This window comes from Globicephala melas, chromosome 11 (assembly GCF_963455315.2).
Source record: "Globicephala melas chromosome 11, mGloMel1.2, whole genome shotgun sequence".
NCBI classification, from domain to species: domain Eukaryota; kingdom Metazoa; phylum Chordata; class Mammalia; order Artiodactyla; family Delphinidae; genus Globicephala; species Globicephala melas.
In genome coordinates, this window is record NC_083324.2 from 20172963 (window position 1) to 20317141 (window position 144179).

The 144179-nt window shown below is 38.4% G+C and overlaps 1 protein-coding gene across 2 annotated transcripts; it reads left to right on the forward strand.

The window, feature by feature from the left end:
- Positions 1–7258: 7258 nt before the first annotated feature.
- On the forward strand, positions 7259–109777 carry MDFIC2 (MyoD family inhibitor domain containing 2). 2 transcript variants are annotated; one of them, XM_030867812.2, is made up of 5 exons: positions 7261–7477; positions 8056–8143; positions 64370–64408; positions 94069–94290; positions 106870–109777. In XM_030867812.2, exons 2-5 carry the CDS (start codon positions 8056–8058, stop codon positions 107127–107129), a joined length of 609 nt encoding a protein of 202 aa, XP_030723672.1. In that variant the 5' UTR covers positions 7261–7477; the 3' UTR covers positions 107130–109777. The 2 variants fall into 2 exon arrangements, with proteins under 2 accessions (XP_030723673.1, XP_030723672.1); XM_030867813.2 differs by lacking the exon at positions 64370–64408 and having other exon boundaries at positions 7259–7477.
- Positions 109778–144179: the final 34402 nt, after the last annotated feature.

Below are 144179 nucleotides of genomic sequence, written 5' to 3' on the forward strand. Positions count from 1 at the left end.
TGCATGTCTTCATTTATAGTTATAAAACCTGATAATTCTTGAGAGTAGGTAAAAACAAAAGACGAACTACATATTTGCTCCAGCTCTTGACTTGGCAACCCTTTCCCTACCAAAGTGCAAGTACTGAACAGGCCAAAGTAGAGTAGCAAAGTTGTTGAAGTGAAGAGGCACAGACTGGAGTTTGGGCTATTGAAGTGGCTAGAATGTTCAGTGCAGGGTTCTGGAGAAGAGGGAGCTGCACGAAGAAGGTAAGGGGCAGAGTTCACCCTAGCATTCCTGGCTAGGGGCTGGGTTGTGCATGCATAGGAAGAGACTTGAAGTATCTCGCAAAAATTAGCTTCTGCGGGACTGAGCAATGAATGCATGTATGAGGGTTAATACAGTGTTAGAGCACACTCTGGTCCAACTAGACTAGAGATATCTCACTGAGCACCTGGCATTTAACTGAGCCCTGAAAAAGGACATGCCTCAGCCATAATAACCAGATATTTTAGCCTGAGCTACATCGTAACACTAAGAAAAAAACTGAAATTGACTCAACCCTAACAAAACATAAAACCAAGCCTGACAGGATCCAAAGTATATACCAGTAGTTTAACTGTTAACTAGAACAAAATTCATTACCCTTTAAAAGAATGTGGTGTTGCCCAGAATCTCCATAATGTATCATCCAAAGTATTTAATATACAATAAAAGATTATCAGCCATTTGAATAACCAAGAAAGCAAGCAGTCAATAGAAGATCCAAATGTTGGGGTTACCAAATGCTGACTTTAAGCTAGCTATAATAATATGATCAAGAAATTAAAGGAAAAAATGGTGATAATAATGAGTATTATCAGCAAAAAGTAGGAACTATTAGAAAGAACCAAATATAATGTAAATTCTAGAACTTAAAGTATGTTTAAAATGAAAAATATACAAGATTGCTTTAGTAGTAGTATAGTGGGGAGTATAGAAGAAAAGGCTAGTCACATCAAAAGCAATTCTAGGGCTTCCCTGGTGGCGCAGTGGTTGAGAGTCCGCCTGCCGATGCAGGGGACACGGGTTCGTGCCCCGGTCCGGGAAGATCCCACAGCCGCGGAGCGGCTGGGCCCGTGAGCCATGGCCGCTGAGCCTGCGCGTGCGGAGCCTGTGCTCCGCAACGGGAGAGAGGCCACAACAGTGAGAGGCCCGCGTACCGCAAAAAAAAAAAAAGCAATTCTACAAAGATTATTCAATCTGAAGAAGAGAGACAAGAGGCTGGGGAAAAAATAAGTCGAGCCTCTGTGACCTTTGTGAAAATATTAAGTGGTCTAACACATGTGTAATTGGAATGCTGTTGGAAGAGAAGACAGAGAAGGGAAGAGAAAACATATTTGAAGAAATGATGGCCCCAAATGTCTTGAACTTGGAGAAAAACGTCAACTCGCAGAATCTAGAATCTCAGCAAAATCTAAGAAGAAAACATTTTTTTTTTAAAACTACATCTAAACACATCATAGACAAGCTGTTGAAAACCAAAGATTAAAAAATAAAATTAAAGTGATCAGACAGGGAAAAAGGCATGTTAGATATAGGGGTACAATAACAGGAAGGATGTCAAAACTAAAATGAAGGAAGGAAGGGAGGGAGAAATGGAGGGAGGGAGGGAGGGAGGAAGGAAGGGAGGGAGGGAGGAAGGGAGGAAAGGACGAGGGAAGGAGAGAAGGAAACTAGCAAACAAGAATTCTACACTCAGGGTAAATATCCTTTACTAAGGAGAATGAACTCAAGACATTTTTAGAAAAACAAAAGCTGAAAGAGTTTGTCACCAGCAGACCCGAACTTCAAGAAATGGTAAAGAAAGTTCTTTAGGCTGAAGAGGAATGAAATCAAATGAAAATTCAGGTCTACTAGAAGGAATTGAAGAAAACCAGAAATGGCAACTGTGTGGGTAAATGTTTTTTAAAATATCTATTTTTTCTTCTCCTAATTTATTTAAAAGACAGTTGACTATTTAAATACACACACTCACACACACATGCACACACATACACACAGGAACACTGCCCATCAGATTATAACATTTTAAATGTACAGCACATAGAAATAATAGTACAAAGGTGAGTGTGTTAATTGCATTATATAGTTATAAAGTTACTAATTTAACATGAAGTGGAACAATATTTACACTAATGGGACAGTAGTAAATTAAAGGATTTATACTGTAATCCCGAGGAAACAAAAATCTTCATAACCCACTAGCAAGTGTCATTCACATGTTTACTCTTATATCTTTTCTCAGTGCCAACCAAGGTCTATGTCAGTAACAGAAACTCTGTAAGGTATAAAAATAATTTGGTCAAGGTAAACAGCTTTTTTAATGGTTTGGCATGAAACACGGATAAAACTTAATTCATTTTATATCCCTGAGTGCTATTTCTTAAACCTAAACTTTTGATGAGATCTAACATCTAATAAATCCTTGAATTGGTATGCCTTGTGGTGTTAGCTGTAACTTTCCGCTGGGAGAGCCTGTGTTACAAATAAGGAATTTTCTTCTTGTTTTATTTGTCTTTACCACGGATACTTTAGACCAATGTTTATTTACTCCATGTGTATTTTTGTATCAAGGCCACATAATCTCAAAGAGAATTTTAAAATGTAAAAAAACGTGATGGCATACATTGGTCATTTGAATGGCTACTGAAAACTTTTTCATTAACTATACTAAATAATATAGAGATTCCATTCTGTAGGAGAAAACATACTTTTGAAGGGTAAGCACTCATCCTATACCGTTTCCATCTGGACCCAATCCACCAATCCTTCAGAAAGATGGACTCTACAAGAGTCCTCAAATCCAATAATCCAAGTTGGTGACTTCTCTACACACTGATTAATACCATTTTGTGCATTATACATATAATGTCACTGTTATACAAACAATGGCAAGGGACAATGCAATGATTTTGAAGACAATCACAAAAGACTAATGTGATAGCACATAATTATTTGTTAAAGAAGGCTCTAGTTTCACACATTCAATTTTATTTTAAAAGAAACAAGAAGATGAAACATATGACGATCTTGCAGGGATTTTTTTTTTTTTTTTGGCAAAGATAGCTTTATGCTGGATAGTGTGCCCTTAAAGATTCTATTTCTGGATAGGATTTTGATTAGGAACTAGAAATACTGCTGCATGAGTCAAAATAAAGGGAATGGAATTATTACTGCCGCATGAGTCAAAATAAAGGGAAATGGGTAATTCAAATTATCTCCTTTTAGAAAAGAAAACAAAAAAAGAATTTAAAAAGAAAACTTGAGCCTGGAGACCACATTCCTGGGTCTGAATTGTTTAGCTCGCTATTTGAAATGAGCACAACAAACATAATTTGGACAGGGGATCCTTTCAATAACGTGTTTATTCTCCTTGGAGCTTAGTCAGACCAGTCTGAGCTCTGAGGCCGGCCAGTCACTTCTGGGTTTATTTTGAACCATGTATTTCCAAGTCTGCTCTGCCTGGGACCCACTGGACTTAACTCCTTTTTACTTCCTATCATCCACTGTGGTTTATCTTTTTCATCCCAAGGCCCAGTCTAGCTCAAGAGACTAAAACCCAGTCCAAATCAGACTCCATCACCCAAATGGAGAATTCTGTGACCCAGGTACATCTCTAGGTGGGTGAATGAATGATTTAAAGGTTGGCATCAGTATGGAATACCCTTACTGCAATGTCCAACCAACAGGGACACTAGTGATATACAACTGGTTCAGGATAAAGTACTTGATGCTTACTTTTATCATCTTTCCTGATGAAGTAGAAGAAAAAATGCAAATACCATGCTTATTAATGTCTACAGTTCTCATTTTAAATGATTGCTAAAACAAAGACAGGAAAGGAATTTAAAATGAGTTGTCTGACTTCAAAAAATGGCATCTTCAAAATGAAAATAAAAATTCCATATAGAAAATTCAAATAACGTCACCCACTCTTCAAGACAAAAGCCAATTCAAAGAGCAAAAGTGAAATCAAAGGGCAGTGAAAGTCTAAGCAGAGAAAAATGATAAAATAGAACAGCAGGAAAATTTTAACTGTTAGGACATGTTTAAAATATATCAGTCAGTCTCCAAAGAAGATATACAGATTGCCAACAAACACATGAAAGAATGCTCAACATCATTAGAGAAATGCAAATCAAAACTACAATGAGATATCATCTCACACCAGTCACAATGGCCATCATCAAAAAATCTAGAAACAATAAATGCTGGGGAGGGTGTGGAGAAAAGGGAACACTCTCGCACTGCTGGTGGGAATGTGAATTGGTACAGCCACTATGGAGAACAGTATGGAGGTTCCTTAAAAAACTACAAATAGAACTACCATATGACCCAGCAATCCCACTACTGGGCATATACCCTGAGAAAACCATAATTCAAAAAGAGTCACGTACCAAAATGTTCATTGCAGCTCTATTTACAATAGCCAGGAGATGGAAGCAACCTAAGTGTCCACCATCAGATGAATGGATAAAGAAGATGTGGCACAAATATACAATGGAATATTACTCAGCCATAAAAAGAAACAAAATTGAGTTATTTGTAGTGAGGTGGATGGACCCAGAGTCTGTCATACAGAGTGAAGTAAGTCAAAAAGAGAAAAACAAATACCATATGCTAACATATATATATGGAATCTAAGAAAAAAAAAAAAAAAAAGGTCATGAAGAACCTGGGGGTGAGACGGGGATAAATACACACACCTACTAGAGAATGGACTTGAGGACACGGGGAGGGGGAAGGGTAAGCTGTGACAAAGTGAGAGAGTGGCGTGGACATATATACACTACCAAACATAAAATAGATAGCTAGTGGGAAGCAGCCGCATAGCACAGGGAGATCAGCTCGGTGCTTTGTGACCACCTAGAGGGGTGGGATAGAGAGGGTGGGAGGGAGATGCAAGAGGGAGGGGATATTGGGGTATATGTATAGCTGATTCACTTTGTTATAAAGCAGAAACTAACACAACATTGTAAAGCAATTATACTCCAATAAAGATGTAAGATAAATAAATAAATAAATAAAATAAAATATATCAGTCAAAACTGGATGATATTTCCAAATTAGAAATGAATGTTATCCTCATAAAAATTCCCTCAGAACTATTCTTCCAAAGGATTTTAAAGTTTGCAATTTACTTAACAAATACAAATAAGTGTATCACAGTAATTTCAAAAGTAAAACAAGTAGAAAAATATGTATAAAACAAGCGGAAAAATATGTATAAATCAAGAAAAATCAAAGCATAAATCAAGAAAAATCAAGAGTAAACCATAACCTCCAAAGTAAGAAATGTGGACAGGATTTGAGTTATACGTTGCTCTGGGGACAGATAATTAGAAACTAGTTTAGTTGAACATAAATAAAATATGTAAACATAATCACAGAATCCAAGGAGAGGCTTCATCATCACACACTCAAGGTAGGAATGGATTCTCCGCCTTAGAAATTGCACGGAAGAACAGGTTATACAATTTGTAAACTTACAGAGAACTAAAACCATTTTGAATCTTAAAAAAAATAGTTTCTGTTGAGGAATAACATGGATACTCATATGGTCTATGATTAAAATACAACTGAAAATAAACTAGGAGGAATAATATGATCAGCAGTGTTCCAGCTCACTCATTCTCGCCTGAACACTTGACTACTTCTTCTCATCTGGACAGTGTTTGCATCTTAGGTTTCTTTAGCTCGGATGATGTCTCTGTTGTTTTAAGATCACTGTGATTGTCATTTACCAAACATCTTCCTGACCCCAGGAATACATAAAATTTAGATAATTTGCTTTTCCAAAGGACAATGCCCGACCTCTTAAAGGCATTAGATTAAGTCTCCAATTTATGATGCAGGGACATAAAGTGCTATAACTAGAGAAAAGAGACAACCTAAGGAAACATCGTAATCAGGTGTTGCCTATGACTTTGGGACAAGGAAAACACCACTGGTTTTTGATATACTGGTTTTGTTTATCCAACCATTGTTAATCTGTAGGTGATCATGTCTTACACTGAGCAAGATGCAGAAAATGCAGAGACAGAGGTAGAGCCCTGGGCGGTTGGGGTGGAGGTGTTTCTAACCTTGCCAGGAAGATAAGACAGGTTTACAGAAGATCACAATGGAGATGATGATGCCAGGAGTCCCAAGGGGGATCAGAGAAGGGAATGATTGTTTCTAGACATTAAGAAGGCTTCAAGATGGGGGTGGAGGTGGGATTTTGAGGCAACATTCTGAAACGTTCATAACAAAAGCAGGTGAGTTCAAGAACAGCAGCATTGCAATTAGGTTAAAGGGAAAGGATAGGCACCTCGGAGAAATCTTAAAACTTTAAGCCACAGTTTGAAAATGATGCTATAGATTCTGACCAGTCAAGGTCTTCCTTGGCTATTTAAGGAATCTGAAATTTATCTTTTGCTCCCAGTTTTATTGTTTTTAAAAACTACGTTGATCAGTCAACTTTCACGCGAAACTGGGAGCAAAGTAGAAGAAGGAATGAAGTTGGGAAAAGAGGTGAAATGGATACAAGTCGATCAGATAACAGACAGTTTCCAGGTAAAGACATTGGAGGAGGCAAAACACTTTGGGTTAAAAAATAAAGATTATTTTTTATGATGAAAAGAGGGGATATGTGTATAGGTATAGCTGATTCACTTGGCTTTACAGTAGAAACTAACACAACATTGTAAAGCAACTGTACTCCAATAAAAATAAAATAAAATAAAAAACAACATTTAGGAATGTTGGACTATTTATTATCATGCATTCCTAAGGGTTATGGGTTATGCTCTCTGCTGTTAACCTTCTGTTGAAAACAGTACTATCTTTGCCTAAGAATCTAATGACAAATCCTCTTTGGAATGTGATTCCAAATTCTTTTGGGAATACCTGCAGACTCTCAAAAGAACGTGAAATGTTTTCTTGTTGTCTATAAAACGTTAGAAAAACTTGCCTTTTGAAACAGCAGCTGCAGGGTGAACTTCTAGAAAATAAACCCTGAGAGGTTTCTCTTCCTTTTCTTTTAACACAAATAGCCTACGTATATTTTTCAATCTCTTCTTTCCACATCCTTAATATTAACTGTAAGTGATGAATGGCGGGTGTGGAAAGAAGGAGACTGGAGAAACTCCGTCCATTTGAAAAGAGTTCATTCTTCTCACCCTATCTTGCAGAGTGTCATTTTAAATAAGTGCTGGCCTGGAGAAGGTTTTTATTGTTTTGAACCACAGGCTTTACATTACCTTAAAAAAAAAACCCTCTCAGCCGCAAGTTGGATGCTTCTGGCAGCAATACAAATCTAGCACCACCCAGGGAGGGAGCGTATTTGCTTCTTCGCTCACTTCTGGCAGGGCAGAGGAATGCTGGACATTGAGAGACAAGAAGGGAGGCTGCCCAGAGCATCGGCACGCTGCTCCCCCGTCCCACGCCTTGGGCCTCCTCCCTTAGGAACAAACAGGTAAGTACATCGAGGTGCTGATGCAAGTGGGGCATCCTAGCTCACTGCAACCAAGCCATGGAGGAAGTCAAGTGCAATGTACTGAGAATACCTAATAGGTCTCAACACCTTCAGGAAGCTCAGCTTGGCCTGGCTGAGGTCATAAGGTTCTCATTCTACCCAGCACGTTGCTGAAAAGTCCTTTGGTGTTTATTAGTCTTTCTAGCTTTGCACGTCACTTTGCAGCATGCTTTTCTCTAGGCTATTAAGAAATGCATTAAAACAGCCACTGAATGTTTGGGTTTTGACAAATCTGGGGCTACTTGTTCATCTGTTTTTCTTTCGTATTCAGAAATCAGAGCTCACAGCAAGCTTGACTGCTGAAAAGTGAAATATCATCTAAAGTTTCGTTTTCAATGTCAGTGTTGTAAAATACTATACATGGATAAAATGTAAGACTTAACGTTAGACAGGGAGCTGAAAAACTACAGAGATAAAATGTTCCTCTAATATGAGCGTTGTCTCTAAATATAAGGCTCCATGTTATAAATTTGGGCTCTTAATGAATTTTTTATATAACCAATTCTGTTTCCACTTAGATGTCAGAAACTGAGCTGGAAAAGATAAAAGTCAGAACAGCTGAGCATTTTGAAAATGACAAAAATAACATTTCTTGGTTGAAGGAAGGTAAGTCCTCTTGCTGTTGATTTTCTATCAATGTGAGAATTGTGCTTTTGTTTATAAGCAAAAAAGAGCGTGGAAGAAAGAAGAAAAATGTCCCAGCATTTCAAATGACATTAATACTTCTGATTTTCTTTCTTTCTTTCTTTCTTTCTTTTTTTGGCCTAAGTGGTAGTTTGAGGGTGTTTAGTATTGAAATGCTTTTTGTATTCCTTAGACTGCAGAGATCACTCAGATGACTTTATGGGTAAGAGGATATACATTTTCAATTCAAATACACGTTACCTGTGAGGTTCTTGTTGTGCTGGAGAATTTTCTCCCTTGTAGCCAGGAAGATGAAATAATTTGAGGACAAGTATTTTTTAAATAATAATCACAGAAAGGAGTGCAGGCTGTAGGAAGTCATGTCTACAAATAGAATTGCCATTCACTGCAATTACAGAAGCCACCTTCCCCCGGGAGAGCACTGTCAGCCACAAGCACGACGTGCTTAAGATGCTTGCTTGAAATACACACACAAATCGATATGTCCTCCTAGGAGAAGTACAAATATGTGCACTTTCTAAAACACGTGTCAACTCATGATTATTTACTAGAAGGTTTGGTTTCATAATCTTTTCTTTTTATGAACATCTTTAATGTCTTTAATCTTCTTATGAACATCTTTAAAAGGAAACCAACTTGATATTCTATCTAAATAGATAAGTTGTGTCTTTTACTTCATTTCCTGAATCTATTCTGTTGTTAAAAGACGGCTCTTAAGTAGTTGCCATGCCTCAAAATTGTTTTCTAAGGTCACAGGAGACTTTCATATATATGTCAAGTAAGTTCTACAACACCAATAATAATAATAATAATCATGACATCAAACACGATGACAATGTGCATTAGTGATTATGCTGAATCATCACAACAACCCTAGGAAGCATTAATCGCTCCTAATATTCAGGTAAGAAAATAGAGTCTCAAAGAGTTTAAGTAAATTGCCTAATATTACAAAATTAGGAAGTAACAGAGCGGGGATTTGATCCCAGACTATGTGACTCCATAGCATATAAACTGAACTACCACCTTACACACTGTTTCATAGAAAAGATGTTTAAGTTACTTGTCAGGACATGATCTGTGCTCAGAAAGTTTTCCTAAAGTGTTTAAATCAACACCTCCACCTTCACACGTACTCTTCTATCCACTCTTATTCTTAATCCTGCTTTACCCCCATCCTCGTTTTTTAACTGTTCACTTTTTTAAAAAAAAGATTATCCTTCTGCCCCAGGGCCCCATAATCAAATTTAATAGCTGGAACTCATCTCCAGTGAAGACTTTATTTCAGGATAAAAGTGGGTACAGACATGTATTCTCAGAATCATTCCCTTCAAAAAGCCACAGAGCTAAGAAATTCTCTAACTTCTTTTTATTAAACAATCTTTTAAATAGAATCTTTAAAAAAACAATATAGAAGTAAAAAAACTGAACTCAGGCCAAAGATCCCTCTGTGTTTTTCTTGAGAAGACCAACCCCGCAAAGACAGAGAAGTTCTTCACTGTGACTTAGAGTGTCGTTTATCTTATTTCTTTTGCTTCAATTGCCCATGCTATAGATGTCTCATAGAGAAATAATGACAAAAATTGATATACCAGTCATTTGCTTCCTGAAGAATTTCCATTTTAAAAAATTGTCTCCATTAAGTACAATTTAGGATTAAATTTTTATAATCTACAAAATCTAACTTCCTAGGTGACCTGTTTTAGCCTATTTGGACACTTCACTTAAGCTACACTCAAATTATGTTTACTGTATCATAAAAGGGATTCCAGCCAGATGCAAGATGACAACATCTTAATTGGGAATTACCAGGATGAGTTAGTTTTTGAACATAAATGTCTTTTTTTGTTTGTTTTAATGTTAAGAAAAAGGATCTATGTTGGCTTTTTTTTCTTTTTTGGGGGGGTACGCGGGCCTCTCACTGTTGTGGCCTCTCCCGTTGTGGAGCACAGGCTCCGGATGCGCAGGCTCATTGGCCATGGCTCATGGGCCCAGCCGCTCCGTGGCACGTGGGATCTTCCCGGACCGGGGCACGAACCCGTGTCCCCTGCATCGGCAGGCAGACTCTCAACCACTGCGCCACCAGGGAAGCCCTTTTTTTCTTTTTAAAGCAACCTGGTGCAATGGAAAGAGCAGAGGATTTAAAGTCAGGCAGGTGAAGGTTTAAAACTTCAGCTCGGCTGTTTACTGGCTGTTTGGCTGTGCCGTGTTGCTCAACCTCTCTGAGCTGCAGATTCCTCAGCCAAGGACTGTAACACCTACTTGTGAAATTACGGGAGAGAGATCTCATTACTGTTGTGTCTTTTCTTCCTCTTTAAAGCATGATTCAAAATAATATAATGTTTTTTTTGAGATCCTGGTTCACACTTGGAACAATCTGCACTAGTACCAGCCCTGTATACTTTAATAGCTTTGTCAACAGAAAGGACATCTATAAAGACGCAAAGAGGCAGTTTATTTGGGATCTTAGAATTGCAATTTGGGGAATCACAGATTCCGGAGGAACCCAGAATAGTGTCTCAACAGAGGAAAACAGGCAGGGGGTTTTATGGAAAAAAGGAGGAAGTTCATGCAGGCTTGGGCAAGTTGTTTACCAAAGATTTGGATTGGAGGGTAAATATGTTCCATATATACAACTGGGTTATCAAGCACGTCTCATCCCTTACTAGGGAAAGGTAGGGTTTCCTTAGTCCAAAGAAAGTCCAGGTCTCAGCATTACTGTTTCCTTTTGGCAATTCAGCAACTACTCAGCAGCTTTATTTTTGAGTGTTCAGCCGAAGTTCAGCATGGACAGCAAACACGGAGGTCCTTCGTGACACTTCAGTCATTCCTGCCATTGTTTCTCTCACAGCATTTTATATAAATTCCTTCCCATGGTCCCTACAACCATTTGGTGTGCAGTAGTATTGTCTCATTTTACAGATTAAAAGACCGAGGCTCAGAGAAACTAGATCTTGCTCAAACTGACAGAGCTGTTAAGTGGCAAACTGAACCTTGAACCCAAATCTTCCAAATTCTGTTCTTTGCCTTAAACCACTTTGTCACAATGCCTTCTCCAACAGTTATCAGTATCTGAAATTTATCAAACCCCATCCCCCTTAAAAAAGAAAAAGAAATACAGTCATCCCTCGGTATCTGCAGGAGGATTGGTTCCAGGACCTTTTGCAGATACCAAAATCCAAGGATGCTCAAGTCTCTTACACAAAATGGCATGGTACAGTCAGCCCCCTGTATCCACAGCTGCAGAACCCATAGATAGGGAGGACTGACTGAAGACACTTGAAAGTGGTTCAAAAGGTTTTTTCATGAATAGCGAAAGTAATTGCTTCTCCCATCACAGTGCCTCTTGCCTCCCTCTGCAATTCCAGCTGAATACTGGCCATGTTTAAAACATAGGGAATCACAGCACTGCCCTATTAGGGTTGCAGCAAGCACTCACTGGCATAATCTACATAAACCACTGAGCACAGCACCTGACCTCAGAGTGAGCGTGGGACCAACAGGAGTTAGCACCATCACTGCCAACCTGAGTACTGATACTCTAACTTCTCATCTTCAAACATTCAATTTACCCAGTTCGAGTCAACATTTATTAACAGCGGTATCACTGGAGACAAGGCATGAGCATAACACAGAACAATTTTAAAAAATGAAAGAAGGACAGAAACACAGTCCTGCACTCAGGAATTTTATCTAATTGTCCTGCTTTCCCCTGAAAGGTGAAGAGGTTCTTATTTGCCTTCTACTTTCTCTCCTATGCACCATGGGCCTGATGGCCTCGGCAATGGTGTCAAAGAGCTGCTTAAAGCAACATCCAGAGCTTTTATTAACAATTAGGGTAAATAGCGTTTAAGAAACACACCAATAAACCTGAAAATGCACTCGGAGTCAAGTTAACTGAATCCTATTTTACCTTCTATCAAACTACCTGGCAATCTTGTACCATTATTCGTCATCTTGCCTTTAAATTCCTGACTTCTCAAATTTTAGATTGATCAAATTCCTGGGTCCCAACTTAAGGAATTCAGGAGGATATAGGTGGAGGCCAGAAATAAATGCTTAAGAGCAAGTTAACATGAAGTAACATGTTCAGGGACCATACTTGGGGAAACCCTGTTTTAAGACAATCAGAGAAACAAAATATGATTGTGAAATATGCACCAGGCAAGATGAACTGTGCTGTGTAACTGTGCACCAAAGTGGTCTAGAAAGGCCAGTCTTGAAGGTGGTCATCCTCTATTTGCACAGGTGAAGAGGAGTAATGCTGGGTGCAAATCACAGGCTGCGTGATGCCCGCTTTGGCGCTAGGGAAACGGGCATTTGGGCTAGTTACCTGTGTATGGATTAACACAAAACAAGGAGGACAGAGAGACTGAGTTCCAACTATAAGTTAAGTAGTTAGTTGGACATGGGTTCTAAGTTGTCCCTGCAGGTCTGAGGTCAGGGACTAATATACTGAAGTGTCATTTAAATCTGTAACTGGAGTGCAAAGTGGGATGAGGCAGGCAGAGGAAACTTTAAGGCAAGGGGGATGTTGATGGCTAAGAGAGCAATGCATTCAGTAGCCCTGAAGTGAGGACAACACGACCAGCATGAAAGTCATAACAAGGAGAAGAAAATAGGCCCAAACGTGAAAAAGGTTACAAAGGAAAAACTGATATAACATAGAAACTGGGGGGGAAATTACAGGTGGAGTAAGATGGCATGTAACACCCCATTAAACCAGGGAGCATTCTGGGTAAGCATTTCAGTGCTCGTTCCTTACACTATTTGATGGAGAAGAGAAACATCAGAATGAAGGGATGGAAGCCTTTAAATTGTTGCCACTTGCAGTTTAAAGATCACAGCATCACCAGTGTTTGAGCTGCACACGATTTCTTAGAGTGTCTCCTGAATTTTCAGGAGAAAGTGGATTTCTATATGAAATCTCCTGATTTCTAAAGGTTAAATAATAACAATTAACAACAACAAACAACACTTTCAAGAAAGAGCCATGCAGAACAAATGAAACCAGGTTCTGTGAGTCTATTTCAGCCCATGGGCTACCAGTGTGTAACTTCTGTTCTAAGAGCTTGTATCTCTTAACAAAATCTAGTACAATTTCCTAAAAACTGATTTTCCATAAATATATATATATATACACACAAAGTCAAAACAATGGTGTGACCTACAAAATGTGAAGTTAAGAAGATCGAAATAAAACTGTTTGCCCTTCGGAAGACTAGCTCTCTGTAACGGTTTTAGTGGAGCAGTCTCTTTATGAGTGTAATAAATAGAGGGAAGAATAAAATTAGCCCAAGTTACAAGTGTGCCCTCAATGTATGAAGCATGGTTTTATAATCTTCTAACCTGATGCTGACTTGGTCCCATACCTGCTACACTGGGTGGGCCCCAGAGGGAAAATTCATATTATAGAAAATACTTGATTTTTAAAAAATGGCCAGGGGGTGGGCACAGGGAGAGGGCAATGAATAAGCTTTCTCTCACTTTCCAAAAATGCCAGGAAGAAAAGAGCCTGGGAGATGAGGATTCTGTAGTAACTCTGAACAAACTACAGATCCTTCTCTGTAAGCAGTCACATGCTGACTACCGTCTTTGGTGATTTCAAAATTATTATTTAGAGATATTTTAAAGGAAACTTCCCTAAACTTATTTAGTATTGATGTAGAGGAGTCAAGTCACCAATGAGTTGGCATCTTGAATACAGTGGTTATTATTTAATCAAAATTCAGCAGTATTAGAGACTAATATTCCAAGATACTGGAAAACATCCGAGAGGTCCAAAAAGCCATGTTACACAAATTTCCTTCTCAATATAATGCAAAACCTCAAATCCATAACACAAAAATCCCAGCTCACTCTTTTTTTTAATGTTTTTTTGTGGTACGCGGGCCTCTCACTGTTGTGGCTTCTCCCGTTGCGGAGCACAGGCTCCGGACGCGCAGGCTCAGCGACCATGGCTCACGGGCCCAGCTGCTCCACGGCATGTGGAATCTTCCCGGACCGGGGCACGAACCCGCGTCCCCTGCATCGGCAGGCGAACCCTCAACCACTGCGCCACCAGGGAAGCCCGCAGTTCATTCTTGATTAAGGTTTGTTTGCAAATGAGATAGAGAAAGTATAAATCTTACATTTATTGACATTCATAAATTCACGCAACTTCCCTTAATTCCAAGTGAAGACAGTTCACTTCATTTGCTCAGAAAAATAATTTCAGATCTTGAGCATTAAGACAATTCCAAAATGCATACTTTATACAATTCCACAAGCATTTGATGAGGCTCCTCTTGAACTCACAGATAACATATTAGGCGAAGAAACAAAGATGTCAAAAAAATGAAAACGCCACAGGTTTTGCACTCAAGGAACTCATGTATTTCAGTGCTTTATTATAATGACTAAATATTAATCCATGCTAATTCGCTCATTCAGATAATTTTCATTTTTAGAAGGGCTACTTTTTTGTGTCTAGCTTAAAAATTAAGCCACATTAACGCCTATTTTAAATTGTTAATTTCCACCAATAGCATATCTTAGTTTCCTTTTACTATGTACACACAGGAAACAGAATCATTAGCTCTTGTTTCTGAGGTCTCCATGAACTTGTGAAAATGTGTTACCTAATAACCAAAATACAGGTAAGGAGAAGGTAATAGTCAAATAGAGTGTTGTGCTGTTTTTAACCAGAGCTGAAAGGAGAAATTATATGTGAAAATATGTCCTTGCAAGTCATATAAAGAAGTAAAATAAGCACAAGATAATTTCACAGGGTAATTGTTTTGAAGCTTTAAAACAAGATGATGTGATAGAAATTGGTGTGGGGAACTGTCCTTGAGAATCAGTGGTCAGAAAAGTTCTGAAGGAGAGAGATTTGAGTGGAGACTTAATTGACAAGAAGAAGCCAGCTGTGCAAAAATCTGGGAAGAGCATTCCGACAGGAAAAAGATCCTGTTTAAAGACAGTATGGCTCAGAATGGCTGGATGGGAAGGAAGGAAGGAGGAAGAAAGGGAAGGAAGAAAAAAAGGAAATGAGGGAGTAAGGAAGGGAAAGGGGGAAAAAAAGGGCTCAAGTTGCAAATAATGTAGAACCTTGCTGGTCGCAGTCAGGAATTCAGGTGTTTTTCCTTAATTTGAATTAGAAGCCACTGCAGATTCTAAGCAGGGGAATAAAAGGACTCATTTATATTGGATGTGGTAAAGAGTGTACTCGGAAATAAAACAGAAGACACTGCAGTTAACCAAGCAAAAGATAGTAAGTGGGATAGGATAAAACTGTGAAGGTGAGAGAGGTAGAATAGGATTCGGGACCTATTTTGGAGGTAGAGCCAACTGAACTGGCCGGTGCCCTGGTGTGGGCCGACAGAAAGAAAGGAGGCAAGGCTGACTCCTGGCTTGAGACACTGCATGATGGTAATGCTGCATGAAGAATAAGAGAAAAACTGGCTGGAGATGGGAGAATCAGAAGATCTGGGTGGGTCAAGTTAAGTGTGAAATGCTGAAGATAATCCCCATGAAGATTATCAACTGGGCAAGAGGATATATGAGATCAGTGCCCAGTTTAAGTAACGCTGACAGGGAAAGCTGGCTAGAGATTTTGCTTTAGACCCGAAGATTGAGAAAGCATCTACCGATGGGAGAGCACAGGAAATGAGATACAATTTCAAGTAGAAACACAATTTCTTTCAAGGCAGGAAAGAACACGTCATGTTCCAGGAAGTGAACAAAAACAAGAAGGGCTGGAGCATCTTGACCCAAAGGAAGGCTGGCATTTGATGAGTGTGGGGAGTTTGCCCAGGAACCGAGCCTCAAGCCTTTCAGAGACCTTGGTCAGTCAGCATGTTGGATTCCAATGAACTCTTTACCCTGGAAATGCCTACTAGAGATATATTTTATCTTGTAGTAAAATATAACCCACTGCATTTTATTCTCAAAAAAAAATTAGGTAAAGGACTATGAAAGGATAACACACTACTTTCAAGATCTAACAATGATAAAATGAAGCTTTAATAGTTTGTATTAGTTCTCCAGAGAATCAGAACCAATAGGCTAGGTTGATAGATAGACAGATAGAAGAAAGGTGAATGGATGGATAGATAGATAATAAAGGATTTATTATGAGGCACTTGTTTATACAATTATGGAGGCTGAGCAGTCCCACGATCTGCTGTCTGGAAGCTGGAGGCTCAGGAAAGCAGGTGGAGTAGTTTCAGGCCAAGCCCCAAGTTCTGAGAGCCAGTGGTGTAAATCCTGGTCCAAGTAAGAAGTTCAGAGAACTACGGGTGCAGATGTCCAAGGGCAGGAGATGGATGTCCTAGCTCCAGTGGAGACAGAAAATATGCCCTTCCTCTTTCTTTTTGTTCTACTTATCCCTTAACCCGCTCTGGAAAGAGATATTCTCTAATCAGACTATCAATTCAAGGGCCAATCTATTCCCTGAAATAACTTCATGTACACACCCATAAATAATGTTCTACCAGCTCCCTGGATATCCCTTAGCCCAGCCAAGTTGACACATAAAATTAATCATCACGTAGTTTTTGAGAGGAAAGTAATAGATAATTTTTCTAGTTAAATTAATGAAAAGTGGTATTTATTGGAAGGCTGGGAGTCAGTTTGCAGTCTACAAGGAAAATTCAGGTCCAGGATGGACAGGAAGTAATCTAGCTCTGGTGATCCAGATAGCAAGATTTAACAATACATTCAGCTCACCATTCCTAAAACATTAGCTCCACACACTTTTTCTGTCCCCTCATCCCCCTGTACTCAAGACTCCAAATCTCAAGGAAGAAAGCTCAACAGATTTATCCATGAGTCCCCATCCTGGCTAGGCAGGGCAGGAAACCGTGACTGACAGCACCACAAGGCTACGCGTAATGGGGGAGAGATGCTTCTTCAGATGAAATTCAGTATGCTAGCACCAGAATGAAAGGACAACAGATGCTGTGTGGCTTCCAAATAATGTCTACTCTAAGAGACAGTACCCACGATTTTCAGTGCTTTGCTCCACAGGGATAATATTTTCTTAAGAACCTGACATGTGCTGCTGATGGAACACTGAACATTTCAGGAAGGAGAGTATTTACTTTAAATGTATTGGCCTTCTACCGAAGTTCAAAAGTCAGAATCATTTTGTTTCTCTGATAACCTTCTTTTATGTTGAGAAGGTCCAGTAAAAGATGAGATCTGTGTTCTCACAGGTCAACAAATTAAATTCACATGGCACATCCTACAGCTGACGGTTGAACTTTCTTTCCAACTAAGCCTATAAAGTGGTAAGTTCATTTCTTATAAAATGATGATGTTGATCCCAATGGAATGGAAGGCCTACAAGATGCCATGTCAGCCTTGAGACTATAACCAGATGAATTAAGCAGTGCAAAGTCCCTATAAGTTATTAAATAGCAGATTTAAACATTCTCTTTCAATGATGATAGGGCAGTACATCAAATCCAGAATGATCTTAGCTCACCATTATTAACTGCAATTTTATGAACTAGGAGTGAAGCCATCTGTAGAAACTGTGAACCAATCTTTCCTGTCTCAACAGGAAAATGAAAGTTGTAGCTAACTAGAAAGTTCAAGAGATTTACTTGTTTCAACTGAGATTTTTCAGGAGACTCCTTTTCCTCTATGTCACAGCTGTTGGTGTGATTCACTTAATCAACATTAGTATAAAGAGAAATCTTATAGGGAGAGAAAAAGTCCCCTATGTTCTATGGCTCAGGAATAAGGACATTCCATTTCTTGTAAATTCCACAAAGAGATACTTTATTTTTATATGATTATGGCCCATTTCTTTCAGCTCAGGAACAGCATTTAGAGGGAATATACTCTCTAATAAAACGTACCTGCGCTAGGTGTGCACCAGACCATTAGTACAAAAAGGAATGTGAAGAGAGGAAATGAAGACATCAGTCTACAGACATAAATCACTTCAACCATTTTAGCCATTATTTAAGCCTGTCGAAATGTAAATGAGCAGCAAAGACAAAAAGCAAGGGCAATGACAGTAGTTTTGCCAGCGTATAACTTCAAGAAAAAAGAGAAGGGATAACTCCTAGAGGTGTAGAATTAAATAAGGCATCAGGCGATTTCTCCTCTTGAGCTGAATTTCCACACTACTATGGATTTGAAAAGGAACAGCTACCTTGCAGAAGGTAAGAAAGGTGCTTCATGATGTCTAATCTCAAACAACTGACAATAGGAGAGGAAAATCTGCATTTTATCTCCTTCATTTGCTGATTTTATTTTCTTTATTATATTTAGAATATTCAGCATTATAGACTGGAAACCAAATTTCTCCCAGAGTTGACAAAAGATATATGTCAACACTAAAACATCCTGAATGTAAATTTCATTAAAATATGTAAAGTTTCTATAAATAAACTCTTTGAAGAAAAAATTCATCAAAAATTATATTCCATCTACATTCAACAAAAAAAAGAAAGATTCCACTCTATACATGTGTCTTAAAACTAATTTCTTAGACCACTATATGAAAACTCAGATTGATAAGACAAAGTATTCATACCATAAAAGAGGCATTTGTTTTATACAATAATATACAATTAAGTAAACCAAATCAACGAATGTTTTGATTTCCTGAAACGCAAAGACTTAACACAAATAATATGTCATGATTCTTGTGCCCAAGGAACTTATAATTCAGTTGGAGAAACAAAATATCAACAATACATCCTGTGTGCCAGAGGACTCAGACAAGAGCAAGCTTTTCAACTTTATATGAAATATAGTACAATGTGCACAACCAATTTGGATGGAACTTTTCAGTACCAATCTCTCACACACCAAACCATACGGGTATACCTAATTCCTTAGATAAAGATTTCTCTTAAGATTAAAACAGAGCTTGTTGGTTTGCTATATTTTTAATGGATTTAGCAGATTTCGGCTAAAACAACTGCACTAAAGATTCCCTTGAAAACAGGATTCATTTAAAAATATTAACTTAGATTTCTTACATAGTCTCTTAAAAGAAAAGAATTTTTTGTAAATATTCTTTAACTTATTACCCAGCCTTTTTTCTTAAAAGAAAAAAGAAAAGAAAAACAACTGATGTCCATATTTTAAAATGAGGAAAAACTATAACATGAAGAGATAAAGATACTTAATAAATAGTAAGGGAGTTCATTTTTCCAGGGGAAATTCTAATGTGAATGACTTATTTAGTGAAGAGGGAAAACTGCATTAAGGACTTTTAAAAAAAAAATTACAACACAACTTGGAGGCAAAATATATTCATAGGTCATGAATACACTGGGGTGTCCAATATACTGTTAAACCTCTAAATTCTGTAGGCCAAGAACCATTAATTAAGAAGCTACCCTCAGGCCTCTGGATTCTAGGACAAATTACCAAGTCTGAGTTCTAAACTCAATTCATCACTTCCTCTCTAATAGAAGAATGTACTCGTTGCTTCAGTTTTACTTAAGGACATCAGTCTTGTCTTGTAGTCCCCTAGCAGCTAGGAGAAATAACTTGTTCTCCTCACTTCACAGGTTAACAATGCTAATTGGAAATCGAATTTAATTTGTAAAAACCCTGAACAGGGAAAAGTTACATGGTTAAAAATTATATATATAATTATATATTACATACAAATAATATACATAGTTATATATAACACATATGTATATGGAACAAAATATTTTATTCCATCCTTCTCTCTGGCCTTCTAACAATACATTTATTGACTTTCTTCTCTTTGTAAGACAACATAGTTGCTTCTTAGGAGAGAATCAGACATAAATAACACTCTAGGTGCCCACAATCAGTGTATATGTGATATTGCAGAGGCCGGTAGTAGTTAAGGAAACTTCACCATAAGCCACCAGATTTAATAAAGCAGAAATGTTAAGTATTAGATTGCTAATTGCTCAAGGGCATGGGTGTATCCAGCTTACTTACTTCTATATTTGAGCATCCAGATAGCCCCTGGAACAGAGCAGATGCTCAAAAATGATATGAATAAATGAAAGAATACGTAAGTAAATTCCAAAGATGATATGATATTCAGAAGTGATATATGATATAAGAAAGAACACATCTACAATTCAGAAAAATCGGGGATGTGGCTGGGCTATAAATCATAAGTAGAGTAGGCAGTAGCATTACAAACTGCTGGAATACTATGGTCTAAAGTGGAGACAGAGAAGTCTGGGGTGTTCAGAGAACAGTAGTTATGTTTTTCTGGGTAAAGGGTATGTGTGTGACAGTAGGAAATAAACATTGGCTGTATCATGAAGGACTGTTAATACTAGGCTGAAGAGCATATTTGGAAAGTTCTAGGACAAAGAGAAGCTATCAAATGTATCTGGGCTGGGGGTTGGGAAGGCGGACAGGACCTAAAGATGGCAGAAAACTCTGTGCTTTAGAAAACATTTGTGATTTGAGCATCTTTATTTAAATGGATTAGAAGCATATAAATTGAGGGGAAGGGTAGAAACAGAGTGTTGCATCCACAGATGAGAAAGAATGACTTCTGCATTGGGCTACTGGTTGCCAGGACAATGGGAACAAAGGGGCTGGCACCCAAGAGAGTGCTGGCCCCAACGCCTTGGCCATGGACTAGATGGTAGAGGGTAAGAGGAGGAGTTGTCAGAGATTCTAGAAAACCTCAGGGTTGAAACTGGAATGCCTCTGTGTGTGTGTGTGTGTGTGTGTGTGTGTGTGTGTCCCCTTATGTAAATAATCTGTTTCAGAAAATTAGAAAACGCAAATGGCAAAAAATTACTCCAAATCTTAACACTTAGGGGTAGTCACTGTACATCTTTCCTTATATGTTTTATATGTGTACCAAAGTGTATATACACACACTAGTAAATTTAATGAAATTTGATTATGCAATATAATTAATAATGTGCTTTTCTTACTCATAAATGAATGTCAATACCTTTTCAGGTTAACAAATACAGATTTATAGCACCATGTCAATGGCTATACACACAGTACTCCACTACTGAAGTCATAAAATATATGTCAACATTTCCTTACTTTCGAATATTTAGGTTGTTTCCAATTTCTTGCTTTGAAATCTCAAAAGAATACACTACAGCATCTATTGCGATTTCCTTTCAAACGGATTAACCAGAAGCACCTTGTGCATCCTCACACCTTATCTTTGGTTGTCAGGGAACCGTATGCAACGTACTGCACATCAGTGCTTCACTTTATGTTCATAACAGCCAGGCTCAGGAAGAAAGTAAAGGTCAGAGAAATTTTAAAAATGAGGTCTAAAGTCACACAGGTAACAGATCACAGAACCAGATCTCAAGCCAGGCATGCTGATCCTAAATCCACGGCCTGTTCACCCTAGACTCTGCTCTGAAATATACTTGAAGGTAGATAACCAATAACCCCTCACCTGCACTCATTATGACAAATAAAATTAAAGGAAACTGAAAAAGTTCGGGGAAGCCTTGTGGATAATGTATATTTATTTTTTTATTTTTTAAATTTATTTATTTTATTTTTATTTATTTTATTTTTGGCTGCGTTGGGTCTTCGCTGCGCGCGGGCTTTCTCTAGTTGCGGTGAGCGGGGGCTACTCTTCGTTGTGGGGCATGGGCTTCTCACTGCAGTGGCTTCTCTTCTTGTGGAGCACAGGCTCTAGGCGCGCGGCCTTCAGTAGTCGTGGCACACGGGCTCAGTAATTGTGGCTCATGGGCTCTAGAGCGCAGGCTCAGTAGTTGTGGCACACGGGCTTAGTTGCTCCACGGCATGTGGGATCTTCCTGGAACAGGGCTCGAACCCGTGTGCCCTGCATTGGCAGGCAGATTCTTAACCACTGTGCCACCAGGGAAGCCCGATAATGCATCTTTAAACCTCTAATTCATGTAGCTGGATTCTCTAAACACCTGTCTTCAGCAAAGACGTGGTGATTTAAGTGGGAAAGAGGACTTAGTTATGACATTAGGCAAAGATTCAGAAGCCAACTTATCTACAGATTGTAGTGATTAAATAGTTCAGAATGAATTACAACATTGTAATATTGCTGCATTCATATTTAAGAGATAAAAGTTGGAGTTCAGTTCCCATAATAGCCAGTCATTTAAGACACAAGAGAGTTAATCATGTTAATATCTTCCCACTGATGTTGGCTAACTAAAGAAAAAATATGGCTGATGGAGGAGGGAAGTGGGAATCTTATTTTGTTTGCTGATCTTTCTGAAACGAGCACTTGAAAATAAAACATATCACATCAAAGTGTGGGGGAAAAATAACTCCAGCGGCAGAATCAACCATGATCAGATTAAGAAACAGCAATATATTTTTGCATGGCTAATAAACAGATCAAAAACCTGCAGACCTAAGGATATTTGGATGCCAAATCTAACTTTAATTTTCAAATAGCCTTATCTGGTCTTACCATCTCTCCAGCAAGAAAATTACATTACACATAGCCCTGCTTTCTCATATTCAGCAAGTAGCATCCCACGGTCAACCTTAGACGTGACCTTAATTTTCCTTGTTATATTCAGAACTTAAAAAAATTTGTCCCCTTAAATCTTTAAATAGTAGGATTTAGCAAAGAATAAAAGACACCATTCTGTAAAAGCTTGAAGCCAGAAACAAACACAACGTATTGCAGACATGATGGATACTTCATCCATTGTATTTTTCAACCATAAATTAAATTCAATTGTACTTTGGTGATCAGAAGCCTGCTAGTTTACAATAATAATATTTTTAGTTAAAATTATAAATAAAGCTATTTTTTTAGGTAATCAAATGGCACTTAACAAATTACCTGAATTCTTACCATCTACCCCACCAACGGAAAACAACAACAATAACAAAATGCTTAGGGGAGAATTTTAATTTCTCATTTCACATAATGGAGGAAAGTGAGTCAAATATTTTTCCACCCTCTAAGAAGTTTAATGCAACTCCAAGAATTCTGATTACACAAATACACTTACTGCTCCACAAGGCACCCAGACATACGCAATGAAAAGCATTCCTATTTCTGTCTAACCAATTGAAACTACAGTGATTATATGAAATTGGCATTAGTAATAAGAGAAGCTAAATGAATAACTTGAGGGTTAAACAGAAGTAGAGTCTAATTACAGCCCTCTAGTGGCTCAAATATCTAAACTGTTCATTTTCACCAAGACATCTAGTCTCTGTGGTCTGAAGCAATTTTCTTACAACCTTTATCTAAACTTTGCCTACCATATTCAAGTAAACAGGTTGGCTCTTTGGTTCTTTTGCTTTGTTTCTGTAAGGACTCATTTTACAATAACCAATTACTCAGAGTCAGACAAAATAATTTGCACAATTATTTAAATTGTCCAATATTAAATTCAACAAGGAGAGAACTGTGCTTAAATGTAAATTTTATTTGTTCTCTTTTTTAAAATAAGCAGAGATCAGAGAAAAATAGGTTTGTATCATTTCAGATTTCCATAAGGAATAATATATACACTAATTAGTCAATCAAAAATCATTGGCAAAACCATAATATACTGGGGGGGGGGTAGAGGTTGGAGAGGAGGGTATTGGACCAAAGCCTGGCAATAGGCTAGACCAGAGAGGCAGATCATAGTGTACTTATTAACCATGTGAAAGAAGTTACTTGAAGGGCAATGGAAAACATTAAACGGCCTTAAACACAGAGAGACCATTATTAGATTCGCCTTTTTTAAAGACCACTCTGGCAGCAGTGTGGATGGGAGAGGCGGAAAGCAGATAGAAGGGTTCTGCAGTAGCCGAAGGAGAAATTTTTTAAATGACAATATGAATGAGAAGAGAAAATGTGAGGATTCGTTGAAATTTACAATTGTCAGGACTTCCTGGTAACTTGGTGCTGGGGATGAAGGAGACAGATGTCAAAGACAGAATGCAACTTGCTGGGTCAATTACCAAGCTCTTTGCTCAGGTGGAAACACAGGAACTGTAGTGTATCCTTCACTTGCTGTGAGTTACATAACTAAATGGGTTTGGTTTTTTTTAATTACCTTAATTGAAGAAGGATGTCAACCAATGTGGAGGTGTTAGAAGTGTTGGGTTCTAGAAATTGGAGTTGAGTATTTCTTGGACTTCGGTTAACTAACATGAATTCCATCATATTTTCTGGTGGGCTCTGGGTGCAGAAGTTAATAGGGAGGAAGCAGCATATTCAGAGTTCTTTCAGTCTCTTAGGGAGACAGTAAGCTGAAGATCTGGAGAGGGAAAACAAGCATAGGGTTTAAATGAAGCTTCATGGCCTTTTATGTTTTAAATTTCAAGTTGTTTGGGGGCTTATGGGGCAAGGAAATCTAAGGTTCGTAGTAGGTATAAACGACTCATTCATTTTCTCTTCACCTTATTACAAAGTAAAGAAAATGTTTTGATAAACAAGGCTTTCACCCTTTCCCCACGAGTAAAAATACTGCTGCTTGGAATGAAATGTAACATGTAAAACAGACCTAGAATTCTGCTGATGTCTTTAACAAGGTGATTCACACATTAAACACAGTCTTAAATGGGGTACACAGAGGCTGTGAGGTTTGCAAATCAAGCTTGTTTCTATTTTTACACATAATTTACCTTTGTTGTTTCCATAAAGGTGAAAGAATATAAGGAGCAGGCATGAGAAGCAAAGAGAAAATAAATAGGGGGCATGTGTTCTTTTATCAAACCATACTTCAGTTTCATTCAGTAAGGCCCGTATCAACAACAAAAATGCAACAACTGAGATATCCAACATGAATCAAGAGGTATCATGGATCAAAAATACAGCACTTTAAAATATTTCCATTGCAATATTTATACCATTGGGAATGATACTGTCAAGAGCCAAGTCCTTGGAACCACACTGACCTGTATTTAAAATCTGGTTCTACTCCTAATTAAACAGTAATCTTAGCCAAATCACTTAACATCCTTGAGTTTCAGTTTCCAAAGTTATAAATCAAAAATAATAAAGGCTGCATATACAGTGGATTGCCTACCCAACATCCGTTTTCCCCTGGTTCTTAAGGAACCTCAATTTTGTTCAGAAACCCACCTATTTCATTACAGCCATGCATTTCCAGGGAGGCTGGCTGCATCAACAGTCCCAGGAGTGAAATGAATTCTGATTGGTTTAACCCAATCATGGTGGTTCCAATTGCCCTTACCGGTAATCGTTTTAGACAAGTTTGTGAAATAATTCAGGACAATGAGACGTGAATCTGCTGGAGACTTTTGGTACAGGTTTTCGTTTTGTTTTATTTTGTATAAGGAAAGGTGAGTTGATTGCTTTATTTATTTGTTTGTTTATTTATTTATTCACTTTTATTTAGGTTTTAGGTTTTGGGGGATCCTAAGGAAGTTTACAAGTAAAGTTCTTTCCACTTTTGGATGCTGTCGAGTCTTTATGTGACGCCTGAAAGTGGGAAGCCACCTTATGGTCCTAAAGGGAAGTTAGCCTAATAATAAAGTCATGCATCTGACCTAATAAATTAACACAGGGGGAAAAAAGGAAACAAAAATCTTATGAGTGTTGTCAAGCAGTTGATTTAATCAACCCTTGAGCCAACGTACCTCTGAAATTGATATGTGAGAAATAAATTACCTTTTTTTAGGCAAGTTTTAGTTGGAATTTTCTGTTATTTGCAGCTGAAGGCTACTTTGCAGAATGAATAATAATGAATGAAAAGTACTGAGCACCCAATAATAACTACTGTCATTATTACTTTAACCTTTTTTTCTCATAGTCACTTTTTAGGTCTTTTTCTCCCTTTTCTTGACCCTATGGAAACCATCAGGGAATGTGTAGTTTCTTATTCCTTTCTATATTCCCCTACATACCTACAACAGTGTTTATCAACAGTAACTGCTTACAAATATTGTCAAAATGAAATAGAATTGAATCAAAGCATTTTCACACATTGTACTGTAGGGTCTATTAATGAACTAGAGTAGACAGATTTCATTAGCAAAAGAGGGTGTATTTTATAAAGAACAGTATGAGAAACATCAATGTACTTTTTATTCTAAAGAATGATATATTTTTCATTCTAAAGAGAAAATATAAATTTCCATGAACCAAGTTTCAAATGCTAGAGTTTCAATACTATTTTGAACAAGTGACATTTCTAAAGCACCGAGAAAAAGAAACTCAGATGAGAAAACTTAAAACATGACAATGTCTTTGTAAAACCAAGCCGTACTCTTAATAAAAATTGATAAATATTAAAGACTCATTCAACTGTTGCCCAAAGTACCATCCTTGATCTTATATTCATATTCCTGAGTGATAGCTTGCGCTTTTTATGTTTTTATGCTCCCTCTTTCATCAGATAACTCCACTCTTTCTTTCTGGCTCCAAGAGTCTCTTTAGGCCTCAATGTATAACACAAAAGTAAATAAAGTGACGAAATAGAAAACAGCACAGTTAATTTTACCAATTAGCAAATATAAGCAAGCTCATAAGGAGGCCTTTTTTCCCTCTCTTTTCAGTAAGAGTCAGATATTCATTCATCTTTTTTTCTTTCTTAAGACTTTCTGGATGAATATTAATGTCATAAAAAAAGAAATCCTCTTAACTTCTAGTGAAGTCGAGTGTTGTGCTGAAAAGAGAAAATGGGAAGAAAAGGATCAAGCCTACCAGAAAAATCTTATCTGGGGACAAATCCCAAGCTAACACAGTTTTATATCACTGTAACATCCAACTAAAGCAGAAGTGTTTTGTTTTCACTAACCTCTAACCAAACTTTAGAATTCCCTTCAATCATAAAGGCAACATCACAATAATTGGCAACAACTGTGATTATGTGAACAACAGAAATCATGGATATTTTCACATCACCTTACAATTGTAACTGATATCTCAAAATGTTGTTTATTTTTATCCCATCATTAGTTATTCGATTTCTGTACTTATTGAATTTATGTGATAAAGATGCACATCTATTACTATATCAACAATTTTTAAATATTCTGATAACTATATGTAATTGATCTCCTTATAATCCTATGGATTTTATTTTGATGCATTTAAAACATGACTCTGAGAAGTGGTTTATAGCCTTCACCAGACTTCCATGGCTCAAAAAAAATGTTAAGGACCCCTGAACTAAGGAAATGCAAATGAGCAGAACACTTCCAGAAATCTAAAAAGTAAAGGGGGTGGAAGCAGAATCAGCTAAGACTGAACCTCTGCCCCTCCCATCATACAATATGCTACTTATTTCTTCTCAAACGACAAAAATCAAAGTCGATTACACTTTCCACAAACAGCTTTTACTTATTTCAAAAAGATAAATTCTTAAATTTTCAGAAATCAATTGTGCATATGTTTCTCCTGCATATGTTTGATAATTTTGAATCAAAAATATTCTAAGCTTATTTTGGAAAAGTTAATTATATCAGACTTATACCCACCAGGGTAATTCTACCTTCAAAAGAAAAATTTTGAACAAAACTTCTATTTTTATTTATTTATTATTATTATTTTCTTTTGCGGTACCTGGGCCTCTCACTATTGTGGCCTCTCCCGTTGCGGAGCACAGGCTCCGGACGCACAGGCTCAGCGGCCATGGCTCACGGGCCCAGCCGCTCCGCGGCACGTGGGATCTTCCCGGACCGGGGCACGAACCCGTGTCCTCTGCATCGGCAGGCAGACTCTCAACCACTGCGCCACCAGGGAAGCCCAAAACTTCTATTTTTAAATTACAATTCCAATGTGTAACCACGGAAAGGAAAGTAATGGTTTTTTATCTGCAAATTATAGATAGATAATACATATATCTATATGTAGATATATCTGTACATCATCAAATATGTACTTTTAAACGTTTGCACATCATTAAAGAGGACATTTCATAGGCGAAAATACTGGAAATGAATTTTGATTTTGTCAAATTTTAAGGTGGTTTAAAAGTGCTATTGCTCAAAGAGAAGAAAAGTCATCCCAATACAAGATATTCCTACATAAAAAATACATAAAAATACATAACAGATATGAAAGACTCCTACATAAAAAAGAAATCACAAGTTTGTGAACTTTCTTTTCTCAATGTCTCTCAAATTAAAGGAGCCAGGCAAACATAGCTTGAACTCCATCTCTGCAATTGCTTCCAGATTCACCCTTATTATAGTTAATAGTGATTAACAGTAAAGTAAGAGTAATTGCATTTACAAGGTGTCAGGCACACTAGTTCAAACTGTAGCTATAAAAGGAAACAAGGCAGGCACAGTGACTACACTGAGAGACTCTGGTTTAGTAAGGCAGGTATTATGTAATGTAAATAATCGGTTAAATACAATTGTTAATATTATGAAGGAAAATCATATTGTGTATTATCTCACTTAATTCTTACAACAACTCTGTGAGATAGGTTATTATTATCTTCGTTTCATGAAAAGAAGCTTAAATTCAGAGACGTGGAGTAACTTTCCCCATGTCAAAAGGGGGCCACAAAGATACAAGCGTAACAGGAGAGGCTGAAACATACAAATTTAATTGTAGAGTAATAGCTTTATATTACAGTGGTGTTTAGCTTTCTGAAGGAACACAGTGATTATTTATTCAGCTTTGAAACCATCATGTCTTGTACGTGATAGGTAAAACTTAACTGTATGACAATAAAAATAAATCACTGGACAAAATTTAAGAGGTAAAGAATGGGAGAACACAAAGTATTACACTCCTACATTCTGCCAGGAAGCCAAAGACAAGATCTGCCAACTGTACATTTTGGAAGAAGGTTACGTTCACCTTCGGTCAAAAAACAGAAAAAAGGTACTATTCTAGTGAGTGAGGTTTGTAACGGAGCAAGCTATGCATGCGGAGGGACAGGGGTAGGCGGGAAATCTCTGTGCGCCCTCTCAATTTTGTTGTGAACCTAAAACTGCTCTAAAAAAGTCTCTTTACATTTTTTTTCCACAATAAACAATGAATAAATAAACAGACAAAGGAAATATTACGTATTATTTAATATCTGATGAGCATCTACTATACGGGTAACAAATACATTGATCTTGAACTCTTTGGTTCTAATCGGCTGTCAGTAACTCCTAGGAGGGCTGTGCTGAAGAGCATTCTGAGTGGGGTAAGGGTAGCAACGCTGTACTGGAGGAGGGGAGAATGACAGGATGCTTGCCAACGATTTGCCATTCCTGGCTACTGATGTTGTGATACTGTGCTAAGGGAACTGTCCTTTCTCAGGAGAATCTCAGAGTGTAGCGGGAGATAAGCTCAAAGAAAGAGAAAAAGCACAGGACACTCTGACAAGTGCAGGAACAGATCTATGTTCAAGATTCTAGGTCAGTCCCAAAAAGGGAGATAGGAGTTCTGCCTGTAGTTATTAGTAACTTGATTTATTAGTTATAATAACAATAACAGTGTGATATATTGCAAGCGAACAATCTGTCCAGCACTGTACTAACTACTTACATGTCTTAAGTCACCAAATTCTCTCAAAATTCATGTGAGATGGCTGCTATTATTATCCGCAAAAAACTGAGAAACAGTTGAGAAAACTGAACTCTAGATAATACAATTAACCTGCCTAAGATCAATACATGGTAGGTGGGGAACCGGAGTGCAAACCTCACATGGTCCAGAGCCCAAGACGTTACCCATTAAAATATGTGAAAAATACTTTTTTTTTTGGCACTGGGTGTGTTTCCTCCAGAGATAAGTAAAATTACTTCAAGGATATTCTTTTCCTTAGTAAGAAGCAAGTAATTTGGAACCACAGTGATTTAAGTTTAACCCACTTAACACTGTCAATGAAACTTCAAAAACATGGATCAGCTATACCAATTCATTAACTCTTGATGTTTGTCACTCTTCAAGGAATTCTTTTTTTGTTTGTTTTTGCTTTTGTTTTCACATAGGTTAACAGACTTTTGCAAGGAAACATACGAAAAGTCAAATACCGATTCTGATAGTTTACCAACTGGAATTGCAAATTCCAAATACAACTCTATAAAATTCTATAAAATTGTAGGGCAGGATTACGGAAATAAATCACAGGGATTAACAAGTACAGATATCCTGGCCTTGTCACTTTTCCTGCTGCTTAATGTTCATTAAGCCTGTCTAATGAAATAAAAACTATAAATGAAGCACAACATGACTCTAGCTTTCATGGAACTTTAACAAGAACAAGGTAACAGTTTTAAGAGTCAGACTCATGAAAACCAGTCTAATTGGGCTTTAAATCCAAGTTTTATTCAGGATTTTAAAAAGCCACTAGCCAGTATCACTGCCACCCAAAAACATGTAAAGGCCTTTTGTATGAGGGTAGGAAGACTACAGATCAGGGATCAGAAGCAGACTTGTTAATCTTGGAATCATCATGTAAGATTATTAACAGCACATATATTAACTACTTGATTTTTGACATTTTACACATTCTCTTAAAAAGATATTATTTACTCACCACCCAGACTGAACAGATGTTAACATATGGCCATCTCTGCCTCAGATCCTTTTTCTTTTTTCTTTTAAAAACTAAGTACCACATACTCTTTAATCTCTCTTACTCTGTATGAAATCAGGATTCTAACTTGAATCCCCCTGGAGATTCAGACATTCAAACCCTAACTTTTATTATGATCATAGCTACAAAAGGTCTAACCCAAGCATCAATCCCGTGCAAACACCATGGAGATGGGTGACACAATCATGTCCATCGTACAGAAGAGGTAACCAGCAATAGGAGAGACTGAGATTTGCTAGCTAGTAAGTGACACATGTGGGATTTGAACTGAGCTCTGACTGTCTTCAAGGTCCCTACTCTTTGCATGTGCCTACAGTTCCCAGGAATAATAATGATATCCATCAGTCTCAACAGTAACCATTCCGTCCCAGCTTCTGCCAAATCTAGGCCTATTTATACTGTGGTTATTGAGCATTTACTATGCTCCAGGCACAGTGGATTAAAAACGCAGGCCAACCAAAAAAGAATCAGTCAGAGCACTGCTGATTTTACAAGGCTTCTGAAAATCTATTCCAGTGTCTTCTTTCCTTAATAAAGCTGGGATTCACGGGCATCTCCTGCCACAGGATCACTTATGCTCCCAGCCATCTAGTGCTACTCTCTGTGCCAGGCAAAATGGATTCTATTCCTTGATTATTAATCACCCCAAAAGCCACTGGTGGAGAGAATTCTACCGAGGTTCCCAAGCCATGAACCTCAAAAGCTTTGATGATCAGGATACAGTCAACTGTTTCTTCCGTCTCCTGCTCCATTCTGTCTTGTTACCAGAATTAGTCTTGTCAACAGGCCTGTCCTGAACACCCAATTGTTATAAGACTCATCTTCTAATTCCCCCTTTCCCTATTTTGTACTGGTGAGACAATGTTGGCAGGTTCATTTATTTTACAAATATTTACTGAATGCCCTCCATTTCCCTGACACTATTCTAGGCACTGTGGAAGGAACAAACAAAATAGTCATGATGTTTGTATTTTAGTGGAGAATGGCAGACAATAAGCAAACAAGTATATGGTATTTCTGGTGATAAAATGGTTAAGGAGTAGAAGCAGGTAGGGTATAAATAGAGTAGTCAAGGAAGGACTCTCTGATTAGGTAACACCCCAGCAGGGACTAGAATGAAATGAGGGCAAGAGCCACATTTGTATTTGGAGGAAAAGAATTTCCATCATGGTAAATAACAAGTGCAAAGTCTCTGAGTCAAGAGAATTCTCAACGTGTTCAAGGCCAGTGAAGTAGGATGAGCCAGGCTGAGTGCTAAGAGCTAAGGTCAGAGAGGATCAGAGGTCAGATCACAGCAGCCTTTAAATTTTAGCTCAAAAAGAATGAGCAATCATTAGTATGTATAAGTATCATGATCTGACTTATAAAACTTCGGTTGTCAGGATAGGACGTGGGCATTTCGGAATTTGGTGGGAGAACATAACGGATTCCACGGGGTTGGACACATCTTCTTGAATGGTGTGTCTGTCCAAGAGGGCTTCCACACAAGCTGGGACTCGCCATGTGTGGTACACAGGGTGTTAAAGTAGGTCAAGGAGCCACACACGGTGAAATCAACCAAAGTGCTTTATAAAATTGAAGATTCCATGAGGCTAGCTCAGATATGATGAACCAGAATTTCTGTGGCCAGGGCTAAAGAATCTGCATTTCAAACAAGGTACCTTAGTGGCTTACATATACGAGAATTTTGGAAAGCTAATGGGGTCAGGGAAAGCTTGGCAGAGAAGATGATTCTTGAACTGAGTTCCAAAAACAAGAAAGAGTTAACTTATGGGGGAGGGGCAGAGAGCAATGGTGGTCAGGATCCCTCAGGGAGAGAAACCATTATGAATAAATACCTAGATACATAAAATATTATCTGACTTTTAGATTCCCACATGCAATATGACATAACCAAAGCAACTTTTTTTCAACATTTATCCTGTGCCAGGCATATATGTGATCTCATTTTATGACCCCAATCACCATGAAAGGAACTTTAAGAAAAGTGAGAACCAGAGAAATGAATGGACCTATTCAAGATTACTCAGTTAGTAAATGGTAAAGGCAGAATTGAGGCAAATGATGTTTAACTGAAGCATGTGATCTTAGCCATTAGACTGGGGAGACTCAAATAACAAAGTATGAGAGATAATAGAACAGATCAGGATGTCCGTGAATGCCTTTGTATAATAAGCCAAAGTGTTTGAATGTTGACACAAAATCCATGGAGGGTTGCCTTGAAGAAATTTATGCAAGGGAATGATGTAATCAGATGTGGGTTTTGGCATGTGATTTTTGGCAGCAAGAATATAGGCAAGAAGTAGTGATAGCTGGAATCAAGTTAATGGCAAAGATAATGCCTTCACTCAAATGCTCTAGAAATCAGAGCTTGAGGCAAGGGTAAAGTGCTGATGGCTTACCTGAGAGGTACATACCTATGGTGGTGAAGGTAAAGAAATAAGGTAAATGTAGGAGACTGAATAATGATCACCCAACAATATCAGATCCTAATCCCTGAAACCTTGTAAATGTTACCTTGTAAGGAAAAAAGGATATTTTCAGATGTGATTAAGTTAAGGATATTAACAAGTAGAGATTATCTTGGATTACCTGAGTGGGCCCTAAACTCAATCATAAGTGTCTTTATAAGAGACAGGCAGAGGGAGATGTGACACATGCAGAAGAGAAGGAGGGGATGCAACCACAGAGACAGAGATGGGAGTGAAGCAGTCACAAGTTAAGGGCTACAGTCAGCCACCACAAGCTGAAAGAGGCAATAAACTGATGCTCCCCTAGAGCCTCCAGAGGGAGTAAAACCATGCTGACCCAACTCTGTTGCAGTGAAACTGATTTCAGACTTCTGGCCTCAAGACCTAGGAGGGAATAAATTTCTGTGGTTTTAAGCCACCAAGGTTGTAATTTGTTATAGCAGCCCTAGGAAACTAATCCAGTAAGCAAGGAAAGAAAGGATGCAAGGCAATGTGATGTATTACGATGCCTTACTATGCTGGTCACCACTTCACAAACAACCACATCATGTCGTAACAGGCGGGTTGCCATGCAGCCCACGGGACTTCTGGAGAAGGTATACAAGGAGAAACAATACTCCAGAGCAGCCCACTAAAGGACAAAGGGTGAGGAATTTATCTGCCTGTATGCATAATCTAGCCCGTTGACAACTATTTGGAAACCCCCATTCCACACCTCATGGTGTGCATTTCATGTAAATGCAGAAACAGAAGAGCTGCTTACTATAAATAGGACTCAGCATGCGGTGCAAGAGACCCATGCAAATCTCAGCCTCCAACTCTGATTCTGTCTGAATTGGGAGCTCAGCAGGCGGTGCCAGTAAAGGTGACGGCACGGTGACTCACGTGGCAAGAAGAACATTGTCAACGGAAGCTGAGAATGTGTACAAAATCTGCACGTGATAAGGGGTATAAAGATGAAATTATATATTCGGGGATGTGTTGTAGATACAGTCAAGAGGACTTTCTAACTAGTTTGCTATATTGAATTGTAGTTAATCAAATGAGCATCTGAGTCAAGGAGATATGGTTTCAAATCCTAGTTCTACCACCTACTCAAATTATCTACCACCTACTCAAATTATTAAGGATAATTCGATCTTTCAAACTCTCAGTTTCTTCCCATCTGTGAAATGGAAAGAATAATATGCACTATGCAAGGTTCTAATGAAGCAAAATGTGTAAAGCATTTATCACAGGGTTTGGCACAAAGCACTTGGTAAATTAAAAAGTGGAACGATACTCGTTGTCATTATTGCATGGAGTGAGTGAGGCAGAGGAAAGAATATAGGAGGACATTCAGGAGTCTGGCTTGGGCAACTGAGGATATTAGGGAGGGGAGAAAGCTTGACAAGGTAGAAAATGAGAAGCTGACAGACAGCTATATATAGATGGATCTTCCTGGAGCAGCTTCACTGTTTTGCTTGACCACCCAGACCACTAAGAAGCGGGGAAAGGAACTATTCATTGAGCCCCAGCTATGTGTCGGGCACTATCTCACTACTTTACATGTGTTATTTCACTTGTCTTCATGACAACCCTTTGATTTAGGGTGTTTTGCTATGCTTTACAAAAAAAGAAATCTGAGGCATAGGGAACATAAGTTATTTTACCCCAGCCACTCATTTATAAATAGGTAGAGACAAAGATGTCAACCTAAATTCCTCTGATCCCAAAACTGAGTGTTCTTACCACCTCCCCCATGCCCCATGATATTCCGCACACATGCTCAAGTATACTTAGAAAACATATTCCCAAGCCAAGTATATTTTTTCTTGAATTTTCTACACATGCAGCATATAAAGGCATTCACATCTATTAAAATATTGCAACTGACAATATCAAGTACTGACAACAACACAGAGCAACTAGCATTCTCATATGCCGCTGACGGGTGTACAAACTGGAACTATTTTAGGAAAACTGCTAAGCTTTATTTACCTAAAGCTAAAAATATGCTCATTCTACAACGTAGCAACTCTACTCCTAGATTTATAACCAGTAGAACTGAGTGTTTACGTCCACCAAAATAATACACAAGAGTGTTCAAAGCAGCTTTATTCAAAACAACCAATCACTTGGAATAGCCTCCAAGTCCCCCAACAATAACATGGGTAAATAAATTCTGGTGTAGTCCTGCAATGGAACACTACACATCAGCAAAAAGAATGAACCGCTTGTACACATAAAAACATGAATGAATCTTACCAAACAGGATGGTGAGCAAATAAAGTTAGGTATAGAAGAATATACATCACATAATCCCATTTATAGGTAGAACAGGCAAAAGTAATCTATGGTCACAGAAGTCAGGATAACAGTTACTCTTGGGGGCAAAGGTGCCAACTGGGAGTGGGTCACATGGGAACTGTCTAGGGTGCTGAAAGTGTTCTTTATCTTGATGGACAGTGGTTACATGGCTGTACATAAAAACTTAAAACAATCTGTACACTTAAGATTTGTGTACTTTATTCTATACAAGTTATATCTCAATGAAATTTTAATTTAAAACATTAAGGAGGCCAATGAAACCAGCCAGCAGGCCCTCAATCATCAACCTCTGATCAAAACCAGTTCTGTATTAATCAGATCTGTCTCACCCTTTCATCCCCTACACCTGGCACACAGTAGTAGAACTCAACAAGCATTTATGTAACAAGTGAGCACATGCCTAGGGCAATAGGCAAGTTCCCACCCACCATTAAGTACATCCCTCTCGTTCCTCAGCTAAACCACAGACTGTGGTGGCATCACGCTCTGCAGCTCAGGAGGTGGTGGGACCAATCCCCAAACCTGGCCATACCTTCATTAGAAGAAATAAACCATAAAACCAAGCAGCACTTTTGCAGTATGACACAGCAGTATTGCTTGCATTAGGCCAATTTTCCACTTATGACAGCAGTAATAGCACTAAAAGCTGATAAAAGCGGTCTGTTCGTTCCGAGATCAGCTCTTATGGCTTATTCTAAATATTATCAAGTGAATCAAGAGCCGCCATTACAGTGTCTAAAAAGCCTTCATACCTTGTAAGCAATCTGACAAATAATCATCAGCGTGCTTGTGTGAGGCCAGGACTGAGGGAAAAAAGTCAGCAACTGACATTCCCGTTTACAGAAGTCATTAAGGTAATTTTCATTAGTTTCGGAATAAACAAAATGGATTTCATATGTAAAGTCATATACCACTGCTTTCAACAATTCCAGTATTTTTAAAAATCTTATTTCCAGGCACTTGAAGATATGGGCTACTTAAGTTGTTGAAGCCTTCTCAGGCCTTATGAGGACAGAAGGAAGTTCAATAAAACTGCTGAGGGCTCAGTCAGTCACAGTGGCTCAGCCAATATTTCTCACGTCTCATTTTAAGTAAATTTCAATATTTCTGATTCCACTAAATTTCAGATTTGGTGATTATTCACGCATGCTATGCTCAAAATAACTTGCTTCTAAGGAGTTTCTTAAGAGAAAATAAATAAGTCCAGTAAAAACCAAGCTATGTTTAGCTTGTTCATGTGAGAACTTCTGGATTACAGTTGAGGACATAAACTTTCTGGAGGATAATTTGACAAAATTACCATCTACCGGATCAGGGGTTGGTGAAATTTTTCCGTAATGGGCCAGACAGTCAATATTTTCAAATTTGCAGACCATATAGTCTATGTCACAGCTATTCAACTGCCATTATAGTGTGACAGCATAGACAATATATAAATTAGTGTCACCATGTTCCAATAAAACTTTATTTAAAAAAAAAAAAGAGGTTGCATTTGACCCCTGGTCCATAGTTTACCAACCTCTGCACTAGACTGTAAGATCCCTGTCATAGGGCTAAACCTGCTTTATTCACCATAGTATCTCCAAGTGGGTGTAGAGAAGAGCACAAATTAGATATTTGGTAAATATTTACTAAATAAATATTGAATGAATCATAAGCCTTAAAATTCCATATAATTCATTCACCAACCACCTCTAGACATTACCCTAAGAAAATAATCAGAGGTGAGTATAAGTATTTTGCTATGCGTACTTGTCACAATATTTGTTTACAATAACAAGATAACAGAATAACACAAATAACCAATAATAGGGGAGTGGATGGAAAAATATGTATATTAATAAGATGGAATGTTAATTACTCATTAAAAATGATGATTTGGAAGAACAATATTTAACATTTTTTAAATATCTTCAAATGCATGAAGTAAAAAAATTTATTAGAAAAAAGTATTTTTCATTAAATATTTATTGAACACCTACTATATACCAAACACTATTCTAGACACTGAAATATGAGAGGAGCAAAACCAGCAAAAATCCTGTCCACATAGAGGACATATTATCTTAAATAAGTATGGTTGTACTATCAAAAAAAAGTACATATAATATTTTTAAGTTTGAAATGTTCTTCATCAAAATATTTTTAGAAATTAATTGTCAGGGAATAAACTCCTGAGTAATTTTATCTATGACATTTTGATTAAGAATACTAAACAAAGTTGATTACTTAACATGAATGGTATCAATAATAAATAATCTGATTTCAAGTAATTATTGCCTAATTAAACACTGATGGGGTAAGACATAACTTCTAGAATTTTTTAGCAGAAAAGTACCTATTTTGAAAGAAATTTATTTTATTCACCAAGCCCTCATATAGCGTGCATATATATGTATATATACACACACACATACATATCTTATGCTAGACACTGCTCTAAGTACTTCACAAATATAAACTTATTTAATCCTTGTAACAACCCTATGAGGTAAGTATTATTATTGACAGATAAGGACACTGACGTATGGGAGGTGGGGTAAGCGACTTACCCAAGGTCACAAAACTAACCAATGGCAAGGCCAGGGTTTAAACGCAGCCTGTACCATTCCAAGGCCTGTAGTTTTAATCATCATGAATACTATTTGGAAACGCAATATATAAAATAAGTAATAATTTTTTTAATATCCACTTTCTTTGTAAGTTAAAATTTCTAACATTGATATAATAAGATCAGTTAGAATGATGAGGCATTTCTGTTAACTATGGGAATTTTTGTTTGGAAGTTATGAGTGACAGCTGCAGACTTATATCACCCTGAAGAGGCAGCTTATTTTTGCAGTTTGCTTTGGAAGACAAAGTACTGAGACTCTTCCTCCTTACAGACAAATGGTAATAGATTTTATTCTCCCTTTTTATATAACTTATATTGCAGAACAGGCAAAAATCTTGAACGAAACTAACCCAGAGCTTACAGGAGGAATAGTAAAAAATAATTGGGTTTTAAAGTTAAATCACTAGCAACATCTAATAATTTTTATAACATTCCTTAATGCATATTCAATTTGGAAGTTCCTAAGTTCTTTACTCAGTTTAACATTAATTATTTCCAGAAAATACTTTGCAAATGTATCTTATAACACCAAGCTGATGAATAATCTCTTTGAAAAATTATATATCAATGCTCATTTCTGTCAGATATTCACTGTTTTCCAAGAGTTAAATTTATTTTGTTGACTATGATGACTCTAAACCTTGTTTCATTTTCATCGATCATAATTTATCTGCAATCAAAAGCACCAAAATATTATAACCCGAATTGCCTAATTGAACTCCCTGAGATTTAAATAATCAGCTCTCTCTCTCTCTCTCACTACACACATACACACACCCCACATGCAGCTATTTCTTCATTTTAATTATAATATTTATACCAACCTCTTGCTCTGAAAAGGCCAATAAATTTTGGTATCAAAAAGCAAATTCTGGACCGCTCTGCAAATGTGACTACTAACCAACTCTGAAAAAGCTACCCTTTAAAAAACTATGATCAAAAAAAAAAAAACAAAAAACTGTGATCAATTCATAATGCCTGCCATTGGCACAATAAATGGAGAATGGCAACGTATGTGTGCCAAGTATTTCTAAGGCTTGCCTTTCTCCCCTGACACTAGCAAAATGCTCTTATAACCAAAAACAAGACACCTCACTTCTTTTTAAAAAAAAAAAGATCCTCCTAACACAGACTTTACACAAGGATTGACTTTTTCCCAATTAGATGATACTATTGTATTATCTGGAGTTCGCTGTTTTAGGGAGGATTTTTCTGGAGCATCTCCCGGGTGATGGCAATCATCCTAAAATACTCCTGGAGAGAAACGATTCTGTGATCTCATCCTGAAGCTTTTAAGACTTCCCTTCGGATTAAAGGTCTTAGCATCTCATCTTTAAGAAGAAAAGCGAGGTGATGAGTACTATATAAACACATATTTTCTTGAGAGTAATCTTCAGAGAAATTGTGGAGTCCAGTAAGTTTTAATGAACTCGCTGGGTTTAGCACACTTGTTATTCTACCTCTGGGACAAGCATTCACATCTGCATGAAACCTCATGCATACCTTTCATGTCTCCCTGATCACCAGGGTAAATCTTAGATTTGCCAGTTCTCTTAGGATTTTATTCATCTTCCTTTTACACATAACCTTTCTCATACAAAACTCAGGCTGGACTCCCTTTGGCAAAAGGGAGCCAGGAGTGTGACAAAGAATCTATGAAGCTAAATGAGGAGGGAGGTTATTATGTGACCTGGATGGAGGCCTTCATGGCACCAATTAGAAGGCACGTGAGCAGGAAGGGCGCTTTGGAGAGCTATTGCAGAATGTTACCTGCTGGCTGTCTCTTTTAGTTATTTATTTGAGTGATCTCCTCTGATCTCTTTTGCATTTCCTTTCCTTCCCAAAATCTTGCTGAAAGAAAATTCTAACCCGGTGACCCAGGAAACGTTCATTTGTGCTTTTCAGTGAAAACTTGGAGGAAAGCATGGAAGAATTTAGAGGAAGGATAATAGGGTTTTGGTATTTCAGCATTGCTACATAGTCTATCTAAACTCACAATGTGCTGAGAAGTTTTTTTACAAAGTTGAACATAAACTCACCATACAACCCAGAAATTCCACCCCTAGATATTTACCCAAGAAAAGAAATGAAGATATATGCCCACAGAAAGGCCTGCACATGAGTGTTCACAGTAACTTTCTTCATATTAGCTCCAAACAGGAAACATTCAAGTGACCATCAGAGTAGAATAGATAAATGAATTGTGGTTTATTCATACAATGGACTACACACCTCAGCATTACAAATGAATGAACTCAGCAAAATGGATCAATCTCAGAAACATTATGGTGAGCAAAAGAAAACAGCCACAAAAGAGTACACACTGTACGGCTCCACTTACATTAAGTTCAGGAAAAGGCAGATTTAATCTATACGGACAGAAAACAGATTAGTGGTTCCCTGGGGCTGGCTGGTGGGGGGCACGGAACTACAAAGGGGAATGGGGGAGCTTTGGGGGAGGTGGAAATGTTCTGCATCTTGATCATGGCGGTGTTTTCATTTGCCAAGATCCCAACACACACATAGAAGAGGTACCCTGTATTACATGTAAATTATACTTAAACAAACTTGACCAAAATAAATGTGCTGAACAACCCTTGGCTTGTGATGGGGATTGTCATTCTTCCTTTAAAAAATGTGATCAAACCATTACAATTTTAACCAATGTCGTGCAGAGGTAGCATGGCACTCTTTTGTGCCTTTTGATAGGATTCTCACTACAACACAGCTTCGGCGAGTGTGAGTCAAGAGGCTGAGATTCAAGGGTCACCCCTGCCCCCAACTCTCTGTGAGGCCTCCTTAGATGGGTCAGTTACTTACAAAGGTCTCAGTTTTCTCAGCTGTAAAATGAAGGTAATGGACTAGGCCAGAATTTGCAAAATGATGGGCTATGGGCCACATTTGATCAAATTTGCAGGTCCAGTGCAATGTAATTTTTGCAGTGTAATTCTTGTTAAATATTTGAATTAATTACCAATATTTAAACATCAGAAACTTTTCATAGAAAGTTCAGACTTCTGGCTTCTTTGAAAAGCAAGTATCTGATGACACTTAATCTGCACCCCAAACGGCACCAGTTAGCTGGAAAGGATTAACCACAACTCCATTTAGCCATGCGTAATACTCTCCAGTTCGCCTTGCCTTCTCCCAGGCCCTTTTCATGTCCCCTGGTCATGTTGAGTTTGGAAATCCTAAGCTAGATTAATGATGAATAACTGGTGCCCTCAAGGTGTGAACAACTTCCCAGCTCTGAGAAATGACCTACGATCTAATTTTAGGAATAAAATTGCAATGTATGAAAAATTAGCCCTGCAAAGCCACTCACTCAGGTATACACAAAGAGAAAACATTCACAAGCTGTGAAATTCCAGGCAACCTTTTCCAAACACTGGAGTAGGACTAAGGTAGCAGCCTACATGTACCAGAGAAAGTTTCAATAATTAAAACAGCCCAAGACCTACAGTATGATAATCAGCCACTGATCTACTAGTGACTGAAATAAACATTTAGCCCTGAAACAGATCCTGCATTCATATGGGACTGCTCTGCGTTTTTCCTTTTTTGGTTTGTTTTCTTGTTTAATTTATCATTTGGGGTTCAGGACTATATATTCTTTTCTTTTTTTTTAGGACTATATATTCTTTATAAAATTATTGGAAGCTGTGCTTATTTATTTTCCCTGCTTTAAATATTTTATAAAGCGCTGGAATTAATAGTTGTACCTTAGAAATTTGAAAGGAATCATCCTTAAAATCAACTAATAGTTGAGACTTCAACCACTTTTTCCAAAGCTCTTAGTCTATTCTGTTTGTCTGTGTTTTCCAAATTTTAAAATAATCTAAAATTTCTAATTTATTTGTATAACTGTGTGGTTTGCATTACTATATTTCTCAGAACTTTGTGTTCTCGGTGTCTTTCCTTCCCTGGAGGAAAAATAAACTCTCGGATTCATTTATCCTTGCATTCTTGTCCAATTCTTATTTCTCATTCAACCTGTTTCCCGTTTCTTCTCTTTCCCTTAGGATCATTTTCTTTTTAAATTGTCTTGAGTTGTATACTTACATAAGTAACTGTCACTTAAGCGTAGTAATTTTCCTTAAGTTTATATCTGACTCATGCTTTAAACTGGGATATTTAGTATCACTGCCTTTGTTTCTGAACACAATATAATTGTGTTTTGATTTCTTCTTTGTCCTAATAACAATTTGGAGAATAATATTTAAACTTCCAATTGGCTAGGCATATCTTTTTAAAATTGTCATTAATTCCTAATTTTATTTCACTATAGTAAAATATGACCTGTATGTTTTCTACTTGAGGAATTTATTGGTATTTTCTTATGACCTACCATGTGATAGGGGACTACCTTTTAATTTTTTGAAATACCGAATGTGGATATTTCAAACAAATATTCCACAAATGTTTAAAAAGAATACGTAAGTTTTATTACTCCATCCTTTATTTCCTTTTTATGCAAAAATATATGTATTTTTTAACCTGTGACAGACTGATAAAAGGATATTACGATCTCCCACTATAAAAGTATTTTTCTCAATTTCTCTTTATCTTTGAGCTTTGTAATATACAGGAAGCTGAAGTCTTCTTCTGGTTCAAAAGAGAGCACCATGTTTTAATCACTTCCATCGTAAATTATTAATAGTAGGCATACATGATATGTGCTTCAGAAAAAAATAATTCTCATATATTGAGAGTTTATAAATTCACTGATACTAAATATTTGGTAATAATACCTCAATTTCTTTGGTAAATGAGAGAAAAACATTTCTGAAGCAAATTATCACATGTAAAGTGGATACTACATTGAGATATTCTCTAAAGGAGTTACTAGAATCAATAACTTTTTTTTTCAATTGGCTGCAGAGGAGCTGGGACAGACACTGAGAATTTAATCGTTTGAAAAAGAATGCTTAGAAATTAGAACCAAAGCTCAAATTCCCAAGTCTACTTTTCAGAAGTTGAACTAAAATCTATTGTTTAGATTATCAAAACAATAGATTGTTTTGATAGTCTAAAATTATTATCAAAAATCTATTGTTTTGTAGATTTTAGTGTACAGGTCATACACATATGTCCTTAACTTCATTCCTCAGTATTCTATGGTTTTTGATGCTATTGTAAGTGGTATTTTCTTCATATTCATTTTCCAATTCTCTCTCTCTCTCCACTCCTTCCTTCTCTCTCCCCCTGCTCTGCCTCTACCTCCCTACCTCCATTTTACAGCTCGTCTACAATTCCTTTTTCCTCTTAGCGATACTCTCTCCTGCCACAAACAGGTTCTCTCTAGGAGGGAAAATGGCCACTGGCATTGCTAAACCTAATTCCTTAAAGGTCATGGTCCCAAAGGAAAAGATTCTTCCCTGTTGATTCCATCAAGAAATTCCCCAGGAAGTCTATTCTTGAACTGCCCTGAGTGACCAAACGCAACAGGTTTTAAGAGATTAGGAAGAGTCTGCCAAGGAAACCCCTTTCCAATACTGAGTGGGCGGGGGCACAGGGGGAGGGGTATTCAGAAGACAAAAAGCAGAGTTAACCAATTCCTAACAATAATCATAACGTATGTTATCAAATTACCTTCCAGGAAAGTTGTGCTGGTTTACCCTACCATAAACACTGTACAAATATCCTCTTTCCTTTTTCATTCTATGCTTTAATGTTGATTTTTCACCATCATATCTGTGAATTTTATAATACTGACCAGATACTCTCCCCACCACTGGCCATGTCCTTCTCTCATTTGCTTAGTCACAAAGTCTGGCTTTTCCTTGGGCTTCACAGTGGGGACAAACTTTAATCCATTTCCCAAGGAACTGAAAGCAACTGCTAAATTCCAAGTATCCATCTACAGAAGTTCATTTAAGTTTCCAGTTGCCAACATAGGGGAAATAGCCTATCTACTCTGAATTGCAGTGTCAGTGTGATAAAACATGTTTAGAAGCTCTCAACTTGAAAGTAAGTGATTAATAGGGAAATTTCTCACAGTCAGAATAAACTAGAGGACCAATACCAATAATATCATTCCACCCTTTCCATTGCTTCCCCCTACTTCTGGAAAAGGAGGGACATATTTCACAACTTTAGGCCCTACTGAATAAGGCATAATTTACTTTACTGATGGAACAGAAAATGGCAGCAATTTTCCAATGTTATATTAATTTCATTAGTCACTAGGTTTCCAACATTTAGAAGAACTAATTGAACAATGGGGTCCTGAGACCCTCAAAGAGTGAGTATACCACCCTAAATTAGAATTGGGATTACAAGCTTTTAATAGTTACAGTTTACCATCAGCATCCTATCTTTTTTTTTTTTTAACATCTTTATTGGGGTATAATTGCTTTACAATGGTGTGTTAGTTTCTGCTTTATAACAAAGTGAATCAGTCATACATAAACATATGTTCCCATATGTCTTCCCTCTTGCATCTCCCTCCCTCCCACCCTCCCTATCCCACCTCTCCAGGCTGTCACAAAGCACCGAGCCAATATCCCTGTGCCATGCGGCTGCTTCCCACTAGCTATCTACCTTACTACGTTTGTTAGTGTGTATATGTCCATGACTCTCTCTCGCCCTGTCACAGCTCACCCTTCCCCCTCCCCAAAACCTCAAGTCCGTTCTCTAGGAGGTCTGTGTCTTTATTCCTGCCTTACCCCTAGGTTCTTCATGACATTTTTTTTTTCTTAAATTCCATATATATGTGTTAGCACATGGTATTTGTCTTTTTCTTTCTGACTTACTTCACTCTGTATGACAGACTCTAGGTCTATCCACCTCATTACAAATAGCTCAATTTCGTTTCTTTTTATGGCTGAGTAATATTCCATTGTATATATGTGCCACATCTTCTTTATCCATTCATCCGATGATGGGCACTCTTTTTTTTTTTTAAATAAATTTATTTTTTTTTTTTGGCTGCGTTGGGTCCTCGTTGCTGCAAGCAGGCTTTCTCTAGTTGCAGCGAGCGGGAGCTACTCTTTGTTGCGGTGCGTGGGCTTCTCATTGCAGTGGCTTCTCTTGTTGTGGAGCACGGGCTCTAGGTGCACGGGCTTCAGTAGTTGTGGCACGCGGGCTCAGTAGTTGTGGCTCGTGGGCTCTAGAGCGCAGCCTCAGTAGTTGTGGTGCACGGGCTTAGCTGCTCCGCGGCATGTGGGATCTTCCCGGACCAGGGCTCGAACCCGTGTCCCCTGCATTGGTAAGCAGATTCTTCACCACTGCGCCACCAAGGAAGTCCAGTATCCTATCTTAAAAAAACCTTAGAGATTAGTTTATACACTGGATCATTATAGAGAGGGTTAATAAGAAGTCCAAACCATGTCTCTCAAACGATGAGCACATTTCTATATGACTCAGAGAAACTGTAACAGAGATACATGTTATCCTTTTTCTTTTTTTTGAATTTCATTTATTTTTTTATACATCAGGTTCTTATTAGTTATCTATTTTATACATATTAGTGTATATATGTCAATCCTAATCTCCCAATTCATCCCACCACCACTCCCATCCCCCTCCTGCCACTTTCCCCGATTGGTGTCCATACATTTGCTCTCTGCATCTGCGTCTCTATTTCTGCCTTGCAAACCGCTTCCTCTGTACCACTTTTCTAGATTCCACATATATGCGCTAATATACGATATTTGTTTTTCTCTTTCTGACTTCACTCTGCATGACAGTCTCTATGTCCATCCACGTCTCTACAAAGGACCCAATTTCGTTCCTTTTTATGGCTGCGTAATATTCCATTGTATACATGTACCACACCTTCTTTATCCATTCATCTGTCAATGGGCATTTAGGTTGCTTCCATGTCCTGGCTATTGTAAATAGTGCTGCAATGAACATTGGGGTGCATGTGTCTTTTTGAATTATGGTTTTCTCTGGGTATATGCCCAATAGTGGGATTGCTGGGTCATGTGGTAGCTCTATTTTTAGTTTTTTAAGGAACCTCCATACTGTTCTCCACAGTGGCTGTATCAACTTACATTCTCACCAAGAGTGCAAGAGGGTTCCCTTTTCTCCACACCTTCTTCAGCATTTGTTGTTTGTAGATTTTCTGATGATGCCCATTCTAACTGGTGTGAGGTGATACCTCATTGTAGTTTTGATTTGCGTTTCTCTAATAATTAGTGATGCTGAGCAGCTTTTCATGTGCTTCTTGGCCATCTGTATGTCCTCTTTGGATAAATGTCTATTTAGGTCTTCTGCCCATTTTTGGATTGCGTTGTTTGTTTCTTTAATATTGAGCTGCATGAGCTGTTTATGTATTTTGGAGATTAATCTTTTGTCCATTGATTCGTTTGCAAATATTTTCTCCCATTCTGGGGCTTGTCTTTTCATCTTGTTTATAGTTTCCCTTACTGTGCAAAAGCTTTTAAGTTTCATTAGGTCCCATTTATTTATTTTTGTTTTTATTTCCATGACTCTAGGAGGTGGGTCAAAAAAGATCTTGCCGTGATTTATGTCAAAGAGCATTCTTCCTGTGTTTTGCTCTAAGGGTTTTATAGTCTCCGGTCTTACATTTAGGTCTTGAATCCATTTTGAGTTTATTTTCATGTATGGTGTTAGGGACTGTTCTAATTTCATTCCTTTACACGTAACTGTCCAGTTTTCCCAGCACCACTTATGGAAGAGACTGTCTTTTCTCCATTGTATATCCTTGCCTCCTTGACACATGTTATCTTGATTCCCAGAAAGTGGCTTTATTTTTACCAGCAGCAAACAGTTTATAATATAATTGCTTTAACACTGCCATCTGAATTACAAGGACCCGCCTCAAAAAGTTGTTCCTTACACTAGGGGAAACTAATAGATAAATTTCTTTGACCTTGTTGGTTCTTGCCCCATCACCTAGAACCCTGAATTCTCATTACTATTTGCACTAAAAATGAATTCCGGGTGGTATTATTACCTGTAAATTGGTTCAATTCTAATGGGGAGAGAAAGGGATAGATCCTGATTTTAAATCACATATTTACAATTTTTACCAATTCTCCATGTAATTAAGATTTTTTTTCCACAACATGTTCAGGATCCACAATTTACACATAACCAAGGAGTTAAAGCAATTCCCAAAGCGACAGAGGCTTCCGCCAATTGGTGTGTGTTTGTCCCAGTTCCCAGTGTTCAAAGGGTACCTAAGGCAAGTTGAGGAATAGGACTGCTTATTTACTCCTGAATCACAGAACCAACACACTTGTTCCATATCTGCTTATTATGAACCAAATGTCAAGAACAGCTTAGACTCATCCATGGCCCTTTTATTTGTGTGCCTGGTGACACCCATAAAATCACAAAGTATTTTTCATAGTTTTGTTTTATAAAAAAATGTATCCGTCATTAGTATAATCGACTCTTTATCCTGTAGTTTAGTAAAATTTTTAAATTTCTTTTACTTTTCTTGTAATGACATATCTCAAAATAACTTCCTTGATACCAAAGACGCAGCATGGTTTAAGAACCAGTTTACTATTTTGTTAATTGAACTATTTCCCTTTAATTGCTCCATTACTTTCATCTGCACTTCTTTCTTCTTCAAGCTGGTTCCCCAATCATTCCAAAAATTACTACAGTCCTCCCTCGGTATTAACAGGGGATTGGTTTCAGGGACCCGGCAGACACCAAAACCTGCCAATGCTAACGTCCCTTATATAAAATGGCATAGTATTTGCATACAACCAACCTATGTACGTCCTCCCATATACTTTAAATCATGTCTAGATTACTTATAATACCTAACACAATGTAAATGCTATGTAAATAGTTGTAAATACAGTGTAAACTCTACATAATTCAAGTTTTGCTTTTTGAAAAGTTCTGGAATTTTTTTTTCCAAATATTTCCAACTCACGGCTGTTTGAGTCTGAAGATGCGAAACTCATAAATACAGAGGGCTGACTGTATTATAAAACTATAGGAAACAAGCTAAATGCCATATTACTGGTCAAATGCAGAGGAATATTATAAAATCATTAAAGAAAATGTTAAAGTAGAAAAAGGGTAAAATAAAGACCACTGCATATAATAAGCTCTCATTTTTAAAATAAAAATGAGGGCTTCCCTGGTGGCACAGTGGTTGAGAATCCGCCTGCCTATACAGGGCACACAGGTTCGAGCCCTGTTCCAGGAAGATCCCACATGCCGCAGAGCAACTAAGCCCATGTGACACAACTACTAAGCCTGCACTCTAGAGCCCGCGAGCTGAGCCACAACTACTGAAGCCCACGCACCTAGAGCCCGTGCTCCGCAACAAGAGAAGCCACCGCAACAAGAAGTCCGTGTACTGAAACGAAGAGTAGCCCCCGCTCACCGCAACTAGAGAAAAGCCCGCGCACAGCAACAAAGACCCAACACAGCCAAAAATAAATTAATTTATAAGTAAATAAATAAATAATAAAATAAAATAAAAATGGGAAGTGCTAGGGCTTCCCTGGTGGCCCAGTGGTTGAGAGTCCTCCTGCCGATGCAGGGAGCGCGGGTTCATGCCCCGGTCCGGGGTTGGGGGGGATCCCGCGTGTCGCGGAGCGGCTGGGTCTGTGGGCCATGGCCGCTGGGCCTGCGCGTCCGGAGCCTGTTCTCCGCAATGGGAGAGGCCACAGCAGTGAGGGGCCCGCGTACCAAAAAAAAAAAAAAAAAGGGAACTGCTATATATGCAGAAATCATGTAAAGAAAAACACAAGAAACTACCCACAATTTAACTACTATGGGGCGGGAAGTGACTGAACATCTCCATTGGGGTAGAGTGATTGAGTGATGATAGGACTTCTAATTTTCACTTTGTAATCTCAAAAAACAGACTATCTTTTTCTATCACTGTGATAAACTTAAGTAATGAACTTCTTTGTAATTACTGATTTCATAGAAGAAAATTGCATTCCACATTTTGGTTTTTAAGTGCAACTACCTTTGCCACTTCACCATTGGGGAAAATAGACTTGTATTTATTGTTCCAAAGACTTCTACGTGAAAATTAATTTTCTCCAATGTTTAGCAGAAGGAAAGCCCCCAAAGAGTTTATTTTTCTTCTATATCCTTTGTATCTAAGATGGATTATATTATTTCAGATCATACTCACATCTGTTTATAATAATGTAAAACTTGTATAAAACAAAATAATAATTGAGAATAATTGCACAGACTGAATAAAAATAAGCAATTTTTGAATGTTTGGGGTTGAGCTTTTTTAAAAAGGATTCTTTTAAGTAGTCTTAAAATATGACTTTAATTTATCCATTAAATCCAAGAGAATTCAAAAACAGGCATTACAGCTGTTAAAATCATGCAATTGACACTAATGTTTTATCATTACTATTTAGCATACAATTTTTTGTGTGTAATTGGAACTAGGTTTTGTTATGTATAATTACCAAAAAATTTTAATGTTCTGAAAAGAATATTAAAAATATAAACATGCCTACTAAATTCCTGCTATTTGAATCAAACTATACAGATTCATAATGAATCTTACCTCTGTATTTGTTAACCCTCTTCTTTAATTCTACTGAACTAGCTCCATTTTACCAATGAGCAAAACAGAAAAGCTTCTGGATTTTGTTTTGTTTTTAGATGTGATTGTGCATTTTAATATATTTAAATATTTTCATCTCATGGAACAGAATGTTTCCTTTTAGGTTTATTTGATGCGAGAATTTCAAATTTCTCTAAAATGGGTTATGGCATAGTGTTGTTGGATGTTTTATGTTACCTCACTTTTCTGCTGTTTTTTTTTTTTTTCTCCTTAGCACTTATACCCATCCAAAATATTTTTCATTTTACTTATTTAATTTTTTATGGTCTGTTTCATGAACCAGAATATTAATCCCATGAAGATTTCTGTTTGTTTTGTTTACTATTGTATCTGTAGAATCTAGAATAGTTTTGGACACATAGTAGGTGTTCAAAGACAACGCAGTGCCTGCATGACAAAACTAGTTAGAGCCAAATATCCACCTCCTATAAATGGGGTACATGTTCTCCAGTTTACCAGGCACGTCCCATTCCTATCACCTGGCCCACTTTATTGATTTATGTTCTTTGCCTGTCTTTGCTTAAGTTTTGAGATTGAAACACTTGAATTATACTTCTAACCTATTACTCTCTAATCTACCTTAAGCGAACTACTTAGTTCAATAACCCATTTGCCAGCTATTACTATAATAGCTTACACCCTCAGTTAAGACTTGTCCCCTCCTCTACTACCCATTAAAAAAAAAGGTCACACGTTCATGCAAATGAAGTAGCAGCACCTGTGAAAGGCTTATGGACCACTGATACGTGCCACCATAATCCAGTGGACAATTACAGCATATACTTTAAACCTACGTGATACACTGGGTAAGAATTACACCCAGACTGTGTGTACCTCCATTTCAAAAATTATTTTGAGCCTGTAAAAATCTTCTATTTTGTTCTATTTCACCAAGAAAGAGGTTTGGGCATTGATCACTTACACATAACTCATAAATTTATTGAAATGTTTCAAATCTGTATGGAGCTGAAGTCAAACAGCTTTAAAGGTAGCACAGAACCAAAAGACTTAAGAAAAGAGTAGATGTCTTCCTTCACCTGGTCACCTATGCAGAATGTTGTTTTGAAGACACAGGTTAAGGAACTATAATCGGACATAGTGTCTCAGTCAGACACTGCCATAATAATACTATGTAACAAACTACCCCACATATCAGGGTCAAATGTCAATGAGCATTTATTTCTTGCTTGTGTATCTATGAGTCAGCTACAGTTTGGCTAATGTAGGCTGGGTACAGTAGGGCTTAGCTCAAAGCTGTACGCTGGGTCCCGTTTTGCCCCACATGCCTCTCATCACTCGTGGACCAGCAACTTTTAGGCATGTTATTCTCAGTGCAAAAGGCAGGAGCCCGCATTTGCAAGCACGCTGCTCACATCTCATTCCTTATCTTTGCCCAGTCAAGTCACAGTACTAAACTCTCGAGGTACACTCCACCACCCATCGTGAGCCAGAGCAACGTTCTGCAGGTAAAATACTTTTTTAGGGGAGTGAAAATTTTAGACCGATAAATCAATCTAAATACACCCACTATTATATGAAAGTAGAGACACGGTATATCTATAATCTGAGACCTCAGTATACATAGATAAAATAAAATTTCAGATGGTGCCCTTATTATGGCAAAGATGAGCCACCAACTTAGAATATGAAGGCTGAAGACTGTGGTAAATGACTTTACCTTCTGGACATTAAGTTCTAAGAACTCAGATGTTAGAACTGAAACTACAAAGGGCTGGCATCTCAAAATCCAGAGACAGCAATAACCACAGAACCTGAAGAGTCAGTCCGTCTCCAAAGATGTGGGCAGAAACCACCTTTCTGCAATTTCTCTAATGGAATTACAATTAACCACAGGCTTGTTGTGGAATAAGGCTCCACTGGGTATTAGAAGTTCGGCCTAATGAATACAATTCCACAGTACACAACAGAGTTTCTAGGTCTCTCTGGAAAGGCATTTAAATGGTGATTTCACAAAATATTACTTTTAATCAAATCACATCGGGATGAGTCACTATTTTATAGTTTATCTTTCTCTAAATAGATTAAATTTTATCAAAGATCACGTCTTCAGCCAAACGTGCTATGTAGTTTTGGTGAATCCTTATTATTTGACAACCTGCCCATTAAACCTGGCTTCCCCTGAAAAGAACTGTGTGCTGAAGAGGAAATACATATGTTTATGTCTATAAATCCAAAGGGAACACAGTATTTTCTTGGTCCCAAATTGCAAGATGCTTCCAGGACAAACAAAGGATTGCCAGTGGAAACTCTGGATATTAGCATTTGAAGTGTTCTGGGGAAGCTGGAAATTTTTGTGAAATAAAAACATACAGTAATTTGAAATTACACACATTCATAGAATAAACCTAGCCAAACTGGCTGCTCTGAGACTATTTTTCCACCCAAATAGTTTAATGGTTTTTCTTTTAAGTATTAGTTGAAAATATTTACCTAGAAGCTCAGAGGAATGTCCCAGAATTGACTGAATTCGGTTGGAAAACACTCTGAGTTTTTTAAAAAATTATTCATTATGAAGAAAAGCACAGAATGCTTTCTTGTCAATAATGATTAAATCTGAAACACAGGGTGTGGTATCTTCTCAGTTACCTAAATAATGTCATTGACAACAATAAAGCTACAAGCGACTTATAAATTATGTACTACGAGAGCAGAATTAATAAATACAATAAGAGAGATTTAGGGCGTTAGCTACACGAAATGAGAAGAATTAAGGGGCCCAACTCAAGAAGTTGCGAGAAAATGTTGAAACTTCAAATCCCTCAAGATATTTATTGAACAGAGAAGAATAACTACCAACAGCCTGAAAAAGAAATCCCTTGGCTCAAACCACTAAATAGAAGAGGGGACACAAAATGTGCACAACCTGACCATTCCTTTGTTTAAAAACAATAATTTAATAAACAACTCGAAGGCAGAAGTTCTCTCTTGATTTCTGATGGAAATAGCTCAACATCAGCTGGACTAGAAGATCTAATTTTATGTGCTAAAACTTAGGCCACTTGGCATACTGCTCACTTTTTTGCCAGAAAACTCCTTCACCCCCTCAAGAATGTTTTTTATTAGGCTTAGCAAATAAAGGAATTTTCGTTCTTTATCTTATGACCACTGGCATCAGCAGTTACAATTTGAAATGACTACCGTATCTTAGCAACTCTAATCTTAACAAAATAAATACAGCAAGGAGCAAACAGGCTTCATGCCACACGAGTGTCTCATCACCATCCAAAAAACGCGAAGGGGGAAATCAACAGAGGATGACCCTCACCGTGCTGGTACTCTGGACTTGGCAACTCTCCAATCGCCAAAAACACTACATTTCTTTACATTTTCACAGCAGGGGCACCTACAATACTATATTTTAGGGAAAATTTCACTAAGACCTAAAGGGGCAGTCATGAAAGAGGGAGGGGAAAAGGATGATTCATCCAAAAAGAAAGATACGAAGGGAAAATGTGAAATGTAATTATTTTCTGTTCCCTTTTCTCCTGGAACTTGGGGGTCACAACAATGGTGGCATCTCCTCAACTGTATCCAAACCAATGTTCATATTTGCACAGTATGAGCAGTTCCTTCCCTTAGACACTAAAGCCTGAGGTAGCTCTGAATTATGACTTAAAATAAGAAAGAAGGCACTCAATAAATAGAGTGAAAGAATGAATGAATCCATTTCTGGCCTCTCCAACTGGTTAGGAAATAGTAGAGACACAAACCTCTTGAAACCACTTCAAACTCCTGCAGAGATTACTTAAAGTGTCTCTGATGCAGAACTAAATGCTTGCTCGATGTGGTCCAAACACGCGCATCACTCTGAAGTGAACCCGAGGCTGTGCAATTGAAAGGAGAGATCAGGGACTTTGTGATTGGATGGACTTGAGCAGGGAGCTCCACACCATCATTTCCTAGCTCTGTGAATTTACAATATTACATCTAACATCTCTGAGCTTCAGGTTCTTCTTCAGCCAAATGGGATAAAACTCCAGAGGGGGGGAAAAAAAAGATGGCTGTGAAGTTGTCACTTAGAATAATGCATGTAAAGCTACCTATCCCATTTCCTTTAAAGGTGACTGATTTTACCATCAACAAAGGAGACTCACTTTCCTTCTCTTGGTATCGTTTCCTCTGAGTCATATAGGCCACCATCAGCAAACTTATCACATGTGGCAGCCTACTCAATGTAATCCTGTTTGATGCTGAGCAGGGTAATCTCCACTCCTCAGAATGTGCAGCTGTTTAGTTCTTTGGCTTGTTACATCTTGTGCATCTCCAGTTAGAAACTGACATCTTATTTAAGCCCTCATTACCTCTCACGTGAACTACTGACTGCGAGAGCTCAAACACTGCTCTTCTAACCTAACCTTGTCTCTTCCAATCTGCGGCCAGCATTCTCTTTCTAAATTTGACCATATTAAACTTTATGGGGCCTCCAAGTTCTGAGTTATGCCTATTTCTTAAGTCCAGTGAAACCAGTCTGCTTCTAATTCTGCTTCAGACTCAACACTTTGGCAACTGTTGTGCCCTCTACATAAAATGTCTTTTCACTTTTTTTGGCCAGTTGGTAATTCTTCAGAACCCACCTCAAGCATTATCTCCCCAGTGAAGACATTCCTGCAATTGCTTTAGAAGGTTGATAAGATTCTACAGGGGACCATGTCTGCACAATATACTCTGTCTTTATAGCACTTAATTACGGTGCACTGCAATCATTCACTTCCTTGGGTATCTCTGCCACTAGATCATGAGTTAAAGAGTCCTGAGGTCAGAGATTATGGTTTAGCATTCCCACTGCCTGGCACAGTGCCTGCATGCAGTAGATGTTAGTAAATGTTAGCCTATGTCCTCTAGCACTCTCCTCCCTACCCTTCAAATAGTATAAAGATGGATTAAACTGGCTTCTTTGGACTTTTATTTTGAAGAAGTTAACTGAAAATTCTACTTTATTTGTTAATGTAATGTCTAACCTAATCTAAAAGACGAGTAAGCATCTCTTTATCACAGAAAATAGATGGAAACTTACATTTAAGAAAAAAAAATGTTGATGTCATTTTTGTTCTTGCTGAACTTCCAGTTTCTGTTTTCTTGATGAGCATAATTCCATTTTGCATGCTTGTGACCTTGAATCTTTCTTAAGGCTCTAACTCATTCTACTTCTTGCTTCCCTCACCCCACACTTCTTTCACTTTATACTTCCTTGGCAAGAGCCCATGGCGTGTATATAATAGGAACAAAACCAATGATAATGATGATGGGGATAAAAAGATTTACCTTTTGCTATTAAAGAGTCACAAAATTCTGAGTTTTAAAAGAGACATAATGTTATATATCAAAATTCTAATACAATGGAGTTGCTGTTTGGGTCTGTGGTTCAGAACTTGGTACAGTGCCTAAGATAAAAATTCTATATACTTCAAGTCCCCTAAGAGGAACTTCCCTGGAGGTCCAGTGGTTAAGCCTTCGCTTTCCAATGCAGGGGGTGTGGGTTCCATCCCTGGTCGAGGAGCTAAGATGCCTTGTGGCCAAAAAAACAAAACACATAAAACAGAAGCGATATTGTAACAAATTCAATAAAGACTTTAAAAATGGTCCACATCAAAAAAAAAAAATCTTAAAAAAAAGTCCTCTAAGAAAATTCTTCATTCATTCATACAACAGATAATATACTTTACGTAATAAAGAATACGTATGAAGTGCCCAAGAGTATAGTTGAATATCTGAACTTAAATGTTTCTATAATACAACTTTCCTGGTGGCCTTAAAAAATTACTTCACTAAGTCTCCCATCACCATGAAAGTCACCCTCAACCTTCCAGATCTAATCTAGTTCCATCCTTGTAAGAAATATTGCCTATACCCTACTGCTAAGATGGTATGACATTTCACCCTATGCAGGCTAAAGGATATCTCAAAATGGAAATTCAACTATAGAGGAAATATTATCATTATGTCTGAAAAAGGAGGGAAATGACAAAAAATTAGAAGGAAAGAGAAAATCAATTCAATGGTGAGGGAATAAATTCATTCAAGCAGTGTGGATTAAACTCCTACGATTTGCTTGACTCCATATTTGGTACCCAGGAAAACACATTTAAAAAAAATTATCTATCCTATATGGCAGTTAGGGAGACAGACAGACACCAATTATTATGATAGGACCTAAGCCTTACATTGTTCAAGAATATTCTGTCCAGGACCTATAATTATAAATTTTTGAGCAGAGAGTCATGTCTCAACATAATATTGTGCATTACTATTCTGTGAGGAGGAAAGAGATTTACAATCTTTAAGATGGTAAGGCTGTTGTAAGGATAAGAAAAAGTTAAAGTTCTACCGGTTTTCTCTAAAGCCTTCTTTCCCCAATTATAATCTGCTTTCTAAACAGTACACGAAGCCTTGCTTTTATGGTGAAGATAGCCAGATTAAATGCAGGATGCCTAGTTAAATTTAAATTTCAGCTAAATGATGCATAAGTTTTTAGTATTAAGTATGTCCCACATATTGCGTGGGACCTCCTTCTCCTAAAATTTTTGCATCATCTACCAGAAATGCAAATTTCACTGGCCATCCTGTATTTTTATTTGGTATTTTTTAATTTAACATGGTAACCCTATTTATAGGGGTGCCCATCCAATCTTCAGACTCCCCACTTTGAGTGCACTGTATGTGGTCTTAACGAACGCAGTGGATCACACAGTGACTGAGATACAAAGCAGTCTCCTTGGCCTTGTGTTTACCACAACATTGTTTCTCAAGCCTGCAGGCTTGGACAGCTGAGTTCCCAGCTCACTTTCCTAAACTATTTCTGGTTTATCACACAAGTAACAAAATGTGACCTTTATCCTTCTCTTCTCCTGAAGAAAACAGAAATTTTCTAAAGGGGTAAAAATAGCCGAAATTAAAAAAGACTATGAACTATTCCAGAATCTTGAGGCTGTCAATACTTTATGCTTTTAAATAGTTGCCATGGTTCACCCCAGAAGCATCTGCATATTTCTGTGGTTTTCTTCATGGTGTGTAGTGAACTTTGATATCTTTGGGGAATAAAAGAACTCTCTATCTGTCTATCTACACATATATATTTAACAATGCGAGTTATTGTTATATAAATGTAGGCTGTTGTCAATTTCAGTTCCCTGCCATATCAAAAGAACAAAGCAGGCAGGAAGAGCAAGAGGATGATCTAATATGCCTACGCTAATAACAAAGCCAGTGTCCTAAACTGGCAGTGGCAGCCCTCTTCTGCAGAGATTGTTTTTTACACCATCAGTAGACATTTTACAAAATTGGATGGTGACAGGAAGAGTACATTTTAAATTGTCAACCTTCATGATGTCCTTTTGAAGAATAGCAATTACATAACTCAGGGAGCTTTATTTTGCATTTGAAAAAATATGTATCTAAAGGAGTTTGCAGGGTTATGCAAGACTCCACATTCTGAATTCTTTGTAGAAATTAAGGTCCCTTATTTTTTCCTGTAATCTCATATCAGTTTTTATCCACTTCCTAGTTAAGGTGGGAATCAATATTAAGCAAGTAGTACAGAATTAAAGCTGTTTTTGATTTAAATTAACAAGTTCATTTAAAGAGGCCATCAACCATATGCCATTCTTTAACCATATTTAAAATCCAGTTTGTAAGTTTCCAAGGATCACACACCTTCTTTTCATCTCTATGGCATTAAAAAGTTTGCTTATAATATTCTAATATTTTGTTAAAGTTGTTTCCTCTTAGGCAATGAGAGAGGGAAATATTATGCAAAAGTAATTTTATATCACCCAAAAGTCATTTGGTCTTTTTCTTCTAATTCTCATCTTTTTTTGAAATAATTTTAGAAAAAAAAAAAAAAAAAACTCTTTAAAAGATGCAGACAATGCCAAGAGAAACGCATTGCAAGTACCCTAAATAGTTAATGTATTTTCTAAATGAATGACTTAAAATAGCTATTAAAGGAGAGGAAATGAGCTTAGGTTTCTAGTAATGACTTCTCCTCTTCAAAATGAAATCTGTAAATCCCTGATTGCAATTCCAAATCCCCAAAGGACCAGCAGTTCTGGGACCAGGGCTCACTGGCTTTATGTCTAATAGCACCAGATAAGTAGCATGATTTTTATATATGTAATTTGGGAGAATATTCAGAATTTATAGTCCCGGAGACAATTTATGAATGAATTTCCTTTTTAAAGTACATTATTCTAAAAATCAACTTTTCCACCCAAATTGTAAGCAGAGCACACAGGAATGTGAGAGGCATGGATATATACGTAGAGAGACATATGTATATATATTTATATATGCATGCACACACATGCACGAAATGTAAGTACCATTTTATTCATAAGAGCATAATGATTCAGCCTGTGATTGTTAATAAAAATGCATTTCTAACCATCAAATTTGAGTCTATTATTCTAAGTTAATTGCATTTGCCCTAAAGAGACTTACAGCTGGCTGTCAGCCTGTTTGTGTCAGTTTCATTTTATTCATCAGTCAATCTTGTCTCCTCTTCTTTTTCACATCCCATATATTGATCAAATAGATTTGTTAGCATCCCTCCACAGCTTTCACAGCATTTAAAAAAATAAAAAAATAACCTCGATATTATCATCAGATACATCTGATGACTTCATTCGTTCGCATGTTATCTTCAGTGCTATTTCAGTAGCAAATAGATGCCCTTTGGACAAGCCCATAAGATTGCCATTAAATATAACAGATGTAACTCACTCAAAACGGCATTGAGAAAAAGTTAAACGGGAGAAAAAAGTGAACAACGGCAGTGGTCGGCGGCATCTCCGCTTTTCAGTTGGAATAGAGGATACTCATTGCGGTAAACATTAGTTCTTTACTGGAGTGTATTATGGAGTAAAAAGCATCTTGTTAAAATTCATCCTCAGAAGAGAATGTACTATTAGGTGGTGAAGTGGATTAAAGAAATAAATGGGCACCATGTTCCCACTGGAGCCAAAGAAAACCAGTGGGGGAAACAGAAGAGCAGGGAGGTTAGGGTAGAAAAGTAGTTAAGGTGAAAATCTGCAAAGAATTAGAATCTTCCTTGTGTGAGTCAAGTTGCTTAGAGAGGAGATAAAAGGCATCACAGGGTGAGGAGATAATTAGCAGATCAGAAGCAAAGCAGTTTAAAAGGTGACCCTTACCTCCTCTGTTACTCAGTCTAAGAAACTATAGACAATTATTACAGTATTTTCTCCAGGGATGTGTGATACAGTTTCTCCACATATCCTCCAAGACACAAAGCTCTCTCAGCATTGTCACTGCGTTGCCTGAGTTCAGTGCTTTTTATGGAAATTCCTTTACATCACGCCAGCCTTGTCTTTCAACCTTGCTTTAGATCAGTGATTCTCAAATGGGGTGATTTCACGCCCCCCAGGGGACATCAGAAATACCTGCAGGCATTGGGGGAAGGTGTTACTATCACCTGGTGAGTAGAGGCCAGCTCTGCTGCTACACACCCCACTGTGCACAAGACACCCTCCACGACAGAGAGCTACCCACCCCAAATGACAATAGTGCCGAAGTTAAGAAACCCGGCTTTAGATGGCTGACTGAAATACACGTAAAGCTAAAAAACAAAAACTACATCACAGTACAGCAGCAGTGCAGTGAGCAGGATTTTAGCAACTCTGAGAGGCAGAGAGCAGTCCAGCGACTACACACAGGATTTCACACTCGCCTATTAAATAATACAATTCATTTACCTAGACCCCAGGAACAGTGGAGCAAAATACAACCCCAATTTTGAGGAGAACAAAGAAAAATGAAAATCATGGCTTGAGAGAAGACATTTCAAAGACCTCCAAGACAAACCAACTGAAAAATCTCCAATCAAAAGACTCCGCAAGAAAATTGTATCACAGCCCCTAATCCTCAACAGACCTTAACAAGATGTTCGTGAGCCAAAGACTCATGTCTGCAGAAGACAAAAGACATAGGAAACAATATAGTCTAGAGAAGGATTATTGTTAAGAGGCAGGAGAAAGATACAACAGATTCCTCCACCTTACAATTAGAACGCCTAAAAAGAATAACCAGAAATATGCTCAAAACCATGTTACAGTAACTGTTACATCTTTCTGCTCTTGGGAAATTAATATTTAGGTTAGACCTGGGGCAATATTTTTAAAACCTTTTTTTGATGAGTGCTTTTACCCCACCTGACTAGACACCCCTGCCTGGCACAGATGGCCAAGACATTTGCTTTTTTAAATACTCCATATTTCCACAGCCACCCACCAGACAAAAATTAGATTACCAATGCTTGTGTAAACTTTCCAAGCTCTGACACAATAAGATTCCAGGAAATGTACATGCACAGCTAAAAGCAGCATTATACATAATGCACTGTAATTCCAACAGACAAGTTGCTATCTTCGATAGATATACACACTTTCCATGCCAAACACATGAACGTCAATACATTTTTCTCAAGTTAAAATGGAAACCATTTAACAGATATAATGGGCACAATGAATTTCATTTTGCATTACTAATGCAGCAGGGGAGAAGGGAAGCTTTGGCAAGGATTGCAGTAAGACCAAGAAAAACAGGAAACAACTTAGAAGCTATCATGGCTGTGCAAGCTATTGCCCTAAAGCATGGTCATGAACCCAATGGCCACTGAGACTTCATATTCTCAAAACTCTAATTCCACATAAACAAATTTTTGACTCATGGGAAAAAAGTAAAAAATGGACAAAAGAGTGGTTGCATTTTTCGCAAAAAGGTCAAGAGAACGTCACCATCATTTTTTCCCACAGTTCCTGAAGAGATGTTATCATGACCAACTTGATTTTAGGGGAGATAAATTGGAGGCAAATGAATTAGATGATGCGTCATGTGAAAGGGAATTAGGAAGATAACCCAGGAGCCCAAATCCCCAGCCTCTGCTTTTACCACCGGAAATACGTATCCCCCAAGACTCCTTCTCATCACTGTTAAAAAAAAAAAGAAAAAAAAAATCAAAAACAGCAATTACTTCACTGGCCCTTACCTTTATCTTAAAGTCTTTCTGGCACCTAAAATAGTTTACCTCAATCATTGCACACCAAAGAATTTTTTGGTGCTTTCTACTAGATTTAGATGGTAAACTCTGAAGCCATAGATAAACGTTATTATGCAATTTAGAATAAAGGTTTTGAGCACAGGCTTATTGCAATCAGGCACACCTCACTTCCAAGCTGATCTCGCCTACTTAGTGAGATGGGCAAACTGAGTGACTCTGAGCAAATTCCGTTATCACAGTTTCACTTTCTCCATCCATAAAATGGGTGTATAATAGTTCTTATATTAATGGTTTTGGGGAAGGATTAAATGGGGCCATGTGTGTAAAACATTAGGTAAATTAATAGTAGTAAAGTCTAGCAGCAGCAGGAACACTTCCTGGGTTCAAATCCCTGCTTCCACAGCTTCCTGGCTCTGTGAACTTGGATAAAATCTCAGTTTCCTCACCTCTAAAATGAGGATAGTAATAATAATAACTTACAGGATTGTTAGGAGAATGAAAGTGACATAATAATAATAATGGCTTGACAATTCCTAACCTAAATTAAAGCACATTATATTTTAACCATAATCATTCTTGCCATCATATTTACAAAGGAGATTTAACATCTTTAGTATTAGGCTCCAAAATAAATGATGAAAGTATCTCAAAATGTAAATGCATATATAGAGATAAACTTGGAAAGAAACCAACTGGAGGAACAACATAAGACTTTCTTCATTATGTTTATCATGAGTTCCAGCAAGGATCTGTCTTTCTTTGATCTTATTTTTGCCCTTAGAAAAATAAAAACACATCTCAACACAGTGAACTTTTCAAAGTGGAAATTTGACAATATTTAGAAAGCTCAGACCTAGCAATTCTTCAAAAATGCTCCCACTTCCAGCAACTGATGACTTTTTTGGCTAATGTGCCATATATGGTACCTCATCTAATTACAGAAGTCAGTATCACCACAGTCAGTCCCATGGCTAAAAATGATGTGACAGCAAATTGGTTATAAGATGTAAAAAATGGTGGACACAAAAATGAAGAATATCTTTGACTGTGAAAGGTCAAGATGAGTTAGTAAGCTATTAACTTGGCTCATTTTTCAAATGATGAGTCAATTTTTATGAGAAACATTCAGTGTTTTCAAACTGCTTATCAAGTTCCTAATTCTGTCATCTTAAAGGCCTGTATTACTCAAAATTTTAGAACACCACTTAACATCTTAGTTGTCACAGTGATGTGACCTGGAATATGAAAATAACTCAAACTTTTAGCTTGTTTTTGTCTTCCCATGCAGAATAAACTTTTCAAAATGAGGGGCTTCTAAGGTGTACCATGTTTAGCCAGATAAAAAATAAACCAGATTGGTACGATAGTCAGCAGTAGAAAGAGAAACAAATTAAGTACTTATAATTAAAGATTGAGGAATGAAAGAATTCACACTTTCTTAGAGCTATTATTTCAGACAGTCTGGTGTCAGAATTAAAAGCCAACCAGTGCATCTGTTTACATTGCCAAGGATTTTCACAGTAAGAAGGGCTAGGAAACACGTATTTTTTAATTAGGGTCCAAATCCCAAAGAACACCTAAAAAATAGGATGCCAAAAATAAATGTTCTTGTGATTTGTATTGTCCAATGTCTAAACAAAGACAAAAAATTATGTTTCTTACTTCTCCTTTATAAACACAAGTGAAAGGAAAAAAAAAGAGAGAGAGAGAGAGAGAAAAGAAAAGAAAAGTAATTCTGTTGCTTTGGCCACAGACTCCTTTTTTTGTTATCCTGCTTGTTTCTGGCTCAGCTACTGCTTTTCTTTCCCAGGATGAAATAATATAGGAAAAGCCGATTAAGGAAAACTTCACTCACACAGAAGGTTCACCAAGATGGCTCAGTTACCAAGCCTTAAAAGCTGAATTACAATGGCCACCTAAAATGACCATTCTATACTTTAAAGTACATCTCCATTTGAAAAATTTCAGTTAACTCTTTGCTTATCTTGAGCTTTGAATTAAAGGAAAGTCCTCTTTAAAATCCACAGTGATGGATCGAACGTTGTAGTACTCAAATCTACCATTAGCTTATTTTTACTTCTCACCAGCAAAATTAGAGGTATTTTCTGCAATTTCAAAGATCACTCCTTTGGTCAGTTGAAAAAAATATATAAAAAGTAGTATTCTGTATACAAATAGACTTCCTTCCCTCATTTATTTATTCAACATATATTTATTGATCCTCTATTATTTGCCATACGCTGGGCTCATTGCTGGGAAATACTGAACTAAACAAGACATCACTGCATATAGCATATAATCATAACGCAAGGTGTTACCATCTCTCCTATTGGAGGTATAGGGTTCTGGGAAGCGCTTACCAGTACAAGTGGACTAGGATAGACTTGAGAGATGATCAGCCCTCATATCTTTTATTTGACAGAGGAGGAAACTAAGATCTAAAAAGATTGAGTTGCATAATCCCAGAGTTCTTTACTGGAAAAAAATCACAGGACTAGAATTCATGTCTCCAAATTCAAATCTCAAACTCCCTATATAGCAATACACTCCTCCCCAGAACATAATTTTCCCGAAAACAATAATGCCAAGCCATGAATGTCAAAGCAGTTGACTTGTTGGAAATATGCTTTGAGATCAAAGGGTCAACATTCTTTCTAATTGTACGGCATTCCCAATGGTGGAGAGGGAGGGCTCAGAGGTCAGACCCAACTGGATCCTAACCTTAAATCGACCATGCCTAACTAACTAGTGACCTTGGAGAAGAATGAAACTCTGAAAATCATCTGGATTTTAAAAAAATCTTCCAAGTCAGGATCACAATATCTACATGAAAGGGGTAAATTTCATGAAAGAAATTGAGTAGAAACTCAATACACATAAATTTTTGTCCCCTCTTCTCACTCATATAAATTGAACAGAACTGATTGAAAGACCAGGTTAGCAGAAACCACACCTCAGTTTATTTCTTATCAGTTATTTTAGCATAAGATCCAGCCTCCAATTTTAATCCATTTTCGTAGGTCATTTTTGGCATACCTCCACATAATTTAACATTTCTACTCTGTGAACATTTTGGGAGTTAGAAAGCAGAGATTAAACAATTGAATTTAGAGAATTTCATCAGCATACATCCTCTAAAGAGAGATGGGAAGGAAACAACAGTCAGAAGAAATATTTAAAATGAATAAAGCCTCCTATATAATGTCGTGGGCCTCTTTCCATTATAGAACACAGAAAGCCAACTAGCATAGGTAAAGGGAATTTGTAGATTCACGTATCTAGGATGTCCAGGAGTAGATGAGCTTCAGATGTAAGTGAATCCAGGGAGCCAAATGATGAATTCGGTACCTTGCCTTTACTTTTTCTTGGCTGTTTGGCTCCCTGTTTTGGCTTTATTCTCAGGCTTTTTACACAAGGCAGGAAAGATGGCTTCTGTCAGTCACAAGCCAACATTATCTTTCTACCCCACAAAGGAGGAGAGAACCCTCACTTCCAGCAGGCTAATCTCAAGTCTCAGGGAGCAACCTGATTGGTACTGCCTGGTTCTTAGAGCCATCCCACCACAAACCTCTATGGCTGGGAAACAGAGGACATGGGTTACCATGTCTCTGTACATGGAACACTGATGGACAAGACCATTCCACTCAAGCTACATGGAATAGGTCCTCCGTTGGAAAGTGGGTTTCTCTTTCCTGAAAAAGGGAGTAAAGGGAGCCTGGAAAGGCAAAAAAATGGATATCCACTCAAATAATTATTTTTAATTTCCCTTCTTTTAGGACCATCCAGCTCAATTCAAAATCCTCTGGAAGACCCTGGTAGGTTCATTTTATTTCTTTGTAATAGCTTCCTATACTGGCTAATGGGTACTTTTGGTGCAATATGATAAGGGAAGGACTCCATCTTTGTCTACATCCACAGTATAGTGGCCACAGCACCGGCACACACATCATCACACATCTGCATTATTCAAGGCATACTGCAGTCAGTTTTTACCTTGAAGGTGCTTATACCCTATCTCTGCATACATGTTAGGTCACAAAAGTTTAAAAATCATGTATTCATTTATACAATACATGGATTCAGAGTCTATGTTTAGGACCCTATGTTCAGCTTTGAGGGATGACAAAAACCTCAGTCTCTGTCCTCGAAGGACCAAGGAATCTCTCAAAGATATCACTTGAAGCTGGAATTTGCAAAGAGCACTCCATGTATAATTAACATCTGAGCTGGGTTTGGGGGCATAAGTAGAAGTTTCACTGTTAGGCATGTACAAAGAGGCCAAGACAGAAAAGTTGAAATGTGCTTTCTCGCTTAGTGAAAAGATGACACAGAAGAATGGGGAATAAATAGCAAGGTAGCTTTTAAGCATTCAGCAATGAAAGTCTGCCTAAATACGTCATGGTTCTCCGGTAGGAGGCAATACTGTGCCCCAGTTCTTCAGGAAGAGGCAGGGCTAAATGAGCAAGACGCATTAATGAGGGGAAAAAAAAATCCAGTGTCACATTGACAAATACAGTACGGCCCATTTACATTAAGTAAAAATCAGACATGCATATGTTCGTTAATGTAGACAAAAGGTCTAGAAATGAGTTATCCCAAACTGAAGATAGGAACAGCCTCCATAAAGAGTAGTCAGAATGAAGCATGCAGCAGGAGTGAGGTGGGAATTTTCCTTTGCTTTTACACTTCTGTATCACTTAAGCTCTTTTTTTTTCCACAATAAAATTTTATCTACATGTTGCTTGCCTAATAAATAAATATTGTTTACATAGAAGGAAGTTTTTGATCAAAATAAGGACCAAAATAACACTGGCAGGATAAGGAGTGTGAACTTTTAAAAATTAATGTTCTTGTTATTTTTGGTTGTCAGTGGGGTAGAGAGCCAATACCCTGAGCGAGACGTTAGGAAGAATAACATTTTGCAGGTGGGATTATCTTCAAGCCAATAAACAAATGGGCAGGTAGAACTCTTTGGAGGTCGTTACATAGATAAATACGTATATTTTGTAGGTGTATATGTATATATAAATTAAACAAATATATAGCCTAAATAAATATATTTTATATAGGAGGTTATTCCAAATACATATAAAATAATGAATATATATAAATGAACGATAAGCGTTAGGGAGAGAGAAGAAAGACAAGTTCTTTTCTGAGTATGAGGGATTTTAAGATATCAAAGAAATGCCTTTAGGGATGTTTGCTTGCAAAGTGTCTTAAAGACAACACATCTGGATATGGAGATCACAACAAGCAGAGTCGGATTTCAGGTGAGATGTGGCAGTCATCTACATGAAGACGAGAAGTGAAGTAATGAATGAGGTCAAAAGGTCATCAGGGAATAAATGAGATCAGCAAGGGAAAGAGTGAAGAGAGCCTAAGGCAAAGCTTTGAGAAGAGAAGCAATGCACTGGCTCATTCATTCACAACTAATTTTTTTCAAGGACACTGAGCCAAACACTGTAGGTTTTGAGGACAGAATAGAGCGGTGGAAAAAATGGCATGGTGACTGCCCAGAGGGACTTATAAGCACTGGAATGAGAACACCCACTAACATTAACTGAACGCTTCGTGACTTTGCAATGTCACTGAAGTATCACATCAACCTTAAAACAATGTTATTACCATCTCCTCTCTATGGATGAAGACATGAGGCTCAGTGAGGTGGGCAATGTGTCCCAAGTCATACAGCTATGAAGTGGCAGGGACTTGATTTGAATGCCAAGTTTATCTACCACCACAACTCATAAGCCTGTGTAACGCTGCAAAGTGGCCAACCAATGGGTCATAGAAGAAACATGAGAACAGAAAAAGGAAAAAAAAAAAAACAACAGCATTCTATGCTAAAGAAGACAGGGACAGAGTCGTGGGCCTGCTAAGCCATGTTATCAAGGAGGAGGGAAACTGATGCAAGATCACTGATTTGATGGTTAGAAAGTCATATATTCATTCATTTATTCACTCAACCAATATGTATTAAGCAGCCAGCATGTATTACCTCATGGGCTTTGAAAGATCAGTTTTACTTCTGTGGGGATGGAAGTCAATTGTGAAGGATTAAGGAATGAGTAGATGGTAAAATCGCTTGCGTTAAGGACTCCTCTGAGGAATTGGGTGATGGAAAAATTAGCTTAAGAAGGATTTTCAGGCTATGGTGTACCTAAGCAAGCACGCAGAGGCAGGATGGAGTCAGTAGAGAGAGTGAAAATACAGGGAAAGAGGATGATGGTGAATACAGATGCTTCCTATGGATGGAGAAAGAGAAGGAGACGCAGACTCCTGAGGCAGAAGGTTATCTTTAAAAGGAGAAGGGTCCCTTTTCCTCTGATAGGGGATAGAAGAAAATATAAAGGAACTGAGAAATGCTGCTGCAAAATGCAATCATAGGAAACTGTAACAATAAGGTTTTATGTGCACACTTCTAGACATTGGTTCTCGACCCTGGCTACACACTAGAATCATCTTGGTAGTTGTTACAAACTGTGATGCTTCGACTGAACTCCAGTCCAATTAAATCAGAAAAATGTGAGGTTTCTTCAGGCTGAGGATATCCAAGGCTGTAAAGAGGACTTGGCGAGGTGTGACTAGGGGGGAGGTTACATGTGATAACCACTTGAGTAAAATGAAAAACTAGGATCCAATAAAGAAATGAATTTGCCTAAAATAAAGGAAGGAAGGAAGGAAGAAGTGGGCAAGAAAATAGAAACATTAGTATGTGGGGAGATGACAAAGGATCCTTATAAATTTCCAAATTGCTGCAAAGTAGATACACGTGCGTCCCATTACTTACGACCATAAACTGTACTAAGCACGGGTCTTAACAGTACTACTCTCTTTTGCATTCCCAATCAATCTGCATCGGAGTCCCTGGCATACAGTGGATACTCAATAAACATTAGTTGAATGAATAACTTAATAAAAAAACAAATGTATAACTCAGGTGGCAGCCCAGCCCTCTCTTCAAGTATCTAGAATCCTTGAGAACGGTGGAATCGTCTCATACGCAATCCCAAGCCACTCACTGCAAATACTTCTCACATCTCAGATCTACATGGGGCCTCAGCTGGTTTCAGGGGATATGATTTCAACCTCTTTATTCTTAATGCCATCAACAATAGGTTATGTGGGTAATCGATTTTTACTAAAGTTTTACAAAAGTGAGAAAACAATGGGGAGGAGGGCTTTATCAGCAAAACACCAGCCAGCAAGCAATTTAAAATTAGCTATTAGACAGCCACAGTGTTAACTATGTCACTTGGCCTTTCTCATTGGCCCTTATTCCATGCTGAGCCCTTGCCTCCTGCCATCTTGCTGCACTCTTATTTCTGTCAAGCTTCACCAGTACCACCCAAACCACAAATTTCACCTTTTCTTATGCAGAGCAGTTTCACTATGACTATCTCCTACACCGAGGCTTGGGGGGATCTCACTTTTAGTACCTAAACTTTCCCAGAAGTGCTTTTGCCAAACCAAAGGTTAGATATTAACCCCAACCTTTTTAGGGCCCCAAACTTTCATAGCCAATTATGATTTTAAATGGCCTTTTCCTTCCTTCCATACAAAAGAATGAATGGAAGACAAATGGAAAATCCCCAACCCAATAATAAATGAGGCCCCGTGAGGGAATAAACATTCGCCATTGGAAGTCCATGGAATACGTATACACATTACTGTTGAGAATAATCCTTACCTTCCTTATTGGGGCATCTCAAAATTACTGTCTTTGTCTGTGAATGTCATCATCGTATCCAGTCACATGAGCAGTGATGTGAATACAGCGGGCACTCAACACAGACGCACTAATCATGAGGATAAAGGGTAAAGATGAGATACTCTCTGAGATTTTATACCTTATAATAATAGTGGTAATAATAGCTGCTTTGTATGTCCAAAGCCGTTTAAAAGCATTAACATTTCACATGGCCACACATCCTCGGAAAGGAGATCAATATTTATGCTTCCAAGTGTGTCAAGTATACAGTTGTGGAACCTCGAGGTGAAAGTTTCACCCTGCCAGTGTCAGCCTCAGACCTTGGAAATCACATCCCCAGTTCAATGTGTCAGAATAATAAAGTGACCCCGGCTGGCTGAATGTATTCATTAATGGCTGGGGGTGGGGGGTGGGAAGCAGGGGGAAGGAGCAGACAATAAGGCTCTGGGAACTCACAGCGCTAAATAGCCGGCAAGGAAACACTATTATTTGGTGTTGCATCAGTTCTGGAAGGGAAAAAGATACACACACACACACACACACACACACACAGACATCACACATCACAGCAGTCCTGTTTAGTCCTTTCCAATGAGAATTTATTTTTGTAACTCCTGGTCCAAGTAATTTTATTGCCACTGATTGGAAGGGGAGGGGGATGGTACTAAGAACTTCCTTCTGGCGTCTCTCTCTCTCTCTCTCCCGGCTTAGTGTGTGCTTTGCTGATTAAGCAAATCGACCTTAATTAGGAACTAAGTAGAAAAGAACTCTGCAAGGTTTCCTTAAGCAGCGTCAAAACGACCACAGCCCATTCTCAGAGCCCATTAAGAGGTAATCAACCAACGCAACTAACAAGTCACTCAGACCAGACTTTTGGAATTTGGCTCTTTTGTTCTGTCAGTTTGAAGAGCGCTGGGCGAGTGATGCAATTTAGAAGGGAGCTCTTTCAGAGCTTTCACTCAGGAAGGCATCGGGAGCTCTGGGGGTAGAGCTTACTTAGCTCAGAAAAAGGGAAAGAATGCAAGTTTGCATTGACAGCTTGATCCCAGAGAGAGGCTGCGGGGCTGCTTGTCTGGCGGGTCCTCTGGGTGTGCATGAGGCACGGGTAGGAGCCCTCGTCTTAAGTGAACGTGCGCCTCCAATATTAAAAGAACAATTACCTTCCTGTGCACTGCTCGCTGTTTGCTACTGCTGTTTCCTTCAATAAAACCTCTTTTCACTTGCCAATGGGAACCTGTCAGGCAATAGTATTTTTCAGGCGTGATACACTTACTAAAATGCCCTTGTGAGCTTTTAATACATTTACAGTTGATAACAATAGGGCTGTTTTGTCAGGAAAGGTAAAAGAAAAGTATTTGTTACAAATGCAGAGCAATGGCAAGACAGGATTGGACCAGTGTTGCCGTGCGTGGTGGCTGCTGGTCCCTCCTAAGTGTCAATCCAGCTGCCGGAGAGCAGGGAAAAGGAGCAAAATGTGATCAGGGTGTGGTCTTTTTATTCAAATTGAAATTCACCTTTTTTTTTCCTAACATAAATACATTTTATAGACAATATATTGTTTCATGGAGTAGAACATATTCTTCTTTGGTGATTACTTATTGATTTTCTTTTGTCTATAACAATTTAAAGTACTTTATTGCTTACATTTAAATAAATGCTAAATCAATTGTAAGTTATACAACTATATAGTAGATATATGTATAGAGACATTATCCAGAATACATGCCCCGGTCAGAATGGAGACTTGTAGAAATACTCACTTTAGATGACTCTTATAAGAGCAGAAATGTGAAGAAATAAAAAGATCTTACATTTCATCCTCAATGCTCAATTCTTTTTAACATCTTTATTAGAGTATAATTGCTTTACAATGGTGTGTTAGTTTCTGCTTTAGAACAAAGTGAATCAGCTATACATATACACATATCCCCATATCTCCTCCCTCTTGTGTCTCCCTCTCACCGTCCCTATCCCACCCCTCTAGGTGGTCACAAAGCACCGAGCTGATCTCCCTGTGCTATGCAGCTGCTTCCCACTAGCTATCTCTTTTACATTTGGTAGTGTATATATATGTCCACGCCACTCTCTCACTTCGTCCCAGCTTACCCTTCCCCTCTCCGTGTCCTCAAGTCCATTCTCTACATCTGTGTCTTTACTCCTGTCCTGCCCCTAGGTTCTTCAGGCCCTTTTTTTTTTTTTTAGATTCCATATATATGTGTTGGCATACAGTATTTGTCTCTCTCTTTCTGACTTACTTCACTCTATATGACAGACTCTAGGTCCATCCACCTCACTACAAATAACTCAACTTCATTTCTTTTTATGGCTGAGTAATATTTCATTGTATATATGTGTCACATCTTCTTTATCCATTCATCTGTTGATGGACACTTAGGTTACTTCCATGTCCTGGCTATTGTGAATAGAGCTGCAATGAACATTGTGGTACATGACTCTTTTTGAATTATGGTTTTCTCTGGATATATGCCCAGTAGTGGGATTGCTGGGTCATATGGTAGTTCTATTCTTAGTTTTTTAAGGAACCTCCATACTGTTCTCCATAGTGAAGTTCACCTTTCTAATAAAGACCTTTGTTTGTTCAGATCCTCTTGGATGGTAACACAAGCCAGGTGGGTGGTGGGCGTGCAGCATCCTTATATTTGAATATATATTTGGCCCTTGGATTCACCGTGGAGCACTGTCTTTAAAACTCAAGCAAGATGAATTGTTCCATAGATAAACCTCCAATTAAAAGAGATTTTCACCCAAAAACTAGAATCCTCGAGTTATAAACTATAGTTTGCTGTGATCACAGCTCAGGTTTGTTTCGTTAAATGAAACCAGATATTAAATAATAAATAATCAATAGAGAACGTCTATCAGCCAATTTCTAGAGAGATTTCTGTTGTCATTCAAACATCCATTTGGCTAGAGTTTAAAATATATATATATATGAATCATCTATTATTTGCATAACAGTAATAAGTTGACAGAGATTTTGAGAACCAAATAATAGTTCTAGTGGTCAAAAATAAAGATTTTGATACTAGCCCACAAATAAATACGTATTTTTATGAAGGGACATACTGGTGAGAAGAATTTCTGTTGTCATCCTAAGGGTGAAATGGATCTTCTGCATTATTCTGCAGGATAAAGGGAACTGGGTGTCATTAAACTATGTTCCCCTTCAGGAAAGAAATAATAGGTGATATTAGTTGCTCAACATGTATTACGGTATCTACCAATGGGAGACAATATACAGTTAAGAGGACAGCTCCCATATCTGACAGTATGGATTCAAATCCTGGCCACGATATTGTTAATTCTATGATCTTAAGTAAAATGTCTCCAACTCTCAGTTTCTTAACGATTACTGTGTGAGGGCAGTAATAGTACCTACTATTATACAACTACATAGTACTACTGCTACAGTATCTACTAAGTACATTTCTTACAGTTGAAAATTAAGTAATAAATATATTGTATTTTGTACCAATCCTGTAACCCTATAAATAGTAAATCGTTATTATTCTATAATAATTACTGAAACATATTTATTGATTACTTATGAGTTGTATTCCAAATTAACATGTTATTAACCAGATTGATTAACAGCAGCTGCTGTAAACAACCCCCAAGTTTCCATGGCCTAACTTAATAAACGTTCACTCGTGGCCACCCGAAGTTCAATGCAGATAAACACTTCTCAGTTGTCTCCTACCACATGGTGACTCAGATATCTAAGCATTTTTTCTCTTGTGGCTCTGCCATCCCTAGAAGCCCCCTCAGAGTTTTCTACTGTATTCTTTGCTTATCTCTGTCCGAGAAGTAAAGAACAAAACGTGGAGAATCACAGGGCGTATTTTAGGGGATAAACTGGAAGTGAGGCACATTATTTCTGGCCGCATTCCTTTGCACAGAACTATGTACCTGATCCCACCTAGATGCAAGGAGGCCAAAAAATGTACGTTTACTGTGTATCCAGAAAGAAGAAGAAGATTTGGCTCAGTAGACAGCCAGTCTCTGTCACCAACATAAATCTTTATTAGCTAAAGTCAGTATAATTGAGAGTAGTTTCCTTAGCCATATTTGAAGCACTGCGCATGCCAATTTATGCAAATTAGGAGCTTTCTGAATATATAATGTCCTTCTTAGACGCACTGGCGCTGTTGACCACTAAATTCTTTTATACACTCACCTTCCTTGGCTGCCTCTGGGCTTTTCTTCTACCCTCTGACTATTCCTCCTCACTCTTCCTTGCTGATTCCCTGTCTAACATATGTACCAGAATGCTGATAACTGAACTCTTTTTTCATAAAAAGTTTTACTTTTTTTTTTCTTCTTTTTCTTTTTTTAACAAAAGAAAATGTGTATTCTTCCTACTCTTCCTCAGATTCCGCTCTTGACTCACCTTCTCTGGGAAGACCTCTTCTATGATGGAGAATGAGCTGGGTGCCCCTCACCAGCAGCCCTGTAACCCCTGTCAGAGCATTTGTTACATGGAATTCTCAGTGTCTCCTCAGCGGAGTCCGCTCCTTGGAAGTGATTTGAAAACTGACTTATGTCTTTTATCTGAGTTTCTCCTCCCCTAGTATAATAGTATCTACCACAGAGCAGACAATACCATTCACTGAATGAATTAAGGAATTTCGAGGTAAATCCATCTGTACATCTTAGTCAATAAAGAAAACCAAAATACAAATGGAACTGCTATCAAAGAAAAAATGAGTCATGAAGAAAATAAACGGGAGGAATATATTTACCTTTATAAAGGTATAAAAATCTTTTTTTTTCAATTTTCAACATTTAACACTATACCTTTTAAAAAGCAAACAATCTTGAATGTTGTACCAGTTTCCAGTAAATTGACTTTGGAAATATTTTTCTTTCCTTCATGTATTCATATACTATCACTTGAAGAGAAAAGACAACTTAGAACAAGCCTATCAAAGAGCCTTCTCCCAAAACTTGCAAGCTATGTTAAAAAAAAAAAAAAAAGGCCATCTCTGAATCTCTATTAGTGAAACTTTTCTTTTGGCAGCCTAATATAATTACAAGACAAATGGTTCCTTCTAAGATACAAGAAAAATACTTATGCTAAAGGTGGGTGACTTTTCAAGTTAAACTTTGATTACAAGATTTTTTATCAAGGTTTTTCCATTCATTCACTGTGAAAATATATAGTGTTACATTTTCTTCAGTATTTTTGCATTATTGTCTATTTTACATCTTATTATAAATATTCACCTCTAAAAAATGTCTTTCTTTATAACAAAACTTCTTAAACTTAAGGGTAGTAAAGACTACTGTTACCACCTTATTCATGCCAAATATTAAAATATTGCACACTAAATCCTAATAATTGTGGTGACCTATTCAAACTGATGTCATTAAAGTTTCTCCTTTGCATTTAATGTATACTGCATATTCTATTACCATTATAATACCACTAGATTATCAATATTACTTATTCTATTATACATACTAAGAATGTTATTTCTTGCCTATTAAGTCTACTTTATCATAGGCAGGGCACCATGATAATTAAAAGCTCATCTTCTTTTCTGGAACCAGACTTCCTGAGTATAAGTCCCAGCGCTGCCATTCACTATCTGCAATTACAATTCATAACTTATATTACCTATCTGTGCCTCAGCCTCCTCATATATAAAATGTGGATAGTAATAGTCCTTAGCCCATAGGGTTGGTGAGGATCATATAAGCTTACACATGAAAAGTCTTAGAACATCTTCTGGCACATCAAAAGCCTCTAGAAATATTTAGCTATTATTACTTACTGAGAGAGTACTGTATGTTCCATTTTTCTAAATTTCTTATTTCTGTTTTCCCCCATTCATCCTACTTTAATCTGTCTTCTAGCTTCACCCACCTATTGAAATTCCTCTAGCAAATTGTCACCGAATTACCAAACTCAGCAGTTTGTTTTCCATCCTGAAGTATCCTTGCCTTCTTTACAACATTTGCCCTTTTAATCACACATTTTTCGGAAATGTTCTCATCTCTTGGGCAAGAAGAGGCACAGAAAAATTCAGAGAGACTGATATTATAGTTTTGGCCCCAGAAAAAAATAGTGTAAGGACAAGGTTGTAATTGGTTTACAGGTAATGTGATGGAAAGTAGTCAAATAAGAATAGCTAGAATCCTGGACTCCAGTTTACTTTCTCTATAGTTCATCCTCCATATTGGACTTTCTAAGACAAATATATGATCTTGTTTTATTTCTGCTTAAAACATTTCTTTCAGGCTCTTAAACAAGTTAAGGGAACTTGGATATAGTTTGCGTGTTAGGGGGGGCGAGGGGTCAGTAGTCTGTATTATATGTTTGCGTATGGTGCATTTTTCCAAGGAAAGAGTTCATATACTTCCTTGGGGTCCATTCCCCCTAAATCAAGAACCACTGCCCCAATGGAAAGTCTAAAATCCACAGACATACATAAAAAACTCCACCTTAACTCTCACAGTCCTTCTTCTCTCTTTTCCCTTTTCCCCCCATGCTCTACTAAGTACTGTTTTTCACACTTCCATGTTTTACAAACTTTTTCTTCTTTCTTGAATATCAGTGGCCACCTGGCAGCTGAATACTAATTTTTTGAGATCCAGTGAAAACGTCATCTCTTTTTAGACTTCTATCTGCTACAATACACCAAGCATTATTAGAAATTCCTGAATTTCACACCCAGAGAACTATGTACCACCGAACCTTATTATCCGTTTATCATATGCTATTGAAGTCATCTGAGCGCCTATCACCACACTGAAGGGTAAACTCAGAAGACAGGGAGCAGGTCTTATTTACCTTTGTGTATCTACCAGCAGTGAGCATACTGCTAAGTACTACGTAAAGAATCCATAAATGTTTCACAGATGAATGAGTGAATTACTGATTGTTGTCTTGCTTCAAATTCATCTGTTAGGTGGATATTGCGTGACATTTTCTGACGGATCTTTTTTTTTAATCCGTGTGGTTAATCCACATAAATACCATAGTTCTGAATTCAGGAATAAGGTGCTATGTTTCACACTCCTTAAATTGTTTTAAATCGTGTTAAGTATCGTATCAAAAAAAAAAAAAAAAACCTTGATAGTTGGTGATGAAACAAAGATTTGATAGCATGATTTTTAAGTCCTAGGAGGCCAACACTCTTTCCACTAGTAACTTTTGTCTAAAAGGGACAGTTTGAAGTTATTTCGATAAAAGCACCACCATACATCTTGAACTGAACACAGCAGTGCTGCAGTAAAAGCCACATACATAGCTCCAAAGGGAGACACTGAGATAGAAGCAAATGACATATTTTTAAAAGACATACATCTAAAGTACTTTTTTCTTTCTATGATAAATATATTTTCCTACCATTGTTTCATCTTCATGGATTACAGAAACACCAAACCTCGTTTGATCCACAAGAGAAAGTTTTCTTACAAACATGTATAAAGAAGTTAGAATTAGGCACGCTTCTGGCATCTTCCCTTTTTGTGGAGAACAGGATTTTGAAGCAGGAAGAACATAAACAGTACACATTGACTCCTGACACACCATTGCTTTCTTCAACTAGAATAATACAAATTTGCAAGTGAACAAAAGAGTGGGAGGTAGATATCTGATTTACAATGTTTCTGAGATAAAGAACACTGTAAAAAAAAAAAGATCCATGTGAATAATAAAGCATTGTTAACTGAGTCCTGACATTTCTATTCTAGTGACAACGACAGCAGAACTGCATACGGGCGCCTTGTGCCACTTTGAAAGTGGGAGGAAGACATATAATTATAATTCTTACAATGACGAGAATTCAAGAAAATCTGGGGAAAAATTTATTGAAACACATATTGACATATTAGTATTATAAATTACTTTCTCTTATTGACCTCCTCCCCAAAATTCTTTTGTTGGCTAGCTCATCATGGCACTAAAGGCATCTCATGAAAAGAGAGACCTGCCTTGAAAATTCTCTTCTTACGTTGAAAACTATCTGCCATGTATTTATTCTGTAACTTGCTCGACATGCGACATATATTAGAGAAATACATTTTCAAAACAGTTTTAACCTCCATTGTCTTGAGCGCACGTATCAACTCTGTCATGTCACTTATCCAAAATCCTCATGGAAACTTCACATTTAGGCAAAACTAATGAATCTGTTTTAACACCCTTTGCGAAAGTCAAAGAAGATATAATATTATGTTTTCACTTAACATACATTTTCATCCATCTCCTTTCTTTGTTGGATGGTGTAAGAGGGGAAAAAAATACTACAAAAATTACAGTGATGTTATCAACCGCAGTGTTTCAATAGAGAACAGAATTGGAAATGGCATTTTGCTGAGTGAACCTCTAAATGAATGGAAAAAAAAAAAAACCCACAGGGATGAATTTTCTCCTGGTGTTTATCTCCACTGAAGTCTCAGAGGGAAGACTCCCAAGTGTTGAAGGAAGCTCTCTAACTGACCCCATTACTGCCTTGGGCACTGGGAAGGCAAAGGGGCAGTTGTAAAGTCAGACCCTGAGTGAGCATCCTGGAAATTATAGCGTTGTGTTAAATGCATCCTCTGCAGGGTGCTTTCCTATCTTCAGAGAACACTCATGAAATGCTGCCAACGAGAAAACTAAGCGTTTGTCTTTAGAAAAAGTGCCACCTTTTATGAAACATCTGGAGCCCATCCAAAGGGCCTCCAGAATAGATGCAAGAATGTAATAAAGCAAAACACCTCAGCCATTGAGGGCTAGAGTCATTTCTGCACACGTACCAGGGTTATTCATCCACCATCATAAATACTCGTGAGACCAAGGAAGAACGCAGGGTATCTGGTCCATGTAGAGTTCAACTCAAGGCCCATTGAACCAGTAAGCAAGAAGCCCACTTACAAACTTAGAAGAAAACATATTTTGGCTATTTCTTGCAGTTTACTAATCCCATTTCATCCACACTCAATATTTTCCCTCTGCTTGTTAGTGATAAGGATACACATGAGGATTTGGCTTTTACATGAACCTGGGGTTTTCTACAATGCCTGTTGTGATAAATAATAAAGATTAAGATACACGAGGAAATATATAACGACTAGAGATATTGCACTCTTGTACATATCCAACGCAGAGAGCATATCAGCCAAGTCAAGAAAGAAAGGATACCACAAGGACTGTGGAGGGGGGCCGGGGGGAGAAGTTACAAAAGTCAGATAGACTAACGGGTACCACAGAAAGAGCACAGTAAGAGAGGGTTAAAGATTAGGTCCCAAAAAGTGATAAAAGTAAATTCACCTCTGAGAAGAAAAAAAAAAAAAAACACCACCAAAAGAACCCAAAGAAGCCCAGCGTCATCTGCTCATTTGTATGTGAATTAAATTGACTGCCTGTAATCATGTTGACCTGGTTCTGTCCTAGGATGCTCTTAAAATTGGGTAGTAGGTTGGGAAAAGAAATATCTCAGAGTTAAGTTCTGGTGATGAACCTAGGACAGGGCACCGGCCTTTAAGTCTCATTCAGACAGTACGAGAATTTAATAGATGACTCATTTTCTAGAAGAGAATTTCAACCTTTCCTAATTGATGCATGGCAACTAGTCTCTTTGAAATCTAGAAAAGTAACTTTTGCTCGGAAAGGAAAAGAGAGGATCATTTCTAATTCTAACTCAAACATCTTCTTAAACATATGTGTGCCCGAAGTATTGGATGCGAGTGTTTATTATCGGCACTCTGCACTCATCTCAGCTGATCTGAAGGAATCTGTGCAGAGATAGATGGTAACAAGAGAGAGGACTTTGGAATCAGAACAAACTGGGTTTGAGCCTTGGCTGTGTGACCTTGGACAAGTTGCTTCATCTCTCTGAATTTCAGTTGCCTTGGGGCTCATAATAGCTACACAAAAATTTTGGGGACCACTCTCCTAGGTATTAGAAAACAAGATCTAGGTGGGCTCACGCTAACATGATGTATAAACTATTGCACAGTTACCAGCTGGACTCAACAAGGTGATCACCTATAAAGGTATTCCTTTCAGAGCAACCTTGACAGGAGCAAAGGTACTTCCTTTAAAACATCAGCAGTATCTTCTGATGACTTACAGAGCTCTCCTAGAGAAACAAAAAATCCTCGTTCAGCAGTATCTTCTGATGACTTACAGAGCTCTCCTAGAGAAACAAAAAATCCTCATTCCAGTCTGCCACAATTATTGAATTGGAAACACCTTGTATATTTATACCTGTTTGTGTATCACCAAGGGACAACCTCAAAGTATAGCTGGCTCATTTCAGGTTTAAATATCCCATTAGCTAAGTTGTAAGGAAGTTCACATAACCCAGGAGGCCCTGTGGTTCCACCTAAAGTATTATTCCTTTAGAGTTTCTGTTACTGTTTTCAACCTTTTGAGCTCTTGCAAATGTATTTGGCATTCAATTAAAGTGAGATTAATCCAAAACAGATGTAGTAGTACTAGTAGTAGTAGTAGTACTAGTAAAGAATTGCTTTGTTGAAAGCCTACCCATCCAAAGTACTAAATTATAAGCACACAGACACAAACAAATCCACAAGTATCAATTCTTTAAAGTGATTTAAAATGCATAGTTTCATATAACTCATTTGACAAAAATACAAATGCCGATGCGCTCTTAACAAACAGCTACAATGCCTAGTTTTATCTTTATGGAAACATAAAAGCATTTCAGATGCTGAGGACCTAGAATCTCAAAGAGTCTTCATCTCCAATTACCAAGAACAACTCAAATTTTACCCAAACCTCCAACTCTCCATGGCTATGACTGTTCCCCTACTTGAGTTCTTAGATTTCCAAAGAAAGAGACCGGCAGTGCTTCTTTGTCCTATAAACTTGGGGGGAGTGGGTGGACCATAAAAGCACCTACAGCGATCTAAAGCATAAAGGGTGGATGACATCATGGTTAATACTACTGTTATTTTCTAAGTGAGAGTCAGAGCGCTCACCTGCTAGACACAAAGGATTTCCGCCAGGCTCAGGGGTTCTTTTTCTATGACAACCTAATTGATAGAGGCTCTTAAAGAGAATCAGGAGATTAATCTACCCAACTGATAGGATGAGGCCCAACACTCATCATCTAATTTCGTAATGTCCTGTAAATATGCAAGCTCTCCTTAACAATGATAGCCAAACATGATCATATGCATCAGAGTCCCAGGGAGTGGGACAAGAGCCAAACTGCCTTATCTTCCATCATACATTGTCCTTTCTGCCCCTTCATTTGAACCTTGGCCTCACTGGGGATTTCTGACCAGCTATTAGTCATTAAGGGGAATTTCATTGGTACAAAAAGCAGGTTACAGATGGCAGAGAAGGGATACCTGTGGGCAATCTATCTGTTGACAGGTTTGCCTCCTATAAATAGACCATAAAGACCCCAAAGGCACAACCATGCCACATTCATCTTTGTGCCTCCTGCATCTTTGTTAAGAGGAAGGACCGTAGCTTCCAAATGCCTAAATTCAAATTCCTACTCCAATCTCTACTAGCTTAGGAACACACCAATGAATAAAGCACAGCCCCCTTCCCCTCTAAACTGCATTTTCCTCGCTAGGAAAACTGTACTTATAATAACCTCCTCATTGGGCTACTGTGAGGATTAAAGGAGAATTCATTTAAAGCACTTAGCCACAGCTTCTCACGGTGTGGAGCGACTATTAGGTGTCCTTATTTTCATTATTACAGCAGGTGCTAAGTGAATGAATGGATGGATGAATTGGTGTCTGGAAGATGAAACTGACATCTATGATTTATCCAACATCTAAAATTCTATAATTTGACTCAGTTTCCAAAGAATTTCATATCTGAAAACTTACCTGAAAATATGTCACCTGTCCTGGCTATTATTTTACCTGTTTTGGATGCAATATAATATAGCGGAAAGAGAAAGAGACTAGAGGCCAGGGGAACAAGAATTTAAACATTTCATTGCCTACCACTTAGTAAGCAGATACTGATCTACATTCATGCAACCTTTATGCCAAATGCTCTGCTAAGGTCAGGAATACCAAGGCATGGACCCCTTTCCTCACAGAAAAGAAAGACACATGCATAACAGAATGTCTTGGAAGCACAGAAAGAACCTTTGTCACAAGTCAAGAAAGGCTTCAGAGAAGGTGAAATGCCCATTGAGGATGGGAAATGGGTTTCATTAATCCTCATATTCCCTGTATCTGGCAGGGTTTCTAAGTACAGGAGCAGATGACAGATAGCTGTTAAATAAATAAGTACCATGTCCTCCAGGTCTGAGGAATGAGGCGCTGAGTAAGGTGGGGAAGGAGGGAAGGGAACTCTAAGCAGAGAGAATGGCACTTGTAAAAGGGCATTCGCAAAATTGGGAGTCACAAATGTCTATGTGTGGAGAGGATGCTGTTGGGAGGAAAGGATCTGCAGATCAAAAGAGACAGTGGGAAAAAAAAAAAAAAGAGACAGTGGCTGTGAACACACTGCGTGAACTGAAAGCCCCCAACAGCTGCATTACTACTGTGCTGCTTGCTGCCCTGATTCTGACCTTTTTGGCATCCCACAGGGTTCTGAGATGGGTTCCTCATCTCAACATTCACTAGCTCCAGGATCTTCTCCAAAATGCCTGAATTCTCTCTTCCGCCTTTCTTTATAAAAATATTTTAGAGAATCACTAAAGAATAAAGACGTATAATACTTGCCTTCATCATTCCTTTCATTAAACAAAGGAAATACTTATACTAGTACTTTCCAAAGAATAAAATTATTGACGTGTACACAACTGACCACTCCAGACACTAACGTTTCTATTTGACTATCTTGGTTTCTAATCCATATCGTTGCATCAGTATTTTATAGCATTCATTTTAAAGTTCCCCATTTTTAATTGGTCATTTTGAAAAGGAATATTTTTTCAATGAAGAAATATATTTTTCTTAGTTTTTACAAAGGCCTTTTGTGTCAAAATGCTCATTTAAGAAAACGTGAAAGATTCTGAAACTTTGGAAAACTCATGCTCGTTACAGGCAGTTGGAAAATTCAGAAAACACTTTTGTGAGTGGAGGTTTTATCTGAGAATCTTTTTACGTATAATTTCCAGGTAACTGCCATAATGAAGAATAAAAATGAATCCTGCAAAGGTTGCTTTATAATTACACCCAGATACCATCTGATAAGGAGACCAAAGAGTTCTACACACTTCCTGGTTTCTGGCTCTGTCACCTCCAATCAGTGCTAGTTTTGAATAAGGACATTCACCTCAATATTTTCATTGTAATTTTAATTTTGTAATAACCATTGATCGTTCCTCAAGACAACTGTCATTCTTTCCTTGCCTCAGCATCTCAAAACCTGAGTTCCTACCTTTGCTTTTGCTTTCTCTGGAAGTGAAAATATAACTTTAAATAATGTTTTCAGAAAAGGTTTTGTTAGTTTTCTTTAGAGTAGAATATTTTCTTCTGATAATGTATTAGGAGAATACCTTAGCATACCTTCCCACAGAAAAGACAAACTGATTGAGGATAAAATTGTCAAGGCCTAATCTTTCCTCAAAATTTAAGAAATGTTGCACCACTGTTTTTTGGCACGTAGCTTTGGCAAAAATGATTTGGGGACAACCTCAGAACAATTCTTTCTTATATGATCCAGTTTTCTTGTCTGGGTGCTTGAAAAATATCTTTATTTTTATAATTTAGAATACTTTGTAGGATTATTGGTCTCTTTTTTACTAAATTTTAGACAGTGAGGTACACAATCATAAACTGTTTCTACTGAAGACATACACATCAAGATTATCTTTAAACAAAGCTTATATTTAAATTGTTTTGGTTTCTTCTTTAGGAAACTATTAACGCTTGGGTGAGATCTATGTGCTCTGACCTCTGTATCTAACACCATGTTTATCATCATAAGTTCAGTCCTTTATCCTTTACTTTTAAACTATGGGAAAGCTGTTCATATTTACTCTCTACATGACTACTGATACTCTCTGTAGGGTCAGTTCTCTGTTTTACTGCCCAGAACGCAGATTTTAATTCTGTCATTATAATCTTGACTTCTTCAGAATCTCTTAATTCACTGTGTCCCTCTGGATCTATCCTGCAGGCTTTTCACCTCCATTTGTTTGCTCCTTAGTATTTTCTTCACAGATTTCTTCAGGCAATCTAATCAGAATCTCAATTTTTGAAAATTTTCTGTTTATTGTAAAAAATCATACCTGGATTGGTTAGAGTGACAAAGAACTACAGCTCACTGGTCAGATCAAAAAGCACAGGTCTTCAAAGGAGAGGGCAGCTCAATTTTCCAAATGATACAGAATATTCATTACTGGACCAGGCAAGGTGTTGGGGCACGGTGGGGAGACGGAGGTTGTGCACTGCCCTCTCAGCTGAGCTAGCTGAAGCGCCAGACGGATTGGATTCTTTAGTTCAATTCTAATGAGTAGATATGTTGTGTTAATTCTTCCCAGAACAAGCAAGCCCATATTTTGTGGACGCGAGCATTTTTCTTTTTCCATACTGTCAGAGGTGTTTAAGAAGGAAGCTAGGAGAAATTTTATCAAGGATTTCTATAAAGACAATATTTTAAACTTGGAAGCTGTGACTACAGTGACTATTAGGCCTGTGGAAATAACTTTTTAAAACCTATCATGATTAATACATGGAATAAGTGGATACTTTTTTAAAGGAGACTTGTTTTTTCCTTGAAATGGTCCAAACACTTCATAGAATTGTTCTGTTATTTTTAAGACCTGAAAATGTAACCTAACTTTGTGCTAGCCTGCTTTAAGCATTCTAAAATATATTCAGAATAGTCTACCTTCACATGCTGGAATACTGAATATTTTACGCTCGGACAAGGAGCAAACCGTAGGTCTTTCGCCAAGCACCGTCAGTGCACTTGAGTATGGGTTACCAAAAACTCTGGAGAATTTTTTTTTTCTATTTATTGTTATAGCTGAAATCCTTGTGTCTCTGGTAGGCTTTAAGTGACATAAATATGCATTTCCATCTGCACGTCCTTGTCAGGAATAGTTCTGCTGGGAGGTGTTATGCCACCCAAGTACTTCCAGAATAGAGTCTGTTAATCCTGTTACCACTATAGAAACTCAGAGGAAAAGTCTACTCAGGCCACTACTGCAGCTGCTGTGGCTGTCAGTCTTCCAGTGTGCCACACCCTCGGTACCAGAAGGAAGCCTAAGAAAATGGATATTCCTTCAGGTGGAGAGGGATGTAGAGGGCTGACCTCAGTCTATTACTTAGACCAGCGGTCTCCAAAGTTTTTCTTGTAAACCTTTATTAGTAAAAAAGAGGGGAAAACAGCAAGGCCCACTTTAGGTAGGTATGTGTATACATATACACACACACATACACACACACACACACACACACACACACGTGCACATGCAATGGATATATAAGTTGCCACATTAACTGCTATGTATGTTATAAAATATACCAAAATAACTATTATATGATAATTTTCTTAAAAAAAAATGTCAGTAGCTGCTCTAACCCGCATTGGATAGACTTGTACCTTCCCTAGGAGGGAGACCATTGGAGTACACTTCCACCAGATGGGCCACCAGGAAAATAGATCATAAAGCCCAGTTAGGCTTCCGATAGATGCCATAATACACTGGGCACATACAATGGGCCAAAGGAGTTGTAAATGAGCACGTGCTTTGCTTCTCTACTTACTCCATCTTGTTACCTCTTGCCCTTCCTCCTAGTGTGGCTTGACTTCTAGCCTCCAGGCTCTCTGTTTAGATCTCATCCCTATCCTACATTTAGATAGGCATGTTACAAATGGGTATGAACCTGTCAAGACCTACAAGCCAACAGGGATCTTGCATAGTCTGTCAACAGACATGTCACCTCAGAGCCCTCAGGACACAAAAGCAAAAACCAGCTAAATAAACGAAATCCAAACGTCAATCATCCAATAAATATTTTTGAACAAAAACGTATAGATCTATAAACCCAAAATGAATGTCTTTCACTGTCTAATTCCATATAATACAGCAGAGCTCAGAATTACCCATGAATCTAGTTGTGGAACAAAAATTCTTCAGAAAGGCAGTGGATATGAAAAAAAACCTCGCACTTCTCATGATAGTGAAAGACGGTCTTTTCAGATATAGAAAACTGAAGACTTGGCTCAAAGTTCTGTTTGAATTGATAAAAATAAATTATTTTATTGGTAAAACCTAGAGTCAGCCAGAAAAGAGTATGCAAACTTCCCCCAATCACTACTGGTGTGGGTATAAATTGACATGATCCTTTTGGAAGGCAATTAGTAAATTATACGAAAAGCTTTAGAAATTTGGCCATTAATCCAATTAAGTCCTTACTTATGAATTAAACCTGCATAAATGAATAGATATATGAAAAGATTCATGAAAATAGTGTTTAAGAATATTTATAATAGCAAAAATTGGCAACAATTTACAGTTTTATTGAATGGTGGAATGTTAAATAATTTATGATATGTCATGCAAGAAATGTTATGCATTATTTGACTTCTTATTTATTAAGTACCTATTATGTTCCAGGCACCCTTCTAGGAGATTGCAATTAATTAATATAGACAAAGCTTTCATAAAGGTGATATTTTAGTCAAGGGTAGAAGAGATATATACTCCATAATCAAGGAAACAAATACATAAACAAAACATTTTCAGAATAATGGAAAGCACTATGAAGACAATGAAACTGTGATGCAGTAGAAATGGCTGGTGGTGAGGGCTTGAGATTAGTTTATATAAGGATTTCTCAAATTCAGAGGAAACCATATTCTTTGTGGAGGCTTTTTTTTTGTCGGGGGGAGGCAGGGAGGATTCCTGTGCATTGCAGGATGTTTAGCAGCATCCCTGGCCATGAGTCACTAAAAACACTCATCCCAATCATGACAGTAAAACACACCCCCAACCATTGCCATTGTCCCCTGGGTGGCAAAATCTGCCCCAATTGAGAACCATTGCTTTAGATTTAGTGTGGGGAAGGCTTCTTTGAGGAGGTAACATTTGAGCTGAGATGTATGTTTTTAAATAATCTTTAGGATATAGGGAAACATTCATGAAATAACTGTAACATACATAATACAATATATTCAATAAAATCGCAATATTGATTTTCTTTTTAAACCTCTATCTAGACAGACAATATAGCATGATGGTTAGAAGCACAAACCTGTAGCCAGGCTGCCTTAATTATAATCCCAACTCCATCACTTTTTAGTTGGGTGACCTTGGGTAAGTTACTTTATACCCCTGTGCTCTTGGGTCCTCATCCAAAAAATGGGGATGACACTAGTAGTACTTAACACATAAGGTTTCTGGGAGTATTAAATGAGTTAATACATGCAAAGTTCCTGGAAGAGTGAGTGGCACATCTTGGAAACACTATATATAATATATACACATATAATAATATATTAAAATTAGATAAACATTCTAATTTTAATATTTTATATATTATAAATCTGACATATATGTAGATATATATGCTATATATACACCAGATTTTTCCATTGTCTCTTTGTGAAACAAATGAAATAATGTGTTAATAATGGTAGGGGGATTTTATTTTCTTTGTGTCTTTTTATATTCTTCACAGTTTTATAGATACAAATGCAAATGTTGCTTTCACATCAAAATAAAAATCAATATGTATTTTAGCACAAAAGAGAGAATTTTTAGACTTTCACCAGGATCAACTGGCATAGCGAGAGTGGGAGAGGAAGACCAATGGAAGATGTGCTCAGAAACACCTGTCCCAGGGAAAATGAGTCAATTGTCAACTGAAAGCTGAGACACCCCACGTTCAATCTGTCAGTCAGTTCATCAGTCATCTGAAATTTACTTGACGCTTGCTTTCTGCCAGACACTGTGCCAGGTGCTGGAAAATCAAAGATGAATGGAGGTCACATTTCTTCAAGGAGCTCACAACAGAAGAGGGAAGAGAAATACATCCACAATTAGCCACAGTACAATAAATGGAAGTATAGGCTATAATGAGGACCAACCCAGGTCTCTGGGGGCTCTCAAAGGTAACAGTTTCAGTTGGAGTGGGGGGCAGTGTAGGAAGCTCCACCTAGGAGATGACACTTGCAATGGTCTTTGAGGGATAAGTTTGGAAAAATGCAATCATTTGTTAAGAATTCTGGTTTTGAGCAAACACAGAACGTGCTTCCTAATCAAACACCAGCAAAATCGCTTAGCCTAGAGAAAGGAAAATCAGAAAGGACAAAGGAGTTATACTTCAGAAAAGTGTCTTGATCTCATATCAGAGTGCCTGGTTCCATAAAGCAATTTGTGAAAGTTTGACTGTCACAGGAATTAGAAGGCATAAGTTCAAGTACTAGCCCTGCCCCTTACCAGCCGGGTAATCTTGGGCAAACCATTAAAATCTCTGACACTCCATCTACTTCCTCATTCATCTAATGGTGATAATAATACTTTGCAATACTGTTGTGAGCGTCAAATGAGATAATGCAAGCAAGAGACTTTCAGTGACATTCAAATAGTTGGGATGATAAATTGTGATGGTTTTAACATAATAGAGACGATCGTGAATAATTATAATTTAATTTTTAACATTTATATTCAAACATAACAGTAAAAAAAGAAATCAAATCTATACACAACACCAATTATACATGAGTTTATAGCCTGATTGGCTTCATATATTTTTTCAAAGCTCTTAACCTATTACTAATCCAAGTGCATCAAGCTATAAAAACTGCTAACCAATTATTTTTTTCCTAAGATAACATAATCTCTGCTTCTTGAGACACTTTATACTAATGTTAAACTGAAGCTAACTGCATGAAAATGAAATGGAGACTCATAATTGCAAACTGTTTTCATGTCTAAAGAAGATTCAACCACTTCCTAGGACTGAATTGCTCCTTGTTAAAGTTTAAGATCAAGCTATAAAAGTATATCACTTAGCCTATGTCTGCCTACCGGTGCAAAGTATAGTGGCAAGCAGAAAACGGAGGTAATTATCTAGAAACATTAGGCCAAAAATCCCACTTCGGCCCCAAAAGACTGAAGTTGCTTTGCAGGTATCAGGGAAGCCTGAGGAGGGGGCCACGTTCAACTTTCTCTTAGAACCTTCTTCTCCATGAATCCTTTTTACCTTGAACACTCATTGCTATGACATCTGGAGGAATAATATTCTTTTGCTTTTTCTCTCTCTAAAAAACAAGATTTACTAAGGCTGACTGAAAAGGCTTAAAATGTCCTCTTGTCACAGCCCTTGATAAACATTTTACCTAATGTTTTTTGAAGCAGAGTTTCTGTTGAAGTGCTGCAGAAGACAAAGCAAAACAATGATATGTAAAACTGCTGCTTTAACCTGAATGTCTTAAAAAATGAAACAAACAAACAAAAAACCTGAATGTCTTTAAAAGACATCTAACCAGAGCTGGCATTTGAAAAATTAAAGAAAAAGAAGGTCCAGTATAATATTCTTAGTTCAATTATCCCTCCCCCATCAAAAAACAGATGTAATGAACCCAAGATTTTTTGTTCAGTCTAACTAACAGGATATAACAATGGAATGCTCCATGAATTACTCACTGCCATTCATCTCAAAAGGTGAGAACATTTTAGGAGGCCTTCAACGCTCACCTTGGGAAAACTACCTTCAACGCTCACCTTGAGAAAATTACCCCACTCAGCTTCCAAAAAAGAAAATGTGGGTTTTTTCAAAAAAAAACCACCTTCTTTGAGTATCAGTTACCTTTTATTATGCTTTTGTGACTACTAGGGAACCCTCATCGTCCTCATTTTGTTCTGTCTTTAGCCATACTATCAAATCTCAAATTTAACTCAATGTAAGAAAAATAATGCTCTATACATACAGAAAATGATTCTAGCTCGTTCTAATAATTTTCATCATGTGTGATCATGTTGTATGCTTTTCTCTACTTTGTGTATTGTGTCATTACCTACCAAGCTGTGGAGAAGAAAGTCCATATAGTCTAACAATAACAACAAAATATCATTTCTGACATTTGTGTGAACTTTAAAAACTTTACATACAAAGGAAAGAACTTTTTTTTATCTCTACCGTGTCAGCTTACTAACCATACTTATTTATTAATGGTTTAGTAGCTTACACTTTGAAATGTCACTTGTCTGTTTTGATCTGATTTCAACCGCGGATAATCACAGTACTGAATTCTAAGCTAGACTATAGTTTAAATCCAAAGGAAAATATAATTCACCATTACAGCTTTAAAAATGGTCCAAACATTTGAAATACACACTCACCTTAAACGTTTTGGTCTAGAATTAAAATTAAAATCACCCTGCCTTAATAACTTATCTAATAATTTTCATAGAGGCTTCTGGAGTTTAGCGTTCACAAGAAAAACTTAACAACAAGCAACTTTTGTCAAAGGCAATTTGTCGGTATAATGGATAAGTTAACTGAGAATAAGAGAATGGGAAAGAAAGAGCTGCTGACATCTTGTGTGTATGCATGATGTGCGTCTGCTTTGTTTCGTTTTGCTTTTTCATGAGTGATATGACCAGAAGAGTACTGCTCACGACATCATTTTGATTACAGTGAGTAAGATGTCTTAGGAGAGTTGTTATTATAGTTGAGATCAATGATTACTGAAACACAGGCTGACCTTGTTTCATTGTGCTTTGCTGTATAGTGCTTCACAGATACTGTGTTTTTTATAAATTGATGGTTTGTGGCAACCCTGCATCAAACAAGTCTATCAGAGTCATTTCTTCCAACAGCATTTTCTCACTTCGTGTCTCTGTGCCACATTTTGATAATTCTCACAATATTTCCAACTTTTTCATTATTACTGTATTTGTCATGGTGATCTGGGATCAATGATCTTTGCTATGACTATGGCAAAAAGACAACAACTCACTGACGGTTAGCATTTTTCAGCAGTGAAGCATTTTTAAGTAACATACGTACCTTGTGTTTTTAGACATAATGCTGTTGCACACTTAGTAGACCACACTATAGTGTAAACAAAACTTTTATATGCACTGGGAGAGCAAAAAATTCATGTGACTTGCTTTATCGCAGTATTTCCTTTATTGTGGCCATCTGCAACAGAACCAACAGTATCTCTGAGGTATGCCTTGGAGTCCAGATTTGAGGGCACAGAAGATTAAACCTGAGTGGTAGTATTTCAAATGAAAAAACAGAGAGGGACTTGTGAGATATTTAGAAGGAATAAGAAAGAAAAACTGGAAGGTCACTGAACAGAGAGATGGAGCAAATCAAATATTTTTAAGCTCATGAAACTGGCAAAATGACAATACTATGAAAAGAAATCGAACTGTGAATTCTCCAGGGATATCCGGGATTACCAAGTTTGGGGAGGAGAATGAGGGGCCAATAGAAAGAGACACAGTAATTGTAAGGATTTGGCCAGTAATTCAAATAAAACATCCAATAGTCAGTTGCAAGTTTGAGACTGCAATTTGTGATGACTCTGGGTCTCTTGAGGACTATTTGCTCTTAGTCTTTGAATTCCCAAGCACCTAGTACAGCTAGACACATAGCTTTTGTGGCTGGCTGGCTAACTGCATAGAGATTTGGGGCCCAAGTGCACAAAGAAAATAAGTTGTGAGTGTGAACGAATACAGACTTTAAGACCAAGGAACAAAGAAAGGAGCCAAGAGAACAAAGTTTGAGAAAAAACTACATTGAAGGAATGGGAGGGAAAAAAGAAACCAATAATCAAGATAGGAAAGGTCAAAGAAGTAAACCCAGACAGAGAAATGGGAAGGGAAGGGAGGGGGAAAACAAGAATAGGATGGGAGGAGCCGGGGGTGGGGGGGGAGAAGAGATGTTACTTATTCATGATTTGAATTCATATATAGAGAGACTCAGAAGATGCACCAATGCAAAAATTCTAAAGTCACACTTAGTGAGCAAAAATGAAAATCATTAAAATGTTTCATTAATGACTTAAAGTAAATAAATTAACAGCTCCTGTCACATTGATTCATCCATTCCATGTGGGCACTCAATAAATGTTAATTGAATTAAATTAATAACATTTGCTCAGTGGTAATAAAAAATTAATTTACTGTCTGTCGTCTCTGTTACTTAAGTTTATGCCCATTGCTTCTGCAATTACTTCTAGCCCAAAGAGAAATTTTCTATTTCCCTGACTTTCAGTACACACTTTCTTTCCCAAGAAATACAGTTGAACTTCTAATTTTTGTCCTAATTTTGGTGATTTTTTCCTGTTGAAAAAAATTATTTTCTCTAAGTTAATGTCAAGAACTATGTATAACATCCCAAATTTAGTTTCACGAGTTCCTTATTTAATTCCAAAATAGTTTTCTCTGCAGAAGATGTGATGCCACTTTTTATGTGTTTCTCCTTTTAGCTTATGCTACTTTATAATACTTCGGGTACAAAGTCCAATAACACCACAAAAGAAGGAATCTGGGGAAATTACTGTTAGCATTCCATCTATAAAAGATGGAAGATGTCAGTAACATTCACCCAAAAATTGTGACTCATTTCAGATGTCAGAATTCTGGGTTGAACAGACTGGGTTCTGAAATGTGTGTTTGTCAGATGATTTTCTAATGAGTAACAGATAGTTCCCAGTGGGGAATGAAAAAAAATAAAAATATAAACAGAGATTATAGAATTAAAATAACTTTATGAATGGCAGTTTAACTTCTCCATAAAATTCTCTCAGTACAAGCCCAGTGTCTCCAAATGGTTGCTTAATGTAGCACACCACTTAGATTCAAAATGCTATACTTAAAAGTGTCGAGAAATTAAAAAGAGAATCATATACCACTTGGCTGTATACTGTATTCTCCGCATGTTCTTATATTCCAGTAACCTCTATCCAACTTTTTTTTTGTTACTGAATTACTTTGTGCAAAAGCAATTTACATTACATGCAGCCTGACTACGTGTGATAATTTGAGCTGATTGTCAATTAATTCTGTAGTAAATAGCTGCTGTAATCTCTATACTCATCAAGGTTTTCTTATCTATCAACTTTTCCTGAAATGCTCTTTGATGTACGGGATACAGCAGCTGTAACTAAAGAGGCAGGATTCCCTAAGTGTGCAACAAAGTAGTCTTAGCTTTGCAAAGACTGCTTAGGTATGTCTGTAAAGCAACGTTACTTGCAAGGCTTGATTTCAGGTAGGTGACACATCACCGGATTGAGAGTGAAGAGGGTTTTGCTGATGTGCAGTCCCAATAGTGAGGAAGCAGAGATAAAAGCTAAGAACAAATTGGAGAAAATGTTGAATAATATAAAGAGACAGGGACGAGAGCAAAGCTTTTGGAATCCAAACGGCCTGGTTTCAAATCCCAGCTCTACCATTTACTAACAAAGAAGCCTCAGGGAACTTATCTAAATAAACTAAGCCTTGGTTACGCTCATTCATCTGTTAACTTGGGGTACCAATTTATACATTTCCCATCTGTCCTGGGAGGCTGCCAGTATTACCTCCTAGAGTCTTTGTGATGCTTAAATTAAATAAGGTCTATAGTGGTAACACAGAACTTGACACACAAGGTATACAATTCTGTGTGCTCTGTGTGTGTGTGTGTGTGTGTGTGTGTGTGTGTGTGTGTGTGTGTATAAAGCAGTGGTTTGATATTCAAAATTGGTGGTTTTGCCCCATGGAGGAAATGTGGCAATATCCACAGACCTTTTGTTTGTCATGTCCTAGGGCAGCTGGTGTTACTGGCATCAAGCAGGTAGAAGATAGGGATGCTGCTAAACATCCTACAATCTCCCTGTGACAAAGAATTACCTGGCCCCAAATATCAGTGCTTCTCTAAGTACTGAAGGCATAATGTGAGTGACTATTTGTGATTAAAGCTGGTTACTTGACACTTTGATATCCAAGCAAGAAAAATAAACTATGATTTTTGTCATCATCGTCATCATCATCGTTATCATCACTATACCATTAATTTGGTGAATCTCTCTTGGGTTAAAGGAACCCAAGAGCTTCCCAATCTGTTGAACTAATTCTATCTATTCAATATTACATTAACTGCTATCAACAATAGATGTTTTTCTGAACCCCTATTTATGCAACCAAGAGATTTAAAGCTAGCAGCCTAAGAGGTAGGGAATAAAAATTAAACACTGTTGAAAGCCAAAGCTGTTTGGAGGCTCAGAAAGCAACAAAAATGGCCTAAGACAACTGTGCGTGCAATACTGTCAGCTCTCGTGCCAGTTAGGAGCCTTTGGAGAGCAACTGCCTCGTGATTAGCTTCTGAAAATCATTGATGTATGTATCAGTGGCTGTCCTCTCCTTCCTCCACTCTCAAAAGCAGAAGGCCCCTGTGGCAGTGGTTCCCAAACTTTTCTGCATGTTGGAATCACTCAGGGAGCTTTGAAAATCCCTCAGGAAATGTGATCCTGAGGGGGAGGAGGGATTGCCTGAGCTTTAAAAAAATTCCAAATTTTTAGAAGGTTTCCTAGATGATTCTACCCTGTAGACACATCTACCACTGTCCTAGGAGGCAGGATCAAGCAGAGATTTCCATCTACCTCAAACTAAGAAGCAATTTCTCAAAGGACAATGAAAACGGACTTGGCAAGAATGTATTTCTTGCACAGAGCTACCTAAGCACAGTAAAATTAAACCAGGTTGCCAACTGCTTTATTGATTTCAGTCACTCTGTGAGCATCACTGAATCAGGCATTGCGCTAGTGATGGAAAAGGCAATTCTCTAGAAGGCATCTTCACTATCTCCCAATAGTGCTGCCACACCACCAGGACTGATGCTTGTTTAGGTCTGAAGAAGTCCCTGGGTGTCATCCTGGATGCAGGTTTGAGAATACCTTCTGTTAACTCTTCTCTCCATCTTAGGATGATTTAATTGGTGTAGGTAAGCTATACACTGCCTGCATCACTACCCCATCTGGATGTTTCTGAAAGCCAGGGACCATGCCTGTCTTAGTCAGCACTTAATCCCCAGTTTCGAGACCAGCGCTTGTTATGTAACAGACCCTCAATTATTCTGCGGGAACCAGTAAATGAGTATGGGAGTTCTGAAATACACGAAGCACCTAGGTCTTTTCAGCCTTCGCTGTGCCTCTCCAAACCAGAATCTCAGTCAAGGACTTTGCTCTAGGTTCCCTGCCATGTGGTTACATGGAAGTAAAAGCCTGTTCCCAAGAAGTACACCCCCAAAGCCACAAAGACTATCAACTTCATAGACACCTAACAAATGGCAAGGCAGAGAAAAGACTGGCAAAGTAAGAGTCTTTAAGGGCAGATGTAGAAATGGGCTTATAGGATGGTTATGTGTGACCACTTTTCTTATACAGGGCAGGAAACTGAGGTTTGTAGACACAAAGAAATAAAACAACTTGATTGAGGTCACATACATTACTTAACAGCATTTAAGACACTTCTACTACTTCTGAGATCCATAAAACATTACGACAATAAGCTGACAACATTCTATGAGGTTTTGTTAATCCTAGTGAATGAATGCCTTGATTCTCCCCACCCATCACTATAAAAACCACTGTGTTTCTGAAATAAGTCGTACAAATTACTGTGACAGGTGAAACTTGTAATATGGGTAAGATTTTATAATTACTGAACTTTTATTCTTACATATATTTTCATTCAAGATAATCCTGTCCAATAATGCTTCATGCTTCTAAATAAGATTTTAATCTCATAAAAGCCTAGAATGTGAATTTTTCTGCCAACGTCCCTTCTTGGATCGGGAGGTCACGTCAACTATAAGCGGGTCTGTGTATGTGTGTTTTCTTTTTTCCTCTAGATACGCAACTCACAAACGGAAAGCAGGCAGACGAGAAAGCCATTAATACCATCGTCATAAACTCAGTATCCGAATTCAAAATCACAGATGGACCAGCCAAGGAAACCCCCAGTGAGAAAAAACTGTCAGAATCCAGCATATCACTGACCTCCCTTGAAGAATGCCAAACAAAATTTTCCTACCTCCAAACTCATCCTTCAGTTCATCCAAGAGACACTGATGGTATGTTTCTCACAATCAACCCATCTCTAAATAAAGCTCCCCAAACCCCAGCCCCTGGAAAACCATCATATATGCTGTTAGAAAAAAAAAAAAGTCTTCATGAATATTAAACAGGAAGGCTTCAATTGGAAAACTCTGATGAATGACACATGTGAAGGTCACCTGGCAATTATGAGGTGCTTGGCAGGTTGTTTGCTCTCAAAGCTGGGAGTTTGAGGCAAAGTGTTTTAAATAGCTAGAGTGAGGTAAAATCATTCTTGCTATGGAGCTATGAAGTAGACTAAAAAATGGCCAATTTTTTTCTCTTCTTGCATCTGGGACTACTCAACCCGTGACTCTAGGCTGAGAGGAGAAGAAGATAGGGTGGAATAGCATTGCAAAGCTGGAAAAGTATAAATATAGACTGCAGCAAAATACAAGGATGCTTACACCAGCAGCCTGTGGAAAAGGGTTGGTTCCTCTAGGTAACATCACCTCCTAGGCATTCGAATCAGTGCAAAGCTACACCAAACCACCTCTATATATGACATAAGAGGCATGTTGCATTTGCAAAACCAATTGCAAATTGAATTTATGCTAAATGATCAGCACAGTCAAGTTCAAGGTCATGGACTCCACACCAAGACATACGGAATTTTACTCATGTTAACTTTGCACTGATCTTCATAGGAGACATAAACCATTCAGGAATTGTGTAATGTTCCATATTGACATTTGCATTTAAAGAAACCTTGAAGTTTCTCAAAGGAAAACATAAAAAGGTACAGTTTCTGGTCCATATTTAAATTCATATTTACTTTATTAAAATAAGATAAAAAAGTGAAATAAACTTTGCATAACAGGAACTTTGAAATCACATCAGTTTAATTCCTGGCTCTGAAATTTATTCACTGTAACACTGGATTAAGTTTTTTACCATCTCTAAATCTCAGACTCAGTTTTATAATGGAGCTAGTAACACGCAATAGGGTGTTTTGAAGATCAAATGAAATAACAGGGGTAAAACATCCAGTAGACAAACTCTCACAGAACAGATGTTTGACTTCTGCTTTTATTATGATTATGGTTTTAAAAAGTAAGGGGAGAGATTTCTAACACACGTTATATATGATCTCGTGAAAACATTGCCATGGAGGCTTTAGACTAGAAGACACAATTGCCTGCAGTTGCCTGGAGACAGTGAGAATAAGGAAGTACCTCCAGATGTATGATAGGGATGGGTGGGGACTGTGGCAAGGAGAAGAACACTGCCTCTACTCAGCTCCAGCTAATTGTTGCCAGAAGGAAAAAGAGGTTCAGACCTGCCAGAACTAGAGTGTTACAGGAAATCTCCCAATTTTTAAGTGTTGGCAATAGTTCTATTTCTTCTAGGAAGCCCCAGACACTCCCAACAATACACAGCTTTCAGCTAACTTTGGCCAATAGGCTGCCAGGTATGACCTTGAGTCCAAGATGATGTCCAAGCTTCTGGTTTTGTTAGAGCTTGATGCTAATCAAGAAAACAGGCAAGGGCTTCCCTGGTGGCGCAGTGGTTGAGAGTCCGCCTGCTGATGCAGGGGACACGGGTTCGTGCCCCGGTCCGGGAAGATCCCACATGCCACGGAGCAGCTGGGCCCATGAGCCATGGCCGCTGAGCCTGCGCATCCGGAGCCTGTGCTCCGCAACGGGAGAGGCCACAACAGTGAGAGGCCCGCGTACTGCAAAAAAGAAAAAAAAAGAAAAGAAAACAGAGGAGAGTTCTCTACATTTTGACAATAGAGAATTTTATCAGATCATGTAAGGGATGCATGGATTTTTACTTGTAATGGACCTTGGTTGTAATGATCCCAGAATTACGAATTACCACTACATGTATCCACACAATACAGGAGAGTGCCCCTCCGGAACCACTCTGATCTGTCTTATCAGGTATCTTGGCAGAATGAGAAGGACCAATGCAGCTAGCATGATACCTGAACCCTTGTATTCTCAGGGAAGACCAAAATGACTACTCCATTAAAATGGCAACACATGCTCAGGAGCCTCATGCAGGAAAAGAACCAACTACTCTTTCTTCAAAAGGGCAAAGGAGATTCATGAAGACCACTGAATTAGACTGTTTTCTTAGGCCCTGGACAGAGGCTATTATGACCCAGAAAATTCCAGTATTAAGCTGACAACACAGGTAATAGCTCATCCTCATTTCTCACACTGCAAAAAAAAAAAAAAAAAAATCCCCCCACTGAGGTAAGAGTTTTTGGTACCTGGTTAAAAAACAGAGTAAAACACCTAGACTAGGGCCCACAAATAGTGCTAAGAACCTCTCATTATCCTAGATAGCAAACATCAAGGAAATAAAGAGTTAAGTCAGACTCATTGCATTTTAGGAAAATTTTGATAGTAATTAATTTAAGGATGCAGAAATTGAGAGCTGGGGTCACTGTTCATACTGAGATAAATACAGAAATATCTTTCAGGAACAGCAGGGGAAACAGAAGGGAAAAGAGAAGATTGCATCCACTTTTATGTAGTTTGTGGTTAATTTATTTTCAAATATATAAATGAGTGCATAGGAATGGATGCTTAATTGCTAATATCTATTATTTATATACATTGCCCCACTTAAAACAGGATGGAGAAGCCTCACACATGCAGATTTTGCAAAATGTGTTACATCCATTAGCACAGTTCATGGTGTGTACTCTGATGGGAATTTAAAATGATCTTTACTGCACATCACACACTATGTGCTGTGACATTATTATTAAATTGTGCCTCATCCTGTGTGGTCCCTTTCCTGAAGAAAATGGAACAAGTACAGAGCACTATCTGTGTCTCTGCTTCTGCTTCTATGTTCAGATTGCAAAAGCATCCCCGTGGATGATAAAACCAGGGATACACATGATATGAGAAAACAGGCTCCTTAAAAAGAATCTTGAGAATAAACCTAATTGATGTATAATTTTGAATTTGAGATGTCTCATCCAGGTGGAAGGGGAAAATCATAAATACAAGATACCTCAAAAGAACAGTCTTAATTACACCATGGACTACTGAATAAAATGATTACATTTTCTACACTGTAAATTTCACACAATTAAATGCAATAGTGTCATCTTATAAAATGTTTCAATTTTATAATTATTTCAGTTCATTTGCTCAGAAAAAAACATAAGCAAAAATTTACTAAGTATCACCCAAATCTAGTCATTCTAGTTCTAAAGAACTGACTTGAATGTTAGTTGTGCTTGTCTGAACTTAAATAGATCTTGACATATTTAAGTAGCTATTAAAATTGATAACATCAGGAATGATACCCCAGCTAGAGAAAGGCAGTCACACTTTATTTATTCCCATTCTGTATTACATTTTTTTAAAGAACTAAATGTTGGGGGAGTGGGAACCAATTTTTATACTTTTTTGGTTTATTTATTTATTTATTTGGCTGCATTGGGTCTTTGTTGCTGCGTGCGGGCTTTCTCTAGTTGCGGAGAGTGGGGCCACTCTTCCTTGCGGTGCGCGGGCTTCTCATTGTGGCAGCTTCTCTTGTTGTGGAGCATGGGCTCTAGGTGCACGGGCTTCAGTAGTTGCAGAACGCGGGCTCAGTAGTTGCAGCTCACGGGCTCTAGAGCGCAGGCTCAGTAGTTGTGGCTCATGGGCTTAGTTGCTCCGCGGCATGTGGGATCTTCCCAGACCAGGGCTCGAACCCGTGTCCCCTGCATTGGCAGGCGGATTCTTAAACACTGCACCCCCAGGGAAGTCCCAATTTTGATACTCTTTGACCAAAAACTTCTAGTGATCAGTTGGAGACAGGTGTCATGAATCTTGTTATTATGCCAAATTCTCTCAGGGACAGCACATTAACCATTAACGTATGAGAATACTGGGGGTATCTTGTCTTTTTTTTTCTTACTTTGTTTTGGGGGGAGAGGAAGGGAGACTGTTGTTTATCTGGGGTCACTTCTGGAAGAATCATGTTCTTGCCACTTTGGAAAATGATTCCCAAAGATGCAGGAAGCATGTTTCTGGAGTTGAGGAATGCGCCAGGGACCACAGAGGGCAGCTACAGCTACCTCTTGCTCCTCCCTCCTCCTGATCCTGGGGAATCATGGTGGCAAGAACACTGAAAGCTGGAAAGACAAACTCAGGGATTACAGGACCGTGAACGTGGGGCCGACCTCAGGTATATGAGTGGAAACTCCTTCACACTGTTACCTTTTCCACCATGATTAAACATGATCCATTCTTATAAGGCAGATTCTTCCTCTCTTTATTACCCTCTTTTTTGTTCTTTTTTAAATTGAAGTATACTTGATTTACAATATTGTGTTACTTTCAGGTGTACGGCATAGTGATTCAGTATTTTTGTAGATTATATCCCATTATAGGTTATTACAAGTTAAAGGGTATAATTCTCTATGCTGTACAGTATATTCTTGTTGCTTATCTATTTTATACATAGTAGTTTGTATCTGTGAAGCCCATACCTCTAATTTGTGGCCCCCTTCCATCACCCCTTTGGTAACCATGTTAAGATGTGGTATACATATACAAGGGAATACTACTCAGCCATAAAAAAGAATGAAATACTTCCACTTGCAGCAGCGTGGATTATCCTAGAGAATATTCTGCTTAGTGAAGTAAATCAGACAGAGAAAGACAAACACCATGTAAGTAGCCACTATCCAGTTAACATTTAGCACCTTTAGAAGCTGCAGTAGTCCTTCAGGGGCGTGAGGGTATCACTTAGCATATTATAGCCTCCACATCCTCAATGTACCCTAGGGGTGTAAAGAGGAAATGGAACCAACTTAAGAGAGGGTTTTTATCATGGCTTCTTGCTCAAAGGCAAATACCACTTCCAACTGAATGGCCTGCAGGTCTTGGATACATCTTAAACCTCCTTTAATCCAGGTTTAACGAAGAAAGAAGTAGGAAATGAGATGGGTACTATGACAGCAGCAACTAGAGCCTATGCCATGATGCCAGGTAGTCCAATAAAAGAAATTTAATACTTGGGAATGTGTTACAAAGGTATAGGGAGAGGTGAAAAGCTACGTGAGGAAATTACCGACAACAGGAAAGCTCTGCCACCTCCTCCCTTGGTCTCTCTAGGGCACTAGTAAATCACTACTACTGGCATTAGCTCATTGGCCACTAGCAACTAACTATTACTAGACAGACCACTAGTAAGTGGCATTAGCAGAAGTCACAAAGAGAAGGGCATTCGGAAAAAGATAAAACCAAAGGGAAGATACAAAGCAGAGAGAAAGAAGGAGATATACCCCAGGCTTTCCTTTCTCCCACCCTCCCATTTCCTATAGCTGCCTCCTATTGGCTGGAGCTAGCCAGAAGCCACCTGGCAGAACCTGCAAAACACATCTTACCAGTCTTGCGAATACAGAGGGGAGTAGGGTGAGAGGGGAATGGAAGGGAGAACAGGTCACCAGGAGGCCTAGAGCATCTGGTGCCAGGCTTGAACGTGACAGAAGAAAGCGTGTGTGTTATGAAGGGCAGATCAGCTTCAGAGTTAAGGGCTCTGGAGGAGACAATCTAGGTTCACATGACAGCCCCACCACTTCCTGTATTTCTTAAATTCTCTGAGTCACAGTTTCCTCATCTATAGAACAGTAGTAGTACTCAACTGAGAGTTATCTCAAGACCCATGTGAGATGTTTGTAAAGTGTACAGGACTGCAAATTTGCTTTCCACGAACCAGCTGGCACATCTAACAATGAGAAAGAGAGCACAGATTTTGGATCCAGAGTTAGATTAATTCCTTGCTCCACCACCACACAGGTGAAAGTTTTAGGACAGTCAGTGACAATCCCTAAGCCTTACCTTACATCTAAAAAGTGGGGACCATGTTGTTTATCTCTTATTGTTCATTTATTCATTCATTCAACAAGAGATAAGCCATTCTTGTGACTTAGGTTTTAAGTAGGGGGGGAACTAATCAATAAACTAATTAGTATACTATCCTGTGGTCAGTGCTATGAAGAAAACAACAAAGCAGGGTGCTATGAGAGTTTCTGCAAGGATGTGATTTACAGGGAAGGTGTTTTAAGCTAAAGACCCAAAGGTTGAGTACGAGTTAGGTAAAGTTGTGAGGGGAAAGTGCAACACAGGCCAGAGACAGAGCATGTACAAAGGCCCTGAGCTAGATGCATCCCAGGAACTGAAATTTAACCAGTGTGGCTGGAGTGCAGTGAGTAAGGAGGACACTGGAACTGGAATGCAGAGCAACAGGCAGGAACCTGATCACACAGGAGCTTGCAGGCTATGCCAAGGATTTAGGACTTGACTCTAAAGGGAGAGTGAGATGTTCTAATTAATGATTAACTGTATCACAGGGGCTGATGAATTTGAGGTGGGCTCATGTGGAAGCAGTGTCAGGACAGGAGGCTGTTTCTGTTGACCTGATGATGGCTGATGGTGGCTACAGCTAGGATGGTGGATAGAGGCTGATGGGTTTCAAATAGGAATTTGAGAGAGAATCAGCAGAACTTAGGAAAGAACTGGCTGGGAAGGGTATGATGAGGAAAGGGAAAATGACAAGAATGAGTCCCAGATTTGTGCCAATTCATCTGCGTGTTCGGGAGCCATTCACAAGAGAAAACGAGGGAAGAGACAGGTTTGTGGGATGCGGGAAAGAGGGACACCCATGATGTAATGCGGCCTTGGTAAGTGTGAGATGTTCTGAGCACAGAGCAGAAGAGATGGGAAGCAGGCAGCAGGATGCAGGGATGATGTTTTGGATGGGCCGAGAGGAGAACTAATCATAGGCTATGACTCTGAACATCAAGTTTATTAAACATGAAAGTCCCAAGGAATACTGCAGGCAAAGGAAAATATACCCATTCAGGAGAACGGAAAGTCCAACTCTCTTTTCAAACAGTGCCACTTTCAATTTTCCTCTGAACTGCTTACTCTACCTTTGTGCAAACATAAACTGGCCATATGCAAAACAGGTTTGCCTGCTCGTGTATAATTATTTAATATGTCTTTTAGGAACAGTGTGGAACACACTTGAAAGTGGGGAAAAATCTGTTTTCAATTCATTAATGTTGCCGTGTTTCTCTAGGCAAGAGGCTCTGCCCTTTACAACCAAATAAAAAGGACTGACTTATAAACAGAAAAAAATGGGCTCTATTCTCAAGTGCAAAATAGAGAGATAGAAGGAAACAAATGCCAACTTGACCAAAGGATTAGGCCAACATATATTTTTTTATAAATAAAATCTATAATATACATCAGAAGCAGAGACCTCTGGAGTCTGCCAGTTTGAGGAGACGTTGGCAAGAGGATTTGAACCAAACGGTTATACGCCCACAGGAAATTATAAGGCCATTTTACAAACAGGTTTTCACACTCTGATAGGAAACACCAGCTCCCATCCCCACAGAACACCCTACACCCAACCTGACTTACTTCCAAGCCAAACTTTCAGTCTCGCACCTACAAAAGACAGGACCTAGTGGGAAAATCATTTGTATATGGTCATGGACCTGAGTCTCTAGCCTAAAAGATCAGGGAGCATTTGCTTGGAATATTTTCTTCTGAGAACTTCTTCTTTGCCAGGGGCTGCTATAGCAGCAGTCTTGGAATTGCAAAAAACGTGACGAGGTTTTATGCCTGAAATCTTTGACCACCAACACGCCCTCTTCAGAAATGCATACGCAGAATAGAGTCTATGTACAGCACTCACTCACTCCTGAATTTCTGCGGGAGATTTATAGTGACTTATGAGTTACGGGTGAGTTGGCCACATGCTAGAAACTGGCTCTGAGTGAACAAAAATACTCCCAGTCTGGCAAAGAGATGAGTACACACACCACAGACATACTATGGAATAGTCCACCTAAACTACAAATACTGAGTGATGGCCACAGCACCTGCAACAATATATGGCAATTCAAGTGGTCATAAAAGTCATGGTGTGGTTCTTTACCACTGTCTTATGGGGAAGAAAGAAATGGACGGTGAGAGGCAGGGGGAGGGGAAGGAACACAGGGATGAAGGGAGATTTCTGTTTACCTATATGCAGAACTCACTTTAGACCTTTATAGATGTTTTTAAAAGAAATAAGAATGGTTTTCTTTAAAATATTTGTTCCCTTTCAGAGCAAGTTTCCATGCTCTCCCTTCTCTTAAACACTAAGAAGTATATGAATAAGAAAAGAAAAAAGTTTTCTGGAAAACATTGTTTGCATTCAATGAAGGGAGCTCTAGGAACACTTAGATCGCTCTGACAGGTGAGGCAAAGAGTGAAATCTCTCCTGCAGGCTTGTACAGTTACAGTCAACTGAAGTCTGAAAACCAAAGGTTATTAACATTCTTAATGGGGGAAAAATAGATTACAAAAAGTCTAATGTTAATTGATTGATAAGCCCATCAGGAGGAATGAATTTTTCTCCAATTCATGCTAGAATGTTACTTTCAACCATCAAGTCTTCAGGATGCTGATTTTAATTAATTAGATGCTGTATCACATGAACACTTACCTACCCTTTTTCAAAACCCTCACATGTTGTTGAGACTTTCTTAACTAAAAAAAGGAAGAAAGGAAGGAAGGAAGCAAGGAAGGAAGGAAGGAAGGAAGGAAGGAAGGGAGGGAGGGAGGGAGGGAGAGAAAAAAAGAAAGGAGGGAGGGAGGAAGGGAAGGAACGAAAAAGAAAGAAAAAGAAAGGAAGGAAACAGAAACTAGCAAACAGAATCCAGCAGCACATTAAAAGGATCAAACACCATGATCAAGTGGGGTTTATCCCAGAATGTAAGGATTCTTCAGTAAATGCAAATCAATCAATGTGATACACCATATTAACAAACTGAAGGAGAAAAACCATAGGATCGTCTCAACAGATGCAGAAAAAGCTTCTGACAAACTTCAACACCCACTTATGATAAAAACTCTCCAGAAAGTAGGCATAGAGGGAACTTACCTCAACATAATAATAAAGGCCATATATGACAAACCCACAGCCAACATTGTTCTCAATGGTGATAAACTGAAACCATTTCCACTAAGATCAGGAACAAGACAAGTTTGCCCAATCTCACCACTGTTATTCAACATAGTTTTGGAAGTTTTAGCCACAGCAATCAGAGAAGAAAAGGAAATAAAAGGAATCCAAATCAGAAAAGAAGTAGTAAAAGTGTCACTTTTTGCAGATGATGTGATACCATACATAGAGAATCCTACAGATGCTACCAGAAAACTACTAGAGCTAATCAATGAATCTGGTAAAGTAGCAGGATACAAAATTAATGCACAGAAATCTCTTGCATTCCTATACACCTATGATGAAAAATCTAAAAGAGAAATTAAGGAAACACTCCCATTTACCACTGCAACAAAAAGAATAAAATACCTAGGAATAAACCTACCTAAGGAGACAAAACACCTGTACGCAGAAAACTATAAGACACTGATGAAAGAAATTAAAGATGATACAAACGGAGAGATACACCATGTTCTTGGATTGGAAGAATCAACATTGTGAAAATGACTATACTACCCAAAGCAATCTACAGATTCAATGCAATCCCTATCAAACTACCAATGGCATTTTTCACAGAACTAGAACAAAAAATTTCACAATTTGTATGGAAACACAAAAGGCCCCTAATAGCCAAAGCAATCTTGAGAAAGAAAAATGGAGCTGGAGGAATCAGGCTCCCTGACTTCAGATTATACTAGAAAGCTACAGTAATCAAGACAGTATGGTACTGGCACAAAAACAGAAGTATAGATCAATGCAACAGGATAGAAAGCCCAGAGAGAAACCCACGCACCTATGGTCACCTTATCTTTTTTTTTTTTTTTTTTTGCGGTACGCGAGCCCCTCACTGCTGTGGCCTCTCCCATTGCGGAGCACAGGCTCCAGACGCGCAGGCTCAGCGGCCATAGCTCACGGGCCCAGCCACTCCGCGGCATGTGGGATCTTCCCGGACCGGGGCACGAACCCATGTCCCCTGCATCAGCAGGCGGACTCTCAACCACTGCGCCACCAGGGAAGCCCGGTCACCTTATCTTTGATAAACGAGGCAAGAATATACAAGACAGCGTCTTCAATAAGTGGTGCTGGGAAAACTGGAGAGCTACATGTAAAAGAATGAAATTAGAAAACTCCCTAACACCATACACAAAAATAAACTCAAAATGGATTAATGACCTAAATGTAGGGCCAGACACTATGAAATTCCTAGAGGAAAGCATAAGCAGAACACTCTATGACATAAATCACAGCAAGATCCTTTTTGACCCACCTCCTAGAGAAATGGAAATAAAAACAAAAATAAACAAATGGGACCTAATGAAACTTCAAAGCTTTTGCACAGCAAAGGAAACTATAAACAAGACCAAAAGACAACCCTCAGTATGGGAGAAAATATTTGCAAATGAAGCAACTGACAAAGGATTAATCTCCAAAATATACAAGCAGCTCATGCAGCTCAATATCATAAAAACAAACAGCCCAATCCAGAAATGGGCAGAAGACCTAAATAGACATTTCTCCAAAGAAGATATACAGATTGCCAACAAACACATGAAAGGATGCTCAACATTACTAATCATTAGAGAAATGCAAATCTAAACTACAATGAGGTATCACCTCACACCAGTCAGAATGGCCATCATCGAAAGGTCTACAAACGATAAATGCTGAAGAGGGTGTGGAGGAAAGGGAACCCTCTTGCACTGTTGGTGGAATGTAAATTGGTGCAGCCACTATGGAGAAGAGTATGGAGGCTCCCTAAAAAACTAAAAATAGAATTACCATACGACCCAGCAATCCCACTATTGGGCATATACCCTGAGGAAACCGTAATTCAAAAAGCGTCACGTGGGCTTCCCTGGTGGCGCAGTGGTTGAGAGTCCGCCTGCCAATGCAGGGGACACGGGTTTGTGCCCTGTTCCGGGAAGATCCCGCATGCCGCGGAGCAGCTAAGCCTGTGAGCCATGGCCGCTGAGCCTGTGCGTCCGGAGCCTGTGCTCCGCAACGGAAGAGGCCACAACAGTGAGAGGCCCGCAAACCAGGGGGGGAAAAAAAAAAAAAGCGTCACGTACCACAATGTTCATTGCAGCGCTATTTACAATAGACAGGACGTGGAAGCAACCTAAGTGTCCATTGACAGATGAATGGATAAAGAAGATGTGGCACATATATACAATGGAATATTACTCAGCCATAAAAGGAAACCAAATTGAGTTATTTGTAGTCAGGTGGATGGACCTAGAATCTGTCATACAGAGTGAAGTAAGTCAGAAGGAGAAAAACAAATACTGTATGGTAACACATATATGGAATCTAAAAGGAAAAAAAAAATAGTCCTGAAGAACCTAGGGGCAGGAGAGGAATAAAGACACAGATGTACAGAATGGATTTGAGGACACAGGGAGGGGGAAGGGTAAGCTGGGACGAAGTGAGAGAGTGGCATGGATATGTATACACTACCAAATGTAAAATAGATAGCTAGTGGGAAGTAGACACATGGCACAGGGAGATCAGCTCGGGGTTTTGTGACCACCTAGAGGGGTGGGATAGGGAGGGTGGGAGGGAGATGAAAAAGGGAGGGGATATGGGGATATATGTATATGTATAGCTGATTCATTTTGTTATATAGCAGAATCTAACACCACAATGTAAAGCAATTATACTCCAATAAAGATGTTAAAAAAAAAAGAAAGGAAGGAAGGGAGGGAGGGAGGGAGGAAGGAAGGAAGATGTTAAGAAGTTATAATTTTAACAAGAGAACTGCTACATCTTCTAACTAATTCCCTTTATGGAAACAAAAAATACAATAATCTATAACCCATCACAGCTGTTTGGCTAGAATTACCAATTACCTTCAATGCCTTAGAGATACTTTTCACACTTTTACAAGTCTGCATAGTAAATTTTTAAACCAATTTTCTTAAAGAGGATTGATAAGATTTATACCATTTTAGGTGTACACGATGACATATTTCGTTTAAGTTGATATAAAATCAAGGCTTTACATAAATGGAGGAAAAAGAAGACAGGGATTAAAAATAAAAGACAACCTGAAACAACTATGATTATTTAAAAAGTCATTTATGTTAGGTTTTGGTGCTTTTCACTCACATTTGAATATGGGTGTTGCAGATTTACTGGAGTCCACATCAAACAAATAAGAAAGCCTTGTGACGAGAAGCCAGAAATGTGTATGATCGCTCATTGTCCCCAGATCTAATTGCTGCTGCAAGCTCCCTGCACTTGGGGAGGACTTGCTGTTTTTCAGACCACTGCAAGGTTTCCAGATAGGCAGCTAATTGTGCGGCTTCCCAGCACCTCTGCAGGCAACGTAAATAAAGTTTAGAAAAGTGACAGCACTTTAAATAACCAGATTACGTGGAATCAATAGGAAATGCTCAGGAAGTTAATGAAGCAATTAATTAAGTAGAGTGGATGGGGGAGGGGGAGCTTGAGAGGATAACTGGTGTACATCGCCCCTAATACGGATAAATAATTAAGAGCGGGCTATAAAGTTATCAAGCACACCACTGCACATGCCTCCTCTTCATTTGCGCCCCCAGAGGGGCCACCTGTAATTGTCTTTCTTCTTCTTTAAACAGAGGACTGTGCCTCCCTCATCCTCACCTGTCTGTTTTGCCAGTTTTTGGATTGTCTCCTGATGCTCCCAGATACGTGTGAAACGGTGTGTACCAGTTTGTGCTGCCCCTCTCACAGGTATCGCCACACCTCAGATGAAAGCCACTCCCGGAATGACTGCAACTGCACCTGTGACATAGACTGCAGCCTTTTTGAATCTTGCCAGGAGACCAGTGAGTGTCTGGAGCTGGCCATGGAGATTTCAGAAATCTGTTACCACTAGAGCGACAAAGGAACCACATCCCAGCAGACCCTTTGGCCCCCGGGGGAAACTCCATTACAATGAGACTGTGATTTCTATGCGCTGAAATGTAAGGACTGTATACATTTCTTGGATGCTCCAGACCATTTTATTCTGCACCTGTCTGGGAAAAAGCTAGTATTGTCAACTCAATGGCCTTATTCCAAATTTCCCAACCGCATGGCTCACTGAAAAATCAGATCTTGATCACATGTGATGAACAAATCTTAAATACCTCTTAAATGCCATAGGTACAAGATGTTTCTTAACTGTAAAAACAGCATGTGAAGCCATTCTGTTATTGCACTCACTGGCTTGCATCATGGATTCAACTTCATTCACAAATTCAGGACAAATTAGCACATTCTTTTACAACTGACATACATTAGCTTGTCCTTCTAATGGACTCATGTATAAACATTATGCATTGTTGGTTATTATTAATAATGCATTGCATAACATCATTTTGTAATTAAAAATTTATTTGTACAGTCTCTTAAAATTTACTTATATGTTCAGTTTAGGTAGAAAGGGAATTAAATGAATTAGAAACCGTGTTCCTATAATTACTACAGATGTCTCCAAGACATATCCAGTGAATTTTGAATATGATGTACTTCGAGAGAGTGCTGTAATTCTAGACCGTATTATTATTATGTCTATGACTATGTCATAACAGGTTATGCATGTTCTTAATTTGTTACAGAAAGGCTTTTCTTTATTCTAATGAGCAGAAATGGGAATTACATGCAAGTTTCAAGAAAATGACCCCAGATCATCAATTTGCCATTTTCCTCATTCCTGTTTGTCAGGTACAATAAGCAGCAGGATATTAAAACAGAACCATTTCATTTTACTGAACGATGAGTTGTGTAGGCACCTGAAAGAAATACATGTGCAGGCACTTATGCAGCACTAAGTTTCCTAATACAGCACGTGCTTCACAAACCATATTTTTTTCTTTTTCTGATAATTCAAGTGATTCATAATTATGTTGAGCACTTCCTCACACGTACAAAAATTTTTTTAAAGATGTGATATAAACGTAGAAAGTGACTTCCAACTCCAACGAATTAAAACAATTTGTGCAGGTTGAAGTTACTTTGGAATTTTCTTTACTTTCTGTAGGCATGGCGTTGCTCACAAACATGTGCTTAAATATTCCCATGGACATCTTCACTGAACATAAAAAAGCACACTATATCAATAACCGAACAAAGAACACGAAAGTAAAATGGAGAGTCGAGGGAACTTTTTATGATTTAGGCAAACAACAACAACAAATTCCAAAATACCTGTCTTTGCCTGACTTAGGTAATTTTGAACAAAAGCTACACTTGTTTTGTTTCTGTAGTCAACTAGCACATTCTTCTACTCTGCAGTAATTTCCTCAAAACGCTGAAAACTCTTAATCTTTTGAAAATATTTTTAAGCTTCCCATCAAAAGGCACTGAACTGCTCTTGTCTTGTTCCTGATAGCACAGAGCATCCATGGTTAATGCAGGCTTCATCCCTGCTTGACTATCATGTTTTCCACAAAGTACAGAGCATGTGACTGCCCACCCCTTATGAAACACTTTGGTCTCAGTGCTTTTCGGAAGCTCAGAGACAACTCCATTCTCTATGCATAGAACTTGTAGATCTTTATGAGGGAAAACTATAAACCCTTAAGAAGGGGACTTAGAGATGTTCTTACCCAGTATTTTCATTTTTCCTAAGAGAAAATAGAGGACTCCAAGAACTGGCTTATCCAAGACCATACAGTTATTTAATAGCAGTGTTGGGAAATCAAACCGGTGGTCTAATTTTCTAATGACACTGTACCACCCCAGGATTCTCCACTTCTTAGTCCAGCTTTACACAGTGGTACAGCTACTCCAATTGTTCAAATATTAAACTACTACTAGACTGGCTCATAAACAGTTGCTACCGTGAACCTCCTTAGGGCTTCTCCCTGTACCCCCAGCCACCTGGCCCCTCTACAAGCACCCACCCACCTCCCCCCGATCCAGCCACCCAAGCAAGAACACCTGGACCTGCAGGGGGTTTCTGGGATCCTGTCCCAATAATATGGTACCTGGTGTCATTGATCAGGCCATGTCATATCGATGTTATTTATTTTGACCATCATTCCCTTATTCTTTCTAGTCTACATACCCTCAAATTGGGCAAAGATGGTCCATTTCGAATGTGAATTGAACGCTTGTCAATTAGAGACGTTAAGAATTGTCAGGTCTTGGGCTTCCCTGGTGTCACAGTGGTTGAGAGTCCGCCTGCTAATGCAGGGGACCTGGGTTCGTGCCCCGTTCCGGGAAGATCTCACATGCCACGGAGTGGCTGGGCCCGTGAGCCATGGCCGCTGAGCCTGCGCGTCCGGAGCCTGTGCTCCGCAACGGGAGAGGCTACAACAGTGAGAGGCCCGCGTACCGCAAAAAAAAAAAGAAAAAAAGAATTGTCAGGTCTTATTTTATACTGTGGTCAGAATACTACAAGATCTTTCTGTGGCCTCTCTTACCACGGTTTGTTAACTTATTCCTCACTTTCAGAATTCACCATGCTCCATGCTCTAACAGAAAGGATCGGTTATACAAAGTGTGCAATTTCTTTTCTTTATCACCAATAATAAAACATCATCCTTTTTGCAAACATGAATGGCTCTTTCAATTGAATTCTTACACAATAAAATTTACGCAGCTGGGAAAATGCAATTGCAGAGGTAAGACAGATGAAAAAGGAATGTGGTTATTGATTAAATACAAATATCAGAATCTGAGAAGGCTCAGGTTTTTTTCTCTGCAATGATGAAGGCCGGTGATCACAAATAAAGATAATGTTGTTCTTTCAGGTGGGCTTTTAAGGGAAAAGAATATTCTGATTTAAGGAAGCACACTAGATAAGAGAGATCTGAGAACATACAACCTTTATAAGGATTCCAGAAGAGAAATTTTTTTCCCCACAGCAATATAACCAGATAAGTACATTGTCTTTGCTCTGCTCAATGGATTTTTATAAAACCATTGCTTCTCTAAAAGCCTACAAAATATGGAAAGCCATGAAAAAAAGAAGTTACATTTAACTTGCTGATGAAATTTTCCCACTACATAAGCTGATAGGCCTACAAAATTAATTATCAATGCTGGACCATCAAAGTTAATAAAGCAAAAGTCGCTTCCATTTTTTCCAAAGAAGTAAGACAACATAGTCAGGGAAGCTTTACAAATAGGAGACATCACATGAAGGCATATCAGCATTTTTTCAAGGATAAATGTGAAGGTGGAAACGCTTGAAGGACAGAATTCATTATCCAATGCCTCTAAATTTCTCCCTCTACAAAATGAAGCAAAAGAATAACACATACACTTAAGAGAGGCACTTTGACTATAGGAATTTTGCCCATCAAATGCGAAGTTCACCAAGGGTACACAAACTTATGACCTGTGATAAAATTATAAAATTTAAGTATTTGGTTTAATAGTTTGTTGGGTGTTCTCTGAAAAATATATCTGAGTTAAAACCTGAAGAGTTGCCATATAGAGCCTCACGTGAGCCGTTTAGAAAGGCAGAGTGAATAAAGCATAATTTTCCAGTGATCATAATCAACACTGGACCAAAACTGTATTAGTGAGATCCTCTACGTATGTCTAGACAGCTCCTTACATTACTGTGAAGAAGTCCAGAATGTGGGGAGGGATGAAAACGGAGGAAGGGACAGGACATGTAACAGCATTGGATAAAAGTGCCACCTTCTGGCCTATCATCTGGATTGGATAAAAGTGCCTCCTTCTGGCCTACCATCTGGATTGGATAAAAGTGCCACCTTCTGGCCTACCATCTTGATTGGATGGAAGTACCACCTTTATCCAGGTCTACCATCTTGATATGCTTCACAGCCTCGCTTTTGCCACTATCTCTAAAGCAGTGGTTCTCAATTAGGGGTGATTTGGCAATCATTTGGCAATGTCTGGAGACATATTTGGTTGTCACAATGGAAAGAGGAAGGATGTGATTAGCCTTTAGTGATTAGAAGCTAGGAATGCTAATAAACATCCTACAACACACAGGATAACCTCCCCAAAGAGCTCTGCGAGCCTTTCTGTCAGTCTCAATGAACCATCACCAAACTGACCTTAAAAAAACTGTTGGAGGGGCTTCCCTGGTGGCGCAGTGGTTGAGAGTCCACCTGCCGATGCAGGGGACACAGGTTCGCGCCCCGGTCCGGGAAGATCCCACATGCTGCGGAAGGGCTAGGCCCGTGAGCCATGGCCGCTGAGCCTGCGTGTCCAGAGCCTGTGCTCCGCAACGGGAGAGGCCACAACAGTGAGAGGCCCGCGTACCGCAAAAAAAAAAACAAACTGTTGGAAACAGACTTGCCAGGTAAAAGAGAGGATGCCCAGTTAACTTTAAATTTCAGATAAATAACAAAAATACTTTAGTATAAGCATGTCCCAAACATTGCATGTGACACACTTATACTATGAAATGATTCCTCATTTATCTGAAATTCAAATTTAAGTGGTTGTCCTATATTTCTATTTGCTAAGTCTAGCGGCCCTAGTTCAACAGACTCCACATTTTGAGAAGGAATGCAGGGAAATGGTGATCCTTCAGCTCCCTCCCTGACTCCAAGAGAGGAATGATTGTTGACCTCTTTGGTCAGAAGCCAGGACATTCACTGGGCCACATTTTACCTGGTGGTGTGATTTAGGTCGGGGAACCTGGTTTAAAGATCAGCTCTAAAACAGGACACTCTCATTTTCCCTCCTGTCTAAGGTTCCTGTCTTGGACTAAGCTGGTCATGTCACATCTCTGTTGGCAACTGAGGAAGCACCTTAGCCAAGAGCTATCTTGATTCAAGAAGTAGTAAGCAGAGGCCTTCACTTACACCTTCACATCTAAACCATATTTTCTGATTCAGTCTTGGCTAGAAAGACCTGCCCTGAGTAGTGCTTGTATCTCTAGATCAACAGCTCCCTCTGCCAAAATTCAGTAAGGGAAAAAGGGTGAGTGGGAGGGTGAAATTGAGGCATTTCTTAAACCTGGACTGCAATACCATTACTAACACCTGAACTTCACCATGCACTCTTAGTATATAGTTAGGAGGAGACCAGAGAGCCTGAAAGTGTTCCCTTTACTACATTATTCTTATTTATTTTACGGATGAGAAAAATATCAAATAGAAAATATTTGGGGGTGGAGGAAGGGAAGAAGGATAGACTGGGAGTTTGGGATTGACACACTGCTATATTTAAAATAGATAAACAACAAGGACCTACTGTTAAAAATAAATAAATAAATGTTTAAAAAAAGAAAAGAAAATATTTGATTAAGTGCTTTATATACATTATCGCAATTCTCTCAACAGCCCTATGACACAGGTCCTACTAGCATCCCTATTTTCCTAGGGAAAACAGAGACCTAAAGAAATTAAGTAACATGCCCAAGGTCCATACCAAATAAGCAATTGTCACAAGGCTTGAACCCAGGTCTGTTCATTCCAAAGTTTATGCTTTTAATCACTAAGCCTAAAAGTTGTCCATATGAAAAATGACCAAATCAAAATAAAGTTCAAGTATTCACTTCTAAAGCAAAAGCAATCAGAAAAATACGACACTATTCAAAGAAACCCATTCGCTGATAGTAAATGTTTTCCAAGCTGTTATCCTGTGCAATGATGAGAATCTGAAACATCTTCAATATGCTTTTTTTATATGCTTTTAAGATATGTACCCAATAAGTAATAAATGAATGTATTGCAATTTAATCTTTATATGAATGCAAAGTGAATGTATTGCAATTTAATCTTTATGCCAGTAGCTGTGCCCCATTCATCTCTGGTTATGAAGGCTTACATTTTAGTGCTCCATTTTAGCAAAGCAACTTTGATCTCTACCTCCAGAGTCCATATCCTGTACACACACCCAGGCCAGCCCTCATCAGTATTCCATGAGAGCATGAATTGTTTTTAATCAGTCAACAACACTATGTCAACCAAATGCATTCTGATTCTGAGACCTTTTATCTCAAAAGCTATGCAGAAACCAAGGTCACGGTAACCTCTTTTATGGTTTATAGTTCCTCAAATGCACTTACAGTGAATTTACAATGCCACAACTTACTTTGTGGATTCTGAGCTTTCACTAGGTTCAGCCCTCTCCGACATTCTCTTTGTTTCCTCTTTCAGCACTTTCTGCCTAAGGGTCTTCACTTAACATCAAGTTCCCGTAAATATTAAAAAAAAAATAAGAATATTGAACAAGATTCTCCCAGCAGATAAGCTACTCATCATTTGTAATTGAGGCTCTTCAGAAAGCTGCATGAATGTTTCAAATCACGGCTGTACAGCTTTGTAATACGAGGTGCAGGCCCCTGCAAGGGGGCAGGAAGGTAAGAAGGTAGGATTGTGCCAATGCTGTCACTCCGCCATTGTTACAATCAAATACCTGCTCATGTGGCCAACGCAGTAAACCATCTAGCTCAGGGGACAAGTCTGGGGAGCTGCTCTTGGAGAGATGAGGCAGAGATAGGGTTCTAAGGGCCTCAACAGATCCACAGACCTCATGAAGTTACCTCCTAGCTCACTTTTTTGATGACTCTCATTCTAAGCAATAACATGCATACATTCATGGTCTTGATCTACTAGTAACATTTTTACAATAATGTACTAGCCAGGTATTAGAAATAATTTTGAGAACAAAAGTGTCTGTAGCACCAAAAATCATCCTGCATGCCCCCAAAGGTACTTACACTGGGCAACAGTAGGTTCAATGAAAGCAAGAATGAGAGAAATTTGGTGACCGGTTGGGAGGTTATTGCCCAGCTCCAGTAGAGGCTTAGTAGAGGCCTGTACTAGGTGGGTGGTTGGGAAGTGAGTGCTTGGAAAGGAGGAAGAGGCAAGGTTCATATCTAGAAAGGGCGTTGGATGTTACTTTGTGATGTACTTAGGGGCAAATGAAAAGCCACTGAAGAATGGCAGGGAGTTACATGATTAAAGTGGTGTAGGAGGAAGATGGACCATGACACAATGTACAGGACAAATTAAAGCAAGGAGACACTAGAGACTGACAAAGGAGCCATCGCAATGAGGCATGGGGTGCTGAAGGCCTGAAATAGGATGGTGACAGGAAAAACAAGATGGAAGAGATGGATGGGAAAGAAATTAGAAAAGGACCATTAGTCCTTTCTCAAACTCTTCTCAGTTTAAGACTCAAATATTCCCTACTGTCTATCATGTCTATGAGTCATGAAGCCATTATTTTCATTAGGGAAGGAACTGGTCGGGGAGGGGAGAGTTTTATTCCAAGTGGAAAGTCAAGGTATATTTTTAGCTACATTAAGCCAGCCTTCTGCTGCTCAGCACACTGATGTAATTCCAACATAAAACATAATCTATAATATTCCAGGGGAACAAATCCAATTCTTGGTCATATAAATTTTCATGTAAGTCCATCACAATTCATTCCCAAAACATCTCATTCTCTTTGAAAGCTGGAGCTGCAGCAAGTGATCAAAAAGAGTAGTTTAAAATTGCTCTGGAATTTCCGGAGATGCTAAATCTAACCTGCTGACGGCACAGGACCAACCCCCCAAACTTTAAATCAGAGGTAAAGCATTTTATGTTTTAAAAGATATATTCCTCAAAGTTTATCACAGTGTATTAAAGTCAAATGTGAGTTATTACTTACCAAATCTGGAGCTGATGTCTCCTCTTTGATTGCCCTAGGTAGGCGAGAATAAGTATCTTCCAACCAACATATTTTTTACTTTTTCATCTGCCTCTTTCTATTTACAATAGAGTGAAAAATAATAGCCAAGGAGTGACTTTTCAGGGTTGGACGAAGTGCAAATCCCATCTGACTAGAGCCTAAACTGTATTCCAGGCCCCTGGCAAGTTCTGCCGCATGGGGAAGGATAATGGAAACTGACTTCTCAAGAGCTGGATTGGTCCTGTAGGAATAATCAGTGAAAACTCATCTGATGAACTTTCAGCACATTTGCATTGGCTTAGAACCCAGGGTATATATTATTAGTCAGGCTTGAAATCTAGTTCTCTCTGCCCTCGCTGGGGCTTTCTGCAGGAGGGAGACAGCTATGCCATGATCAGGATGCCCTGTGAAAGCCCAGAGAGAGCAGAACTTTTATAACTAATACCACTGAAAAAAAATCCCTGTCAGTTTTTCTGGTGTTATCTGTTGCCAACATAGCAATTATGAGTAATTCAAGCCTCCTTCTAGGGGATGAGGGAGTTGGGAGGATGGAGGACATCCTTTGGTTTAAAGCGATCTTAGATCCTTTCCTGTAGGTGGGGTCAGAATATTACCTAGGCACTCAGTTAGAGGAGCATCCCAAAGGTTCACCGTCCCAAGGGCCCTCCCTTCTGGTTCCTGGGTGTTTGGGCTGTCAGGACACCCCTGCTCCAGAATGCCCAATTATAATGCAAGTATCTTCTGTTAAATGACTTTAAGTAGCCATGTAACAGTAGATAAGAAGGTTGAGATCTAAAGATAGACGTGGGTACCAGCTCTGTCTCCACTGCTTACTGGCTAAATGTATTAAATCAGTAACTAAACCTCTCTGAGTCTCACATCAGTAAAATGTGGCTATAAACACCTACCCCATAGGTCATTGTAAGGGGTAAAAAGAGATAATTCAGCAAAATCTTTAGTGTAGATTTAGTACATATAGTACATTCATTAAAATTTTCAGCTCTAATTATTATTAGCAGCACTACCCAGCTCATTTGTTCCCGTAACACGAGAGGTGTTTATGCTCTATTTCTGTAATAGCCCACATCACACCAATCTTTTGAGACTTAGCCATATGCCATCTTTTTCATTATTCCCTGGTTACTTATCCAGGAAACGAGCACAGTATCTAATTCCCGTATCTCTTTATTTTTCCTTCTCTTATGATACAGTACCCTTTTCTCCCAAGATTAGGATACTACTCATTACAGCAGATAACTTTAATAAGCACTTATTATGTGCCAAGCACCGTATGAATGGCCTTTCATGTATTATCTCATTGAATCTCCTCAACAAACTCTGAGGAATTTTACTGAAGAGGAAAGTGAGGCTTGCAGTATTTAAATAACTGTCTCATGCCAAGGGAACATGATGGCAGAGTGCAGATTTGAACTCAGGAGTCTGTGTGAATGCAAAGCTCATGCTGTTAGCCACTTAAGCTGTAAGAAGACCATGGCTGAAGTCCAGATTGGCCAATTTCAAAAGGTAGGCAGTGGGAGGGTCTGTCCTCCTCCTTAATCTGGTGAGAGGGACTTCAATGTCACCACTCAGAGAGCTTGATGTGTTCCCCTTGCTTTATTGGGAGGAGATGAACAGTGTCGACTCCCACCCAGGAAATCAGAAGGGTGAGCTGCTTTGTCAACAGAGTGAAAGAGAGTGGCCTTCACCCCGAGAAAGCCCCCGACATGAGTGGATGTGGGCAAGGAGTTGTGTGGGTGGACTACGTATGGGTGAGGTGCCTGGGAAAGAGTTGGTTCAAGAGCTGCCTTACATCCTGTGCCACAGGGCCACCCAAAGTGTCTATGAGACTTCGGCAGAGAGGCAATTAGGCGTATAGCACCAAGACCTGGGGAAATAAGGCTCACTTTCCCAGGCCAAAGGAACCGCAAGTGGGAGAACGTTCTCCATGATGGGTTCTCTGAAGAACCCACAAAAGGCAACATTAATGAAACTGGCATCTTACACATATGACAGTTTCAGAAAAGGTGACACCATCTTATGAGGGTATCAATCAAATTAGTTGTTTTCTACCCTCCCAACCCTTCTTCTCTCCCCTCAACCTGTTCAACCTTGGTAGAATCAGAAACCAGAGCGAGTAAGCGAGTCGAGAAGGAAAAGTGGCGGCTGGAGAAAGAGAAAAGACCCACACACCCTCTCCTCCAGCAGCCAGTCCACAGGGCAGTCACCAACTCGAGCAGAAGAAGACATTGACTGAATAAAATTCAGAACTATGGCTATTAGTGCTCAAGCTAAGTTATGAACTGAGGCTGTGTTTATGACTTAAAGACTGTCTATTGCTGAAGACTAAACAGAATGTCATGGGGCCTCCCTAAGTTCACATCCAAGGGCCAGGGAAGGACTCCGTTTGCTGAATAAATATAAAGATGGTAAGAGACAAATATAAAGTTGCCTTTATGACTACACTCCATGAGTACTGCTTGGTCAACACATACTGTTAACATTTATTTCTCATCACCCCATGGAATAGAGTCACAACATGAAAGCTTCTTGGGGGCTTTTCTGTGTTGATCATGTCATATTTCACCCAAGAAAGGTCTACACGGTTAAGTTTCTGATCCTCTGCATAACCACCCTCCAACTCGCTACTGCAATCAAACCCCTTCCAACTATTACAAAACTGTTAATTTTTTCAAAATAACACTGTTATTATTTTCTAAAATAAAAATTCCATCATTGGATATGAGGAGAACATTTTCAGGATCTGATTTTCTCTTCCAATGGATGAATATATGGTCACACAAGGTAGGGGAAACTACTTTTAAGAAATACTCTGGTTATTAGAGCCTATGATGCTCTGGGTAATATACAGTGTGATGAGGAAATGATCTTTCTGTGTTTCAGGTGGGAGTACTGAGGTGCTGATGGAGTGAAGGGGTCTTGCAGGCCACACTGCAAGCTCCTGGCAGTGCTGGGTCAGGAATATGGCATGACCTATTTGAATGTCCACAGAAGAGATTAAAATAGAAGTTAGATGACTTTAGGTGGTATGTTCTGGATCTGGCAAACTGGATTCTTTTACTCATCATGAAAAGGAGTTTCCAAAAGTATCAGAGGCAACTCAAGGGTTAGTCATGCTCTCTGCTGTCCTGTAAAGTCTATACCATGTCTGGATATTCTCTGCAAGGTTTTCAACGCTCTGCCCAGAGGTTGGTGGGAAACTTCGATCACTGAAGAGTTCTAGGCCCTGAAGCTGCTATGGTCCGATAACTGGGGGGAGAAAAGACAGAATGGACACTCACAGCTACAGCTGAGCACCTGTATGAAAGCTTCAGGTGAACACTCCAGCACACGGAAGGGGTGTTCTGAGCCTTTTTATTATGATGCCTGAGGTTAGATGTGACCATGGATGAAATTTTAATACGGCCCTTCCTTGTGTGGGAAAATCCAATTAAGGCCTTCTTTGGAATGGAGGTAAATTCACGTTTTGCGTTGCAAGGGGCTCCGCACAAGAGAGGACCCTGGAAGTGTACGTTTCATTAGCTTCAAGATAAAAATTGCTTCTGTTTGGGATCCAATAGAATAAGTGTTTCTGCAATCTACGATGGAGGTCTAGACATCAACAGGGCAAGCAACTTCACACCTAATGGGAAAGGGCCTCAGCAGGGGCTGTGCATACGCTAGCATTCTCTTTGGGTGTAGACAGTCCTTTCTTACAGGAAAAGGGCAAAGCAAACCACCCATCATGCTTCAGCTCAGTACACAATGCATTAGTCTCACCTGACAACTTGAGAAGTAAAATACAGTGTGCCAAGAGGCACCCGGGGCTCCATTTCAGGATTCTTCCCAAGGATTCCCCATAAAGGTGACATAAACACACATAGTTATTCCAGCAAGGGCTTACAGCTAAATTATTCAGTGACAGCCAAGACTCCAAATTTCAGTTCTGACTTACCCTACTGCTTTCACTTCTTCTTTTACATCTTCAATTTATGGTTGTCGAAAATCTAATTAGTTATTAATCCTTAGGAATTATGTGCTCCAAGCATGATAAGAAACCAAAAAGGACTAAAGAGAGGGAGAAGGAAGACTTAACTGTGAAAAACTCATTCACAATGAATGTCTAGGTAGATGGGGGCTTAGCCTCAATTACCCTAAAAATGAAAAAGTCAGACCCTTCTTTAGCGAAGTGACAGTATCCCAGCATTTCCTAAGGCTGCTGGGCACCACAGTAGTTTCAAGCAGATACTTTGTGGAATAAGCATTCTAAGATCAAGGGGTATAATATTACTCCTTCTTGGAGACTCATAGGGCAGATTAAAGGCTCTGAGAAGTCCTGCAGTTAAAACACCTATATATATGTGTTGAACTCAGCATTTCCCAAACATATGTTAGCCAAAGAATCATGTCTATTAATAAGGGCAAATAGATTTGAGCCACTGGTTGAAGCCTTTATTTAACACTTTTAAAAGCATCATGGATGGTGCACTTCATGGGGTATTATAATTCTTTTAGATAGCTGCACAAGACAGTTCTTCAGAGAAAATCAAATGACCCACCCCATCTTTGTAACCACACTGCTTCAAACAGGAATCTGCACCAACATGGAATATCCATCTGCTTTACAGAACTGAGATTTGGGATTCTTTTCAACATGACATCCAAAAGAAGATTTTGATTCTGCCACGGGGAAGCAGTGACACACTCTCTCTTATCTTTCTCTTTGTTTCATGGTATGCGATGTGCTCTCTCCTTCTCTGTCTAACCATTCCTCTAAATAGATATCCATGCTCTTATTATTTATTTTTCTTTACCTGCTCTCAGTTTGATAACTGGGAAAACACTCCTTTATTTATTGATGTCGTTCATAAGAACAGGATAGAATCACAACATCGGGGGCCCTGATTCACATTAGGCCATGTATGTGATGACTAGCTTATTTCAAGAAGGGTCTACCTTTTTGTCACAATTCTGGCACCCCAGGGGACATTGGGTATCTGCTGGCTTTTAGAGAAAGCTGCTCCCAAAATAATAAAGAAACTGTAACTTCCAGATTAACTAATTAGTTAACTCGGAGACTCAGCTGCATACTCCATGATTCCTCTGTTTGAGAAAGAAATGTCTTGACCTCTGAGAAACTCCCTGCTCCTGCAGTATTGGATTTTTCTTTAACTCCATGCCAGGGTAAGTCATTTCACACAAGCCATTGACAATACCAAAGTGAGGGCAACATTTATTCTGGGAATATTTTGTTCGTCATAGTTACTGAAAACTTTTTTAAAAGGACCAGACAAATAAGTCCATAATGTACATTCATAGTCATTTCTTTGGGCAAGTCACTTAAAGTTCCTATGCCTCAGTTTCCTCACCTAGAACAGGGAGATCAAACTTAGACCTCAGAGTGAAGATATAGTGAAAAAGTGTATTACCTGTCTTTAGGAGAGTGGCTGACACAGCAAGTATTCAACAAAGAATAGTTAACGTAAATCTAAAGGTCTGAGGAGGATGCAAATGCCTACTTTTCCCTAAATTGTTAAGTAAGAGGGACTTTTTATGTTCAAATTTCACTTTGGATTAACCCTCCTGTTGGAGTCTTTTTCTTTTGCATCGTTAATATATAGTGACCAAAAAATCTAATTAGTCATTAATCCTTTGAAATCATGAGCCATAAGCATGGTAAGGAGGCAAAAAAGGCTACAGAGAAGGAGAAAGACGAATCGTTAACTAGTAAATGTTCATTCATAATGAACTTGTATGTAGGTGGGAGCGAAGCCACAGTTGCCCTAAATTAGCGAGACATTTACATCCCTAAGAACGATTCTGCCATCTCCATTACTTGGAACTATTAGATTCATGTTTGGGTAAAATTGAGCTAAACTGGGCTCAAGTCACATTTGGGGGGCCTCCCTATAAATTAGCCCGTGAAATCCCTGTGATTGAGGTGAAATTTCCAAAAGCTTAGTCTTCTCTGGGAAAATGAACAGACCAACGGTTCCTGGGCGTTAGCTCCACCCCACTCCAATCTGTTAGTTTTACGTCCAACGTCAAAGGCGAGCTCTCCTCATTCCAACTGTACCCTGAACGCTCTCCCCCATTAAATACAGCTTAAAGGCCAGCTGCAGTGTGGAGCCTTTTCTCGGAGCCTACAGTTTCAAACAAACGACTGGGCAGAAGCCAGGATCTATATGGGCTCACGAAGACTGTAAAACATTTGGTGCGGAGTGGAAAAAGACGCCTGAGAGCTCTGCCAGGCGTTTTCAGCTTTCTTGCACCTGTGCCAAGTGTTTTGCAGCTCCCCTACCCCTTTCTTTGGAAGGGGGGCTGGTGGAATGGGGCGGGGTTGGGGAGATAAGCAAGCTTTCGGAGGGCATATGCCATGGGAATTGAAAAACTTGTTACCACCATTGGATACTTGTTTCCTGCCCAGTCCCTTCTCTGAAGGTAAAATGAGGACCTCCAGCCAATCTTAGTACTGGAATTCTGAGCATTTGAGCCTACTTGACATTTATTTCATCCTATCATATATCACCATGGACTCTGAAGACCACCTCCTCCCCAGCCCCCTCCCTGAAATCTCTCTCTTGAGCTCTCAGTTGAATCACCCCTGCCCATCACCGACACCAAATTGCCAATTATTTCAAGGAAATAATTTACACGTTGAGACAGTTTGTAATATGCAAAAATGTGTGTGGAAGAAAGTATATGTTTCTTAAAGGAAGAACACCCAAAATGTTTTCGGATGAAAGTGTGAAAATGTCTAAACATAGATGACATGATACAGATCATGAGAAAGTCAATTTGAAATTATCCTGAAACGTTGTGATAATGTTTTCAAAAGAAGGAGAATTCAGGGGAAGGGAGGTGCTTCTCGGACCCTGCACAGTAGTGTTAAAGATAAAAAGTTCCACAATGGTGTATTGATTCCCATGCATTTTTTCAGTTCATTCAACAAACCTATGAATTATTTTCCCCATTTACAGTTAAGGAAACAGAGGGTTAAGAAGATTAAGTCACCCGTCACACTCCTAGGAAGCAGGGCTTGGACTTGATTCCTGGTCTTTTACCTCTGAGCTCTCACTGTTAGGCAGGCCACATTCCTCTGAAAAAGAAGCCCTTTCAGCTTATTGAGTTGTTGATGCAAAGGAAATCACACATAGAGATTCATTCCTTTGGCTTAAACTTGGATCTCTGTTAAGATGTAAGTGTTCTCTCAAGACAAAATATACAGCTTCATCAGCCACTTGAACTTATCAGGAGTGAGAAAATTAGATCCTTTTCTCTGGGCGTGTTTTACTAGGTAGAGAGGGGCAGAAACATCACTGGGCTGCTGTAGATGGGAAAGGAGCAAGAAGAGAGCAGCCGCTGGTAGGGAGACGGTGAAGAGAAGTCTCTGAAAAATGGAATGGGAACTAAAACTTGTCACTTCCTTGCTCCTCCAGTGATCTCCCACTGTTCTCTGATTAATTCCAAGCTCCCCACCACGATCCGTGCACAAAGCTTCCAGCCTTAGTGGAAAAACAGTCAGTTCCCCAACTTAAGGTGCTCTTTTCTACCTCAGGCCATTTGCGTGGGCTGACTAGCTTCAATTAGCCCTCCAGGTCACAGATTTTTACTCTTTCCCTCTGAAACCTAGATTTAAATTAGGAGGCCTTTGTTTCATCATCCCTTAGCACTTTTCTTTTCCTTCATGCTACGTAATTAAATCTGTAACTCTGCAGTAAGAACAGAAGGAGTATGTCTTTTATAAACCCCTGTACACCCCATAACTAGTATATTCCCTGGTACATGGTTGGCACGGATTTAATATTTTGTGGAAGAATGAATGGATACAGGGTAGCACAATCTACCTTGGTACTCCCTGACTGTTCTATAAGGAAAAGCACCGCTGAAAGTTCAGCCAAGGACTTGAACATGTGCTTGACTGGACACTGACACGATTAAAGGAGATTCTTGACTACGTAGTTATATAAAAGAGACCCTGGCTTTGAAAAAGTTTTCGGGTCTTAGATATCTATTTTCTAAGGTCTAGGTGTTATATATAAATATATATTACACCCATACACGTATATGCTAGTATGTATATGGGTGTTATATATACTGTATGTATATTACATATAATATACAGGTATATTAGTAACTATCAACATGATTACTATTTTGTCATTATTATAATTTTGTTATTATTGTTATTATTAGAGTAGCTCCCACTGGCCCGACAACTTGCTATGTGGTAGACACTGGCCTAAACAATTTATATGTATTGTTTAGTTCAAGCTTCATTAAAAAAACCCATAAAAAGGTATTAATACCTTCATTTTACATATGAAGAATTAGGGCTTAGAACAGTTAAGACATCTGATCAAGATTCTTTTAGAGCTAAGATTAAAAGTTAAGTTTATTCAAAGCCATTTATCCTCAAGGACAATTGACTTCCAGTTCATAATTCCATCACTCAAAAACTCAAAGAAAAAAAATCAGAACTCCCTCCCTTTTATCTATTTTTCTCTTTTTTCACACACACACAAACACACATCCCCCAAGCTTAAGTGAACAACAAAAAAACCCATCGCATGATAAGAGAAAAAAAGAAACAGAGCAGGAAAACGAAGGCCACAGGACAGTTGAAACTGCATGAACAACCTGCTACCACATCCATCCACCTGCTCAACAAGGACATCTTCCTTTTTTTTTTTTTTTTTTGACATCTTCCTTTTGAGTTGAACTTTTCCCTAAAGACTTCTGGACATAGCAAGCCTGACATAATCCAAGATCTCCCATAGAAGTTTACTGGCTCCATTCAGCTATAACAGGAAGTATCCTAACATGCAGCAGGCACTTAAGTAAACTCTAAGTTTTCTTCCAACCCCTAGACACAGTCATTCTCATCAACAAGTAAAGACCTGCTTAGAAGCAAAGCTCGGGGCTTGTCAACAAAGATCCTAGTGATACTGGCCTTCAGCAAGTAAGACTCTCAGTAAAATGAGATATTGGACACCATTAGGGGTATATTTGATATGTTACTTTGGGGGGTCAATGGAGACATGGTGGCAGCTAAGAGAAGATGACTGGACAAGATGCTGGCCTGCTCTTGCCCTGCAGCCACTGTAACTCTTAGGTATTTTGGTCCTACATATGATGTCACTGACACCCATCTAACATTCATTCAACACACACCAAAAATACATTTATTGGGCTTCCCTGGTGGCGCAGTGGTTGAGAGTCCGCCTGCCGATGCAGGGGACACGGGTTCGTGCCCCGGTCCGGGAGGATCCCACATGCCGCAGAGCGACTGGGCCTGTGAGCCATGGCCACTGAGCCTGCGTGTCCGGAGCCTGTGCTCTGCAATGGGAGAGGCCACAGCGGTGAGAGGCCCGCGTACCGCAAAAAAACAAAACAAAACAAAACAAAAACAAACATTTATTGAGCACTATGCTCTAGGCAATGTTTAAGTGGCTACAAATTTCACTTCTAAAAAGTGGAGGAGCAGGCGCTTCAGAAGGGAGGAGGAGAAAGAACAAGGAAAAAAGGCAGAGAGCGCCCGCAAGCCAGAGCACCACGGCAGGCCTTCCAGCCTCGACATTCTAAGTTTCACACTCACTTAACCTCTTGTGGCTCAATTTCCCCATCTTTAAAACGGGGACAGCTACCTTGCCTAAAGCTTCATGAGATAGTTGTGCTGTATGATGTCAGAGAAAAAAAACATAAGACGAAACTGCTCTATCCATTATAAAGGTCCTATGATTGCTCCATGAGCCACAAAAAAATTCTTTTTCCTCATGAAGCATCTCATCATTTCTCATAACCTACACGGGAAGATCCTCAGTGCCTCCCCGGCGGTATTTGCCGAGCTGCAAACGCCCCACACATGCTGGCTTCCCACTACCACACCCCAGTTGCAAAACATTCGTCCCTTCTCAGTTTAACGTATTTTCTTGCAGCAACTTGTCCACTAACAGGCAGAGGTGCATTAGTGGGAGATTTATGCTAATATCTCAGCAGTGAAAATCATGAGCCTCACTATATTCTCATTCAGTCTGAGACAAGTAGCCAGGGTATGTCCTTTAACAGGATTTCCAGGAAGGATACTGCATCTTAAGAAACGCTGATTTGCAGGCATTTATATATTCCAGGAAGAGGGCTGTCTTAAGTGTATCAGAGCCTCGAGCAGAGAATTATTTTAATGCCCCTGCCTCCCCTCCACACGTCTCCAGCATAAGAGAGGAGCAGAAAATATCCACTGGCTACAGAAATGCTGGCATTGGAGAAGAGGCTGGAACCGTTTTGAAGAGCCCTCGTAAGACAATAAGACAAGCGGCCTGGAGAATGGGGTGCTATCCATCCCCAGCAACTGCTCCTAGGATGGCCCTGCCAGCATGTGTAACGGCCAACTGGTTCATCTTGCTAACTATAACGCTCAGCATATGGGGCGGGAGTGTTTATAGATATATACATACACCATACATTTTTCACAGCAAGTACATATAGAGACCATCCAACTGTATATTTTGCAGACATACAAACACGCACATATATTGTCCATATGTTCAAACAATTTTTAAGCTATATCATGAACAAATAAAGATCTCTTTACACAAAAAGTTGCAAAAGGTACCACAGTGAACACTTTGGAGCATGTATTTTGAAGACGAAAAAAGTGGACTTGAACTCCAGCCTGACCTTTGCCAGGTATGTAACCTGACCTCTTCTATAAAATGGGAATAATACTGGGATCTTCCCCATAGGATAACTGTAAGAACTACTCGAGCTGATGCATGTAAAACACTTAGCGCATCATCCAGCATAAGGTAAATTCTCAACAAAGGTCAGCAGTATTACTTCTAGATACCAAGCCAGGTTGTGCTCACCAAACTTCTTTCAGAATCAAGAGAAGTCAAAACAAATGTCAAGATATTATACAGTGCCCATCTAGGGCCTTCAACAACTTGACGTCTCTTGTCTGTTTCTCACTATATCCCAGGCACGCGTCTGTCATTGTACTTACCCTATGGCAGCTCTCTCCCCTCACTAGCCTATGGCCATCTTGAAATCAGGAACCGTGTTTTTCATCTTTGTTTTCTCAGCCTGTGGATCAGAAACCAGTTCATGGTAGGTGCTCAATAAATACTGATTGAACAAACTACTATTCACAGGTGACACATCCTATGCAGAGATCTGCAACTGGGAAGTGTCAGATTCAGCCCATCAGGGAGATGTACAAATGCAAATTATCACAGTAAAAGCTGATCTCTTAAACAAAGAAGTCCAGATAAAGCAAAGGAGTGTTAAAAAAAAAACAAAACACTATTTTCTTCAGATATTTTCTTTCACTGAGAATATATGAATGTACATATTTTCTCTCATCTTTTCGGATAACGCCAAAGGACAAGTGGATGTTTGATAAAGACCTGCATCATTTTTCTTGCATATACCACCTCCTTAATGCACAGCCTAAAATTTCAGCCTTAGATCTTAAAGCGAAGATCACAGAGACTCTTTTTAAAAACCTATGTGAAGAACTCTTCCAGACATTATATCTTGTATCTTAGTAAATTTGGTGAATTCAAATTCTTATCTAACCTGTGAATCCCGAACACATGGAGATACTCTGTGTATGGTAAATTTAAGTCTTGGAGCATGGACAGAAATATCTCTGGATGAAATGTGCTCCTGAATGGCAAACAATAAAAAATTAAGTGTAATGACTATGTGGAAAGGTGTTTTGGTGGCCCAGTGGAAAGAGCAACCATGAATGGTCAGGATACCCCACCTTTCCACTAGCTTTCTCTTAGGGAGTCACAGAGCCCAACTTTTTACCATCATCAAGAGTTTTATTCTAAGAGTTCCTTGTTATAATGCAATACTCCTGAGAAGCTGACCAAATGAAGTTATTCTAAGCCATTATCACCTCATCAGGAATTTATTATCCAGTCATTTGGCAGAGTTTCTGGAGGAGATTGCAGAGGGAACGGGAAGGATAAATCCAAATCCTTGGATGATATCTATGAAGTCTCAATACAGATCAACATCATTATTTTCTTTTTTTTAGCACAGATTTCTGGACTGGGCTCAGCTCATACATATCCACTTCCCTAAGATGGACACTATGAATTGTCTACCCAGATCTATTCTTTCTCTCACCAAAAAAACCCCTCTAATTTTAGTCATGTACCTCCTGTCTCTCCTATAGCTCATGTAATTCATGGGACACAGGTGAAGCTTCACCGGTAGAGCCTGATGAGAATAAACGAACCTGACTGGTCCGAGGATGGCCAGGTGACCTAAACTGATCCAGTCTGATTGAAAGGAAGGACTTAAATATTAGGCTAAGGGGAGAGGTGCCCTTTGTCATTTTCATTTGGCATAAATAAGGAACTAAAGTGTCTTGGTTGCTATTGATGGCCAACTGATGGCCATGGTTAAATCAATGCCATATCTACATTCATATCATTGGCAGAGAAGAGATGAAAAGAACTAAGCTCCCTAATAGTGTTAACCCACTATGACAATTAAAAAGCAAACCTGTTCAACTCTAGACCTTCTGTTAAGTAAGATAAATTTCCTTATACTTAAGCCAATTAAATACCTGCTTTTGTGATATAGAAGAAGAACTACTGCATTAACTGTCCATATTGATTTTAAGATGTAGTTCAATTTGAAAACATTAAAATGTATATGGGAGTGCGAGGGGCAGTACTTATTAAAATTTTGGAGACAAGCTATAAGACAAAAATATGTTGGAATTGGCTTGATTCATGATTCTGAAATTAGAATGTCCACTTAGGATTTATAGTCTATAATTAGAAGTGGTTTCAGGCCAGTGGCTACCCTTTCATAGACAGCAGCCTAAAAAATCTTAGACCTTGTTGATATGAATTGAGTAGATAATTGAAAGGACAGAAGATTAACCTTTTCTAGATTTTTCATTTGTAGGCATACGAACACAATAAAACTAGATCCTTCAAGAAAAATACACTACTGAGAAGAGTTGAAAAGAAAATTCTTTTTAGATATCATGAATACCTCTAACTCACATAATTGTTCTTCTTATAATTAATGGCTATTTACCTAAATCTAGACTTAATAAATACCTTGGCCACTTCCAGGCTCCTCTATCTCCACTATTATATCTTGTTCAGTGCCTCTCCTCTACATGCCTTCATGTTTATTCTATTTTGGCTCAACTCTGAGCCTGAGTTTCAGACACAACCACTTCATAAAGCAACTGACACCTTTCTTTCTCTACACAGCTACTTAAGCTCTTTAAAACAGACTTAAAAAAGAGATCAAAACACGATTACATGTACCATTTAGAGTTTTTCCAAAAGGTGAAACAGTAGTTTCCTAGCATAAACAATTTCTATTCTCACCATGCGCCAAACCATCTTATTAAACACTTGGGTGTAGGGGTCCTGGGTTTAAGCCTGAGAACAAATACAAACCAATACAATCATCCAAAGAATAGGAAAATCAGTCAAAAAAAGAGCACCTTATTCAGCACCTAGTTAAGGTGTAAGAAATTAAACTGGACAGGATGCCTCTTCAAAAAGACACCCAAATAACTAAAGAGAAGGTATAATTTAGAAGTCCCTACACTGAGTCACTTTCCTGGGCAGTTTGTTTTTGTTTTGTACTTTTTGTCTTTTTTTTTTTAATCAGCCATTCTGATTGCCAGCCATTCTGCATTCCCCAGATACAGAAATGTGAAACTTAACAACATGTTATGATACAGCTGGATCATTCCCCTATAAATTTCAATGTATAAAATTATTTTGATACTGAAAAGAAAATACCACTTCCAGGAGAAAATTTTACGAGTATTGGTGGGGGGTGGGTGGGAAACGCACCTTTTATTATCCTCAGAGAACAAAATTAAACAGCGAGACAGTTTTTAACCTGGCTAATGTGATTAACAAGATAGTGAAAACAAAGTAGGCAAAATTTTAAGAAGTATCAAGTTTTGTCATCTTGATGGATGGTCACTGCAAGTAATCATTTCAGAGAAAAGTATTTTTTAAAGTTTTTGCAAGAATAATCCAGTGTGAGCATATACAAATGTTAGTATTAACATTTAATAATAATACTACTACTAATAATAATAATAACTACAAATGTTAGTTATTAAAAGCACATATAACAGTAGTGGTGGAGGGAGGAGTGTCAAGGATAATATAACGCCTGAACAGGTGACTTACAAGTTATGACACATACTTGTTTTTTTAGTTAAAGTGAATTTTGCTTTTTACTGCTGTGAAAAATTGGGGCAAATTTTACACCATTTCTCAAAATATTCAAAAGCCATTTTTAAAAATGGATTTTGAAAAACCACAGCAAAGAGTAGGCATTCAATAAATGTTTCTAAGAATTAAACTGAATTGATCAATGCAGCACTACACAGGCCAGGTAACAAAGAGAACAGAGGCTATTTGAAAGGTAATTCATGCTGAAAAATAAACAGTTGAAGAAACAGTAACTTGTATTACAATCTATTAAATGCATTAATACAATAGGGTAATAATATGTCTATCAGTATAAATTTAGGCCTCTTATATTTATCTGAGAAGAAAAATGCAGTAGGCTGTTGGTGGTTAAGTTTGCAAGCAATAATTCATATGTATTCCTAATCCCTGCAAAGAACTGGATCATCTTATGGGGATGGTTTCAACATCCTAGGTAGGAAAGGACCAATACGAGATTAATTTATAAAGATGCTATGAGACACACTTAACTAAGGTAGAACATTCGTAGAGAATAAAATTTCTAATAAAGAAAAAATTTAGTTCTAAATCTCAGATGCGAACTGAAATGATGTTTATTAAACAAATAACTATTTTGGAAAATATATCTCCCTAATATTGTTCCCATTTGAAATTGAGAACTCAGATTTTGTGCCCAGCTAAAGTCCTGAATTTCCCAGCCTCACATTTAGCTGTAATGGGCCATGAGAAATCATTCGTTCAATGAGCTTTTGGGGAAAATATGGTTATCTTTAAAAGAAGCAGGTCTTACAGGTACTGCCTTTGCCCTGAACCCTCCACTGTGTTCAAGCCACTCTTTTTTGAGTTTTCTTACCTGCAGCCAAAAGCCATCCCAAACCCAAACAGGGTTCTGACATCTTAAAAGTAATTTATTATTATGAAATAGGATGTCTCTTCAAATTACATGAAAATAAACCAGCACATATAAGCAAACTAGTGCAATAAACTTTTTACCCCTTTAAATAACACGAAAAAACTGGCAGTAGCAGTATCTTAATGACACAGAATTTCCAAGGACTTAAAAATGAAGCTTTGTTTTCTCTTTCTCACAGATGCAGGTGGGACCATAAACTCTTTCTAGTCTGATGCAGAGAAGTCCCCTAGCCAAAACAAGACTATCACCTAAAAAAAAAAAAAAAAAAAAAGACTACACATGAAGCAAACTAACAACTTGGGGAGGTGGGGTATATGTCTGGGTTCCAATAACTAACCAGCCTGTAGGGAATTTAAAAATATTTTACCTGGCCTGTGGTTACTTATTGGATAAAGGCAAAATATGTTTAAAAATGAAACAACTGAACAAAGCTTAATAGAAAGTTTTCTGTAATGGGAAGCGTATGTCTAATGGATTAGATCAGCTGTCTAGATTAAATTATTGTCATTTAGATAGTAACTCCTTGTCAGATGACATTCCAGCAACAAAATAACTAAGTCACTGATTTCTTTTCAAATCACTTATGAGCACAACTAAATCACTTCCAACACAGCCTTAAAATACAGAAACCTGCAACTTGAGGCTTCTTCAACTTAATTCTGTATCTCTCTTTGCCTTATCTGCCAGGTGTCTTCCTGAATCCATGGTGGGCATTAGAGGATTTGTTCATTTTGAATATCCATTCATTATTATTCTGATTTTCTGGGATAATGATTATGTACTTTGAAAAAAGTAGAGAAAGTTTAAAGGACAACGGAACAAATTTCTAAACACACCACATGAGGTTACAGTAGAAGAATATAAACATACCTCATGTTTTGGGGTTTTTTTTAATGAAGATCATTCATATTTGAGTAAAAACCTGGGAGTAAAACTCTTCCAAACGACTGTGCCTTTTAACCTACACCAATGTCCGGTTTCTTGGTACTTTTTCAAAATTATTTCAGCCAAAAATAATACTCAGATTTTCCACAGGGCACATTTTGAAAATGTATTTTTATTTATAGCATTATACATAAAACCTATAAATGCTCTGAACAGTATGGGTTTGATATGTCTGAAGGTTTTTTTTAACGTATATTCACAATATCTTCCAGGAGAAATATATGGCAATGAAGTTAAACTTCAGCTAACCTTCTAGACATCACTCTTAGGTACTCCCAGATTTACTAGTGATCAATTCTGCACACTTGTGAAAAACCTAGGATAGTCTTTGACACTTTGATATACAAATTCCACTTTTAAAATTACGATGTTCATAGAGCTGCCTGTAAGAATAGACTTCTTCATTTCTGAGAAGTAGAGAAGAGAGAAAAGGTAACAAGGGAATTTTTTTTTAACATGTGTTTTCTGGACAGCAGGCAAGCAAGCAGTTATTTCTGGAACTCTTTCACTGCATTAAAATATCACAGAGCCAAATTCTGCCCTCAAATGATTTTTCTTAAACTTACTTGAGTCCATATGTTTCTAAAAGCTGAATTTGCTTCATTGCATTTCAAGGTCTAACCTTGCTGTTATTACACAGACAGAATCTCCATGAAATTGAATTTTTGTTTGTGTAAGAACAGTATATTTGAATATTTCCCGAAGCAAGATGTGGGCAAAGACTGTGAAGAATTAGGGTTAGTAGAAAATAAACTGCAGATCATCAAAACATCTCTGAACTGGCTAATTTTTCTTACAAGATTTCTCCTTTACTTGGAAAATGCCAGGAAGACGTCTGAGAACACAGAAAGGAATATCTAGAGAATTTTTATTTATAAGTATCTCTAAAAAAAATTAACAATGTCCCTTACAATTTTCTCTAAAAATGTTTTTATCTCCATTTAGCTAGTGAATAAAATACAAATTTCTATGTAAAGCATCGTCAATGCAAAACAAGAAAAAGGAAAATCTAGACTGTAAGGGATTCTGCTTAAAATTGTTATTTTTCAGAGTATGGCTGCCAATTTAATACCAAATGGCCGTTAATTGTGCAGTATAAAGTGAAATATTATGTGCTTTTCTGTATAATTAATGAATCTTAAATTCAAGAATTTAAAAGAGGCAAAACATTATTCCACCAGATTCCATACATTCAGGAACCTCTACATAGTATCACAAATCTTCTTTTAAAGTTTCTGAACATTTGTCATTTTCCTATAAAGCTATATTCATCTATCAAACCAAAAGTACCTGTTTCATTTTTCAGATAATAAGGGGGAGAAAAAACCTCTCCTACATCTGCACAAAATATGTCTATCCTCATTAGATCCATTTTTTCAATTAAATTCAAGTTTCTCTGTCCAAAAGGCATAAATCTGGGTATTGATTTAACTATAAACTCATGAAACTCCCGGTAGTCTTCTAAAACCATTTTACTTGGATGAGCATATAAGCTTTTAAAATATCAAGTTATTCCAGTATTTAATACACATAACTGCTTCCAGAGGGGCTAAAGGCAATAAGGCACAGCTGCCCATTCCATCTGAAGAAAAACTAGACTGCTAGCCAGTGTCTCACTACTTTCTGTTGTTTTTTTTTTTTAAGCGTTTGCTTCTATTTTATTCAGCATGAGTTTGATACCTTCTGAACATGAACCATATCACCAGCAGCCAAAATCAATAACCTATCTAATCAAGGCCCTATGAACTAACAACAGACCCTCAGTGCTCTGCTCCTATAAAATGTAGTTCATTCTAAGTCTTTCCTTCCAAACCAGTCTAACATTAAATTTATTATCCTCTTCTGACAAGGTTAGAGCATTGTCTACCTAGACTTCTAGAAAGACCCTTTTGGGGAGCAAATCAATTACCTCTTGAAAAGAAAAAAAAGAAAGAAAGAAAAGACCTCTCTAAACTCTCCTTGAAATCTTTTTATGTTGCTTCAATTTTCTTTTGAGAGCAAGGAATCTTCGCCATGAAGCTTTCATGCTGCAAGCAGCTACTTCTTTTCAAATAAAAATCATGTGTAAATATTTCACAGACATGTCTCTACTGTGAATTGCACAATATGAAAAGGAGATGTTAAAGAAATATTTTCCTAAATCAAACCAAATAAGAATACAAACATTTTCCTAAATCCACGAAGTTTTGAAGTCTAAGCCACAAATTCTCCTTGTATAAAACATCATATGTTTTTTTTTTTGACATCCTGTAAGCTGTGGCTGAATAGCCTTCACTCAATGACTTCATAGTGTATCCGATACTCATGTTTATTTTAAGCTTCTTCAAATGATATTTTCCATCTTAAAAAGTGAGAAGGATTTTTGCCTTGAAAGATTATTCATAGGTAGCAACATAAGCAAAACCAAAAGTTTATCCAAATTTTCTTTTCTCCCCCAGATCTGTGACATTAAACACATGTGTGCAAAAACCCTTTTCGTGATAGCAATTTTCCTTTTATATTTTAGTTATTTAATGAATCTTTCTCCCCAGCTAGATGCTGAGCTCTTTCTGGACGGGGCCTTGATAATCTCCACCTTGTTGTTATAAAGTTTCCATTACTAGACCAATTCCCTTGGGACCAAGTACACACTCATTCAAGACAGCAGCTAGAGGAAGGAAGGTGATCTGTGGCTGGGAAATATTGAAGTTCACTAGCCTGTATGATGATTGAACCTGTGCCCTTGAACTTTCTAAGCCTGCTATCAAATGCTCTAACCAAGATACCCAAAGATGGAATAGGGAAGCATGAGGAGAATACTCTTTGCCCTCAGTTCAGAATATATGAGTCTTTCATGGAACATAGCTTTGAGCACAGAAACAAAGCTTTATTTTTTACTACTTAAATCTGCTTCTGTAAAGGTGGTACTGTTCCCCAGGAGGGCAAAAGCCATTGTCTTTTTCACATTCATATGAAGTTCAAAATCAATAGCTTTAGCCATACTCATTACAAGCCATGCAAGTGATCCTTTGAATTCAGTGATAAGATGACATTAGCACCACCTACAATGACCACAGGCTTCTTCCAGTATGAAGTCTATCACTGCAGCCATCTCTAGCATGGCCCATTACCATGAAAGATTTAGCAGCTAGAGTGTCATAATGCAGTCAGTGCTGATGTTCATCTGGTTTTGTGATGCCCATTTGTTCCTCTGATGCTCTTTATGCTGGCAAGAAAGCTGATACATTTCGTTGACCAAATATCCAAGAGATATAGATCTCCTAGTAGGAGAAAATCCAGAGCTTCCTAAGAGGAAGTTGAAGGGAGTACACTGGCCATATTTTTCTCAGGTCAATCTCTCGGTCACCAGGTTCTTATAGGAATCTTACTAGATTTATATTGTTCAAAAGACAGTGTATTGCTCACCATGTCCAAACACTGTGAAAATACAGACTCAAATGCATTTTGGAAAATCCTGTATTAAGGCATGGTCTTTATTTTCAGGTATAACATGTCACAAGGTTATCTATTAGATGATGCTAAAATTCTGCTCAAGTGTTATTTAAATGCAAAAATCAACAACTATATATTCCATACCTATTACTCTGTAGCAAATAACAAGCCATTTATGTTTCCACCAATATTCTTATTTAATATTGTTACCTATCTACAGTTTTATATGCAAGTATATAGAACTGCACTCTCCAATACCATAGCCAATAGCCGCATGTAACTACAGAGCACTTGAAATGTGGCGGTTCCAACTTGAGATATGCTGTAAGTATAAAATACACACCAGATTTCAAAGACTAAATACAAAAACAAAGAATTTTTTTTACATGTAAATTTGATAATATTTTGGATATATTGGGTTAAATAAAATACATTATTAAAAATAATTTTATCTGCACTTTTTTCACCTTTATAATGTAACTACTAGAAAATTTTACACTACATATATAGTTCACATTTGAGGCTCACCCTGTATTTCTGTTGGACAGGGTTTATATAGAAGATAAGGCTAGGTCAGAGATCAACTAAAGCAAGTAATATCCATAAAATACAATAATTTCTAGCCTTACTTATTTCCAATATTCTCTTTCCCTGGAGGAAAAGGAAGAGAAAATCTGTTAAAACATTTATTGTACAACCTTTAGACCTCAATGATCCAGAATTTACTAAATTTTTGCTCTAGGTGAATATTCAGTGTTGAAGATTCAAAAAGAAAATTGCCACTTCTTAAATTGCCACAGCTGATTTTGACAAGTTTGGAATGGAAGGAAACTTCCTTAACATGATAAAGGACATGTATGAAAAACTTACAATGGATATCATACCTGACTGTGAACGAATGAAGGAAGTGCCCTAAGACTGGGAACAAGGTTCAAATGCCTTCTCATCACTTCTTTTACTAGACGTTCTAGCCAGTGCAATCAGTCAAGAAAAAGAAATTAAAGCCCTCCAGATTAGAAAGAAGAAGTAAAATGTCTGTATTTGCAGATGATATGCCCTGCATACAGAAAATCTAAAGGAATCCACACACAAAAACAATATTTTTAGAGCTAACAAACAGATACAGCAAGGTCACAAGATATAAGATCAATATACAAAACTTAATTATATTTCCATATACAATGAACAATCCAAAAATAAAATTAAGAATACCTTTCACAATAAATTTTATTCTTTTTGCAGCATGAAAAAGAATAAAATGCTTAGGAATAAATTTAACAAAAATAAGTTCCACAGTTGTACACTAAAAATTACAAAATACTGCTGAGAGAAATTGAAGAAAATCTAAATAAATGGAAGGACATTCCATGTTCATGGACTAGGATACTCAACACTGTTAAGATGGAAATTATCCACCAAGTGATCTATAGATTCAATGCAATCACTCTCAAATTATCATCAGATTTCCAAAATCGACAAGCTGATACTAAAATCTATATGGAAATGGGAAAGATCTAGAATAGCCAAAGCAATTTTGAAATAGAAAAACAAAGTTGGAGGGCTTTCACTTCACAATTTGGAAGTTTACTATAACTTGGTAACTACAGTTATCAAGACAGTATGGAATCGGCATAAGGATGGACATATAGATCAAAGTAACACAGTTGAATCCAGAAATGAATCTTTATATTTATGGATAATGGATACTCATCAAACATACCAAGGAAGTGCACTGGAGAAATAATAGCCTTTTTAACAAATGGTGCTAGTACAATAAACTATCCACCTACAAAAAAGGGGGGGGCAGAGAACGCAGACCTTTTATTTCATGACATATACAAAAATTAACTTGAAATGTCCAAACGTATCAGAAACTTTAAGAGCTAAAACAATACAATTTTTAGAAGAAAAGAGAATATCTTCAAGACCTTGAATTAGGCAAAAATTCTTAGATACGACATCAGAAGCATAATCTGTAAAACAAAAAAAATGATACATTGGACTTCACCAAAATTCAAAATGTTTGCATTTCATGAGATTTCATTAAGAAAATGAAAAGACAAGCAACAGACTGGGATAAAATATTTGCAAAATACGTACCTGACCAAGGACTTATATCCGGAACATATTTATACAAAGAACTCTTGAACTCAAAAATGAGACAAACAATTCTATCAAAAGTGGGCAAAAGATTTAAATAGGCATTTCACCAAAGAAGATATAGAGATGGCTAATAAGCACATGAAAAAATGCTCAACATTATTAGTCATTAGAAAAACACAAATAGAAACCATAATGAGATATACAATTCTAGATACTCACTAGAATGGCCATAATAAAAATAGACAGTAGGGCTTCCCTGGTGGCACAGTGGTTGAGAGTCCTCCTGCTGATGCAGGGGACATGGGTTCGTGCCCCGGTCCGGGAAGATCCCACGTGCCATAGAGCAGCTGGGCCCGTGAGCCATGGCCGCTGAGCCTGCGCATACGGAGCCTGTGCTCTACAGCGGGAGAGGCCACAACAGTGAGAGGCCCACGTACCGCAAAAAAAAAAATAGACAATAATAAACACTGGCAAAAGTGTGGAGAAGCTGGAACCTTCATACACTGCTGACATAAATGTAAAATGGTACAGTCACTTTGGAAAACAGTTTAGAACTTCCTCAGTATGGCAACATAGAGTTACCCGATAACCCAGCAATTCCACTCCTAAGTATATACCCAAGAGAAATGACAACAACATATATCCACACAAAAGCTTATATATGAAAGTTCTCAGCAGCATTATTCCTAATAGGCAAAACTTGGAAATAACCTAAATGTTCATCAACTGGTGAATAAATAAGCAAAATGTGGTTTATCCTTACAATGGAAAACGATTCAGCAATAGAAAGGAATGAACCATGGAAACAAGTCACAACACTGACAAACCTCAAAAACATTATGCTCAATCAAAGAAGTCTGCTACAAAAGGCCACATATTATAGAATATGATTAAATTATATGATGTCATTTATGTGAAATGCCCAGAAAAGACAAAAGTATAAAAACAGAAAGGAGATTAGTGGTCCCTAGGGATGGGAGGGGGAGCAGAGAGGAGGAATTAACAGTAAATGCACATGAGTGACCATACAGGGATACTAAAACATGTTCTAAACCTGGTTTAGAACAGTGATGGTTGCACAATTTTACTAAAAATTTTTGGAATAGCACCCTGGAAAAAGGTGAACTATCTGATATGCTTCAAATCTGACTCTACCACTTACCAGCTGTGTGACTTGAGTGAGCGATTTCACCTCAAAGTGAGGTGAAACTTACACTTTTCGTCTATAAAACAGAATTAATAATGGTGTCTCCCTGTGAGATCATGGTGACCATTAGAGGCAAGGCATGCAAAGCACTGAGCAAAGTTAGGCACAGAATAAGTGCTCACCGATTGGTAGCTAGAATTATTAGCTACCTCTCCAAATTACTTCCAGGCTCTTCCAAAATGAGCTTGGCTTCAAGGTCCTTTGGTTAAGGAACTCTCCCTACGCATTCCTAATTTGGCATATCGCACTATTATCATTGTCTTCACCAAAGGTCGCTAACCCCCCTGCCCCCCAAAAGTACCTATTCTTCTAGCTCCACTAATCCCTGTAGAGCATTCCATTCCACTAGGGATGCTTCTCTCTTAAACTCCTCTCTCTTTATATATATATATATGTATCTCCTCTGTCTATATTACTACGTACATATCACTCACGTGATTCAGAAGCACACAATCACATGACTGCCACCTACCTTTTCTTGAGTGTATAATTTCACTCCTGGGCTACCATACTCCCCCGCTGCCTGAGGCCATGGAGATGATCAAATCATGGGACTCTTGCCTGGCAAGTTGAGATGTAATGTCAATCCTTCTTTACCACCATTCCAGATAGCCAGAGTAGAATGCTGTCTGATATTATTTCCTATCCTTGCATCTCAATTAAGTCTTTACGAGAATACATTTGCACCAAGAAATGCTCAATGATTGCAGAATAAATAAATACATTTAACAAAAGATAAAAGTCTTACAAAATACACTCCAAAAATTTAACTAGGTTATTGTTCTATCTTCTTTGGCTGCTAGACAGAGACCCAAGCCTCTTTCTTCCTACCCTGCTTTCTAAAATGTTCAACACCCAAGAAATGAACTCAGTAGGAACAGGCAAGCACAGGAGTTTAGGTGTGTCAAATACCTAACTTATAAAGAAATGCCAAGCACTCTGTTCTCAAACTCCCTCAATATACTGCAGATATTCAGCAGCACTTTTATGAATGAAGCAATGCATGACTGTCATCACAATTAGTCTCTCTTATTAACAACTTAGCAACTCTTGATTTCCGAAAATAGAAACATACATTGTAGAAAATTTTCCCCTTATTTTACCTCCTATAGTTCTTTGAAACAAAACAAATCAGACATTTTCCAGGAATTTAGACATCAGAATTTCAACCAAAAGACCTGTCTTTATCAAAGGAAATAATAGCTCTTGCTAAGATTTTTATTCTTCAGACGATTTCTAAATTGCCCCCTTCCTTTTTTAAAAATACATTAGAACAGATAACAACCTACATCATTCCATTCTTTGTCACTTTTGATGGGATCTTCTCTTTTCTGCTTCATTTGTTAGTCTTGTCTCTATCAAAATATCACTTATTGAAATTTTTGGTGAAACTTCCTGGTTGCATTAGTTGGAGGTTGGGAGCAGCCTCCTGGCCTTGCATCAACACTGACCATGAGTGTGACCTGAGGTGAGAGCCTCTCAAAAACACGTGGAGATCAAAATACCTAACCACTTACCTCAAAGGCATGTGGAGCAAATAAGTGAGACCACAAGTGTTAAAACACTTCAGTGATTTGGGATAAAATTCAAAATCATCATTAAGCTCCTTACATTTCTTCCTTGGCTCTGAATGGGTGGACCCACCAAAGACAAATCCCCAGCTGTCCCCTGAAATTCAAAGGAACTGCTGAGTTAGTAGATCTCATCTTTTCTTTTATTCATTAAGTAGGGGAAAAAAACATTCTATAAAAAAAAAGTAGGGGAACGGCATTCATAAACTTGGATCTTTCTGTTTGGAAGGAGGCATAGATTTGGGGCAAAGTGTCTATTTTGAATCTTGGATCCAATACTTAAAGCTGTGAGCAAATCACTGGAACTCTGGTCAGTGCCCTCATCTGCAAAATAGGAGTGAGTATCAAAGGTCATAAAACCCCTGAGTGATACTCAGATGTAAATGCTTATTAAATATTTAGTAACTATTTCAAAAAGATGCATGTTCAATATTTAAGGAGCTCTAACACCTATCAGCTTTATTGTTTGTTCCACTGTGTAGTTCTCAATAAGCTTTCCCCTGCGCTCTATCCTGAGCAAGAAGTGAATTTTCAAAACAGATTAGTTTTGCAGGAACACAGATTTACAAATACACCAAAATTGAAATGTGATTTCTTTTTTCTTTTTTTTTTTTACTTTTTATTGGAGTATAGTTGATTTACAATGTTGTGTTAGTTTCAGGTGTACAGCAAAGTGAATCAGTTATACATATATCAATACATATATGCACTCTTTTTTTTTAGATTCTTTTCCCATATAGGCCATTACAGAGTATTGAGTTGAGCTCCCCGTGCTACACAGCAAGTTCTTATTAGTTATCTATTTTATATATAGTAGTGTGGATATGTCAGTCCCAATCTCCCAATTTATCCTTCCCCCCCAACCCAAAATGCAATTTCTTTTTTTTTTTTTTTTTTTTTTTTTTGCGGTACGCGGGCCTCTCACTGTTGTGGCCTCTCCCGTTGCGGAGCACAGGCTCCGGACGCGCAGGCTCAGCAGCCATGTCTCATGGGCCCAGCCGCTCCACGGTATGTGGGATCTTCCCGGACTGGGGCACGAACCCGTGTCCCCTGCATCGGCAGGCGGACTCTCAACCACTGCACCACCAGGGAAGCCCAAAATGCGATTTTTTGAATAACTTGTCTGTTATCATAACAGAGTATGGGATAAAGGAGTAAAAAGAAAGCTTCATTACTGCCCAGACCAATTTGACTCTTGCAAAGCTAATTAAACATGTCTTGAGTATATAAAATATATCATTCCCAGATAAAAGCATACTGTTAAGTTCTTCATCTTATTAAGAGCTTGCATTAATGCTTCTTCAACATAAATTTTATACCAAGACAGGTACTATTTGAGAAGCCTCACAATAGGAATGACCTAAATTAGGGTGACAGAGGCAAAAGATGGATCACCAGGGCCTGTCTCAACAAGAAGAGGAATGAGGATTCCGTCTTCCATTATTGTCCGATTCTAATGTGCTAACATTATCTTCTGGAAAAAGCTTCCTTCCTCAAGCCGTTGGCCCCTCTGGAGCTCCACATCAAGCTAAGGGATTTCACAACCCAGAGGACTAGACCCCAAACCCCAGAGTCATAAAGTCAATGATGAAAGGCCCTTAGAGGTCCTTGAAACTTTATACTTTGCAAATGAGGAAAAAGAGGCCCTGATAGGTGACATGTCTGAGATTATAGATACCGATACGTAGTATAGCATTTCTTGAGAGAAAAGAAAGCTAATACAAGACAGTCACCAGAACGTGTTTGAGCACTAAAATTATATAAAAATAAAGTTTTAAAAATTAATCAATGAATTCCATCAACTGATTCGATGGGTCCATGCCGCCTACTTTCTATTACCTCCTTGACTATTCTAAAGCACCATTCTGGCTCAGGTGTGAGCCCTAGTCTTTGGATACAGTCTCTTCAATGCATTGTTCCTTCCAGCCTATATTTAAAAACTCCTTTTTCAGTGTGAACTTTCCCCCTTTGGGGTGCTCCCTCTCCAAGAACCTAAACTGAAGCCAAAGTTAAGAACAGCAGCATGACTTACCATCAGGTGCGAAAAGGCAAGCGGGCTTCCCTGGTGGCGCAGTGGCTAAGGGTCCGCCTGCCGATGCAGGGAACACGGGTTCGTGCCCCGGTCCGGGAGGATCCCACATGGCACGGAGCGGCTGGGCCCGTGAGCCATGGCCGCTGGGCCTGCGCATCCGGAGCCTGTGCTCCGCAACGGGAGGGGCCACAACAGTGAGAGGCCCGCGTACCGCAAAAACAAACAAACAAACAAGAAGATAACCGGCAACCAAGAACTTTACCAGATGAAGGTTCTTAAAACAAGCTCTGCTCGCATTACTCCCCTGTGAAGTACTCCTTCGCTGCTAACTAAATCAAGGTCCAACTTCTTCATGGACGCGGATGTTCAAGGCCATTTACTCAGATACCATGGCTCATTTCCTATTATTTCCCTATGCTCTAGTTCAGGTATTCTCAACTTGACTATGTATGGAAATCATTTGAGAAGCTTTAAAACGCTGTAAGTGACCAGACCCTCCCTCAGACCAATTCAACTATAGTCTCTTGTTGGTGGCAGGGGTGCATGAGAGGAAACATAATACAGTGACTGAGAGCACAGCCTCTGACAAGCTGAGCTAAAAAATAGGCAACGCTACTTAACTGTTATATGATCACCGGCAAGTTACCCGGCCTTCCTGTGCCTCAGTTTACTCTCTACTAAATGAGGAAAATAATAGACCACTTCTGTAGGGATACTGTAAGAAATAAATAAGCAAACATATGCAGAGCTCATAGAATTATGCCTAGCACAAAGAAAGCCCTAAGTAGTGATGCTATTTTTTATTATACTTGAACATGTAGGACAGTGATTTGTCTATAGGAATTACTGAATGTTTCTGATTTAAATTTAATTGAATGCTGCCATAAATAGCCCCTAAAACTGTGATGCAAAAAAATCAGTTTCAAGGACTGTTTTGCTATCACAAAAGCTTCACCATTTAATACTGAGAACAAACATCTTGAAAAAAATCGCAGGATGGATAAACCCTCAAGATGTTATGCTGAATGAAATCAGACAGATACTAAAGTAAAAATACTACATGATTCCACTTACACCTAGAGCAGTTAAATTCATAAAGACAGAAAGGAGAAACTTGGGACTGGGGGGAAGGGTACAATGGGGGATTGTGGTTTATGGATACAGAGTTTCAGTTGGGGAGGATGAAAAAACTTTTAAGATGGATGATGGTGGTTGCAAAACAATATGAAGTACTTAATGCTACCAAACTTAAAATTGTCAAAATAGTAAATTTTATGTTATGGTATTTTACTACAGTAAAAAGTGTCAAAAGAGTAAAAAAAAAAAGTCACAGGAATATAGAATGGACATTGTTTTCCCTGATTATAATATTACCTTCAATCTATTAAAAATCCTTTTATATTCTTTCTTCTCTTTCATGTTCCCCAGATGAAGGCTATATTTCAATAACTTTTTTTTAATGTATGACTTCACTTTTAATAGGTACAATCAGAAACTGACCCAACCACAGAAATCTTCCTCAGTGATCTCCGTGCAGTGAATTGGAGCCATAGTGAATGCCCTGTGACCTGCACGGCTTCCCCAAACAGAAAATCCTGCGTATTGATGGGTAAATTTTCACTGACATGGTAAAGTTTCTGTAGAGTTGACATTTGATTGATGCTGTGACAGCTATTTGGTTGCTGTCAGTGCAACCATATTAGAAACTGCTCTTGACTTTGTGAAGTCATTTTTTAAAAGTTGGGGGGTGAGGATTAAAAAATACTTCATTGACATCCGAAGGGCACTTATATACTGACGGAATAATGGTCCTCACTGAGGGATCATTGCCTTGAAAGAAATAATATGTGTGTATATGTATACATATGTACATACATATATTTGTATATAGACATACACACACACACACCTCTTAGGGACAAATGCAAATCTAGGGAATATGCAATTCCTTCAGATTCATTAAAGGGCCAATGAGACGATGATACTGCATACATTTATGCTCTGTGTGAGACACTTCTACTGAAATTCAATTGTGACTGTGAATGCTTCAGACCAGATACAATTTCAACATTTTCTGCTACTGGAGTGGGAAGACCAAATAGTTATTTCAAATTCACATTTCCCTTTTCCAATTGATCGTGGCACTCCCCTTGGAACATCCCTATGCTACAACAGCTCTAACTTTCCATTTCATTTTCACTGAAAAAATCTAAACATGAAGCAATACCTTCTACTCTACCAGTCACTGAGGTTCCCCTAAGGGTATTTTTGTGTTGAAGCAAGCCACTGAGTAACAGACGGATAGCTTTTTGTCTTCTGAAGCTCATTGACTAAGAAAACAATACACATAAAGGCAGCCTATTCCAACAATATCCCGAGGGGAAAGTAGTCCATTGCCACCCACTTTTAGTGATGGGGATAGAGAGGGTTAGACAGTAAAACACCTTGGGGGTCTACAGAAGATAACATGCCAATACTCTATGCTTTGATGAAAAAAGTAAAAAAAACAAAATTGATGAAAACTGTGCCTCTTTAGGAGATACAGGAGAAGGTATTCACTGTCAGTTCTGATTAGAAGAGAGTGGAAAAAAGATCCATCAGTAATAGATATGTCACTGAATCTGTACATTGCTTTACTAAATGAAAATCCAAAAACCAAAGGGGCATCAAATGACACTTTGTTATTCAGAGAACATAAGCTATCCACACCTCCAGGGACTGCCAGTGCTCAAAACCATACACTTGAAATGGTGACTTTAAATCCTTTTGTCTGAAGGCATTTCAGACAAATTGTCTGAAGACATTTTTTTCTTAAGGGTACTTCCAACCAAGTGTTCAATTTCAATACAGAAATATAAAATAGGAAGGATAAACATATTTCTGCCTCAGGTGCCATAACCATATCTTATTTTA

Bases quoted from the DNA above. Each gene is read 5' to 3' on its own strand.
- MDFIC2 (XM_030867812.2), top strand. From the start codon at position 8,056: ATGTCAGAAACTGAGCTGGAAAAGATAAAAGTCAGAACAGCTGAGCAT. The intron at 8,144-64,369 runs GTAAGTCCTCTT...CCCTTCTTTTAG, and splicing joins CATTTCTTGGTTGAAGGAAG to GACCATCCAGCTCAATTCAA. The intron at 94,291-106,869 runs GTATGTTTCTCA...TTCTTTAAACAG, and splicing joins TCATCCAAGAGACACTGATG to AGGACTGTGCCTCCCTCATC.